The 122,891-nt window shown below is 46.2% G+C and overlaps 11 protein-coding genes and 4 long non-coding RNA genes across 44 annotated transcripts in view; 8 read left to right on the top strand and 7 right to left on the bottom strand.

Annotated features, from left to right (window-relative positions):
- The window catches only part of fanca (FA complementation group A), a 35,690-nt gene extending 23,922 nt beyond the window's left edge, over positions 1 to 11,768 (top strand). For 5 of the 8 annotated variants that reach the window (XM_028005604.1, XM_028005618.1, XM_028005611.1 and 2 more), the window contains 8 exons: positions 2,149 to 2,264; positions 3,185 to 3,335; positions 10,280 to 10,342; positions 10,414 to 10,507; positions 10,589 to 10,667; positions 10,850 to 10,985; positions 11,052 to 11,150; positions 11,238 to 11,768. In XM_028005604.1, the coding sequence (XP_027861405.1) occupies positions 2,149 to 2,264; positions 3,185 to 3,335; positions 10,280 to 10,342; positions 10,414 to 10,507; positions 10,589 to 10,667; positions 10,850 to 10,985; positions 11,052 to 11,150; positions 11,238 to 11,324 (825 nt within the window). In that variant the 3' untranslated portion in view covers positions 11,325 to 11,768. Of the gene's footprint in view, positions 1 to 2,148; positions 2,265 to 3,184; positions 3,336 to 10,279; positions 10,344 to 10,413; positions 10,508 to 10,588; positions 10,668 to 10,849; positions 10,986 to 11,051; positions 11,151 to 11,237 lie in introns of those variants that run through there. The other 3 variants (XM_028005636.1, XR_003593947.1, XM_028005648.1) reach the window with 3 other exon arrangements.
- A 196-nt stretch (positions 11,769 to 11,964) lies between these two features.
- On the bottom strand, positions 11,965 to 17,547 carry znf276 (zinc finger protein 276). 4 transcript variants are annotated; one of them, XM_028005885.1, is made up of 13 exons: positions 17,254 to 17,547; positions 17,120 to 17,167; positions 16,776 to 17,038; positions 16,075 to 16,396; positions 15,949 to 15,995; positions 15,525 to 15,866; positions 15,354 to 15,429; positions 15,196 to 15,273; positions 14,931 to 15,047; positions 14,779 to 14,854; positions 14,567 to 14,684; positions 14,234 to 14,333; positions 11,965 to 12,399 (listed from the first exon to the last, which is right to left on the bottom strand). In XM_028005885.1, exons 3-13 carry the CDS (start codon positions 16,993 to 16,995, stop codon positions 12,147 to 12,149), a joined length of 1,749 nt encoding a protein of 582 aa, XP_027861686.1. In that variant the 5' UTR covers positions 16,996 to 17,038; positions 17,120 to 17,167; positions 17,254 to 17,547; the 3' UTR covers positions 11,965 to 12,146. The 4 variants fall into 4 exon arrangements, with proteins under 4 accessions (XP_027861686.1, XP_027861689.1, XP_027861690.1 ...); XM_028005888.1 differs by having other exon boundaries at positions 17,250 to 17,547; XM_028005889.1 differs by lacking the exon at positions 17,120 to 17,167 and having other exon boundaries at positions 17,250 to 17,547.
- Positions 17,548 to 22,769: 5,222 nt separating this feature from the next.
- vps9d1 (VPS9 domain containing 1) lies at positions 22,770 to 42,933 on the top strand. Of its 4 annotated transcripts, none has more exons than XM_028005800.1 (16): positions 22,770 to 22,899; positions 23,788 to 23,848; positions 24,799 to 24,972; positions 25,099 to 25,234; positions 25,335 to 25,446; positions 30,042 to 30,104; positions 31,077 to 31,132; positions 33,768 to 33,855; positions 35,416 to 35,498; positions 35,570 to 35,763; positions 35,912 to 36,130; positions 36,194 to 36,323; positions 39,352 to 39,557; positions 40,111 to 40,192; positions 40,911 to 41,015; positions 41,165 to 42,933. In XM_028005800.1, exons 1-16 carry the CDS (start codon positions 22,813 to 22,815, stop codon positions 41,265 to 41,267), a joined length of 1,899 nt encoding a protein of 632 aa, XP_027861601.1. In that variant the 5' UTR covers positions 22,770 to 22,812; the 3' UTR covers positions 41,268 to 42,933. The 4 variants fall into 4 exon arrangements, with proteins under 4 accessions (XP_027861601.1, XP_027861608.1, XP_027861615.1 ...); XM_028005807.1 differs by having other exon boundaries at positions 31,080 to 31,132; XM_028005814.1 differs by lacking the exon at positions 22,770 to 22,899 and adding an exon at positions 22,993 to 23,273 and having other exon boundaries at positions 24,753 to 24,972.
- A 2,989-nt stretch (positions 42,934 to 45,922) lies between these two features.
- Positions 45,923 to 47,736, bottom strand: LOC114137583 (uncharacterized). The gene is made up of 2 exons (XR_003594029.1): positions 47,700 to 47,736; positions 45,923 to 46,290 (listed from the first exon to the last, which is right to left on the bottom strand). It is a non-coding gene; the product is annotated as an uncharacterized LOC114137583 (long non-coding RNA).
- Positions 47,737 to 53,969: 6,233 nt separating this feature from the next.
- LOC114137436 (uncharacterized) lies at positions 53,970 to 58,873 on the bottom strand. Of its 5 annotated transcripts, none has more exons than XM_028006019.1 (8): positions 58,792 to 58,873; positions 57,875 to 58,060; positions 57,147 to 57,423; positions 56,538 to 56,645; positions 55,073 to 55,212; positions 54,852 to 54,948; positions 54,405 to 54,529; positions 53,970 to 54,285 (listed from the first exon to the last, which is right to left on the bottom strand). In XM_028006019.1, exons 3-8 carry the CDS (start codon positions 57,229 to 57,231, stop codon positions 54,079 to 54,081), a joined length of 762 nt encoding a protein of 253 aa, XP_027861820.1. In that variant the 5' UTR covers positions 57,232 to 57,423; positions 57,875 to 58,060; positions 58,792 to 58,873; the 3' UTR covers positions 53,970 to 54,078. The 5 variants fall into 5 exon arrangements, with proteins under 5 accessions (XP_027861820.1, XP_027861813.1, XP_027861805.1 ...); XM_028006012.1 differs by having other exon boundaries at positions 57,777 to 58,060; XM_028006004.1 differs by having other exon boundaries at positions 57,147 to 58,060.
- Positions 58,874 to 66,982: 8,109 nt separating this feature from the next.
- spata2l (spermatogenesis associated 2-like) lies at positions 66,983 to 75,040 on the top strand. Of its 3 annotated transcripts, XM_028005891.1 has the most exons (5): positions 66,983 to 69,192; positions 69,581 to 69,868; positions 71,158 to 71,783; positions 72,662 to 72,795; positions 74,878 to 75,040. In XM_028005891.1, the coding sequence occupies exons 1-5, from the start codon at positions 68,890 to 68,892 to the stop codon at positions 75,009 to 75,011; spliced, it is 1,485 nt and encodes a 494-aa protein (XP_027861692.1). In that variant the 5' UTR covers positions 66,983 to 68,889; the 3' UTR covers positions 75,012 to 75,040. The 3 variants fall into 3 exon arrangements, 2 of the variants coding, with proteins under 2 accessions (XP_027861692.1, XP_027861694.1); XR_003593968.1 differs by lacking the exon at positions 74,878 to 75,040 and having other exon boundaries at positions 66,989 to 69,192; positions 71,158 to 72,042; positions 72,662 to 72,780; XM_028005893.1 differs by lacking the exons at positions 72,662 to 72,795; positions 74,878 to 75,040 and having other exon boundaries at positions 66,989 to 69,192; positions 71,158 to 72,558.
- LOC114137571 (uncharacterized) lies at positions 70,179 to 71,122 on the bottom strand. The gene is made up of 2 exons (XR_003594021.1): positions 70,702 to 71,122; positions 70,179 to 70,615 (listed from the first exon to the last, which is right to left on the bottom strand). It is a non-coding gene; the product is annotated as an uncharacterized LOC114137571 (long non-coding RNA).
- LOC114137564 (uncharacterized) lies at positions 72,115 to 78,211 on the bottom strand. The gene is made up of 2 exons (XR_003594020.1): positions 78,171 to 78,211; positions 72,115 to 72,260 (listed from the first exon to the last, which is right to left on the bottom strand). It is a non-coding gene; the product is annotated as an uncharacterized LOC114137564 (long non-coding RNA).
- pdf (peptide deformylase, mitochondrial) lies at positions 72,820 to 74,979 on the bottom strand. 3 transcript variants are annotated; one of them, XR_003593998.1, is made up of 4 exons: positions 74,872 to 74,979; positions 73,662 to 74,236; positions 73,173 to 73,387; positions 72,820 to 72,940 (listed from the first exon to the last, which is right to left on the bottom strand). XR_003593998.1 is itself a non-coding variant. In XM_028006084.1 (3 exons), exons 2-3 carry the CDS (start codon positions 74,227 to 74,229, stop codon positions 73,230 to 73,232), a joined length of 726 nt encoding a protein of 241 aa, XP_027861885.1. In that variant the 5' UTR covers positions 74,230 to 74,236; positions 74,872 to 74,979; the 3' UTR covers positions 73,146 to 73,229. The 3 variants fall into 3 exon arrangements, 2 of the variants coding, with proteins under 2 accessions (XP_027861885.1, XP_027861897.1); XM_028006084.1 differs by lacking the exon at positions 72,820 to 72,940 and having other exon boundaries at positions 73,146 to 73,387; XM_028006096.1 differs by lacking the exons at positions 72,820 to 72,940; positions 74,872 to 74,979 and having other exon boundaries at positions 73,146 to 73,387; positions 73,662 to 74,864.
- Positions 75,075 to 81,059, top strand: LOC114137274 (uncharacterized). The gene is made up of 7 exons (XM_028005890.1): positions 75,075 to 75,191; positions 75,290 to 75,400; positions 75,672 to 75,889; positions 76,009 to 76,110; positions 76,253 to 76,354; positions 78,666 to 78,903; positions 79,157 to 81,059. Exons 2-7 carry the CDS (start codon positions 75,385 to 75,387, stop codon positions 80,122 to 80,124), a joined length of 1,644 nt encoding a protein of 547 aa, XP_027861691.1. The 5' UTR covers positions 75,075 to 75,191; positions 75,290 to 75,384; the 3' UTR covers positions 80,125 to 81,059.
- A 144-nt stretch (positions 81,060 to 81,203) lies between these two features.
- tat (tyrosine aminotransferase) lies at positions 81,204 to 98,989 on the top strand. Of its 3 annotated transcripts, XM_028005920.1 has the most exons (13): positions 81,204 to 81,647; positions 81,884 to 81,939; positions 83,233 to 83,444; positions 83,808 to 83,912; positions 84,013 to 84,080; positions 84,144 to 84,302; positions 85,022 to 85,160; positions 85,230 to 85,282; positions 96,616 to 96,768; positions 96,982 to 97,110; positions 97,585 to 97,668; positions 98,322 to 98,420; positions 98,502 to 98,989. In XM_028005920.1, exons 3-13 carry the CDS (start codon positions 83,234 to 83,236, stop codon positions 98,640 to 98,642), a joined length of 1,341 nt encoding a protein of 446 aa, XP_027861721.1. In that variant the 5' UTR covers positions 81,204 to 81,647; positions 81,884 to 81,939; position 83,233; the 3' UTR covers positions 98,643 to 98,989. The 3 variants fall into 3 exon arrangements, with proteins under 3 accessions (XP_027861721.1, XP_027861712.1, XP_027861731.1); XM_028005911.1 differs by lacking the exon at positions 81,884 to 81,939; XM_028005930.1 differs by lacking the exon at positions 81,884 to 81,939 and having other exon boundaries at positions 81,204 to 81,561; positions 83,227 to 83,444.
- Positions 98,990 to 100,106: 1,117 nt separating this feature from the next.
- LOC114137417 (aldose reductase) lies at positions 100,107 to 109,033 on the top strand. 4 transcript variants are annotated; one of them, XM_028005987.1, is made up of 10 exons: positions 100,108 to 100,338; positions 101,500 to 101,670; positions 101,734 to 101,862; positions 102,099 to 102,176; positions 102,295 to 102,411; positions 102,545 to 102,657; positions 107,372 to 107,459; positions 107,528 to 107,611; positions 108,144 to 108,226; positions 108,294 to 109,033. In XM_028005987.1, exons 1-10 carry the CDS (start codon positions 100,261 to 100,263, stop codon positions 108,325 to 108,327), a joined length of 975 nt encoding a protein of 324 aa, XP_027861788.1. In that variant the 5' UTR covers positions 100,108 to 100,260; the 3' UTR covers positions 108,328 to 109,033. The 4 variants fall into 4 exon arrangements, 2 of the variants coding, with proteins under 2 accessions (XP_027861788.1, XP_027861794.1); XM_028005993.1 differs by having other exon boundaries at positions 101,734 to 101,850; XR_003593984.1 differs by having other exon boundaries at positions 100,107 to 100,338; positions 107,528 to 108,226.
- On the bottom strand, positions 108,403 to 121,578 carry klhl36 (kelch-like family member 36). 3 transcript variants are annotated; one of them, XM_028005834.1, is made up of 9 exons: positions 121,120 to 121,578; positions 120,991 to 121,053; positions 120,518 to 120,712; positions 120,223 to 120,345; positions 119,833 to 120,078; positions 119,461 to 119,766; positions 119,161 to 119,388; positions 118,940 to 119,097; positions 108,403 to 109,818 (listed from the first exon to the last, which is right to left on the bottom strand). In XM_028005834.1, exons 2-9 carry the CDS (start codon positions 121,042 to 121,044, stop codon positions 109,275 to 109,277), a joined length of 1,854 nt encoding a protein of 617 aa, XP_027861635.1. In that variant the 5' UTR covers positions 121,045 to 121,053; positions 121,120 to 121,578; the 3' UTR covers positions 108,403 to 109,274. The 3 variants fall into 3 exon arrangements, with proteins under 3 accessions (XP_027861635.1, XP_027861644.1, XP_027861654.1); XM_028005843.1 differs by having other exon boundaries at positions 119,833 to 120,054; positions 120,991 to 121,448; XM_028005853.1 differs by lacking the exons at positions 120,991 to 121,053; positions 121,120 to 121,578 and having other exon boundaries at positions 120,439 to 120,642.
- LOC114137582 (uncharacterized) lies at positions 110,841 to 111,379 on the top strand. The gene is made up of 2 exons (XR_003594026.1): positions 110,841 to 111,024; positions 111,291 to 111,379. It is a non-coding gene; the product is annotated as an uncharacterized LOC114137582 (long non-coding RNA).
- Positions 111,793 to 118,510, top strand: LOC114137071 (uncharacterized). Of its 2 annotated transcripts, none has more exons than XM_028005586.1 (2): positions 111,793 to 117,418; positions 117,685 to 118,510. In XM_028005586.1, the coding sequence occupies exon 1, from the start codon at positions 111,794 to 111,796 to the stop codon at positions 117,203 to 117,205; it is 5,412 nt and encodes a 1,803-aa protein (XP_027861387.1). In that variant the 5' UTR covers position 111,793; the 3' UTR covers positions 117,206 to 117,418; positions 117,685 to 118,510. The 2 variants fall into 2 exon arrangements, with proteins under 2 accessions (XP_027861387.1, XP_027861395.1); XM_028005594.1 differs by having other exon boundaries at positions 111,793 to 117,302.
- Positions 121,579 to 122,891: the final 1,313 nt, after the last annotated feature.

Here is a 122,891-nt window from a genome sequence, read left to right on the forward strand (position 1 = left end):
GGAGAAAGAGCTCCAGTGGTTTTAAAACTGTTGGTTTGGGATGTAAACATGTTAAACTGAGACATGTTCAGGTTTTTATGATCTTAATCTCTGCCACACAGACGCTGGAAGTTTCTTTCAGAGTTAAATGTGAAGAAGGATCTTATATGAGCACTGGGAACATGAAATGTTTTGACTGGGGACGTTGGACGTAAACGGGATTCTCTCCCGCACAAAAATCCGGAAGTGCAGGTCGAGGTGAGTGGAAGTGCAGAGGCGTCACCTACGGTTGGAGCTCCTCCGCCTGCAGAGGGTGGGGCTGTTTCCTCCGTCAGCTGGCTCTGATGGCAGGGAGGGAAACAGTGGTCTGAATAAGCACCCTGTATGGGAGGATACTGGGAAAACTGGGACTAATGTTCCTAAAGACTCCTCGAATGGGCCTAATCTGGACTGAGAAACGGATCAGCTGGTTGTGTTGGGTTAACCCTAACCCTAACCTTTGCTTCATAAGTTGAGGAAAGATTTGTGTGGCGCTTCTATTCCTGGGTGTAATGTCTCTTTAACTCTCTAAGGTCGATGCCCTTAGCAGGCTTGACGTGACGCATTTAAAAGTCTACTGTAAGAGAGAGGCTCTGGAGAGAGTTTTGGAGACGGAGCGCAGAGACATTTTGGATTTTACTAGGACTGTTTTGGATGAGTTAGAGTTTGAGTGTGTGCAGACCCAAGACCTCTGATGTGTATTGATCCTCCAGTTTCTCTTTTACCAAATGTTCAAAGGATTCTGGTGGATTTTTATGGGATAAACTTCACTGGATTCCTCAAAGTATTCTCTTTCCGCTGAGAGAAGAAGGTGGACGAGGCCTGGTCCATCTGGCCAGCAGAGGCGCTGCTTTTCATTCTCAGTTTATTCAGAGATGGCTGACTGGACCCGCAGATCTGCTGTGGAGGAGAATATCATGCTGCTTTCTTCAGAGATTTGGTGGCATGGGTCTGGATTTGCCTCTCTTTCTGATGGACTCCAGCAAAGTGAACTCTTCTCTCCTTCCAGTTTTTTATAAGAGCGTTTTCTGTGTAGGCAGCAGCAGGCTGAGTCTCTGCACTGGCTGCTCCAGGAACCGGTTCTGTTTGGGAGTTTGTTGGATTGTCCTGTTTGGGGAACAACAACGTGGTGCAGACTGCTCCACAAAAGTTTATTGCCTTGGGAGGGCGGTGGAGCTGGCTGGACCTCGGCTGGATGATCCTGTTAAACTCGCTGCTTGTTTGGGAATAAAATCTGTTTCAGTTGTTGGTTCAGCTTTTGAGCTACTGGAACAAGTGAAGTGAACATGAATGTCCCTTTTGACTGATTATTATGAAGGTACTGCGTTACCAAGTCACCTGGACCCATTTCCATCCTTCAGACTGTTTCCTGGGATAGAGAACTGCTCTGTCCCTTTATTGGATTCGGTGGACAGTAAAGGAATCTCCCTAGAAGGAACTTCTGGAAAAATTATCTATAGGCTGATTGTAAAAACTCTCAATCAAAACAAACTGAATGGACGCAGTGACACAGTATGGAGAAGTCATCTCTCCTTAACACCTGAAATCAAACCTGAATGGAAATCTTTGTATAAAACATACATATTTACAATGGAGAATCCTTCATGGTATTATAGCTGTAAATCTCTTGTTTCTGTTATTAATCCATCCTGGGAACAGAGAGAAACGGTTTCATTATTTTTCTGTCTGTTTGGCTTTCAGCTCTTTGTGCTTTTTAAACGATCTTCAACAGATGTGGGGAAGCTTTGACTAAACATGGATTTATTTGTGGTTTTAAATTTACACGTGAGAATAAATGTCAGTTAATTAATTTTTTGTTAGGACAGGCTAAAATGGCCGTGTACATAAGCAGAAAGAGGAAGAGTTGAATATTGATGTGGTTTCTTTATTTGTTAACATGGTGAATTCTAGGCTATTGCTTGAATAAAATTTTTATAGCTCAGTCTCAGACTTGAATTCATTTGGTCACCTCTGGAGTTATGGAGAAGTAATTTGTAATTTATTCTATGCAATATTATGTTTCTTTGATTTCTGTTCTATTTTCTGTTACACAGGCTGTGATACTATGTTGCTTACTTATTGAAAAATAAATGAATTATTAAAAATCAATATCTTTCTCTCTCTCTCTAGCGTTGGTGGCAGCAGATTTCTCCGGTTCTGGTTTCACTCTGGATCCGCCTCCAGGATGCAGAACCTTTTCCAGAGCAGCTGCAGCTTCTCTCAGCCTGCCGACTCTGGGCCTGCAGGTAGAATCCGACCCAGAACCCGGTTCTCCCCTGACTCGCCAAGACCACAGATATCCCAGAACCATGCAGGAACGTTTCCTGAACCATCTAAACCAGAATTTCTCAAACTTTTTCAGGCAAAGGATCACTTAACCCATTTAACAAACGCCTAACCCTAAATTAACCACAATAACATCTAATTTATACGACCTGAAATGTTTGTTCAGGACAGTAGCTCACTTATTGTCAGGAACAATTCTCAGGACGTTTTGAGTTATTTTTATTGTGAAACGTGTAGTTTCTAAGCTTTCAAATTTTGTCAAACACATGGAAAGTAAAAAACAAGTTCTATAATCCCAAGTGTTGTGTGCATAACATTTAGGTCTTTTTGTAATTTAGAAGCAGAATTAAAGAAAAATAGACTTGATTTGCTTTGGCAGAAACAAAAATCCTCTTCTGCACCATTAAACATAAAAATATACACCCACTTATTTATCGATTGTTTTTAATTAATGTTAATTTTAATTGAATAAAAAGTAATAATTAACATAATAGTAGCAAGGTCGTAAGAAAAATAAAGAACATTTCTCACTAACAGACTTGAGTCCTATATTTCACGGAATAGAGCCGTTCAAAAGAATGGAATCGCTGATGAATGAAACATTAAACCTGATTGGAGGCTTCTTCTGATCAGAAATACTCCTGGACTTGTTTTCTTCCCAGCATATCTTCAGCTTTTCTTTTGAGTCAGCCGGTCTTAAGCCACTTATCCATTATTGTTTTTAACTGCAGTCATCGGTAAACTAGCTGTAGCGTCACGGCAAATTAATGGTCGTTTACATGCAGTACCTTGTTGACCAGTAGGGGCGCCTGCGGTCCACAGTTTGAGAAAGACTGGTCTAAACGGACCGGGGTCAGCGTTGTTCTGTTGTGTTTTGCAGTCTGAGAGCAGGTCCGGTTCTGGTCCAGATCCCTCCAGGTCCGGTTCTGGTCCAAGCCGCCAGCCTGCATGGCTCCTTCAGAGGCGGGGCGGAACACCAGCAGAACTTCAGAGAGGTTCTGGACGGACTGAGAGAGGCTGAGAACCAGCAGGTGAGAGTCCAACCAGGTTCTGATCGGTTTGTTGTAATGGACCTTACCAGAGGGACCGCTTTTCATTGGCTGATGCTCATTCTACGTGGTCATGTGCGTGGCTGTCTCACAAACACACTTAGCTTCCCGTTAGCTAAGTACAGCTGACTACCAGGGAATAAAATATTGTCCAATCACATTTTTTTTTTATTCTACAATCTTTGTAAGGTAAATAGAATACTGAAAAAAAGAATTTAGGAAAAAAAGTTTTTATTTTTGAAATATCATGTGTCCACTACAGTGGACATCGGAACTCCATATATTTAAAATTGAACCTTGATGGCAACCAGTGTGTCCCAAAGAAAATATCCAAACATCAACATAAGAATGAATTTCACATTGACAAAACTGTCCATCATCACACTAACATAAATATTAGTGTGAGTATCATAGCATTTCCTGTGCTTAATTGCTATGATACTTCAAAAAGTAATTCCCCTTCTTGGAAACACAAAGGAACACTTTGCACTTTGTGCACATTACATATGTTTTGCTTGTGCATCCAGATCTGCGACATCTTGACGCATGTGTTTTGTCCACCATCTCTGGAAGATGGATGGCACCGTAGTGTCTCAGAGCTGCATTTGGCTGTGGTTTCCACTTTTGACGTGGAGGAGTGTAGTCATCTTCACTGTCACTTCTGATTCCTGCTTGGGCCCGAGTAATCAACTCATCACCAAGGAGCAGTTTGAAGTTAAGCAACTTCAGTGGTTTCTTCCCCAGAAACTGGCAGTCACTCTTATACTGAAGCCATGAGTTGGTAATTGCCAGGTCAAAAAAGTGGAAAACTGCACGCACTGTCCATTTCTGAGTGCGAGAAGCCATCCTGTAGAAACTCAACATTCGGTCAACCAAGTCCACGCCACCCATGTTGGTGTTGTACTCAGCAATCGCTAGTGGCCTTGACACCTGGACAAATCTTTTGTCTTTCTTGGACCATCTTCTGCGTGTGTCCTGAGGTTCAATGCCATAGGCAGAGGATGCCATGACAACTGACTTGTTGTCCAACCATTTTATGACAGCAACTTCTGAAGGGCTTCCTCTGACAACCATCTCTGATTCACCTCTTCCTTTCTTTTTGAAGGTCTTGTCCTCTATGATCTTACAGTTCTTTGGAATCCTGTTACTCATGAGCGTTCCAGTTCCTGTTAACCCTTTTGTCATCAGGGTATCAAGGAGGTTGATTGTTGTAAAGAACCTGTCAAAGAACAGGTGGGTTCCTTGAGGAACAGACTCTGCCAAATGAAGAACAGCTTGTTCTCCAATGCCATTTCCTCCTGTAACTTGGAAGGTAGTCTTACCTTGGTAGACTACAAAGTCCAAGACCAGACCAGTTGGTGCAGCAAAGACAAACACTTTCAATCCAGTTGGATGTGATTTGCCTGGTACATACTGGCGCAGTGGGCATCGACCAGTAAATGGAACCATTTGTTCATCAATGCACAATTTCCCTGTTCTAGGCAGACTCAAACATCCTTGCCTTACTTTGGTCAAGAGGGGCCTGATTCTCCACAAGAGATCACTTCTTTTTTCATCATCTGAGACATCAAGATCATTGACGATCTTGATGGAGTTTCTAAGCTTGTAAAACCGATTTCTGGTCATAGATTCTGCCACAATTTGAACTCTGGTATTTGAGGCCCAATACATTTGAATGTTTGGGTATCCTAGACAGCCCTTGTAAATAGAATTCCCAAAGAATGTCTTCAGTTCATCAGGAGTGGTATTTAATGTTGCTCCAGACACAAGGACTTCACGCTGATTTGTGCACAGGGCCATCACTTCAAACACAGAGTCATCAATGTACTGCTTAAAATAATCCATTGGGGTCCAGTTTTGGCGTGTCATGGCATCATTGCTCTGAATGATGGGAGAATCTCTGTGTTGGAATTGGAATCTTAAAACAAAAACAATAAAGGAAAAAAAACAAAATTAGAATGAGTCTCAATTTTTAGAGAAAAAATAAGTTTTTTTTAGAATACAAACTCAAGGTGTACTTCGTATTCTGGCTCCACAGAGGACGCCTACTGGACTGAGATTTGGACTGTCTTGCTTCATCTGACTCTGCATCTGCTTGCCCTGCCTGAATTTTATCCACAGAGCTCTCTGAATCAACTTCCTCTGCTTCTGCCTGAAACATTGCATCTTCACCTTCTTCATCAGACAACTCAATATCTGAGTCTCCATCAATAATCTGCAGTAAAATTCTCTCTGCATCTGAGAACGATTCCCTTTCTTGTCATTTAAAAAAATCAACAAAAAACAGAGGAGATAACTACAAATGTCCACTACAGAGGACAATTTTTCAACTTTTAAATACTACGATAAAATATAGTCAAGATACTTCATAGAATGTTTTAATATGTTGCTAAGAGACTTATTTAGAATATGCCAACAAAATTTTAAACCAAAATTTGCACAATAAGAAGTATTATGCACTTACTTTTTCTCTTCCCATAAAATGTGCTTGTACTGACGGACGCCGTTTTTCTGAATGAGGAAAAGGAAGGTTCAAAAGCTCCACCCCTTCACATTTGGTATCATTGAAAAGCCCTAAATGTCCTCTGTAGATAGCAAAATTAATTAATTCAGTAGTATGCAGTGGGTGGGAGATATTCAAGTTTACAAATGTCCTCTACAGAGGACAAATTTGAACTACTGGTAGTCAGGAGGAGCTAAGTACAGCATAAAGGCAGAACTGATAGAACTTGTACACCTTGAAGCCTGTCTGCTACACAGTCTGACGTTAGCTAAACAGATCAATATGCAATGTGTCTGTATCTGACATTCACTAAAGATTTTATTTTAGCAGAAAAGGTTTTGGACTAAACTGTATAAACGGACCGAATATTATGTTTTTAACGCAATCTTTGCTCGTCTTGCGGGGCGCAGGCGGTTGCCACGGTAACAGGTGTGCTTAAACTACAAAGAGAGAGAGTGAGAGTAAAAAGGTAGGAGTGGTTTTGAGTTGATCACCTGTTCAGGTTATTTTACCTGTGTTTCCCTTTGCTGTGGCTCATTACAGCCGCTGTAGTTTCTAAACGTTGGACTAATTACCTCGATCGTTTGTGAGTATGTCATTCACAACAAACATCAAATAGAACAAATCCATCCATCCATCCATCCATCCATCTTCTTCCGCTTATCCGAGGTCGGGTCGCGGGGGTAGCAGCTTCAGAAGGGAGGCCCAGACTTCCCTCTCCCCGGCCACTTCTTCTAGCTCTTCCGGGGGAATCCCGAGGCGTTCCCAGGCCAGCCGAGAGACATAGTCCCTCCAGCGTGTCCTGGGTCTTCCCTGGGGTCTCCTCCCGGTGGGACGTGCCCGGAACACCTCACCAGGGAGGCGTCCAGGAGGCATCCTGACCAGATGCCCAAGCCACCTCAACTGGCTCCTCTCGATGTGAAGGAGCAGCGGCTCTACTCTGAGTCCCTCCCGGATGACTGAGCTTCTCACCCTATCTCTAAGGGAGAGCCCAGCCACCCTACGGAGAAAACCCATTTCGGCCGCTTGTATCCGCGATCTCGTTCTTTCGGTCATGACCCAAAGCTCATGACCATAGATGAGGGTGGGAACGTAGATCGACCGGTAAATCGAGAGCTTTGCTTTTTGGCTCAGCTCTCTCTTCACCACGACGGACCGGTACAGCGCCCGCTTGACAGCAGACGCTGCGCCAATCCGCCTGTCGATCTCCCGCTCCCTTCTTCCCTCATTCGTGAACAAGATCCCGAGATACTTGAACTCCTCCACCTGGGGCAGGACACCCCCCTTGACCCGGAGAAGGCACTCTACCCTTTTCCGGCTCAAGACCATGGCCTCGGATTTGGAGGCACTGATCCCCATCCCGGCCGCTTCACACTCGGCTGCGAACCGCTCCAGCGAGAGCTGCAGATCATGACCTGATGAGGCCAGTAGGACCACATCGTCTGCAAAAAGCAGAGACGAGATCCTAAGGCCACCAAATCGGATCCCCTCAACACCTTGGCTGCGCCTAGAAATTCTGTCCATGAAAGTAATGAACAGAATCGGTGACAAAGGGCAGCCCTGGCGGAGTCCAACTCTCACCGGAAACGAGCCCGACTTACTGCCGGCAATGCGGACCAGACTCTGACACCGGTCATACAGGGACCTGACAGCCCGTATCAAAGGGCCCGGTACCCCATACTCCCAGAGAACCCCCCACAGGGCTCCCCGAGGGACACGGTCGAACGCCTTCTCCAAGTCCACAAAACACATGTAGACTGGTTGAGCGAACTCCCATGCACCCTCCAGGACCCTGCCAAGGGTGTAGAGCTGGTCCAGTGTTCCACGACCAGGACGAAAACCACACTGCTCTTCCTGGATCCGAGGTTCGACTATCCGACGGACCCTCCTCTCCAGGACCCCTGAATAGACCTTGCCAGGGAGGCTTAAGAGTGTGACCCCTCTATAATTGGAGCACACCCTCCGGTCCCCCTTTTTGAACAGGGGGACCACCACCCCGGTCTGCCAGTCCAGGGGAACTGCCCCCGATGTCAATGCGATATTGCAGAGTCGCGTCAGCCAACACAACCCTACAACATCCAGAGCCTTGAGGAACTCCGGGCGGATCTCATCCACCCCCGGAGCCTTGCCACCGAGGAGCTTCTCAACCACCTCGGCGACCTCGTCCCCAGAGATTGGAGAGCCCAACCCAGAGTCCCCCGGCTCAGCTTCTTCAATAGAAGGCATGTTGGTGGGATTGAGGAGGTCTTCGAAGTACTCTGCCCACCGGCCCACAACATCCCGAGTAGAGGTCAGCAGCACACCATCCCCACTATAAACAGTGTTGGTGCCGCACTGCTTCCCCCCCCTGAAACGCCGGATGGTGGACCAGAATCGCTTTGAAGCCGTACGGAAGTCTTTCTCCATGGCCTCTCCAAACTCCTCCCACGCCCGAGTTTTTGCCTCAGCAACCACCCGAGCCGCATGCCGCTTCGCCTGCCGGTACTCATCAGCTGCTTCCGGAGTCCCACAGGCCAAAAAGGCCCGGTAGGACTCTTTCTTCAGCCTGACGGCATCCCTCACCGAAGGTGTCCACCAACAGGTACGAGGGTTGCCACCGCGACAGGCCCCGACAACCTTGCGGCCACAGCTCCGACCGGCCGCCTCGACAATGGAGGCACGGAACATGGTCCACTCAGACTCCATGTCCCCCACCTCCCCTGGGACATGTTCAAAGTTTTGCCGGAGATGGGAGTTAAAGCTCCGTCTCACAGGGGATTCCGCCAGACGTTCCCAGCAGACCCTCACAACACGTTTGGGCCTGCCAGGTCTGACCGGCTTCCTCCCCCACCACCGGAGCCAACTCACCACCAGGTAGTGGTCAGTGGACAGCTCCGCACCTCTCTTCACCCGAGTGTCCAAGACATACGGCCGCAGATCCGATGAAACGACGACAAAGTCGATCGTCGAACTGCGGCCTAGGGTGTCCTGGTGCCAAGTGCACATATGAACACCCTTATGCCTGAACATGGTGTTCGATATGGACAATCCATGACGAGCACAGAAGTCCAACAAGAGAACACCATTCGAGTTCAGATCGGGGGGGCCGTTCCTCCCAACCACGCCCCTCCAGGTCTCACTGTCGTTGCCCACGTGAGCGTTGAAGTCCCCCAGTAGAACAAGGGAGTCCCCAGGAGGAGCACTCTCCAGTACCCCCTCTAAGGACTCCAAAAAGGGTGGGTAATCTGAACTGTCGTTTGGCCCGTAAGCACAAACTACAGTCAGGACCCGTCCCCCCACCCGTAGGCGGAGGGAGGCTACCCTCTCGTTCACCAGGGTAAACCCCAACGTACAGGCGCCGAGATGGGGAGCAACAAGTATGCCCACTCCTGCCCGACGCCTCTCACCTTGGGCAACTCCAGAGTGGAAGTATGTCCAGCCCCTCTCAAGGAGGCTGGTTCCAGAACCAGAGCCATGCGTCGAGGTGAGACCGACTATTTCTAGCCAGAACCTCTCGACCTCACACACTAGCTCCGGCTCCTTCCCCACCAGAGAGGTGACATTCCACGTCCCAAGAGCCAGCTTCTGCAACCGAGGATCGGATCGCCAGGGTCCCCTCCCTCTGCTGCCACCCATCCCACACTGCACCCGACCCCTTTGGCCCCTCTCACAGGTGGTGGGCCCATGGGAGGGGGGACCCATGTTTCCTCTTCGGGCTGAGCCCGGCCGGGCTCCATGGGTTAAAGCCCGGCCACCAGACGCTCGCCATCGTGCCCCCCCTCCAGGCCTGGCTCCAGAGTGGGGCCCCGGTGACCCGCGTCTGGGCGAGGGAACGCCAAGTCCAATGTTTTTATCCGTCATTGGGGTCTTCGGGCTGCGCTTTGTCTGGTCCCTCGCCTAGGACCTGTCTGCCTTGGGTGACCCTACCAGGGGCATAAAGCCCCAGACAGCATAGCTCCTAGGATCATTGGAGCACTCAAACCCCTCCACCACGATAAGGTGGCAGCCCAAGGAGAGGAGAACAAATATATTTCATAAAATTTTAACAAACACATGGCTTCTACCGCGGTAATTATGTGAAATTAAATTAATTATATCCCAACTTCAGAAGATTTGCCTTTACCTTTACAGAGCTCTTTGGTTCCTCCTGTCAGTCTGTAGCTTCTCATATTGAGGTCAAAGTTCAGATCTACCATAACTGACTGACACCTGCTGGCCTCAGGTTTGCAACCAGCTTGTGACTGAGAAACCAGTAACTTCCTCCCAGATGATGACATGAACTTGTTAGTTCCTCTGTCCATTTAGTAGCTGATATATTGTGAAAATCCAGTAGAAATGATGCACTAATCAGTCATGTTACCTAGAAACAAGGCGCCGCCAGGTTGTGGGCGGAGCTTGGTAAGGTCCATTGGGTCGGTTCTGAAGGTTCTGCTTTCCCCTCCAGGTTCTGGTTTCTCTGCTCTTTCTTTTCATGACGGACTTCCTGTCAGAACTTCTGGATCCTCAGGTAGGTCCAGACCAACAGAACCGACGTTGTGCTCTGTTGAATCATTCTGACTCGTTGGTTTCTCTCTGCAGGAGAAAAATTCTGGAAGGTCCAAATGGTTATGCTCAGAACTTCTGGCGGTTCTGGTGAACTCAGCTGATTGGCTGCTGCTCTTCAGGTCCAACGGTACCGTTTACTCCGGCTGCTCCGGATCTAGTGTTCTGGATGTTCTGTAGCCTGAAGATCTGTGCTGTTGATGTTCTCCAGAACCGGACCCGGAACCGGACCCAGTCACCCTGACGGTCTCGGATGATTGCAGCCGGTTGATGCCCTGGGCAGTCTGCAGGTAAACCAACCCGTTTCCTGCTGCGGTTCGGTTCTGCTGGGGAACCGGGCTCTTTATCTCCTTTCCTTCCTCCTGAATCGTCGTAAAAAAAATTAAACTTTGAAACGTTTCGACATGCAAACTGATTGTAAGGGTGTACTTACTTTTCTCAGTGTCGGAACATTTTTCCTCCATGTTCTCAGTTTGCTGCAGCAGCAAAGCGCCGCCTTCCACCAGAGGGCGCTGCGTTGCCCTGGGTTCCTCCACAGCGCCACCCTGTGGTACCTGGCGGCGCTGCGGCTCTTCCTGGACGGAGAGGCGCCGGCCTCGGCGCACCAGGTGAGCGAGGTTCTGTCCGGACACAGAACCTTCAGAACCAACTCTAACTGTGGTCCTGTTCTGCAGGTGGAACCGACCCGGGTTCTGGACCGCACCAAGCAGTTTGTTCTGAGTTTGATCCGGCAGGCGCCGGCAGCGGCCCTGAGCTGCAGCCAGTGGAGACAGGTAACCCCCTGACCCGGCCCGGCTCGGCCTGGCCCGGCCCGGCCCCACTGACCTGCTTTTCCTCTTCATGTCTCGGTTCTGGTCCAGTTGGAGACTCGCTGTGCGGACCTGGACCCAGAACTGGCTGCAACTCTTTCAATTCACCTGGACCATCCTAGGGTGGGCTTCCTCTAGCGGACCGGAACCAGCTGATCTGATACTGAATGCCAGACAGTCGACTCGGTTTCATGAAAACTTTTTATTTTCTGTTTTTTCTGCAGTAACATGAATCCTAAATAAAATAAAACCAGTTCCTCCTTCTTCTTCTTCTCCTTCCTGCTGCTGACAGGAAGTACAGCGCCACCTGGTGCATCAACTGCAAACATCAGCTTTTAAATATTTCATTGTCTGACCAGCAGCCCAATTGTTAGAAACTTGGTTCTGGAATAACAGGAGCGGTTCCAGAACCAAAGACTTCAGTGCTGCTGTAGCTTCACATTACTGAACTTCAGCGCCCTCTGGTGGACGAAACAGGAACTCCACAACCTGTTCATCTGAACATTAATATCTGATCAAATTGAACTGAGTTCTGGGCTTTTAAACCCAAATAATCCAGAGAAATCTGAACAGGCGACTTCATCAGTCATGGAGTGTAACGAATAAATAGAAAACTGTCAGGATTTAGAAATCTGGATTAACTGATCCTCCACAGAAATGTTGCACAGAACTGAAAAAACACAGAGACCTTCAAAATAAAGCATAGTTATGAAATGGTAATAAGGGCTGCAGCTGTATTTCTAAACGATGGAGCCGTAATCCAGAAAGTCGCTTCTCTGTTAATCCCATCATAATCGATGGGATTAAATATTGATCAGTTGCTTCTACAGTAAGATTCAGACGAACCCGGCTGAGTTCTGCTTCCTGGTTCTGTTGTAGCCCGTCTGAAGAACCTTGTGAAAAACTGCGTCCAGCTGCAGACTCCTCCGGACGGAGCGGACCGGACCGGACCCCCGGCCGTCATCTGTCCTGGTCCTGCAGGACCAGCTCTCCGGTGAGGCCAATGGTCTGCAGGCGAACCGGGCCGGCTTGCCGGGCCTCGGCCAGAACCGGCGGATGGACCATGGACATGTGGACGTTGAGGTTGTGAAGCTTCTCAAAGCGCTTGCGGCAGGTCCGGCACTCGAAGGCCAGGTCGGACTCGGCTTTGTGCTTGGTCATGTGATACTTGAGGGACGCCCGCTGGCGGCACTGGAAGCCGCAAACCTCGCACCTGCAGGACAGGGACAGGGTTAGCTTCTGGTTCTGGTCGGTACTGGGTCCAATGTTTCAGACATCGAGACTGGTGGTGGGGAGACTAAAGGAGCGCCACCATCAGTCTGATTAAGGTAATGCAGTGTTGAGCAGCTGACATCAGCTTGATAAACTCTTGGAAACTACAATTAAATTGTTCCTGTTTATTATTTTACTTATTATTTTATCCTGTTATTTTATTAAGTCCAATTAAAATAACAGAAAATAAATCTATATTTATAGCTATGAATCTGTTTCATCAGCAGCAGGAAAATCAATTTTAATCTAAATGCTTCTTACCAATAAATTAAACAATGTTAATTACCTCCTTATTTCCTGATTGTTTTAGAAATTTAATAATTTAACTTTTTATTTTTTACATGGTTTTCATTTAAAAATTTTAGACTTTTTTTTTAACAAAAGTTCATCATGAATCTACACAGCCTGGCCAAAAAAAAGTCGCCACCTGGATTTAACTAAGCAAATAGGTACAAGCCTCCTATTGGATAAGTACTGCATAGGCGATTATCTTTCAGCTGGCAACAAGTTATTTAACCCCAGCTGATGCAATGAGTAACTCCTCATTTCTTAAACAACCATGGCAAAAGACACATCCTGTGGTCGTGGAAAAGACGTTAGTCTGTTTAAGAAGGGTCAAATCATTGGCATGCATCAAGCAGAGAAAACATCTAAGGAGATTGCAGAAACTACTAGAATTGGGTTAAGAACTGTCCAACGCATCATTAAAAACTGGAAGGATGGTGGGGAACCATCGTCTTCCAGGAAGAAATGTGGTCGGAAAAAAATCCTGAATGATTGTGATCGGCGATTACTTAAACGTTTGGTCAAATCAAACCGAAGAAAAACAACAGCAGAACTCAGGAGTATGTTTAATTGTGAACGCAAAAGCATTTCCACACGCACAATGCGAAGGGAACTCAAGGGGTTGGGATTGAACAGCTGTGTAGCCGTAAGAAAACCTCTAATCAGTAAGGCTAACCAGAAAAAAAGGCTTCAGTTTGCTAGGGAGCATAAAGATTGGACTCTGGAGGAATGGAAGAGGGTCATGTGGTCTGATGAGTCCAGATTTACCCTGTTCCAGAGTGATGGGCGCATCAGGGTAAGAAGAGAGGCAGGTGAAGTGATGCACCCATCATGCCTAGTGCCTACTGTACAAGCCTGTGGGGGCAGTGCTATGATCTGGGGTTGCTGCAGTTGGTCAGGTCTAGGTTCAGCAACATTGTGTGCCCAAAGAATGAGGTCAGCTGACTACCTGAATATACTGAATGACCAGGTTATTCCATCAATGGATTTTGTCTTCCCAAATGGAACGGGCATATTCCAAGATGACAATGCCAGGATTCATCGGGCTCACATTGTGAAAGAGTGGTTCAGGGAGCATGAGACATCTTTTTCACACATGGATTGGCCACCACAGAGTCCAGACCTTAACCCCATTGAGAATCTTTGAGATGTGCTGGAGAAGGCTTTGCGCAGTGGTCAGACTCTCCCATCATCAATACAAGATCTTGGTGAAAGATTAATGCAACACTGGATGGAAATAAATCTTGTGACACTGCAGAAGCTTATTGAAACAAAGCCACAGCGAATGCAGGCTGTAATCAAAGCTAAAGGCGGTCCAACAAAATATTAGAGAGTGGGACCATTTTTTGGTGGCGACTTTTATTTTGGCCAGGCAGTGTATGTGCCATATCTCTACAGAGGTCCCTAAAACATGAGGATGGGGGATGCGACAGGTAAAGTCCAAACATTCTATTCCTAAAGTGTGTTATAGCGCCACCACCAGGACTCACTGCAGCGGTTTGGCTCCTGAATGTCTCATCTGATGAACCGACAGGTGTTTCCGCTGCTTGAAGGTCTGACCGCACTGATCACAGATGTAGTTCCTCTCCTCTGGAAGAAACCGTTTCAATCAGCAGGAAAAACGTCAACAGGACAGAAATCTGATTCTAACCGAAAACAACAAAGTGGAAAATCTAAAAATATTAGATCTGAATTATCAAGGCCTGGAAAAGTCCTGCCGATTAAAGTACAGCAGCCTAATGGAGCCGTCACCATGACGACAGCTGATACCAGCTGCGCTCCAGAACCACCAGCAGCAGAAAGTTGTGTCTGCGCTGCCTCACCTGTGTGGATGAGCTTGATGTGCCTCTGCAGGTAGCGGTCGATCATGAACACCTTGTTGCAGCCGGGATGGGGGCACGGCCGCTCCCTCATGTCCTCATGATGCTCCTTAATGTGTTTCTGAGGGGAACAAGAGCAGCGGGTCGGAACCAGAATAAGAACCAAGTCCGAACAGACTGAGGCTCTGGACCGGAACCAGACCAACGGTTCTGACCTTTAACCCGTCAGGTGCTCGGTAGACGGCGGTGCAGCCCTGGTACGGACACTTGTAGATGTTGGGAAGTTCCTCCCTTAAAAACAGCAGAACCAAATGGGTCAGAACCAAACCGGTCAGAACCAATGATGGTTTCTGGAACCTCTACGCACCCTTTGGGCCGGAACTGGTTCTTCCAACCCGGTTTGGGTCCGGGTTTCTTTCGGACTCGGGGTTCCTCCAAGGTTTTTGGGTTCTGCCTCCTCCGGGTTCTGCTGAGCCTCGAGGTTCTGGAGGAGGAGAGGACGGTCAGAACATGGGGTCAGAACCTGATTTCTACTGTGGACCAGAATCAGGAGTCCAGAACTCAGGTCCAGTTTCTAAAACATGTTTTTATGAATCGGGAAAAGTTCTGCAGGGCAGATAGCGCCAGCGTACCTCTGGTTCTGGACTGGGTCAAACATCTCCTCATCGGACCGGGCCCGGTTCTCCTGAAGCTCCTCCTCAGAGATTGCCCTGAAACCACAGAACCACATCAGTCTGACCGGTTCAAAGAGTTTGGTCCGGTAGACCTAGACAGGACCAAAGAGACTCACCTGTCCGACAGGTCGCTGTCAGCGGTCCGGTCTTGGAGCGGGCCGGGTGCCGGCGATGTCGCCTCCTCAGGAAAGCCTGGAAGAACCAACCGGACCGGACTCAGTTCCCAGTGAGCCCAGCGGGTCAGAACCGCTCAGCCCGGCCTCCTGCAGGTCTGATGAGGTTCTCACCTTTGGCCCAGTCGTCCTGGTTCTGTTGGGTTCCTGGGTCCATCCGTCCATCCAGAACTTTCTCGACTCCATCTTCCTCGTTGCTCCGCCTCCACAAGTAGCCCACCTGGTCTCCCAGGTAACCGGCGGCGGCGTTCTGAGTGTCCATGATGTAATGGTGGCCGTCGGCGCATCCCCACACGGCCCTCAGGGAGCCCCCGCACCGCCCCTCCAGCACCTCCTTCAGGTCGGGGCAGGAAGTGCAAGCCTCGCCGTGGCGGTGTGCCCAACCCACCAGGCTGTGAAGGCACTTTGGGTCAGAGGCGAAGCATGGCGGTTCTGAAGACGGGAAGCACGGTGGTTCTGGAGGAAGAGAGACAACGGTGACGACACCAGGCAAGCAGCTGGACCAGAACCAGAACCTCTGAGGGACGGGTCTCTTTACTTCCTGGCGACTCATTTGCCGGCGCGTTCGGACCCTTCAGGTTCCTCCTGGAAACAAACAAACCCGCTTCAGGTTCGGAACTTCTCTCTGTGAATCGGACCTCTAGAGACGCGCTAGCCGCCTCACCGGTTCCCGGTTCCGAGCGCCGGCAGGTTGACCCTCTGCAGGAACCGCCGCAGGATGCTGTGGCACTTGTAGAACTTGGTGTGGCACCTTTTGCAGATGAAGTCTGAGAGCCGTGGATCCCGGTCCAACCGCACCCCGACCAGACGCTGGAAGTCCGAATGGAACGGGAGGGGAGACGGGGCGGCCGGGTCCAAAAGGGGCGACGGGGCAGCCGGGTCCAGGGCCCGCAGCGGCCCCGGAGGCCACCTGCTGAAGGCATGCCTCAGACTGCGTGGGGAGAACTTTCCGTGGCAGAGACGACAGACGGCGCTGGACGTCCTTCCTGCAGGGAGACAAAACAGTGAAAATCAGACGCAGGTTGTTTCCTGTTGGATTGGAGCTGGGACGTCTGACCGCTGAAGGAAAAGATCGTTTGTTGCGTTAATCCTAATCTATTCTACAACTGGTAGCGAGAAAGTTTTGCGTTCAACTCCCTGTGTTCTCTCTGGGTACTCCAGCTTCCTCCCCCTATCCAGACTCACAGCTGTTGGGTTAGTCAGTCTCTGAACTGTCCTGTGTCTCTCTGATGGACAGGTGATAGATGATGGATGCAGCTTTTCCAAAATGAGCCAATATTTACATCCAGATTCAGGTCATTCATGTCATACCGAACCGTTATTCCAGATAAAACCTCTGCAGGTCTGAGGTCAGGTTGAACTTACCTGAACATCTGGACTTGCTCTCTGGATCTTTCTCTTCATCATCTTTTATCACACTGAAGTGTGAGTTTGTGTCCGTCACCGTCCTTTCAGGAGACAAGCCGTCTGTGGTTGAGGGGACGGTGTTCAGCAGAGTCTCTCTGTCTCCAGTCTTCCTCCCCTCACATCCATCGGCTGCTGTCTGAGGCGATGAGATCTTTAGACGCCGAGGTTTCTTCTTCATGGTTTCTGCGTTATTGGACCTTCAGATCCGAATCTTCTGCAGGCTGTGGAGAAAACGTGTCCGTGAGCCACTGACATGAAACATCTGGAGAAAATTGGAAATTATTCCCGTTTCTGGATTTGACCTGCAGGTTTATTCAGAGACTGTAGTCCTGTATTGCAGTAAATGGAGGCTGGTGGATTGGAAAGATCATAAAACAGCCTCTGATTATATCTCCAGATTTCTGAAGGTTGCTGATTTTCATCAAAACATACCGACCTGACGTCGTAGCTTAGCTTCGTTAGCCTTGTTAGCTTAGCTTCAGTGAGTCTGCGCAACACCAGAGTTAGAAATTAGAGCCTGCAGTTGTCATGCGCAGAGACCAGCAGCAGCTGAACATGTTTAACTGTACCACGTGACTTTCTGAGCCACTTAAACAAGCAAATAAACAAACAAAGTCCGCGGCTGCTAAGCTGCTGTAAACATCAGGACCCGGAAGTACTACCAGAGAGCGAGGGAAGGACAAACAGCTCAGAGCGCCACCTACCTGCAATACCGTTACTTCACCGGCATAATAATAAGAATATGAGGTCTTCTTCTTCTTCTTCTTCTTCTTCTTCTTCTTCTTCTTCTTCTTCTTCTTTTCTATTATGGCGGATCACAAGCAACTTTAAGGTGCATACCGCCACCTACTGTACATGAGTGTGTAGAAGCATTACTTCATATCTATTAAATTGTATTTTTTAATTTTGTATTCTTAAGATAAATAAACAATGCTTTCCTTAATTTGTGAATATCTGTTATGTTTCCTTCATTTCCTAATATACCTTTAAGATTCCATTCATGCCCCATATTTCTAACTATTCTCTTTAATTCTTGCCTTTCGAGTTCATTTGACTTACAGTTCATCAATATGTGTTCTACATTTTCTTTCTCTCCACATCTCTCACATTTATCATTATTTTTCCTCCCTATTGTATAAAGCATGTCATTTAAGTAGGTATGACCTACTCTTAATCTACTAATTATTATTTCTTCTCTTCTGTTTCTTTCATTAATGCTTCGAATTCGAACTGACTTTTGTACTTCATATAATCTTCTTCCTTTCTTATCTTCATTCCACATTTTTTGCCATTTCTCCATTTCTTTACTTTTAATAAGTGATTTCCCTTCCCCTTTCCCAAAAGGTATTGAAATTGTTATTTCCCCGTCTAAAGCCCTTTTAGCTAATTTATCTGCCTTTTCATTGCCTTTTACTCCTTCATGTGCTGGCACCCAACAAAACCAAACATCAATGCCACCCCTATATAATCTCAATAAAATATGATGAATTTCTAATACTAAATCTTTTCTATCGTTTCCTTCTCCCTTAATACTTTCTACTACTGCTTTGGAATCTGTGCACACCACCACCCTGTCTGGTCGGACCTCCTCAACCCATTGCAAGCTTAGTATAACTGCCACCATTTCTGCTGTAAAAACTGACAATTGATCTGATATTCTTTTAGAAATAAATGTTTTAAACTCTGATATATATATTCCTATTCCCACATATCCTTTTAAATTCTTAGAACCATCTGTATAAATTTTAAGATAATTGTTATATGTATTTCTTAAATAAATATCAGTCTTGATCCCTATTTCATTTAAATTCCAATCATTTTTCATTGTATTAATTTTCAAATCTACATTAACCTCTGGTATTAACCATGAAGGAATAACGCTAATTGGATTAAAATGAGCTATTTCCTTGTCCTCTAATCTATACATTTTAATCCATTTCCTAACTGTAAGTGCGGCAAGCTCTCACTAGTCTAGCCCCTTAAAGCTCTTTCATACGCGACACGTTTCTTCTAGAAAAAAAAGAGGTCTTGAATCCGACGGTCATCTTTCAGTCTTTACTGAACTTAAAAGAACATAAAAATAACAAACAGATTCAAAACAAATAGAAAGTGACGGTCAAAAGACTGTGTTACTCTCCAGGTGCCAGACTTCTACAAAGAGCAAGTACTTTCGTCTTGGATAAACTAATTAGTCACTAACCAATCAAAAGGCACCATGTCATAAGATCAAACACAATACAATTACAGACGCTTATCTTTTTCAAATAACAGAGGAAATACACAAACACAAATAACATTTTATATTAGGTTCCAAAAATGTATATATGGCTCCTACACTAACCATCCATCCAAATCCATTACTTTGGAACTTCAAATATACCCAACAACTCTGTAAAATAATTGAATTCACATTATCATCTTTATTACTTTTAATTTTCATCCAATATGCTAAAGCTAATTTAATTCTCCTCATTTCCAGTGGAGTTTCCCCAGTTTCAATTAAAAGAGCATTAATAGGTGTTGTTTTTGCTGCTCCTGTACATATACGTAAAGCCCTAAATGCTTATTAAATGGTAATATTATTGCCCTTCTCCAACTATTTGGTATCGATCCTTCTTTCCATATTTTATTAAATAATTTTAATATTAATTTCAGTGTTACTTCCGGCATCTGTTGAAACATAGCATAACATAATTGATCCTCCCCTGGAGCTGAATATCCTGTCCCTTTCAATACTGTTTTTATTTCTTTCATGGTTATATTCATATCTAATGTTGACATATATTTTTGATATTTTTCTAGTGAATTTTTATGATTTCCAATTTTTTGAATCATCTGCCTTCTATGAGTATCTGTCAACTGATCACCACTATGAACAGCCGCGAATGTCTCACCTAACAACGCTGCCTTATCTTTATTTAAAACCAAAACCTCCTGTCCTCTAACTAAGGATGGAATATTAACATTATTCTTTTTCCCCATCATTTTTCTAAACATTAACCAAACATTCTTTAAATTTATTTCTGAACCTATTGATGAACAATAATCTCTCCATGTTTTCTTTTTTGCATCCTTTATAGTTTTCCGAGCCTTTGCTCTTTTCCTTTTATAATCAATAAGGTTTTCGATTGTTAAATTTTTCTGTAATATTTTAAAAGCTTTATTACGATCTTTAATTGTTTTACTACATTCATTATTCCACCAAGGAACTACTTTCTTCTGACCTTTCACTTTTATTTTTGGTATACTATAATTTGCAGCATTTAAGATATGTTCTGTTATTTGATTTGTACATTCTTCAATATTACCTTTAATGTTACTACATGACTTGTTTCTTCACATTTTGTTTTAAATTTAAACCAATTAGCTTTATTAAAGCACCATCTTATTAATGTTAACTCTTCTTGTCTATTTATATTGTCATCAATTATTGTACTTACTGGAAAATGATCACTCCCTATTGTAGACTCCCAATTAACATCCCATTCACATGCATTAACAAGACAGTCTGATATTAATGTAATATCCAGACATGAAACTGTATTTTTATGTATATTTACTCTTGTACCTTTTCCATTATTAAGACAAACTAATGACCTTTCATCCATTAATTCTTCCACTATTTCACCATTATGATCTGTCTTCTTGCTGCCCCATAGACTATTGTGAGCATTAAAATCTCCACACCAAACTTCTCTTCTATGTATTTTCCCTATTTCCTTAAATATTTCACTATCAAGATTTTTACATGGATTATAATAATTTATCATTTTAATATTTCCATATTTCCTTAAATGAAATATTTCTATATTAACACATTCTATTTTTTTATTTAATGAGTTGTTCTTATAAGCAATTCCTTCCTTAATTAAGATGGCACATCCTCCTCCACTACCATTACTTCTATCCTGTCTTTCTATGTTATATCCAGGAATTTTAAAATCTAAATTTGAATTTAACCATGTTTCTTGTATGCATATCTTGTATCCTAATCCTGACCATTTTCTGTTATTTCAGTGGCACTCAAAATGGTATGAATCTGATCTGCTTGAATTTCTTTCATATCTAGGAACCTCCCTGCTGCTGTTACTATTGCTTTTATTTTATCACTTTTCTTCTTCATTTGGACTGTAACATTAATAATATATGACATATAAATGCTACAAAGTTTTCTTTTTTCACCATCATTGTATTTTCCTCTACTTTACATTTATGCACACATGTATTATACGTATTTGTTGTTGGCATTAGTATTTGTCTCTGTTCTTCATTTTTGTTCCGAGAAGTGTAACTTTGATCTGTTTCTCCCAGCCTCATTCCTCTTGTACTATCTTTCTTTACTCTTTTTAATGCTTCTGCATATGAAACTTTTTCTGTTATCTTGATTTTCTGGGCTTCTTTAGCTTCCCTTTGAACTATACATCCACCATAGGCTGCACTGTGATCACCTCCACAGTTACAGCATTTGATTTTAGCATCTTAGTCACACTTTCCAAATTCATGTGGAACTCCACATCTTGCACATCTAATTTTTCCCTTACATTCTTTTGCAATGTGTCCCATTCTTTGACAGGTAAAACATCTGAGCGGTTTCGGGATGTACTCTCTAACTTTATAGTTCATGAATCCTAGCTGAATATTTTCTGACATTTTGTTTTCAAACTGTATTATCACAGCCATAGTATCTTTGAGTTCCCCTTCTCTTCTACTTTTAATCCTGATGGCATTTGTTATCTTCCCTCCTTTGATTTCATTCTTCACCTCCTCCATTGTCATTTCAAGTGGAACTCCTGAAATTACTCCTCTCAACCTTGCCATATAACCTGGTATATATGATTTAATTCTTTCTCCCATCAGAGTTTTCATTTTGATTATCTTCTGTTGTTGTGCCTCACTTGAATTATCACTTTTCTGTTGTTCATGATTCTGGCCGTTTTAATTTTCCCTATCTCTTCCTCTATTGCTTTGGTTATCTTTATCGGATGAATATAATCTTGCTGAAATTCCACCACAACTTTGTATTCCACTTCTGATTTACTGTTATCTTGTTCCCGTGAACTCACTCTTTGATTTATTTTTGTCCTTTTACTGCCTTCCGCTCCTGGCTCACTTTCATCCGACCAATTTCTTGCCCTTTCATGTCTCTTTCTGATTGCTCTTTTCATTTTTGCTGACCTCGATATCATCCACTCCATTTCCTTTCCACTATTTCCTCCTGATGTAGAAGCCATGCTACTACAGTCAATGCACAGCTTATGTGATCCACCAAATCAGCTCCTACCGCCTTCTTTGTTTGTTGTGTTCAATTGTTCGCCTTTCACACCCAACCAACTTCCGCGTTCCGGTTCTGCGAGACCAGAGCCTCAGCAGAATATGAGGTCCTTTTATTAGAGTCCATATATAGATATTTATAATTATATACATAATATAAATTATATTTTTTTTATCACTTAACTAACATATAAAACTTTATATGTTCAAGTTTATAACTTGAACATATAAATTTATAATCCAATCTCTCTAGTGTAACTGTCTGTCTCTTTCATCTGCAGCTCTATTTATGTATGGAAGCCCATTTCCACAATTTAAGTCTTCATATTTTCATGTAGTTTTTTCAGTTTATTTGCTATGCCCCGCCAACCTCTGAATATGTAGACAGGAAATTATCACCTTTAATCATTCAAACTTTTTTAAACCCTGGACTTGACACAGAATAAGCAGTAATGCAACAATGCGACATTGATAAATATTTATTTGACAACTGAAAATGAAACCACCACCTCGGATTAACACATCTGTACTGAAGAGGATAAGGGCCACCAAAAAAAAAAGAATTCTCGGAATTCTTCTTTTTTTTGGTGGCCCTTATCCTCTTCCGTACATCTGACAATAGAAGACAGATATTAATAATTTCCCTAGGAAACAACCTGCATGGCCACCGGAGGGCGCCGTGCACCTTAGTGAGCAGCCCGTGAAGCTGAAGAAGAGGAAGAGTATGGCGGACGGCGGAGGGAAGCCGCTGCAGAGCGCCATGAAGATGGCCAAGCAGGCGATCCAGCTGGAGGGGGGAGACAGGCAGCAGGTAGGCGGCTGCTCACTGGACGGCAGGATCAAAGCTCCGGGCTGAAGCCGACCGGAAGTGACGATGTATGGAATGTAAACAAACATGGGGGCGGGGGCTATTCCAGCTGTCATGTCCAGAAAAGCCAGTAAAAGGACCAGCTGGGAGCTTGACTGGTTATAATGGTCATAATGTGGGTAAAAATGGGGCGGAAGCTCCTGATGGACTGGAGAGGCTCCCTACGTTTACCCCCAGAGGTGGTAGTTTACACACTGATGGTAAATTTGTAGAGTATATTAATCCTCCTCCAGATCACCGGAGCCTCCAGACTCTCTGACCTCTGAACCCTCTGACCTCTCTGGAGGAATCCTCTCTTTCCTCAGTCTCTTGATGGGGTAAATCTGAAACCTGCTCACATTTCTTTCCAAATGCCTGATGAACGTAGATCTTTATTTTATTTTGGCTCAGTCGTGGTTCTTGTTCTGGTTCTGCTGGACTTCTTTCCTGTTAAAGGGGAGGTATTTTTTCTCTCCACTGTCGCCCCCTGCTGGTCCAGGAGGAGTGAGTCAATGCTCTGCTGGGTTTCCTGAGATAGAACCAGTTTAACAGGTTGGAATAAAGAACTGGACTAAATGCAGATTCAGATTTATTTGTATCCCAAATGGGCAATCAACGTTTTGATCCCATTCAGTCCAATCCCGTTCTAGTGATTGAAAACTGGAATGGGATTGGACTGACTGAATATTTATGAAGATAAATCTCTTTTTTAATAAAGTAACATTTATTTTGACTTCAACTGTTTGGAGAATGTTTGTTCTGGTTATTTCTGGAGGAAATCCTCAGGTTGATCTGGTGTGAAATTCGTGTCAACATGACCAGATGTTACAGTTGATGTGTTTCTGTCTGCAGGAAGCTTACTGCCAATACCTGCGAACCATCAACTACATTTCACACGTTCTTCTCCAAGAAGGTGAGCCTCAAAGATCTGAGCTTCGCCGCATGTTAAATAATATATATATTTAGCTGCTTCATTAGTTTCATGTTCAGCAGTTTCCAGTGAGTTACTTCATTTTACATAAAGCAGACCCATTTATTGATTGATAGATGCAGTAATATTCATTATTTCCAGACTTGAAGTCATAATTTACTGACATTTATTTAATATAATCCCATCTCAGAAGAGCATGATGACCCGGATTAGCATCTGTGTTCAGTGAAAAGTGTGAGGAAGGAGAGATGCGGTTTGCTGGCTCTGACATGCTGCAGTTCCTCAGGCTTCACCTGGTTTACCTGTCCAGGTTCACTCACTTTAGAGTTTTATCGCCCCCTGGTGGAGAAAGGTGAAAATCAGGATAGATTACTAACTCAGCAGCTGCAGCACCAAGAACAGACAATAAGCAACATCTAGAAGTCAGATCAGTTGGGTCGATCCGCTTCACGGACCAGTACGTTACTGGGAACCACGGAGCAACCAGTAGCCACCCAGTTGGGTCGATCTGCTTCCCAGCCAGTCTGTGGCAGCGTGACTGAAGCTCACTAAAACGTCAGAAGAAGATGAGAGACGCCAGAACCAACAAAGAAGACCAGCTTGAGGTCAACCTGAAGAACCAGAACCAGAACCTGGACCTCCTGTTCAACAGAACAGAATAGAAATGTCCTTAATTGTCCCTCTGTGAGGACATTCAGCTCCATCTTTCTAGATTATAATCTTGTATTAATTGCTGTAATTTTCAGATAACCTGAACATTTTCATTAGCTGGAGGTCAGAATTATGAAACAGGAAGAAACATCTGGAATATTTTACTTCATGACGCTCTAATCTTGTAGAATAAATTATTTAACTTTTAGAACTGAACAAGCTGAACTTTTCATAGGTTTTGTCCTGGATTATTTGTCCGTCTCGTGTGTCTCTGTCCTCAGAGACGCAGGTGGAGGTGGAGCGGATGCTGCGGCTGGCGGAGCAGTGTCTGGACCGAGCCAAGACCTTCATAGGGAAGGGCTCTGTCCATCCTGTCCCCCCTGTCCTCCACAACGCCTCCTGTTCTTCAGCTGACCAATCAGAGGCTGAGGCCAGTCCTAAGGCTGGAGACAGAGGTGAGTCCTCTCCTCCAATCAGAAGCAGGCCTGGCATAAACTCAGAGACCAATCACAGCTAACTTCCTCCTGGGTTAGGGCTCTGACATTGTCATCTTGTCTCTTAATGTCCCATCTTGTCCCCAGCCTCTGCTGCTGAGGGACAGGTTGACGCTTCGTCCCGGTTTGGTCTGTCAGATGATGGTGGACAGCCGTCCTCTTTCCCTCCTCCTGATGTCTTCCAGAGACAACAGACTGCAGCTTCACACGACTCCAGCAGGAAGTAAGTCCAAATCTGCTGCTGGTTCCACTGATTCTATAGACTATAGCAGACCGATGTGTCCACTGATTGTCCTCGTGTGTCCTGGATGTGTCCCCTGCAGGACGCTGACCCCGGTGGAGGAAGCGTCCCGGCAGAACCAGAAGCTCCAGGCGTCCTATGAGGCTCGTGTGGCCCGGCTGGCTCCGGGTCAGGCGTCCCAGAAAACCTCTTTGGTGAGTCTGGACCTTGCAGAGCCGATCTCTGTCATCACTTCCTGTCTGAATCCCAAGGGCCAATTTACAGTTCCTGGAAAAAGTTTTCACACCCTCCCTTTATTGCTTCAGCCAGTCAGGATCGACAGGATTAAGACCTTTAATGTCAAAGTGGAAAGGTTTTCCACAGAACATTGGTCTAGTTGGTCCAGTTGGTCCTGGGAGGAGTTTCTGACCTCCTGTTGAACCTCTGCGTGAAGGAGCAGCATCTGTGGATGATGGAGCTCTTCTCCTGATCTCTGAAGTCCAGCTGATTGGACCAGGTTCTGGTTCTTTTGTCACAATCCCGATCTCGGGACCAGAACTTTGAGACCTTTGGACCAGCTCCTTCTTAACCAGAACCTTTTGGAGCAGCGTTCTTATCACTGCAGTTCTGATCCATCACTCAGAAACTGCTCCACATGAGCCAGACCTCTGAGCCGGAGGAACCAGAACCTCAGACCCATTGACGATGACCCAACCGCACAGAGAAGAACCAACAGAACCATCTGCAGAAACCCAAGATGACACCCTGAGGTTTCAGGACCAAAACCTCCAGACAATGGTCGACACTAACAGAACCAGAACCTTCTCTCTAGCGCCCCAGCGTGTTTTCTGGTGTGTTTATTGATCCATTAGGACACAGGTGTCAAACTCCAGTCCTGGAGGGCCGCTGCCCTGAAACGTTTAGATGAGCCTCTGCTGCAGCACCTGAACAGAATAATTAGGTCATTAAGGTTCTGGAGAACCGATCTACACAAGGAGGAGGTCATTAAGGTTCTGGAGAACCGATCTACACCAGGAGGAGGTCATGAAGCCGTTTTATTCCAGTGTTTTGTACCTGTGGCTCATCTAAACCCCGCAGGACAGCGACTGGAGGACTGGAGTTTGACACCCCTGCATTAGGGGGCGCTGTAGCCTCAGTAACGGATGTTGGGTTCTGATGGATCCGTTCCAGTCGATGGTTCTGCCAGCAGCAGATGGACTTCAGGATATCTGAACTAGAACTCTTTGATTCTGATCCGGTCAAGATATAAGCACACTCCTCCGGGACCTGAAATGTACCAAGAGGTCCGAAACATGACTTCCGGGCTTTTATTTTGAAACTGTAGTGGTTCCGTTTCGGCGTCATTGATGAAGCTGGGGGTGAAAGGGTGGGTTCATCTGGACTCTGGGCTTATTTAACTCCAGATAAGGTCCAAGTGGCCCTGTAGAACCTCTCCTTCGTCTCATGTCTGTGGTTGGAAACCAGAGCCTGAAGAAATACCATGGTGAGCCGAACCTTTTCTTGAACCACGGTTCCTCGCGTCTTTTCCTTTTAGATTAGGAAAATGTGTCGGAACCAGGTGGAGCTGCGGCCATATTGGAGGAAGCTGACGATGTTCATGAAGGTAAAGTGTTGGCTAACTGTTGCAAGTCGGTTCGGTCCAGACTGACACGTGGTCCGCTGCAGACACGGTAACGAGCCTCACACAGAACCCGAACAGAACCGGAACCAAATATAGCTAGAACCAAAGTAGAACCACTCGGAACCAGAACTATGGGTCCATAAAGTCTGAGTGCTTCCAGATTAAACGGTGAAATTCTGGTTCAGATTCCTGGAGATCTTTCAACCTTTTCCACTTCCAGTCTGACCCAGTTAACCCAGTTAAGCTCCAACTTCAGGTGTTCATTTAATGGGTTGAAATAATATTTATTTTTATTAAATCTTGTCGTAACTCATATTGACCAAGTATTGATGGTGTTGGGGGACGTACGGACCTCCAGTAGCAGTCAGTTTAAAGAGGCCTCTGACTGAAGACAGTCTCGTGCTAACATGCTAACAGCTGAACATCCAGACAGCAGAGATGCTTTTCCACAGTAAGCTCTGCAGGTGTGATTCATAATTTAAGTGATTTGAGGCGGTCGTCTCTCAGCTTCTTGGTCCGGAGGTTCTCAGAGATCCAAGTTGCTGTTCAGGTTTTTCAAGGGCGTAAATCCATCTCATTATGGGGGAACCATAAACAGGAACATTTCTTATGAACAATTTTGGGGGGTCGGCAAAGTTACAGTGAAATGTAAAGTAAAATGTAGTTTAGAAAGTTTTTAAACCACATTCAAGCTGCAGGACCAAAAATGACTAGTAATGCACATCAAACATGTTTTATTCTCAGTAAACAGCCTGCAGAGAAATAAAACTAAAATTCAAATGTTGCTTAGATACGATTTGTTCTGTCTGATCTAATCTCTGCTGCACCTTTACAAACATTTAAGGCTCTAAATAAAAAAGTTTTAATGAGTAACTTCATCATAAACATTGATTTATTGAAATGGCTCCCAATACAAGTTATGGGCTATTTAAATTATAACTTGTTAATTTGCTTTAATTTAAGCCTTTTTTAGCTTTGCCATGTCCTGGTCACTGAGAACAAACAGGTAGATAGAAATGAATATCTGGGGAATATTATATGTAACATTTAAAACATGAGAGTCTATATAGAAAAATATTCAGATCCTATTTTGTGTTTTTAAAGGTTCTACGTTGAAGACAGTGAGAAATAAAGTTATAACTTTTAGTTTTTTCTATCCGTTCTGGGCCCCCACTCTGAGCTGGTCCACTTCCTCAGCTCCACCTCCAGTTTCAAACTCTAATTATTAACTAAAAGTTAAAGAGCTAAATATGAATGAGATGTTTACTACCTTTGACAAAAAAAGCTTAAAGTTTATGAAAGCAATGTAGCAGTTTTGCTAATAAGGCAGCTTATCATGATTCAAAGTAATGAAATTACTGCAGTCTGACTTTTATTGTTAATGTGTTTCTTCTTTTTGAGCAGTAAAAGTAAATAAAAGGTGTTACATGTCTTTTGCTTTAAGTATTTACTTACTGAAAGGTTTTATGTTTGTGCTGCAGAGCCACAGCTAACAGCTAGCAGCTAACAGCTAGCAGCTAACAGCTAACAGCTAGCTCCTCCCTCCAGCGGTTCTGCCAGCCGGTACCGTTCAGCTGCTGTTGCTCCTCCCACACTTTGGACTGAACCATTGTTCTAGTAATGGAGGGGGGACCTAAAAATTAATTCTTATTTTTTCCTGAGATAAATGGCAGATTTATTTCGTCCTTTGTTTCATTTTTCTTTTCATATTGATATTACTTAAATGCAAATGTTTCTTCAATGGCTTTTTTTGGGGGGACAATTCTAGACTTTTATAGATTGGGGGTCCGGACCCCCCCGACCCCCCGGGATTTACGCCTGTGGATTAATATATTTGCATGAGCATGGTTGTTATTAAATTTATTTACATTCAGTCATATTGAATTACTTACATCACTCAAATATACAGTATATATATATATATATATGTAAAATAAACTATCTCTTATGGTTATATTTGTGTTATTAATATTTAACACCCTTGATGGAGTGGCTTGTCAACAAATAAGTAATTTCCCGTTGGCGATCAATAAAGTATATTTTATTCTATTCCTTTCAAAACAAAATGCATCAAAGAAGAAGATTCCTGTCAAAGTTGGGCTTTTTATTGGCAACAAACTGGAAAATGAATTCCTTTTGGCTGATGGAACGGTAGAGAATACTCACCCCTTAAATAATAAACGATTGTTTTATACATTTCTAAAACCTGATGACAGATTGTGAGCGATTTCCAACACCGAGTCACTGGGAGGTGACAGACCTGGTGACGCCCTCCAGCCAGTGACGGACCGTTTTTAGGAGGGTCTGGGGTTTTAGGGGTTTTTAGGGGTTTTAGGGGTTTTAGGGGTTTTTAGGGGGCTTTAGGAGGACTTGATGGATTTTCTCTGTTTTCTGATGAAGCGATCAGTAATCTGATTACCTAAAAGCATTTTTCATCTTCAGATGCTGCAGGTGGTGAAACAGAGCAGTGACCTCACTCCTGCAGCACCTGGTGGATCTAAAGTGCTGCTGACCTCTGACCTATGCGGCCCAGATGCACACGTTTCAGGCGCTATGGTGTTTGTTCTGGTTATCTGGAGTTTAGTGTGGATGATGGCTGCTGCGAAATTTGGGTTCTTCTCCTAACGATCGACACACTTTGAGTCTGCTGCTCTGTTTACCTTCATCTGCAGTTTTACACTTGATTTTGTTGTTTGACATGAAAATATGAAACAATGTTCAATTCATTTATTGGTCATCATGGCGTTTTATTCCGGATTATTTTGGGACTCTGGGCTGCGGCTAAGCCTCCTGCTGTTGCAGAACCGGTTCTGAGAGTTGCTGCCAACGTTTAGGTTGGAACCGGTCCGGATCGTTCTCTGGACTTTCATTAACTCATCAACTGATGGAGACTCAGTTTCTGTTTTTATTCCACTTTTGTTTGCTGGATTTCTGCTGATTGCTCCTTATTCTCTTGTCGTGTTTTTGTCACAAATTAAAATGTAATAAAGATAATAGAAATATTTATGTTGTGTTTCCTGTTTTCATTGTTTAAGGAAAATGGACCTCTAGTTTCTGTCTGGACACTGAACCGTGTTTAGGAATCTGGTTCTCTCTGCTTTTAAAAGTTTGTTTCAAATGTCTGAGTTTTGGATATAAATGTTTATCATAAATATCTTTCTGCTGCAGACGCTTTCTCTGCAGCGGCAGATGATGGAGAATCTGATCATCGCCAGAGCCAGACAGGACGCCGTATCCTTTCACCGAGCGCTGCCAAGATGGAGTTAAAATCTGCTGCTTTCTAGAACTTGAGCTGCTTTAATATCCAGATGAGGGAAGCCAGTTATCGATTGAGTTATAAAAAAAAAATCAATGAGCCTGATCATCTTTCCATAACAGAACAGGCTAAATTTATCATAACATGCTGAGTTAAAAACATCATCAAAATTTTTACATTTTTTTGTCAGTTTTATTAAATACTGACTGAACAAACAGAAATTCTCACATAATTAAACTTAGACCTATTTATAAAATAGAGCTAAATAGAATAAAGATTAGATTTCCAAAGTATCTCAAATGATTTGTCATCTGAAGCGTTCATAATTACACTTTAAGATTTCACACATTTATGACTCATCAAAACTACATTTGTGGATGTTAAGCCCCCTGAGCCGTCCAAACTGTTGCCTGCAGAATTTTTGGGTTTCCGGTACAAAATAGTCTGAAAATGCCACAATGAAGAAAGAGCTCAGCGTTACAAGATATGACAACAGTAACTTTGTGATTGAAGACTGCTTCAGAAATCTGCAGATTCCTATTTGTCCTCTTCCAACAGCCATTGCACTTAAAAACAGAAGAGACAAATTTTCAGAAATCCGTTTTCATTGAAATTTTAAAATCTGCATAAATCTAAAAGATTTAAGATATCTTGATTTAGAATTATGACTGGTCAGAAAAAAGGATATCATAAATTTACTTTGACTAGTCCGATTGCAATAGATACATGAAATGTGCATTTCTTGAATTGAAGCCTCCAAACACTCCAATAGTAAATCTGTCAGAATGGAATTGGAGAAATCTTCATGAACTAAAACATTTATTCATAAACCACTTTCAGAGATCAGGGATGTGAGTGAAGCAGATTTTATGCTAAAGCAGCTTGCCATAGTTGGTGAGCAGTAGAGTTGGTTGTTCTGAACTTTGACCTTTCCTCAACGTGAAGAGCAGCTGCAGAGGAAGGTGGAGGAGAGGAGGCAGAGGCTGCAGGACGAAGCTAACAGGTAGCAGCACATCATCATCCTCACCTGTGGTCTGGGGAGCGTCCAGCTGCTCGTTTCTGCCTGGCTGGTCAGATGCGATCCAAAGATTGCTCTGTTATCTGTTGGTTTGGTCTGATGTAACTCTGGGTTCAGTTTGGGATTCCGTGTCCGCCCAGCGTTCCCAGCATTCCCAGTTCCACTGGAAGCTGCAGTGGCACCTGTAAACTTTAGCAGTCGCATATTTGTGGCTATAAAGAAATCAACCTGGTTATAGTTGATTAATCAGGTTCTGGTCTAATCAATCAACTTATTAGCACATGTCAGCAGCAAGGCGCTCAGATTGATTTACGTCAATGAACCCCAAAATAGAAAGTTGCTCAGCCACACAGTCGGCAACTGAACACGTCGATGAGACGTCAACAGAATCTCATCAGATTATTGATCAGCGTTTCATTGATTATGGTTCAACAGCAGCTTCTAGTCTTAAAGGATCTCAGGGTTTCAGATGTTTTGCAGTTTGCTGGAAGTTTGTTCCAGATCTGTGGTGCATAGAAGCTGAATGCTGCTTCTCCATGTTTGGTTCTGGTTCTGATGCAGAGCAGAACCAGAAGACCTGAGAGGTCTGCTGGTTGATAGAATAGAATAGAAGTACTTTATTCATCCCAGCAGGGAAATTATTTCGCAGTTACAGCATAGAGACAAGACACAATAACAACCACCACTGAGTAGTAGTTGTAGATAAATAAGAATAAAATATAACATGCTGTCAATATAAAAAGCAGCTTAGAGCAGTCCTTGCAAGGATTCAAAATGCAGAACAGAATGTATGTAAATATATGTACAGCAGTGTGCCACAGTGCATTGTGTGAAATTGGACTGATTAGTGCAGAACAATGATTTAGCTTTTATTGTACAGTGAGATGGCATGTGGCAGGAAGGATTTCCTGTATCTGTCCCTACAACAGCGGAGCTGGAGCAGCCTATGTGAGAAGGAGCTCCGCTGTCTGTCCACTATGTGGTGGAGAGGCTGCTGTTTATTGTCCATAATAGACAGAACCTTCTTCAGTGTCCTCCTCTCCACCACAGTTTCCAGGGACTCCAGCCTTAGTCCCAGTACAGAACCAGCTTTCCTGATGATTTTGTCTGGTCTATTAGAGTCGCTGGCTCTGATGCTGCTTCCCCAACACACAGCAGCAAAGAAGATGGCGCCGGCAACAACACTGTGATAAAAGGTCTCCAACATCTTGCTGCACACATTGAAGGATCTCAGCTTCCTTAAAAAATAGAGTCTGCTCATCCCCTTCCTGCACACAGCGTCAGTGTTAGATGCCCAGTCCAGTCTGTTGCCGATTACAACTCCCAGGTATTTGTAATCCTCCACCTCCTCCACCACTTCCCCTTTGACCTTTAGTGGCCGTGAAGGTATCTTCTTCCTTCTGAAGTCAGTCACCATCTCTCTGGTCTTACTAATGTTGAGCCTCAGGTGATTCTGCTCAGACCACTCCACAAAGCCGTCCACCAGTGTCCTGTACTCCCCCTCCCCTCCATCCCCTATACACCCGACAACCGCTGAGTCATCAGAAAACTTCTGTAGGTGACATGACTCAGAGTTGTACTGGAAATCAGTGGTGTACAAGGTGAAGAGAAAGGGAGAAAGCACAGTTCCCTGTGGAGCTCCTACGTCACTGACCACCACATCAGACAGGACACTGCCCAGACGGACAAACTGTGGCCTGCCTGTCAAGTAGTCAGTCACCCAGGAGATCACTGAGTCGTTGACACCCATCCTCCGCAGCTTCTCACCCAGCAGCAGAGGCTGGATGGTGTTGAAGGCACTGGAGAAATCAAAGAATGTGATTCTCACAGTGTCTCCTCCACCATCCAGGTGCGACAGCGCTCGTTGCAGCAGGAAGATGACGGCATCGTCCACTCCTAAGTGGGGCTGGTAGGCAAATTGCAGGGGGTCTAGAAACGTCCTCACCGGAGGCCTCAGCTGGGCCAGGACCAGTCTCTCCATGACCTTCATCACATGAGATGTGAGAGCGACTGGTCTGTAGTCCTCTGGGTCGGCTGGCCTTGGCTTCTTGGGAACAGGAACCACATGTGATGTCTTCCACCGCAGCGGGACTCTCTCCAGCCTCAAGCTCAGGTTGTACATGTTGTACAGCTGCCTCCTGTGTCCACCTCCTCACCGTCCTGATGCGCACAGGCTGCCTACTCACTAGAGGGACATACTTGGGAGTCATCCTTACCAAGATGTGGTCCGACCTGCCAAGAGGGGACAGGGCTGTGGCGCTGTATGCATCTTTGGCATTAGCATACAGGAGATCCAGCATTTTGTTTTCCCTGGTGGGACAGTCAACATACTGCTGGAAGTTGTTTAGAGTTTTGTCCAATGAGGCATGGTTAAAGTCACCTGTGATGACCATGAAGGCGTCCGAGTTTTTAGTCTGTATTTTGGCTGTAGTAGCGCTGATGACGTCACAGGCCACCGCTGCATCAGCTGATGGGGGAATGTAAACAGCGATCAAAATGGCGGACGTTAGGGTTAGGGTCCTGATCCAGGACCCTAACCCTCCTGATCCAGGAGCGGATCTCTCAGGCCTCTCAGGAGCCTGGATAATCTGATCTAATCTGGTCTGTTTGGTCTCAACAGGAGGTTTGCTGCCTCTGGAGCACTGACTGCAGAGGAGCAGGAGCAGCGGCTTTTCTACTCCCGGGTTCTGGAGTACGAACTGGACCACGTGAGTGACCCGGCATATCATTATGACCAGCTGGCTCAGCAGAACGTCTCGGTACCAACCGTGTTCTGCTCTAGTTGGGATGGGTTCATCTGCTAGAGCAGGGGTGTCAAACTCAATTTCACCAAGGGCCACTTCAGCATATTGGCCACCCTCAATGGGCCACATTGACGGTATAAATCAGGAATGAACAAGTTCAGTCCTCCAGACTGCAACTTTTAGATGCATCCCTGCTAAAACATCCCCAGACAAAAAGTTGACTTCCCTCATTAGCAACAACTCAGTTCTGTAGAGGCCTATGAATGAGTCAATGATCCAGGTGTGTTAGAGAAGGAACACATCTAAAGTTGCAGAGTGATAGGTCTGGAAAACTAGACTTGGGCAACCCTAGCATAAATGTATGAAAATACAATGTTAAAAATAAATTAAACAACACCTCATATTGTTAAATAACTGATTTTATGTGTTCAAGTTTTAAATATTACATTTGAGTTTGCATGGATGTAAAATTACTGCTCAGTTTAAAAATTACAATATTTTTAAACTGAGCAGTTTAAAAATATGCTCAGTATTTTTAAGCTGCTCAGCTAAACTTCGCTCTTTAGCTCGTTAGCTTGTCGATGTTTCAGTTTTATTCGCTGGGAAAATTAATCTTTGTCTGCTTTAAAGATAAGCAGACAAAGAATAAAAACAAGTTTTGATATTAACTCTCAACTTCATTCACAAAACTTGTTCGTTATTTATTACACAACGAACATGTATTTCACATAAGAACCAAACAATGAGGTGATGTTTCCTGTAATTGAACACAAAGCTGATCCTCTTCACCCTGTCACCAACTCACACACATCCTCATTGTGTTCTGTAAATAAACAAAACACAAGCAAAATCAATAAACTATATTCATATTCCAGTATACTGAGTTTTGGTTTTACATTCATTCTGTTTAAATTCAGTTTGTTCGTGCTTACCAATGTTTTCCCCTGGTCAGTTCGTCCATGTCCGGTTTTAGTTCTTGTGCTGTGTGCAAAATGGCGTGTAGGTTTTCGTCAGTAATGCGCGACCTGGTCTTGGTCTTGTTTAAATTCATTATTGAAAACATCTGTTCGCTCAGATAGGTGCCTCCAAACATGGACAAAACACGAGCTGCATGGAGTCGAAGCTGCAGCATCAAATCAGGGGGCAGGAGACGGTAAAAGTCCTCGATTGAAACATCACGGAACTTCGCTCTTTAGCTTGTTAGCTTGTCGGTGTTTCAGTTTTATTCGCTGGGAAAATTAATAATCAGCTTGAGGTGACTCTGCTGCACTCTAGTGGCGAGAAGCCGTAATGTTGGCTGGTAAGAATCGGAAGGCATTATGGGAGATGTAGTTTGTAGTCAATTCGTACTCAAAACTTATTTGAAGTCAATCAATGGGGCTGTAAAACGTTGGTAGGGGGGAGAGGGCCACATAAAATGACGTAGCGGGCCACATGTGGCCCGCGGGCCTTGAGTTTGACACATGTGTGCTAGAGGTTCTGCTGGGCCCAGAGTGGTCTGGCTAAAGGTGGTTCTGGTTCTAGGACTGGCCCAAACAGTGGAGAACCAACATCAAGAAGAACCCGGACGCCTCGTTGGTTCTGGATCTGCTCTCCTACCTGCTCAGGTGATTATGGGATATATCTATATCTATATATCTATATCTGAGTCTGGAGTGATGATCCTGGTTTCTTCCAGGTCTGATCATCCACTAGTGGAGCTGCTGAGGAAACATCAGTTCAGGATCTACAATCAGCTCTACCCCATCGTCACCCAGAACCTTCCTCAGAACCTTCCTCAGAGCCTTCCTCAGAGCCTTCCTCAGAGTCTTCCTCAGAGCCCCGCCCTGCTGCTCAGGTCTTCTCGCAGCGTCCACGCCCGGCTCTCTCCAGGTGAAACATCCAGTTGGGTTAGGGTTAAAGTTAGGCGTCAACCCGCTGAGATGATGTGGGGCGTCGCAGATTGTTGCCACGGCGACCGTCGCAGCAGGTCGTCATCTCAGCGGGTCGGTGGTGAATGTTGTGTGTCGACCCGTCACAGAGCGACAACCGACCAGAACCGGCAGCTCTCTGGAAGGCGAGGACCCTGCGCAGCGGGACGACTCCTTCGAGGACCTGGAGCACTTCCTGTCCCAGCTGGACTGTGGCGACCTGCGGGAGGAGCTGACCTTTGACCCCTCCATTGAGCTGAAGCAGCTGGAGCTCAGAGCTCTAAAAGAACACCTGAAGGCCATCGTCAGAGACGTCCACGGAGCCGTTGGTGAGCTGATCGACCGATTATTGATCGATGGATCTGAATATTGATCCTGAGCTTCGGTTCTAGATCAGCTGCTGTCGCTCTGCCTGCTCTCCTTCGACTGCCTGAACACGGCGACCTTTAAGGATCTGAGTCTGGGCTGCATCGAGGAGGCCTTCTTCACGCCGCTGTGGAGCCCCCTGCTGGCTCTCTTCAGGTATTACATCTGTCTTCTGCTGGGCCAGGTGGGCAGCTCCGCCCCACTGCGCCCTGCGGCTCCGCCCCGCTCTGCCCTCCAGCCAGTGACAGAAAGTTTCTCTGGTTTATGGAAATCAGCCTAAACTCAGTTTTAGTTTCTTCCTGGGACAGCCGGCAGACGTTGCGTCGCATGGCGGCGTTTTCAGGGTTATCGTAAGATTGCCAACTTTCTCATAAATTGGTTTTCTAATTAAAATCTTGACAAATTCTACCGGTAGAAATGGACTGGAACCAGGCCTGTCACGATAACAAATTTTGCTGAGCGATTAATTGTCTCAAATTATTGCAATAACGATAATACTGTTTGTAGACCTTTTTAAACTGATTTAATGGAAATGACGTAATAATGCAAACAATATCCTGCAAAAATAGATGCAATTTATTTTCAAAAGAATATTAAATCCTGGAACTGGTGAAAAAAAACAAAAATAAAATGGATTCTCAGTCTCCATTAACAAAAAATGGGCTAAACATAACTAACTAAACATAAAAAAAGTGGAAATAAAAACTACATTAAACCAAAAGAGTGCAGATTATGAAGTCTGTACACGATGTTGCCCTTCAATAATCAATAGATTTAGATAAAGACGGTCATATCAGACTCCTATGATGTGATACTTCTCTCTTCCCTTAAGCCAACGTCAAACAACACGATTTTGTTTTTTGCCCCGATTTTCCCCTTATGACAATCTTACTGATCGGGTCCAGTCGGTAGAACATCGGACCGCTCCGATCTAAATCAGTCATATTCAACATGTTGGATTGTCTTGGCCAGTTTATCACTGGTTTTCCCCGACTGGGAGGAGAACGCAGCCTGTTGAATGTGACAGGTAGCCAATCAGAAAGCGCGGAGGGGACTCCCAAACAGCTGACACAGCGCAACCCGAAGTCCAGTGGACATCAGAGATGATATGTGGAAACAACATTAATGTTTATTCAACATTTTGTGTAAAGAATATCCACATAAATGACAAGGAGAGGAGTTGGAGCGGAACTGGTAACGCAGTTGATGAACCCAGTAACTTTTCAGCTGTTCATCATTAAAGTGACATAAATAGTGTAATGACTATTTGTCCAAAACACAAATTCAAAAATCAAAAAACTTAAAACTTAAAGGTGATCAAAACAAAAGGTGAATTCAACTCAAATAATCACTGATGCACCGTGGATTCTGTCTTATGCAGCCAAAAGTTCAAAAAAGGTCAAAATGCAGTTCTTTGTTTTATTCCACAGTTCAGGCAAAACAAGTTATAAGCTGATAGACTGATGACAAACTGGCGGACTGGGACTGGGACTGGTAAAAACCCATATGACCACCCACGTGCATAATGACCTACCTATTTATACCTTGAAACAGCCACGTCCCAAACTGAAATTAATTAACTAATTAAGTGAATCACTAGCCAAAAACCTAAATAACAAATTAAACAAAAATTCTAATTATAAATCAGCTAGAAAATAAGCAAAAAAAACAAACAAATAAACTAAATAATCTAAATTCTAAGATTTAACTGAAAATGGAGAAATGGCTTCTACAAATAGGTTCTAATGATTTTCATTCACTCAGGACTTTATGCTGACACTGACCACATGCACTGCAGGTCGAGTCCAGTAAACGATGATTAATGCTGGTTTTCAAATGCCTTAACTGGAGCCATTATTTTGTGCCCATTGTTCTCAATGTGATTTTAAACATTAAAAATACTAATTAACTGATGAAACTTAAACACACAAATGGTAAAGAAGAAAAAACAGAATAATTCACCTCCACATCATAGTGCAGCAAATGAAGCCCCGTCCTCCACTCTTTTATCCAACGCCTTTTCGTTTTGTTACATCTTTTAAAATAAGTTCATAAACTATCGTTGTTGCTTCTTCGTCATCAGCCGTGTTTGTTTACATTAATTCATGTGTGACTTTTGATGGGGTTTTCTGTCTGAAACCTGAATGTAGGTGAGAGAAACCGGTTCGAATGTGTTGTGTTGATCGTGCCGTGTGGCTGGACCTATGGCCCGGTCGAACCCGATCAGATCTGATCAAACCCGATCAAACCTGACACACCTACGATTTCCTGTCGGTTACTGTTTGGTCTCTCAGGTTTTGAAAATGGGCCGACGATTGTAAAATGGTGGACTGGACATCACACTAAGGAAATGCGCCGGAGTTGAGCCTTTTTTCTTCCAGTGTCGTCAACAGAAAGAGAAAAAGAAGAAACGGTAAAGCCGATAATTAAATTGAGGTCGGTAGTTTAATTTATCCTGCGATTAATAGATTTATTGTTTATGGCGACAGGCCTAATCTAAATCACCATCAGATGTTTTTATTTGAAAAAGTATTCACATCCTCCGTATGTACAGCCGGTTCTCAGCTTCCTGATGGCGTAGAAATAAAAAATCATCTTTGAATGTCGGCGCTCTGGGTGTTAACGAGGCTTTAGCCCCGCCCCCCACCACTGACTGGCTTATGTACTTAGAAATATGCATTCTAGAAGTTTCCTGCTTTTGTTCCATTTCCAGCTGCACTGTGAGCCTTTAAGGAGTCGCCTGTGACCCCTGACCTTTGGTGGATTTAAACCATTCAAAATTACAACATATTAGACGACATTTTCTTTCAACGCCATGTAAATAGCGATTTTATTTTAGGTGCTGCAGCTTCTAGGTGCATGTGGTGACAGTATGCCTTCTCTCAGTGCGAAGTAGAAACTGTCAGAGCCTGGAGGCGGGTCTAAGCACTGCCAATCAGGTATGTGTGCCCGCCCCTCCAACCTGATGGGAGAGGTGAAAAGGAAAAATGGAGGAAAGCTGACGGATCCAGGAAGACTGAGGTGCTGATACTAAATACTGCCAGGAAGAGGCTCAATATTTGTCCAGTCAGAGTTTATGCTCCATATTTATCCGTTTAATCTGCAGGGATTAGCAGCTTTATTGGGATTATTTTTTGCTCCTGACTGCAGGGTGAAACGTTTTCCTGCATCCTGTGTTCCTCAGGCGAGTCCTCCGGGAGCGAGAGCTTCTCTTCCAGAGGAACATGGCGCTGTACTGCAGCGCCTCGCCAGCAGAGGTCGGTGTTCCACTCAAACTGTTCCCCCAGGACCCCGGCGCGCTCCAAGGTTCCTACCCCTACCAGGTGGCGGTGCAGGAGCTGAAGCTGCTGATGCGGGACCGCTGCCCTCAGAGGAAGCTGGACTGCGTAGGTGAGATTAAACCAGATTATAATCTGGAGGTCCAGCTGCTCCTAAATCTGGTTCTGGTTCTGTCTGGGGAAAGCCTGGTATCCTAGGAACAGCCTGAACGCAACCCAGTTTGGGTCTACAGCGGTTCTGGTTCTGAGTCGGAGCTGAGTGGTTTGGTTTACCAGAACCACAGAACCAGACCGCAAGGTGCTGCTGGAAATGTCTAACCTCAGGAGAAGCAGAACTCTCTTGGTTCTGATCCGGTTTCCCTCCATGTTTGGTTCTTTTTCAAAAAGTTCTTAGCAAGTCGGGTCAGTCCGTTTCAGAACCTGCAGCTGCTTCTGCTGATCCGGAACCGGCACTGTGGAGGTTCTGTTGGGCCAACGTGAAACCCAAACCCGACCTATCAGAACCAGGATGTTGAACAGTAAGAAACCAAACTGGTTCTTCCTATGAGGTCAGTGGAGGCCCAGCAGAACCACCGGCCCGGCAGCGCCGCTCCTTGCTCTGTCAACCGGTTCTTCAGAACAGTGAATCGGACCCACTTACCGGTTCTGTTCTGTTTGTGTCTCAGTGCGGACCCTGCGGCTGATCTGCGGCTGTGCCGAGGATTACCGGAACCAGCAGGGGGGCGGAGCCTCCCGGGCCGCCGCCATGTGAGTAACGTGCCGGGCCGGCGCCGGCCCGGTTAGAGTAAACAGTCTTTCTTGTCTTTGACCTCGTTGAGCTTCGGACTCCTTCAGCCGTGAAATTGGTTCTGAAAGGCCGCCGGCGCTGTCTGGGGCTCCGTGACCCAGCAGCGCCGCTGTCGGGTCTCATCAGAATCACTCGGCCCGGCCCAGCAGGAACCGCCCCGGTTCTGGAGCTGCCTCCCTCCCCCGCTGGCCCGGCCTGAAACTGGGTCGCCACGTCTGAAGCAGGAGGTCAACGAGGCCGTTGGAGCGGGAAGAAGAGGGCGACCCGGCAGAACCATAAAACCCAGTAGAACCCAAACAAACTCTGAACTTGGTCCTCACTTTTCTAGAGGGGATTAATAATCTGAACTAATAATTTCTAATCTCTTTTCTGGAGTTGTAATTTAAGACAAGATTTAGCTTTCATTATAGTTATTTTATTAATCAATTACTGTATTGATTAATCGGGTAATAAATAGATTTTTCTGTTAACCATTTAATCCTTTTTTAGACGTTAGAAATAGAGAAAAGCTGCTAACCCGGCACCAGGGGGCGCTAGACCAGCTCAGCTTCATTGTTTCAGTTCTTCTGGCCAGCAGCGTCTTCAGAGCCTCTGTGCTCCAGTTAATGATTAATGAATTAATTGACGGTTATTTCAATAACGACGACAAACTGTTTCAGCTCCCCTCTGTCCCCTCAGCGGCGCCGATGACCTGCTGCCCATCCTGTCCTTCGTGGCGCTGCGCTGCCAGTGTCCCCAGCTGCTGTCGGAGTGCGCCGCCCTGGAGGAGTTCATCCATGAGAGGCGAGTCGTCGTCATGGAAACGGCTAACAGTTTATCAGAACGTTGACTTGTTTTCTTCTGACTCTTTGCTACAGATTTTCTGTGTCCCACCATCAAGTTTAAAACCATTTCCTGTTTGTTTACTGACCAACTTCCTGTTGTCTTCCCAGCTTCCTGATTGGTGAGGAGGGTTACTGTCTCACCTCCCTGCAGAGCGCTCTGGCCTACGTTGAGTCTCTTCCAGCAAGAGCTGACCTTGCTGACACCGAGTAACGCCCCCGACCTGTAGAGCCGCCACAGGTACCAGCTGGCCTCTGATTGGCCAGACGGAGATGAGGTCATGACCTTTGCTGTGGAGGCTCCTGGATATCAGGAAGAACTTACTGCTGGCTGTTCTGAGCATGCTCAGTAGGGGCTGAGAAACAGGAAGCACTGCAGCCGGACTGGACCGGACCGGGCTGGACTGGGGGAGGGGCTGCTTCGGCGTTTCTTCTACTTTTCCAGGTTGTTCCTCATCTTCCTCACTCTTCATCGTTTTCTGACGCTGCAGCTTTTGTCTCCGCCTCCCAGCCAATCAGAAGACTCCAGGTGTCAACTGGTTTTTCTGCCCCCTGCAGGACATTTCAATAATTCCTCTGCAAACATGATCACCTGGTTGGTGGGCGGAGCCTGAGCTGGAGAGAAACATTCAGGAAATAAAGCAGCAGCAGATCTGAGGCCTGTAATCCAGACTTTACTGGATTATTCAGTCAAAACATGGGAGTTAAACGCTGCTGCAGATTACTGTTTGAAACTACAGGAAGTCTGATAATCCTGCTGATGATCTATCCGGGTCACCATGTTGGTGAACGGCATCGTGGGTAATCTGCTTGCAGTGGATGTGATGACAGAGCAGATTCTGGGTGACCTTCAGGATGACCTCTGAGGCCTACGTCGGTCCAGATCTTGGTTTTGTTTTTTATTTTTTCCCAGAATTTAGTTTCGTCTCCTCTAGTTTTTATGCAATTCACCAGGACCTGTGCAGAGGTCGGAGGTCATTAAATCAATCGGGTAACTTTGTATTTTATTGTTTAGTTTTAAATCAGACCAGTTTATACATCCCAAAGATTCATTTAGTTCATTTTTTATTCTCAATTGTTTAAGAAGCAAAAATAATTTCTGGTCCAAAGAGCAGAAACTGGTTTTAGTTTCTGGTTCCGAGATACAGAACGGACCCAGAGTGAAGAACCGGTACCAGTAAACTGGTGCAACTGGGAGAACCTGCTGGAATATTTCTGCATCGTTTTTATTTAAGATGTTTTCAAAAGACAGAAAATCCTGTTTCCAGTTGTAACATTCAAAATGTTCAGATGTTAAAGATCCTGTGATTTTACTCTAAACTGTGCTGGGAATGTTTCTGAAATAATGCATCTTTGTGAGAAGAGTTAACAAGATAAATTGTTTAACTGTTAAACAGCTTGTTTATTTATCTCTCTCTGGGTGATTTCCAGTTTAAACTGTCTCGTCCAGCCAGACGTCTAATTTTCTTACTTAGGGAGGAAGAAATCCTTCAGCTGTTAATTTTTCAGCGAGTACGGGTCCAGCTGTTCATAGCGGAGGGCAGTTATTAATAAAACTTGTAATTTAGGTCAAAATGACTGGGCTCCACCTTTTCAAAAATTATCATGGAAAAATATGTAATAAATTTTATATTTCTATTTTCACCCTGTGGTTTGTACTATAAAGTATTTATTTTTCATTTAGCTTTACCAATTTTGATCATTTTTTTTCTTGAAAATCGCTGAATTTTCTTAATTTCTCTTTCAAATGCTCAGAAGCTCAGCAGGAAGCCGAGCTTCACCTGGGATTGATCAACCTCTCACTAACTGCACTGGCTGCCATTCTGAAGCATGTTCCTCCTGCCTGTACGTCGCTAATAAAATGACTTAAAAAGTTTTAATATATAAACTGATTTTCCATCATTTGGCTTATATACTGTATATAATGCACAGTGGAAGTCAGCAGAAAAAGACCAAAATATAATTTGAGTCTAGTTTTATTCTCAACGTCTTCCAATCCAAACCAAAAACAGAATGTAGTAAAACGGTTGGCGTCTTCTCACCTCACCTTCTCCCCTTCACAATAAAAGCATACATTCGGGGGTGAAATATATACATTGTGTCCGCCACACAGGGGGCCACAAACACAAAAACACACATGTGAAACAACGTCACATTGTTGTTTGTTGTACGTTTCTTTACATACAAGAAAACACACAAAGGAAAAACTAAACAGCAGCAACAAACCAAACAACTGAAATACTTAACGGTGTTATGCCCAGAAATGCCTGCCGAGAATTGCATCCCCTGTCGCGGGAGCGCGCATCGCTCTAAACTCTCCATATTGATGAGAAAACGAACTGAAATATGACCGAAGAGGACATTTTTGAAGATATTCGTAACATTATCACGTTTCTTAATCATGTAAGCCATAAAACGGTGGGTTTTATTTCGCAGATTAATTGAAATAAATACGGTTTTTATAGCTTTATTGAAACATCTGAGTCGAACGTTTTTCAGTCAGCGTCTGATGAAAATGGTCTCCGCAGATGGCTTGAAATTCCCCGATTTTTCTTTTGACACAATGGCTTAAAGCATTACAAAACAGAAGCCCGTTGTGTAGAATATTTTATATCATCCTTAACTGTCTAGTCTATTAATGTAGGGGGGATGCATTTTAATTTCTGAGCCTGCCAATATTTGTATCCCCTGTCTATTGTCCTGTTGCTATGAAACTTTACAGAAGTAGCTCAGAGAACAAGTGTCATTACGTAGAAAAGGTAAAATCCCTCTTAACTCTTTATTTCTCCATTTTAGCAGGGGATGCATTTTACTGCAAACCCTATTATTAGCCTGCCAAAATATGCATGCCCCCTCTATTTTCCTCAAACATTATAATATTGATATGAAACTTATACCAGCAATTCATAGAACAAGTGTGATTATGTAGAAAAAGTTATTTCACTCTAAACTCTTTATTTATCCAAGTTAGCAGGGGATGCATTTTACGGCAAGGCCTATCATTAGCCTGCCAAAATATGCATGCCCCCTCTATTTTTCTCAAATATTATCCTATTGATATGAAACTTATACCAGCAGTTCATAGAACAAGTGTGATTTTGTAGAAAAAGTTATTTCACTCTAAACTCTTTATTTATCCAAGTTAGCAGGGGATGCATTTTACGGCAAGGCCTATCATTAGCCTGCCAAAATATGCATGCCCCCTCTATTTTCCTCAAATGTCATCCTATTGATATGACATTCATACCAGTAGCTAAGAGGATAAGTGTAATTATGTAGAAAAGGTAAAAACCCTCTTGACTCTTTATTTTTTCAAGCTAGGAGGGGGATGCATTTTTTGGCAATATCGAATTTGAGCCTGCCGATATTTGCATGCCATACCTATTTTCCCCAAATATCATCCTATTGATATAAAACTCATACCAGCAGTTAAGGGAACAAATGTGATTATGTAGAAAAAGTTATTTCTTTATTATCGCTATTGCAAGGATACTGAAGGAAATAAATCTGACAATGCATCTTTGCTAAATGTAAAGCATACACAAACCATTTTTATTTTGGTTTAACATAAAAATTAAATCACTTTTTTTCATTAATTTCAACAAAAGAATATTCATAACAAAAATTTTTGGAAAACCAATTAAGTCAACAAAAATTATGTCACATGTTTAAACTGAAAATCCACTGAACTGCAGTCATTACAGAATTAGATTGGTACAAACATAAAATCTATAAGCACATTGCACAGCAGCAGTCTGTGTCGGTTTGTGGGACCTTAACGCAGCCTTGGTGGTTCCACCAGTTGCATCTGTCACATGTGATCTGTAAATAAATAATACAAAAATAACAACATAAATAATGTTTTTAGTTCCTTATCTGTTTACTGAAGGTGATTTTGGGTTTTGCCAACATAAAGCTTCTTCTTAATTATCAATATATGATTGGTAGAACTTTATTTGAGGAGACGACAGCATGTTCCTGACATGTATGGAGGTAAAAAAATTCTAGGACCACAAGCATCTGTGTTTAATGTTTTACGACTGTACTTAAAAAAAACTTAAGCCACTTCCCACTTACCTGCCTTGGGTGTTTATTTATTTTATTATGATTTATTTTTGTATATCTAAATACTTTGCAACTATTTGAAGGATGGTATACGGTTTGCTTGAATTGATTTTTCACTGCATTACATTGTTGTCTTACCCACATGTGATCTTCTGTGTCCTCACTGCCACAGTGTCTGCAGAGTCTCCACTGAGTCTACAGAAAAACAAACCGCATCTTTAAATCAATGTTATAAAATAATCTCAATGGTATTTTTTTTTCTTTTAAATAATTCCATTTGTTAGTGTTCTTTTGAAAGTGGAACAATAATCCTCTGTGTAGATCTCAGTCGTCTAATCATCCCTTTTTGATAATGTCTGGTCTCATAAACAAATACAAGTAATAGAAACTGTACATCATATTGGCATATTAGGCAGGCGCACATGGTGTCTGTCTATTCATGAATTGAAACACACATGTATTTAAGGTATTTCTGGGATTTATGGTAAAAGAAAGCATCACTTAGTGTTTACCTTTTTATAATTTTCTCCAACTTGAGCCACTGAAAGTATAAAAATGGCATTCAGAAAATTTTAATATGTCTACATATATATGTGTATACATCTTGTGAAATTTGTCATTTTGTAAATGTTAATTTTATGAAAACACAGTAATGAATATAATGGTTCACATAATACATCTCATTCCAGTTTTGTACTTTCACAAACTGCAAGTCCTTTTTGCTTATTAAGTTACATTAAAGCTACTCAAGAAAAGTGTAATTGTATCCTAGAACAATTTTAAGTTTGTTGATTATGTTTTTTGCCTCAACAGTTATTGGGCTGTGTTATGTGTAATTTATTTATTAGAGATCAAGGCCAGGTGTATTGAAATGTTCTTCACTAATTGAATTTGACATAAACACTAACATGATTGTACTTCACACATCTGCAAAGTTCAATATTTTAATATTTCTAATTAGATAAAATAGCTGACCTAACACAATTTTTTTGTGCGTGCATGATTTTACACACAACATAGTATCCCACCCACATAGGAACTGAATAAAAAATATGTCAAAAGATACCTGATTCTGAGAGAAGTGTGGAAGACATGTTGAGTCTCATGGTATTAACAGCTTCTGCTGCTGATGGAAAGTTCAGGTCCTTGTTTTCCAGTATGCACTCTGCAAACTGGAAAGGCAAATATATTTTTTTCAAAAAAGAAAGAAGAGTAACAGCGGACTCATTACAAAGACAAAATATTTGTCAAAGTATTAGATTGTCATATAGAGGTCATGACATTTATGAATAATTTAACATTTTTGCTATACTTATTTCAGACTCTTTCCATTGTCATTAAAATAAATCAACCATGTAATAAAGCAATATAATTCATAAACTACATTATATTTCAGGCAGAAATGCACAGTTTAAGTTGTTAAGCCAAAGCTGTTCATCATCTTAAAAGTTCTACTCCTACAAAATAGCATTAGATTAATGGCAATGTGATTATTAGAAAACCACTTTCATATTAATCTTTTTTTCACAACATCAAAAACGTAAACAAGCATGTATACCAATATATTGATATATAATTCTATCTATCTTCAGACATAGATAGATATACATGTATGTGGAAAGAGACAGAACAGTACACATAAAGGTTATATAAATTGATTTGTAAGCAGACAATGTTCTACATTACATAAGAAATATAAGTAATCATAGTCAAGTATATACAGTACAGACCAAAAGTTTGGACACACAGTTGTGTCCAAACTTTTGGTCTGTACTGTATATATATATATATATATATATATATATATACTGTATATAAAAACATAAAACCACGGCTGCCCAAATCACGGCAGAATTAAATGTGCACCTCAACTCTCCTGTTTCCACCAAAACTGTCCGTCGGGAGCACCACAGGGCCAATATACACGGCCGGGCTGCTATAGCCAAACCTTTGGTCACTCGTGCCAATGCCAAACGTCGGTTTCAATGGTGCAAGAAGCGCAAATCTTGGGCTGTGGACAATATGAAACATGTATTGTTCTCTGATGAGTCCACCTTTACTGTTTTCCCCACATCCGGGAGAGTTACAGTGTGGAGAAGCCCCAAAGAAGCGTACCACCCAGACTGTTGCATGCCCAGAGTGAAGCATGGGGGTGGATCAGTGATGGTTTGGGCTGCCATATCATGGCATTCCCTTGGCCCCATACTTGTGCTAGATGGGCGCGTCACTGCCAAGGACTACCGAACCATTCTGGAGGACCATGTGCATCCATGTATGTATATACACTGCTCAAAGAAATAAAGGGAACACTCAAATAACACATCCTAGATCTGAATGAAAGAAATATTCTCATTGAATACTTTGTTCTGTACAAAGTTCCATTTGCACAACAGCAGGTGAAATTGATTGTCAATCAGTGTTGCTTCCTAAGTGGACAGTTTGATTTCACAGAAGTTTGATTTACTTGGAGTTATATTGTGTTGTTTAAGTGTTCCCTTTATTTTTGAGCAGTATATATATACTGGTATATATATATATATATATATATATATATATATATATATATTTAAACAGCACTTACTTTAAGCGCAAACACACCACATGAAACCACATCTTGCTGGATGGCATGTTATACTGTTTCACATTTCCACATTGACACTTTCATCCCTTTGCTTCTCATAAATGTCCTTGTTGAGAGGATAAAATGTTAAATTAACATTCTAGTTATCCAATTATGACATTTTTTATTATAATAAACAATAATTGTTCTTGTTTTTCTCACCTTGTTACTTCCAAGCAGCTCTTCACATCTTTTTGGGACTCTCCAAGTGAGTTAAGGAAACCTATTGTTATGAATATTCTTTTGTTGAAATTAATGAAAAAAAGTGATTTAATTTTTATGTTAAACCAAAATAAAAATGGTTTGTGTATGCTTTACATTTAGCAAAGATGCATTGTCAGATTTATTTCCTTCAGTATCCTTGCAATAGCGATAATAAAGAAATAACTTTTTCTACATAATCACATTTGTTCCCTTAACTGCTGGTATGAGTTTTATATCAATAGGATGATATTTGGGGAAAATAGGTATGGCATGCAAATATCGGCAGGCTCAAATTCGATATTGCCAAAAAATGCATCCCCCTCCTAGCTTGAAAAAATAAAGAGTCAAGAGGGTTTTTACCTTTTCTACATAATTACACTTATCCTCTTAGCTACTGGTATGAATGTCATATCAATAGGATGACATTTGAGGAAAATAGAGGGGGCATGCATATTTTGGCAGGCTAATGATAGGCCTTGCCGTAAAATGCATCCCCTGCTAACTTGGATAAATAAAGAGTTTAGAGTGAAATAACTTTTTCTACAAAATCACACTTGTTCTATGAACTGCTGGTATAAGTTTCATATCAATAGGGTAATATTTGAGAAAAATAGAGGGGGCATGCATATTTTGGCAGGCTCGACATCCATATTGCCGTAAAATGCATCCCCTGCTAACTTGGATAAATAAAGAGTTTAGAGTGAAATAACTTTTTCTACATAATCAGAGTAGTTGTATGAACTGCTGGTATGAATTTCATAGCAATAGGATAAAATTTGAGGAAAATAGGTAGGGCATGCATATTTTGGCAGGCTCGACATCCATATTGCCAAAAAAATGCTTCCCCTGGTAACATGGAGAAATAAAGAATTAAAGAGGGATTTCACCTTTTCTACATAATCAGAGATGTTCTATGAATTACTGGTATGGGTTTTATATCGATAGGATAATATTTGAAGAACATGGAGAGGCCATGCATATTTTGGCAGGCTAATAATAGGCTTTGCTGTACATGCATCCCCTGCTTACATGGAGAAATAAAGAGTTAAGAGTGAAATTACTTTTTCTATACAATCACACTTGTTTTATGAACTGCTGGTATACATTTTGTATCAGTAGAATTATATTTGTGGAAAATATATAAGGCCTACATGTATTGGCAAGGTAATAATTTGCTATGCCAGAAAATGCATCCCTCTGCTAACTTGAAGAAATGAAGAGTTAAGAGGGACTTCACCTTTTCTACGTAATGACACTTATTCTCTGTGCAACTGCTATACGTTTCATATCAACAATAGACAGGGGATACAAATATTGGCAGGCTCAGTCATTAAAATGCATCCCCTCTACATTAATATGCTAGACAGTTAAGCATGATATAAAATGTTCTACATAATGGGCCTCTGTTTTGTAATACTTTAAGCTAATATGATGTTAAAAGAAAAATCGGGAAATTTCAAACCAAATGCGGAGAGCATTTTCTTCAGACACGGACTGAAAAACGTTCGACTCATTTGTCTCAATAAATGTGTAAAAACCGTATTTATTTCAATTAATCTGCGATATAAAACCCACCGTTTTAAGGCTGACATGTTTAAGAAACGTGATATTGTTACGAATATCTTTAAAAGTTTCGTCTTCGGTCATATTTCAGTCCGTTTCCTCATTAAAATGCGAGAGTTTAGAGCGATGCGCGCTCCCGCGACAGGGGATGCAATTCTCGGCAGGCATTTCTGGGCATAACACCGGTAACGACTAGAGAGTTTAATCAGTCAGCCGCCACGGCTTCTTCTCACAGGAACGGGTTGAAACTGAAACAGACTCTCCAGATCGACTGCTACCAAACTGTCCACCTGAGGGGACAAACCAGCTGGAAGGGGACGACCTGGAAGAGTTTGTAAAGAAACTGGAGGCCGACCACGGCGAGGTGGCTGAGCCAACTGGGTCCCTGGTAACACATGAGCTGGCTTCAAACGGTCCACCAAAATACTCTCCTGATTACCCCCAACTCCACCAAAACATCCTTAGGTCTCCAAAACACGGAATGGACCATCGTAAGGAGGCTGAAGTGGTGAGCGGTGTGAGTCATGGCGGGTAAATACTGTACATACTCGGCAGACATCAGGTCCTTTGGCACAAACACCTGAGGAAGGCAGTGATGTGCTGCCAACGGGGTGTAGCTGAGTTAATTTTATTTATTTATTATTTTATGAACCTTCTCAAAACATTTTTATTTCTATTTTGTCGAATTAACCTGTCTGCTGACATGGCTATTTCTGTTTTGACTGCTTTTATTTTTGGTTCCTAATGTAAATATTGTTTTGGGGGAACGTTATTAGTGTTGCACAAAGCACGGTCAGTGACGTAGCTGCAGCAGCCAGGCAGAAGCGGCCTAACGGAGCTGCTGGTAAGACGCGCGCTAAAGCTACCTCTCACTTTTAATAATGTTTATATTGCTAAAAATTGTTTTCACAGCTTTTGTTCTGCAAAAATATAATGTTAACTGTGCAAGAGTTTTTAAAAAACAACTTTGGTGTTGGTTAAAGTTAATTTGTTACGTTTATTAAGTTTGTATAAAGTTTCCCTCCAAAATGTGTTTGTTGGGCCGCAGGACTGTAACGGTGATCGCGTATCATACCTGGTGCTGAGTGTGTCCCACTGTTTTATAGGAATAAAAAAACCAACGCAGAGTACGATTCCTGTGTGATCCTTTCCACATCTGTTACAGGGGCAAAAGATCTAGATTCCCCATTTAGAACTGTTCTACTGCCCTGGGAATCAACCGAACCCACTGGACCCGGAAGAAATTCCCCTGGTACTCTCAAAGGCTGGCCCAGGACCAACGCAGCTGAAGAAAACAGCAGGTCCTCTTTTGGATCTGAACGCAGGCCCAACAGAACCCAAGGCAGGCGATCTGTCCAGCTATTATCCACCAACGAGGCCCGTAATGCTGAATTCATTGTGCAGTGGAACCTGTCACACTGACCGTTGGTCTGCGGATGGTAGGCAGCAGAACGGTGGAGTTTAACCCCAAGGCTCTCTGCCACTGCAGTCCACAACTCTGACGTGAACTGGTGACCTCTGTCAGAGGTCAAGTCCAATGGCACACCAAATTGGACAACCAGGAGGAGATAAATGCCCGAGGCACATGAACCAAAGTGGTTGATGACAGTGGAACTGCCTCCAGCCACCGAGTAGTTCTGTCCACCATCGTCAGGAGATAGGTAAAACCTCTGGAAGGTGGAAGCGGCCCCACTAAGTCCACATGCACATGTTCAAACTTCCATTGCGGAACAAGAAATGCTCCAGTGAAACCTTTGTGTGCCTGTACCCGGGGCATCTTGTCCCGGAAGTATAGTGCTGCGCATTCTTCCTCTTGCCCATATTTGGAAGACTCTTGTCACAGAGCGCAGCTGGTTCGTTAGCGAGACACGTAATCAGCAGTTACATTTAAAAGCAGGTAGATCTCTGAGGAGATCAGATCCCAGGCTGATGATTCCTGCAGAGGTTTGTTTAACATCGAGCTTGAGGTGGCTTTAGAATTACACTCAACAAAAATATAAACGCAACACTTTTGTTTTTGCTCCCATTTTTCATGAGGTGGACTCAAAGAGCTAGAATTCATTCCAGATAAACAATATTACCATTTTTTTCAAATGTTGTCCACAAATCTGTCTAAATGTTTGATAGTGAGCACTTCTGCTTTGCTGAGATAATCCATCCCACCTCACAGGTGTGCCACATCAAGATGCTAATCTGACATCATGATTAGTGCACAGGTGTACCTTATACTGCCCACAATAAAAGGCCACTCTGAAATGCGCAGTTTTGTCTCACAGCAAAATGCCACAGATGTCGCAAGCATTGAGGGAGCGTGCAATTGGCATGCTGACAGCAGGAATGTCAACCAGATCTGTTGCTCGTGCATTGAATGTTCATTTCTCCACCATAAACCGTCTCCAAAGGCGTTTCAGAGAATATGGCAGTACATCCAACCGGCCTCACAACCGCAGACCACGTGTAACCACACCAGCCCAGGACCTCCACATCCTGCAGGTTCACCTCCAAGATCGTCTGAGACCAGCCACTCAGACAGCTGCTGAAACAATTGGTTTGCATAACCAAAGAATTTCTGCACAAACTGTCAGAAACTGTCTCAGGGAAGCTCAACTGCATGCTCGTCGTCCTCATCGAGGTCTTAACCTGACTCCAGACAAGATAATTTATCTTTTACGGTGCCAGTAATGCCGAAATTAATAGTAAATAATAAAGACTGTGGTATTCTGATTTAGTAATGTAATTTTATTAGTTGTGTTACCACCCCCACGCCACTAGAGGCAGTATGAGGCCCGAAAAGATGCGACTAAGGAGCAGATTTAGAAGTAAACAGAAAGCTACAGAATGTGTTAAAAACTGTGAGCTGCACTGAAGTAAATAAAAGAGAGAAGTTCAAATACATGCTGAGAGTGAAAATCCTTCCTAAAGATGAAGATATATCACAGATTTCAAATGAAAATAAAAACGAGAGAAACGGATAATATAGGAAATAGCGCCCCCTTCACTTCCGGAGTGCAATGTGTCCCGTTTCCAAATAAGGTCTGAGACTGACAGCGGTCCGTCCCGCCCTTCCTGTTTGCTGCAGCGAGTTTCTTCTCACATTTGCTGGTTTTGTTCCAGAGGTGTCCCTGCCACCCACAAGTGAGAGAAGTCACTGGAAACAGAGAGTTTTTCAGCATGTCCCCAATTATTTCCTAGACATTATTTCTTTGTGCAAATGCATAAATACAAAGTCTAAACATGAAGCTGCTGGAAATCTACTTGAAGTAAATCAAACATGAACTGGATGTGCGCTTTTATTGTGAAAACAGTACGTAAAAGGGGGAGAACCGTAATGTCTTGAGCTGTTGCGCACGTGAATATTGTGTGCGGACCGGCCTTTCGAAGAGGCGGCTAGCTTTACCGCAGTGGTTTACTAGCTGGCTTCTGTAAATCCCGCCATCTGTGAGCCCAACCAGGTGAGCTAACGAAAAATGAACTAACTGGAACAAGAAGTCATGAAGAAACTGACAGAAACAACTTGGGGAAAAGAATTTCCGTTGCTCTGTTCAGTCCTGCCGATCCGAACTACCGACCGTCATGATTTAGTGACGTAACTGCAAAGGGTTAATAGAATAGAATAGAATAGAATAGAAGTACTTTATTCATCCCAGCAGGGAAATTACTTCGCAGTTACTGCATAGAGACAAGACACAATAACAACCACTGAGTAGCAGTTGTAGATAAAATAAAAAATAATAATAAAATTATATTAATATAATTAATTAATTAATATATATATAATATATTAATAATAAAACTAATAGGTGCTGAAGGCACAAAAGGATTTCTCTCCTGCCTCCCTGATGTTGCCTCACGATGTCATCGCATTTACGTCATGATGTCATCGCATGTGAGCGGTTTCTGGAGGAAACATCTACAGCTTGGTTGATCTCTGACATGTAGAGGTGGATCAGAGCAACTCTTTGTGATGGAAACATTTTATAAAGACCTTGACTCAAAGTGGGTCATCCAACCAGAACCGGACCGGACCGGATTCCTTCCCAGCAGCAAGAAGCAGAGACCCGTTCTGCTGCAGGAGCAGTTCCTGGTTCTGGCAGTCCCCTCCGTCCGGAGCTAAACCCCCTGAGGCCGCAGCCGACTGCAGATGGAAACTCGAACCCAGAACCAGGCGAGTTAACGAGTCCCTTCCTAAAAGTCTCTAGTCCAAGAATCTGCAGCCGAGTCGCCTCGTCCTCCACAGGCCGGGTCAGCCGAGACCCGATGTGACATAATTTCCTGCCGCTTTGCTGCGTCCGGTAGGCTGTCAGCCGGAAACTCGTCAGCCTGGGTCAACACAGCAACCTGCCACAGGCAATCAGTCAGCAGGAGCAACCAGAACCAGACTGGTCAAAACTTGGATCTGCGGACAGAACGTTTCTCTGTCCGCAGAGATTTTTTTGCTAAACAAATCTCCCAGAATTCCTCGGGTTTTTCTTTTCAACATGTTTTAATGTTTTGGACAGAAAATTTTCGGTTCTGTTTACAGGAATTCTTTTAGCCTGAATCTGGACGGAACCAGAACAGGTTCTGTTGGGTTTTATAGGTTCCCGTCCAGCAGCTGGGTATGCAGGTCCGCAGGGCTGCTGACGGTGAAAACGCGGTGGGAGGAGCTTCCTCGCTCCACCAAGGTTGCCACGGCAACGCCCAAGTCCAAATGGTTCAGGTAGCCGGGCGCCAGGCGCTCCGGAGTCGCCACACCTGTGTTGATCTTCACCTGTTGGAGAGGAAGAGGAGGCTGGAAGAACTGCATGGTGGGAGATGAACCATAAAAAATGGCAGATTTAGCAAAACAACTAAAACATGAAAACATTAAAAGTGCTGGGAGGGGTCAGAGGTCAGAGCCAGGGGTCAGCCCCCCCTCACCTGGCACAGCCTGCAGTCTACCTGCGGGTATTCCTCTCGCAGCACCTGGCAGAAGGCCAGCGCGCTGGCGGCGCCGACCGTCAGGAAGCCGGTCCCCGGCATCAGCAGCTGCTCTCCGGCTCCCCCTGGAGGCAGAGCCACACGGAGCAGACTGGGGTTACTGGGAGCTGCACCTCTCCAACATGTTTCTTTGGGGTTTGTTAGAGAACAAACAGCATCTCTACAGTGGAACATGGTGGTGGCAGCATCATGCTGTGGGAAGATGGCCGCAGCTAAATCAGGACGATACTGGAGGAAAACGTGGGGTCAAAGTTCAGCTTCCAGCAGGGCGACCAGCCAGAGGTCAGATTCATGAGCTGGAATGGCCTAGTCAAAGAAGCTTATTGCTTCTGAGTCTTGTTGCCAATGACGATGCATCCCGAGGTTTGAATACTTTGCCATGATTACCTGTGATGAAGGTGTAGCTGCAGGACGGATCGTCCCTCACCAGGGGGAAAAACGTCTTCCAGGAGACGAAGGTGCTGAACAGCAGCGCGTCCAAAACCTGCAGACGACGACAGGCAGGACGCATGAGGACAGCAGGGGACATGGGGGACGGGAAGGAACAGGACAAGGACAGCAGGGGACATTCACGATCACTGTGTGCTGCAGGGTGTGTGTGTGCTGACCCAGTGCAGGTCCTGGAGGGTCTGGGTGTGTGGCGGGCCGCCCTGCCACCAGCTGAAGCCCAGGGCAGAAACCACGTCCGTCACCTTCCCCACCTGCTGCAGCAGCTGCTGCTTCGCCTGCTGCGCTCCGTCCTCTGAGCCTGGACACACAGAGAGCGCGTCCGCATGGCGTCCCAACCTTAAATCATCGCTTTAGCATGTAAACGCATTGATTTAACATTAGCATGCTAACACGTTGAATTAAGGTTGGCATGCTAACCTATTAATGTAATGTTAGCATGCTAAAGTGTTGATTTAATGAAGGGGTGCCCAAAGTCGGTCCTCGAGGGCCGGCATCCTGCATGTTTTAGTTCTCTCAGTGGTACCAACAACCTTTTCAGCGTGTCACTGTTCTTCTTAGGCCTTCCAATGAGCCATCTTTTGATCCCTAACCTGATTTAACGTTAGCATTGTTAACGCGTTGATTTAACGTTAGCATTGTTAACGCGTTGATTTAACGTTAGCATGCTAACGCGTTGAATTAAGGTTGGCATGCTAACCTATTAATGTAATGTTAGCATGCTAAAGTGTTGATTTAATGAAGGGGTGCCCAAAGTCGGTCCTCGAGGGCCGGCATCCTGCATGTTTTAGTTCTCTCAGTGGTACCAACAACCTTTTCAGCGTGTCACTGTTCTTCTTAGGCCTTCCAATGAGCCATCTTTTGATCCCTAACCTGATTTAACGTTAGCATTGTTAACGCGTTGATTTAACGTTAGCATTGTTAACGCGTTGATTTAACGTTAGCATGCTAACGCGTTGATTTAACGTTAGCATTGTTAACGCGTTGATTTAACGTTAGCATGCTAACGCGTTGATTTAACGTTAGCATGCTAACGCGTTGATTTAACGATAGCATGTTAACGTGTTGATTTAACGTTAGCATGCTAACGTGTTGATTTAACGTTAGCATTGTTAACGCGTTGATTTAATGTTAGCATGCTAACGCTTTGATTTAATGTTAGCATGCTAACATGTTGATTTAACGTTAGCATGCTAACGCATTGATTTAAAGTTAGCATGCTAACTCGTTGATTTAACGTTAGCATGCTAACGCATTGATTTAATGTTAGCATGCTAACGTGTTGATGTTTTGCATTTGCAGTTTTACACTCAGCAGTAAATTCAAGCACTGAGAACTTAAGCAGCGAAAATGGTTGAAGAAGAAATGGGACCCCTGGGTCACCATGGAAACCCACTCTCCCATCCGCACCTGTGGAGCAGAACTCCTGTTCTACATGCTAGCAGCTAAGCTATAAATCTGTTGGGACGCGACTACTTGCTGGAGTCTGTCAGCTGCTCCAGCAGACGGACTCCAGCAGTCCGTCTGGGCCACCTGGGCAGGTGGCCATAATGTTCTGCCGAACTGTTTGTTTTGTACTGTTACTGCCATTCACCAGGAGAAGCATCATGCTGTGGGCCATCTCACCCACGTTCCCCACTACAGCGATGAGGTTGTCCTTGCTGCTGGGAGAGACGAAGGCCCGGAGTTTCTCCAGTCGGCCGCCGTCTCTGGAGATCACCGCCGCCTTAAACCCTGAAAACGGAGCAACCCGACTCAGCAACTAAAACACAACTAAACCCCAAAACAGCAACTACAACACAACTTAACCAAAAAACTAAACCCTAAAATCTGTCTTCTTTCTACAGGCTCTCCTTTGAGAATTGCTGTGGTTCAGCAGGAAGATGTTCTGCTCCATTCTGGACTTTTCAGAACATCACCCATCTGGAACCGCCTCAAGGAGTTGATTCCAATGTTTGGTTGAGCTTCTATTAATAACTTTATGCTGTCTACTCTCAGTTTGACTAAAGATGTGAGATTATAGATAATGGAGGAACGTGGGTTGTTTCGGGTTCCGGTTCGGCTGGTTTTACCCATAAAATCGCTTAAAAACACAATAGATTATAAATAGTTCAGCAGTTCATGGCTGGAAAATATTGAAAACCGCCAGGAAAACTCATAAAAACTAAAATACGCGAGGCGCAAAACTGCGCTGAATAAGAGTGACAATAAATAATAATAATAATAATAATGTACCTTTATCCAGCAGGGCTTTGACTATACCAGAGCCCACCGTCCCCGCTCCTCCCAGAACCAACACGACCCGGTCTGACTTGGACATGACCGCAGATGGACAAGAGGAGAAGGTTCTGTGTGAACTGGACCTGAAGCGGACCGCTTCTGGGCCGCAGCGAGCTGCAGACCGAGGCGGAGGAGAAGCTCCGCCCCTCACGGCCCGCAGGCGGAGCTTGAGCGGGCCGCGGCGCCTCGGAGGGTCTGGAGCTTTGGAGGTTTTTGTTCAGATTCCTGATGCCTTAGAATATGGATGAGTCAGGATGAAGCTGAGATTAAATTATGATTCAAGTAGAATTAAATTCAGTTTGCAGGCTTTGCATAAATCTTTTATTTTAGCTGTTGATTAAAAAGATACTCAAATATATTTTTCACAAAATCTGATGTTATGCATCTGCCCCATTGCTATTGTTATTAGTGGTAGATTATTACAATTAAAGATCTGTATTATTAAAGATTATTATGACGCTTTATTTCTATGTTCCCCTTGATTTTCTGAAGGATTCTGATAAATATTAAATTTTTATATATTCTTATACCGGTTCTACTGTAGCATCAGATTATGGGTGCTCAGATAAATACATGCCGATAAACCTCATAATAGATCATAAGAGATCAGCCCGTTAAGAATGAGTGAATCATGCAGAGCAGTGAAGCAGCGCCATCTGGTGGAGGGAGTTGGTTCTTCGTACTGGTTGGTGACTTCAGCTGTTGGACATGAGGCGCTTTTCCACTGACCAGTCCCTGGCCGGTTAACGTCCGGCCCGGTTCGGTCTGGTTCTACCCCAGGTATTATCCGCTGCGTTCCCTGGGCGGGCCGTGAGCAGCAGCAGCTGGTGCAGCGTCCTTCAACAATGGAGAACCTCCTGGTTCTGGTTCTGATGGACCAAAATAAACCCATTTGTTTCATTTTGTCTTGTAGAAATTCATTGCTCGCCCGAACATAATGATAAAGACTCAGATCAGCTGATTATTTCACTATAATTACAGTCTAGAACTTTATTTTTTAAAATGTGCAACCTTTCGTATTTAGATAATGTGGTCAGAAGATAAAAACTAGTAGCCACGCCTAAGCTTTATTATATTTGAATAAAAAATAAATAAAACTCGCATCACAACTTTACATTATGTAGTTTCACACCGTCTGTGCTAAACTGCAGGTCAGATGGCTGAGCAGCTTCACCGTTTCTCTCGTTTTTCCTGCTGTCTGTTCTTCAGAGCGGCTAACTGCTAACTGCTAGCAGCGCTGCTGCTAACCTTATGAATTGCGGTAGTTGGTGGCGAGGATGAAGGCGGAGAACACAAGTTGTGGTGTGAAAAAAGATGATTATAACTCCCTCCGGGTAGAAAACAGACACAAGGCGTTCTTGATAGTTACTGGCATTTAATAACGATGCCGTGAGAACTGTACAAAGCACAAAATACATTTTTACAGAAAGAAAGACATTCTCATAGATAGACTACTACATAGCAAAACATTTACAATAATGTGGCTTGACTTACAACAAAACAGATGTATTACTTCACCTTTAAAAAGACGTGGCTAACAAACTCGATAAATTCTTCAAATAAACATTTCCACACAAAACTAAAATACAAAAATGCGTACCTGACTGACCGCTTCAACCTGAAAGGGTTCAGAAAGAAACCAACCCAGCTACACGAGCCTCGGTGAACGCCTCACAGAACCTCCACCAACCAGAAAAATAAAGCATGCTGCCCTCTACCGAGTGCGGCGTGTAACTAAAAATATGAGCCTATATGACCAAGATGGCGGCGCGTGAACAACGCGAGGCTCAGCGTCTCTCCAGAATCTGCTCTTTAGTGGTTTTTTATCTATTCATGACTGGACTTTTTTTTTCAGAATTGCACAGCGTTGCTGCACTACAGCAGACACGAACTTCTGGACCTTTGGAGCTACAATTTTGACTATGATCGCCGATCTCCGACTCATCCCAGAGATCTCCAGAACACCGGAGGCTGCTCACTTCTCCCGGCCGGGTGGAAGGGTACGCAGGCCGCGACGAGAACGTAAACAAAGGCGGGGTAAGCGTGGAGGGGTGCGAGCTAGGCTAATGCTAACACCACACCGGCTCCCTTTACCCAGCATTTTCCTCGCCAATGTCCGTTCTCTGGCTAATACAATGGACGAGTTACGACTATCCATTACGAGTGACAGACGGATTATGGACTCAAATGTCATGTTTTTCACTGAAACATGGCTAAACAACAGCTGCCCGGATAATGCTATCCAGCTAAGTGGACGCCACACACACCGAGCCGACAGGACAGCAGGTGACTCCGGCAAGACCAGAGGCGGAGGTTTGTGCATTTATATTAACAAAGCTTGGTGCACAGACTCTGCTACTACCGAGAGTCACTGCTCACAGAATGTGGAGTTTTTAATGGTCAAATGCAGACCTGATTACCTCCCAAGGGAATTCACCTCGATCATCCTCACTGCCGTGTAAAGGTGTGGCCAGAGGGCTCAGACGCTGTGCTCCAGGACCGGTTCAGGAATACAGATTGGACTATTTTCCACCATACGGACTTGGATCAGTACGCCTCATCTGTACTGAACCATATTTCCACCACCATAGAACATGTCACCACCTGCAAACGCATTACCATGTACCCCAACCAGAAACCCTGGATGAACCGAGACGTTCGTCTCCTGCTGAAGGCCCGCAACATCGCCTTCAGGTCAGGGGATGCACAGACTTACAGTGCAGCCAGGGCTGAGCTGAAGAGGGGAATCAAGAAGGCCAAACACCACTACAAAAGGAAGGTGGAGGATCATTTTTCTAACGCCAACCCCCGACGTATGTGGCAAGGCCTTCAGATTCTCACAGACTACAAGAACCCCAATACAACCCCCGCTTCTACTGATGTCTCCTTCCTCAACGAACTTAACAACTTCTATGCTCGTTTTGAGAGAGGGAATACCACAACTGCAACCAAAGCAGCTACCACCCCAGGCCAACAGCCACTGACTTTCCTCCCCACTGACGTAGGAGCGGCTCTGAGCAGGATTAAATCCCACAAGGCTGCGGGTCCTGATGGCATACCTGGACGTGTCCTCAGAACGTGCTCTGGGGAGCTGGCAGGAGTGCTGACGGACATCTTCAACCTGTCCCTGGCCCGCGCTGTGGTACCGACCTGCTTCAAGTCTACCTCCATTGTCCCAATCCCCAAGAATCCCAACCCAACCAGACTCAATGACTACCGCCCGGTAGCCCTTACCCCCATCATTACCAAGTGCTTGGAGCGGCTGGTCCTAGCACACCTCAGATCCTGTCTCTCCCCCACACTAGACCCCCACCAATTTGCATACAGGCAGAACAGGAGCACAGAGGATGCAGTCTCTATAGCGCTGCACTCTGTCCTTTCTCACCTGGACAGTAAGAACACTTACGCCAGACTGCTGTTCTTAGATTTTAGTTCAGCATTCAAAACTGTCATCCCATCACAACTCCTTACCAAACTCACAGACCTCGGCATCAGTCCACTCATGTGTAACTGGTTGCTCGACTTCCTGACCAGTCGACCTCAACATGTCCGGCTGGACAACCACTTCTCATCCACCATCATCATAAACACCGGAGTGCCACAAGGCTGTGTGATGAGTCCCTTCCTCTACTCCCTCTTCACCTACGACTGCAGACCTGTCCATGGCTCTAACGCCATCATCAAGTTCGCAGACGACACCACGGTGATCGGCCTCATCAGAGATAATGACGAGGCCGCTTACAGGGAGGAGGTAGACCGTCTGGCTGAGTGGTGCGACAAAAACAACCTGCAGCTGAACACCGAGAAGACCAAGGAGCTTATCGTGGACTTCAGGAGGAACGCTGACCCACATCCACCCATCCACATTAAGGGGACAGTGGTGGAGCGTGTGGACACCTTTAAGTTCCTGGGAGTCCACATCTCCGAGGACCTGACTTGGACGACCAGCTGCTCCAAACTCATTAAGAAGGCGCATCAGCGCCTCTTCTTCATGAGGACCCTGAGGAAGAACCACCTGTCCTCAGAGATCCTCACGAACTTCTACCGCTGCACCATTGAGAGCATCCTCACCAACTGTATTACAGCTTGGTACGGGAACTGCTCTGTCTCCGACCGGCAGGCGCTGCAGAGGGTGGTGAAAACTGCCCAGTATATCGCCGGGGCACCGCTCCCTGCCATCAAGGACATCTACAGGAAGCCGTGTTTGAAAAGGGCCGGGAAAATCACAAAGGACTCCACTCACCCAGCACACACACTCTTTTCCCTCCTGCCCTCTGGGAGGCGCTACAGAAGCCTACGGACCAGAACCACCAGGCACCGGAACAGCTTCTTTCCCACAGCTGTCACGCTTTTGAACACCTCCTGACATAAAACATAAACTATAAGGACTGTACTCCCCTATCCTCTCATACAACAATAACACATGGACTATCCTCACACACACACGCACACACACACACACACACACACACACACACACACACACACACACACACATCACGGACTGTTTTCTTCACACACACATACAATCTGTAAATTTCTTCTGCCATTATTTATCTATAATCCATTCCCTAACATTCTTGTATATTCTGTATAATCAGTATAATCTGTGCATATAGCTCCCTTATTTATATTTATACACAATATCTATATCTCTTTGCTATAACCCCTTATAGTCCATACATACATAGTCTTGTACATCTGTAAATAAATATTATATCTCATAGAGCACTTCTGGATAGATGCAAACTACATCTCAGTGCTTGTACTTGTGACAGTGCAATGACAATAAAGTTGAATTCTATTCTATTCTATAACAAATTAAACATTGGTTCCGCTCCGGTAACATTTGTACAACCTTTAATAAACATAAAATATTTTACATCACTTTAACTTATCTACACCAACTTATAACCATGAAATTAACCCAAACTGTAGAACCGCCACCGATGGCAGCCACATTAATGATGAGTCACAAGTTGCACAATCCAGGCAGCACAGGTGAGCGACAGCAATAACTCCCACACCGGTAGCAACTGGTATAAAGGCTAGACATGACATGACAAACAGAATAGACGCGACAAGGAGCAGGGAACACAGGTGGGGTTAAATACACAAGGAAGGCAATCAAGGGAAACGAGGGACAGCTGAGGACAATCAAGGGTTGACGGGACAGAGACACAACCGAACACAGAAACCTAAATAAACACACCGAAAAACCAAATCCTCACAGCTAAACTTAGCGCATGTGCTACTGCGCTGCTGCTGGTTAAACTCTGATTGCTCCTCCGACTGAGCAGCTCTGGTAGCAGTCGGCATGGAAACGTAAATCACGAGCCAATCAGTGAATGCGGCCAGCAGCCAATCAAACCGTTTCGGCGCTGTCCCTGGTCATAGACATGGTTCCTGTCCACTGGCTAGGTCAGGGGTGGGCAACTCCAGGCCTCGAGGGCCGGACTCCTGCAACTTTTAGATGCATCTCCACTTCAACACACCTGAGTCAAATAATGAGGTCATTAGCAGGACTCTGGAGAACCTGACTGCACTTGGGAGGTGATTCAGCTGCTGGATTCAAGTGTGTTGGACCAGGGAGACTTGCAAGAGTTGCAGGACACCGGCCCTCGAGGACCAGGATTGCCCACCCCTGGGCTAGGTGCTTCTGGTTCTACCCCTGAACTAAGTATCTGTTCAGTTTCATGATTCACTGAAAATCTGAAAAAACAGCCGAGCAGAACCGGGCCGGTTCTGTTAATGGAAAATTAATCTGGTGGTGACGGAACTGGGACAGAACACCGGGATCGGACCACTTGGAAAAGCGCCTTTATAAACTGGAAGATGGTTAATCACCATTAAAGAGTTTCACAGAAGAACAGTCTGGCAGAGAGGACAGGAAACGGCGTCATGGCAAAACATCCTGTCGGCCTGCAGAGAAGACGCCTGCCAGGACGTCCCACCGCGAGGACCCGAGTCTCTGCTACCCAGACTTCTTCTGGTTTTCTTTCCAGTGAGGGATTCTCCCACCTGAGCGCAGCGTCTCTCAGTAGTGACGGACAGACGGAGCCTCATGAAGCTATGAAGCTTTCCAGCCCTTTGCTTTGCCCAAAGGTTCTTACTCGATGTTTCATTCATTCCTCAGTACTGACATCTGCTGCTGAAACCGTAACAGCCTTGTCACTCAGTTAGATCATACTTCAAAAAACAGGTAAATGCAACATTGTCTCAAAGTTTTCACCAAACCCATTTTTAGTAACAGAAGAGTCACTGAAATCATATTTAATTCTGATATGTTTTAGTTATGAAAATGATTTGTAGCCAATCTGGTATATGTTGACCATCAGTGACTGTGTTGTGTTTTCTTTAGACTGATTTGACAATAAAGACATTTGATGTTTTAGTGTCTTGGGAGTGCAGTGCTTGTTGGGGCATTCGCTTTTTCTTGGATTTCTAACTGGCTCTGGTCCCTTATATTTCACTACATGCAGAATTTTAGTCTTGCAACACCATTAAATCAGTTTCTGCTGAGCAAAACTGATATATCTTTGCTGACCAGACTACAAATCATAGTGGGAATTTCCAGATGGTGAGAGATTGGGAGGTGGAGGGTTAATAATTATTATTATTTAAGAAGAACTTTATTGTTAGCGATCATTTCAAAGTATTCCCAGATGTTAGATATTTTATTCTTGCTGGCTCCATTTCAGATAATCAAGTTTTTTTGTGTAGCACATTTCAGCAACAATGCAGTTGAAAGATATTTACATTATAAAACACAAAAATATAAAGACTGTTATATTTGCACAGGGGACACTGAACCTTCTCCTTGAATTCATGAGAACATATTCTGATGCGATGTGACCCATCAGACAAGATGTTCTGAGTTTGGCTGATGGTAGATTGATCAAACAGAGACAGGATACATCCCAAGTGTTAATGATCTTACTTGCCATCTTCACCAGACTTTGAATTTGAGTTTTTAATTTAACTGTAAGATTTCCAAACCATCCAATAATGCCATATCTCAGAATAGACTCCTCAGTTGCCCTATAAAAGATCAACACTATCATTATCATGTTAGCTAAATGGTGACTAGCTAATGTTAGCTACATGGTGACTAGCTAATATTAGCTACATGGTGACTAGCTAATGTTAGCTACATGGCAACTAGCTAATGTTAGCTACATGGTGACTAGCTAATGTTAGCTACATGGTGGCTAGCTAATGTTAGCTACATGACTAGCTAATGTTAGCTACTTGTGACTAGCTAATGTTAGCTACATGACTAGCTAATGTTAGCTACATGTCGAATAGCTAATATTAGTTACATGACTGCCTAATGTTAACTACATAGATAGATAGATCGTAGATAAACCTTTATTGTCATTGTCACAAGAACAACGAAATTTAAAAAGTGCCATCAGTCAGTGCATTTGCTTAAAAACAAAAAATAACTGTCTCACAATTTACACACAATGTAAGAAATAAATAACAAATAACTGAACTAATAAATAAGAACAGCCACATTCTCTCATCCATCATTTATGATGATTAATGGTTGTTTTTGATTGCATTTAGTTTTGTTATTGCTGTCGGGTAGAAACTGTCTCTGAGACGGTTGGTTCTGGTTCTGGTTGCTCTGTATCTTCTGCCTGAAGGCAGCAGTGTGAACAGAGAAGGTCCGGGGTGAGAAGTGTCCTTTGTGATGTGTTGTGCTTTTCTTAGACAGCGGTCGCTGTGCAGGTCCTCCAGTGAGGGGAGAGGGCAGCCAATGATTTTTTGGGCTGTATTCACAACCCTTTGGAGAGCTTTCCTTTGAGCCGTAGTGCTGCTGTTATACCAGACGCAGATACAGTAGGTCAGTATGCTCTCTATGGAGCACTTGTAGAAGGACACCAGCAGTTTCTCCTTGATGCTGTTCCTCCTGAGAACCCTCAGGAAGTTCAGTCTTTGCTGGGCCTTTTTTATCAGCTCCAAGGTGTTCATGTTCCATGTGAGGCCCTGCTCAATGTGGACCCCCAGGAAACGGAAATCAGCTACCCTCTCCACACATTTTCCCCCAATGGTTAGTGGTGTAATGTCCGTTTTATTCCTCCTGTAATCTATTATGAGTTATTTTGTCTTTGAGTTGTTGAGGAGCAGATTGTTCTCCCTGCACCACTGCACCAGCCGCTCCACCTCTCCCCTGTAGGCGGACTCGTCGCCTCCTGAGATGAGCCCCACCACTGTGGTGTCATCAGCAAACTTGATGATGGTGTTGCTGTGGTGGGCAGAGGTGCAGTCGTATGTGTACAGACAATAGAGCAGGGGGCTCAGCACACAGCCCTGTGGAGAGCCAGTACTAAGGCTGAGGGCAGTGGATGTATGTTTTCCCACCCTAACTCTCTGCTGTCGGTTGGTCAGGAAGCTCAGGATCCACATGCAGGTGGAGTGAGGGAAGCCCACGTCCCCCAATTTGTCCACCAGTCTGTGAGGGAGGATGGTATTAAAAGCAGAACTGTAGTCTACAAAGAGCATCTGCACATAGCTCCCCTGCTGCTCCAGATGTGACAGAGCAGCATGGAGGGCCGTGATCACAGCGTCCTCTGTGGATCTGTTGGCTCTGTAGGCGAACTGGTGGTGGTCAAAGCCAGGAGGGAGAAGTGCTGTGATGTGACCCCGGACCAGTTTTTCAAAACACTTCGTCACCACAGGGGTTAGTGCCACTGGCCGGTAGTCGTTGAGGCAGGAGATGTGAGGTTTCTTGGGTATGGGGACTATGGTGGAAGATTTCAGGCAGGATGGGACTGTAGACAGGGCTAGGGACTGGTTGAAGATGGTGACTAGCTCATATTAGCTACATGACTGGCTAATGTTAGCTACCTGGTGACTAGCTAATGTTAGCTACCTGGTGACTAGCTAATGCCAATATATCATGTTAAGCTTGTTAACAAGGGTAGGCTACTAATTTCGTTATCTATGTTCAAAAGTGGATAGTGCTGGTTACATTTACTTTAGTAACTTTTTTGGGGAAACTACTTATAAGAATAATTTTAATGCACTACACTTGATATTAGTCTTTTACTTGACTAATATTATTTATACTCTTGCTTGATTAGACTGATTTTGCCTAAAGAAATTGACTTCAGATAGGAAACCTTAGATTTCTGCAATATATGAGCTAATGTTTGTGTAAATTTGAGTATAATTACTCAGCATTTTATACATGTCACTGTTTATATCCTTTCTGTTTATTTTGTATGAATAAACATGGTTATTTTATTTGAAATGTTACATAAAGGTTTGTTTACGCATTTATATTAAAGTAAAACCTCGTTTATTCTCCCTCCCCCCAATGTGTTACATGAGGCATTCATACTCACATAGCTCTTCGCCTGACCTTTGACCTTTGTTGACCCTCAGGGGATTCAGGTGGACCAGCAGCAGGTTCTGGGAAATACCCAAAACAGGTGACAATGTTTACCTTATCGGTGACGAGGCTCCTCCCCCTCATCCTCATCCTCCTCTTCCTCCCACACAAAGTGGGTAACTGAAATATAATTAATGTCTTTTTACCACCAAACCCCTGAAAAAAAAATAAAGAAAATAAAGAGAAACTTTATTCATTTATATCCATGACAGAAAACTCAGACTGGATCCGGTGGGTGGAAAGTAAGGATGTTCCACTCATGAACAGGAGGTGGCGCTGTGCACCTACAAGTCGCTTGCGATCCTCTAACACAGAAAGGAAGAAGAAGAAAAAGATCTGAGAGGTCCAGCGGCAGGTGAGGTTCTGTTTCTTCTTCTTCTGTTTGGACCCATGTCCGAAGCGTCCGCCTCCACTTGGTGTTAGAGCCAGCGCTGGCTTCAGAACCGAGACTTCTTTGAGGAAAAAGGAGAAATGTGTTTTGTTTTGAGAATTACTGAAAGCCCGGGTGGTGTCGAACCTCAGAATTAAGGCGTTTGGAGTTGACCAAAACCGAGCTTTTATTCGGGGCGGGTCCGGGACAGGACCGAACTTTACTTTGGATCAACCTTAGAACTTTAAACGGCGCTGAAGTTAGCTTCCGGTTCGGTGGTTCATTAATGGGCTATTTCACGAGTTTAAGGAATCAGGTCTACTTTTGACTATCTAGAGTTTTAGTCGAACCGAATTATTCTACTGATCCCTCAGATTCTTGAAAACATGGTTTATGGTTTGGAAACGTTTTCATTTATCTGGAAATACATTTTTTAGCAATTAAATGAGCATAAACGGAGTTGAGTTTTAAAACCGCAGAGCTGGGACCAGTTGAACAGGGACCAGTCCAGTCCCAGTTAAGCTTAGGGTTGATCTGCATTGATTCTGCTGGCTATAGCGGCAGTTTATGAATGAAGGAATGAGGAACAACTGGTTGGTTCTGAATGACTGACGCTGTTAAAGAGAAAGACAAAAACCGGAACAAAACAGTTTCAGATTGGTGGCATTACATCAGGGTTGGACCTGCAGTGTGGGTCCAGAGCAGCACAGTTCTGGTTCTGATCCAATCTGCACCTCTGATGACAACACAAAAATACCCAGAATTTCACTGGTTACCTGCTATTTTATATCATGTAATCAGATATAATCTGGGCTTATTTGGGCTGGTTTCACTGCGGCTTCAGGTTCTGTCTGACCCGGTCCAAAAAATGAACTAATTTCTTCCAAACCTCAGACGGTCAGAACCTTCTTCAGGTTTCCTGCTTAAGTTTCATTTGAGCTCAAACTTTAGGGTAGATTTTGGCAGTTACATAAAATAATGATAAAAAGTAATAAAGAAACAACACAACACACATCGTAGTAAACAGAAGGAAAAATGCAACAAACAAAAGTTTTTATTCTTAGAATCTTATTTTGAACTAGAGCTGATTTTAAAAAACATTTAAAAAATACAACAGGAAATAGCCCTTTACTGCCCCTCTGAATCACAAGCTAACTTCAGCGTTGAGTTCAGGGCACTGAAGTTAGCTTCCGATTCTGAAATTCAATTTTTACTTCAAAAACAGCAGAAATAATTTCTGTAAGGAACTGCTTCAGGAAGAACAACAGAAAAGCTAATAACTTTACACAGAGACAGATTGACCTGTTTGATTATATTTAAACGTCCACTTCCGGTTCATAATGTCCCTGTCTGGTTTTATTAATTCTGGATTTATTTTCTTACTTCTGATGAAAGCTGGTGGAGAACTGGAAAGACAGGAACTGACATCATCACTGATTAAAACAGTAAAAGTTTGGGAAAATGCCCCATAGTTTTAATCATTTTCACAAATAAAAACCTTAAAAATATAAATTAAGATGTTTTAAATAGCTATTTATTATGGTTGTGGCAGCATCATACTGTGGGAAGATGGGCAGAGATAATCAAAACACTCAGATGAGACTGGGGTCAAAGTTCAGCTTACAGCAGCCAGAAATATTATGGTTCAATTCAAAGCTCATTCATGGGTTGGAACGGCCTAGTCAAAGTCCAAACCTGAATACGTTGGAATCTGTGGGAAAACGGCTGAAGACGCCCTAACCCCAGAGGTTCTGCAGAGTTCTGACTCAGACAGGAGGGATATAAAAACACTCCACACTTTTCAGATTTCATTAGTGATGAATATTAAAGCCACGATCCTCCTCTTCCTCACGATGAAGGTCCACTCGCTGGGTACCGAGTTCGGGTCCTGGTCCCGGTTCTGATATTCTTCTCGTCCCTCAGAGATGCGCGGTGTGGACCTGGTTCGGGCGTACGACCGGGTTCTGGAGCAGCAGATCCTGAGTCGGGGGTCGTGCCGGGCCTGTCAGGACGAGGTGTTGAGGTCAGAGGTCGAGGGCCTCCTGGCGACCTCCGACCCCCGGGAGCTGCACAGCCTGGGCCTGGAGCCGCTGCGGCTGATGGAGGAGGTTCTGGAGGCCCGGCGCGGTCTGGGTCTGCGTGGCCTGGCCCGGACCTTCGAGGTTCTGGAGCAGGCGGCATTGAACCTGTACCTGGGCCCCTGGAGGGAGGAGTACCGGGTGATCAAGGTACCGCCGGACCCTGGAGCGGCCGACTGACGAACAGTATAATTATTATTATTTACTGTCTATAACAATAATTTATTGTTCAGAGCCAAAGTGCAAACCGACAGTTCCTAAAACGATTCCTTTGCTTTCATCTGTAATGATCCAGATCTGCTAAGTTAACATTTTTCTCCCACATGTGAACTAACTTTAACTAAAAGTAGATTTATTCAGTTTTATTAAAATCTGAGCTGTGTTTTGTGAAGCTGCACTCGCCTCTAGGGGGCGCCCGATGTTCTTAAAGGCGCAGATTGTCATGGAGAATTTTCTAAACTGAGCCAATGTTAGCATAAAGTTAGCTTGAAGCCTCCTCAGCCTTTAACGTTGTGGCGTTTCATCTGCTTTGGTCCAGATGTACTCCGGTACCTTCACCCACTGCGTCGCTCCGGTACTTTCGGCGCCGCAGACCGAGGAAGTGTTCGGCCTGCTGGGGTACCGGCCCGGCCCGGCCCAGACCCGGTTGCTGCGCCTGCAGCCTGCTGGCGGCGTGGCGGCGCCGCGGGAGCTGCTGTGCCTGGCCTGCGCCTTCTTCCTGGCCCGCTGCGAGTGTCACCTCCTGCTGGCCGCCCTGGGAAAGCGTGGCGGCGCCCGCTGGGAGCTAGGCGTGGTGCGGGAGCGGCGGCAAGGCCAGCGGCTGCAGGTACAGCTGCTGAACTTTGACCTCAACTTTAATGCATCACCTTGTCTCCAGGTCTCATCTTTATTTACTCTGATTTCCTTCCAGGAGCTTCTTCTTAGACAGGAATTTCAGCATTTAACTGAAAAACGATTAAAGTATTTATAGCAGATGTTTCTCCTGAACCATTAATCCAGTTCAGCCCGGTTTGCCTCAGAACCTCCAGGTGGAGCCTCACCTGGGGCTGACCAGGTGGTTCTAAACTGTAACCGGCCCTTTAAATATTGCTGACACGATAAAACCGCTTCCATGATTGAAAACATGAACTACTGTATTTGTTCTGTAAACACAAAAGCTTTTAATAATAAATATTCACAGAATATTTATTATTCTATAAATCACAGAATTATATAAATTCCACGGAGCATTGTGGTTTTTCTCAGTAATAATTGGGTCAAACGCCGGCGCCATCTTATGACATCATCAGGTAAGTCAAACCTGAAACGACTGATTAACGGAAGCGCAGGGAGTTGATCAGAGCGATTTCTCTGCTGTTTTGGAGGAAGGATCCACATCGAGTGATGAAGAGGAGGGAGTCGGAAGCCATATTTAGTATTTATTGATCCATAAAGTCCAGGAAGTGACGATGACTCAAACGTTTCTGGGAAGAAGAAACGGTGAAGGTTTGGATCTGAACGTCTGTCTCCTTCTGATAACCGTAAATATCTCAGGGTTGTTTTCTTAGGGATTTTCACTCTGTGTTCATGTTGTCTGTAGAAAGAAAGCAACAATATATTATATTTTAACTATTTACAATTAGGCTAATGAAATTATTTACAGAACTTCAGCTTCCTCACCATGGATACGTTTGTCTCATTTTTACAGGGACTCGCACACAAAAGTCAAAAGGTTTTTAGCTGATGAAAATACGGAGCAACTGTTTGCTGGTAGACATGGCGGATACACGCGCAGTTTGACTGCTATGTTTTGACTTACCCTGATTATGTCACAAGATGGCGCCGCTGCTCTACTTTCTGTAATCTGTGAGAAATATTTATTATTAAAATCTTTAGTGTTGCAAAATTAAAGCAGCAGTTTGTCTTTTCAAATCATTTTGTTGTGTCAGCGATACTTTAGGAGCTCCAAGTCTGGAAATGATGGAGGACTGCAGGTCAAAGGAGTCTGACCTTTGACCTGCAGGTGTCTGAGCTCAGCTTCTGCTATGGTTTGGTTCTGGTCCAAGTTGGTTTTAAAGGCCCGGTTCTTCTTCTGCCACTGGAAGCGATTGAAGCTGGATGTTTGTCTTTGGACAGGTTGCCATTGACAACACTGAGCGGCTGCTGTCTGTCCCGGAGGACGCAGAGGGAGAGTTGGACCTGTACCGGGACGACAGCACGGCGCCCCCTGGTGGCCAGCGGCGCAGCAACGGGCCGGTGGCGGCGCCCCGCAGCAGGAGGTTTGGTCCGGTCGTTCCCCCGCCGCTGGAGGCAGAGAGAGGGCGACCCCATGACCTCTGCGGCTGTCTCCGTGCGCCTCCGCTTAGTCTCCAGCGCTGCCTGGACTGCGGTGTCCTCCATGACATCACTTGCGTCCACCTGACCGACTGCAACCTGCAGCGCCACCAGGTGGAGCCGGCGAGCGGCGTCCCAGAGACGGGGCCGGAGTGTCCCCGAGACGCCGTCCCCGAGGACACGGCCATCTCCGGTGACACCGCCGCCTCTCAGCCAATCAGCTACCACTGTGAAGCGGCCAGCGCCAACCCCCACCTGCTGTGCCTCACCTGCAGAGCTGTCCACGGCGCCGCCTGTGTGGAGGGCAAGCTGTGCCGCTTGGCCCACCGGACCCGCTGCCTGGGGACGTGTTCCTGCGGGAAGTCCTGCTGCGGGACGCCGCGTGTCCTGTGCCTCTACTGCGGCGACGAGTTCTGCAGGGACTGCTGGTACAAGAACCCGCTGACCTGCGTCTGCGGACGCAGCTTCCACCTGTCCACCGACCTGTCCACCTCCGTCTGAGGACTTCCTGCTCTTCGGGCTCAATGAGCCGAACCTCAGTGCCTGAGAGAGCAACACGTTGCAAGTTCACTTTGTTGCAGCAAACAGGAAGGGCGGGACGGACCGCTGTCAGTCCCCTAGCTTATTTGGAAGCGGGACCATTGCACTCCGGAAGTGAAGGGGGCGCCATTACCTACATTATCCACGGTCTCCCATTTTTATTTTCTTTTGAAATCTGTGATATATCTTCACTTTTAGGAAGGATTTTCACTCTCAGCATGTATTTGAACTTCTGTCTTTTATTTTCTTCAGCTCAGCTCACAGTTTCTAATAAGTTCTGTAGCTTTCTGTGAACTTCTAAATCGGCTCCTTAGTCGCATCTTTTCGGGCCTGATACTGCCTCTAGTGGCGTGGGGTGGTAACAACTAATAAAATTACATTACTAAATCAGAATACCACAGGGGGGCGGACCTTGATGCTCCTACTGCCTTTTTTGAGTATTTTTTTTTTAAATCTGTGCGTCAGGAGGCCTGCTTGTGCTTCTCAACAACAGTATTTAGCTAAAAATAATTTAGCAAAATGAATGAGTCTGGCTGTTCAGAGGCCGGGCCCATGGAGGGGGCGGATCTACGCCTCTATCAAATTATGGGCAAGAATATATTTTTTTCCAACATGCATTTGTTTGTGAATAAAACCGTACATCTGATGTTGAAATTAGAAAAATCGTTTCTATTTATTTTGCTAATTGTTCTCTAATAGCAGAAAAACTGACGACCCCAAATACAGAGAAAACATCTGGCTTCAATTTCATCTTTCTGCCCCACAGCTGGGCTAAATGGGCTGGAGGTGAGCGTCCAGCAGAGAACAGCTCTTCATGCAGGGCCGACCCAAGGCGATCAGGGCCTCAAGCAGAACCTGACGGACCGGACCCGATGTTGACCGGACCCTACCAGCACAGAGGTAAAGAACCAGAAGAACCTCTGGTTTCAGAGTTTGCTTGGTTTCACTTTTCAGAAAATCAGAGAAACGTTCCTTTATTTCTGTGACGAGAATAGATCCACACAGTCAGTTCTGATGGTTCTGGAGGTTCTGATGACTCTGGTTCCTGTTGGTGGAAAAAGTTCAGTTTGTCAAAGAAAGGCAACAGAACCTCGGACCCATCAGGGGGTTTTATATTCCAGAACCTGGACCTCTGCTCAGTATCTGCTCTCAGTTCTGGTTCTGAAACATTCTGGTACCAGCTGGGCCAGAACCGGGTCGAGTTCAGAACATCTTTTGTGCTCAGACTGATGAAGATCAGATTCAGCTCATTTCATCTTAAAGAGATTTTATTTGACCTGTTTGGTTCACCAGAACCAGGGTCCAGCTCTGCGTATGCCCGGGGCCGGCTGGCGCTACTCGTTGTGCTCCTGCCAGTTGATGTTGACGAAGGTTCTGGAGTCCATGCGGTCCAGGTACAGAACTCCGTCCAGGTGGTCCATCTCGTGCTGCAGGATCCGGGCCGGCCAGCCGCTCGCCTGCCAGGTGACCTCTTGACCTTTCTCGTTCAGGCCTGAAAACAGGAAGCAGAACCCCTGAATGCTCCATTATTAATTTCCTTAAAGTTCCGATTGTTTATAGAGTTCAAAGGTCATTTCACCAGCCAGAAGTACCATAAATCTACTCCATCAGTAGAATTCAACCAATCAGAACCGATCAGAACCAGCCTCCTTACCTGATCGGTTCTGATGCTTTGCTACATTAAAGAGGACGAAATGGAAACATTTCATGGGTTGATTTTCTCCTGAACCAGCAGAATCCGGTTCTGGACAGGTTGCCAGACGTACCTGACACTTCCACGGATCGGAACCGCGGCACGGCGGCGGAGAAGCCCGAGACGCTCTCGCAGGCCTCCTGAGACAGAACCGTGCTGCTGTCCAGAACCCGGAGCTCCGGGTTCAGAAAGATCCGGAGCGGCTGGATGGAGAGGCCGAGGGCCCGCCGGGCCGCGGGCGGAACCGCCTCGAACAGGTTCCAGGGATACTCCAGCATCAGGATGCGGAGCGGCACGCCCACCTGCGGCGCGCTCAGACCCACGCATTGCAGCCTCCTCATCACTGTCACCATGGTTACCAGAACCCGCTGGATCTCCGGGCCCGCTATGGCCGCCGGGTCCACGCCGGCGGCCCGGCAGCGCAGGACCGGGTCGCCCACCTGGCACACATGGCTGTAGGGGGGGGTTGGAGGGGGGCGGAGCTTCCGCTTCATGTACTGCAGGTAGGAGCGCACCTTAACGCCGCTGGACCAAGAGCGACTGCAGGCGGATCGGACCAGGACTCTGCATGAGGAGGAAGCGGTTCTGGACGCACAGAACCCGAATCTGGACCAGGCGAGCAGAGCGGCGCTGGAGGTCATGGTGACGCTGGAGGTCAGGATGGATCAGGACAAAAGGGATGTTAAAGTCACAGAAGAAGAAGAAATGGGAAATGTTCAGTAGAACCAGAACCTTCTGAAGGCCACCTCACTGTTTACACAGATCGGGCATAACATTATGACCACCTGCCTGAATGTTAAGCCAGGGCTGGGCAGCCCACGCCTGCAGAGTTTAGATGCGCCTCTGCTTCAACACACCTGAGTCACATAATTGAGGTGATTAGCAGGACTCTGGAGAACCTGACTGCACTGAGGAGGAGATTCTGCTGTGTTGGACCAGAGAGACAGCTGAGAGTCGCAGGACGCCAGAGGACAGGGATTGCCCCTGTCTTAAGTCCAATAATTCCCACCCACTTACAGCAGCCATGATGAAGGGTCATCAGCCACTGTACTTGTCGGTGGTCATAATGTTATGCCTGAGACATGTATTTCTGATTTAATCAGAAACCACCAGTTTAGTTAAGCGCACCATTAAACCCCGCCCGCCCGGTCTGTCTGGTACATTAAAACATGCTCTCCTATCCAGCAACTCCACCAAGTATTATTGAGTATTACCGCTGCCGCGGTTTTAGTCTGAAATAAATGACGTATTTCCGTGTCAGTGGTTAATAGACTTCCTGTTACCTGCAGGTCCGCTGATGCTGAAGCTACCTGAGCTACAAATATCTCAGTTCTGGAAGGAGAAGCCAGGACAGAGGAGAGGCGCTCCCTGTGATCACTTCCTGGTCTACCACGCATGCGCAGCACGATTCACTTCACAATAAAAGCCTATATTTGGACCAAGGTTTTCAAACTGTGGCTCCTGTTCTGTTCCTGCCGGTCATGGTTCTCAAAGGAAATGTTGGTGTCAACTAATCATATAATTAACTGAAATTATTATTTTTCTCCCTAAATATTTACACTGATTATTAAAACTCTGGACTTCAGGAGATTTTATTTTGAAGGTAAGCGTTGACTTGGAAGCGGAAGTAGTTCGTTTTTAAATCCAGATTCAAGCAGACTGTGAGGGATGCTGAACTTGTCTCTGCATGTCCCGCTGGAGGTGGAGGAGACCGGGCTGCCGGAGGACCTGTGGCCCGCAGAGAGCAGCTGATCCGGGCCGGGTCCACCCAGGCTCTTCCGCTGATCTACAGAATCATGGCGGTTCACCAAGGTAGGTCCAGCTGACGGGACCGAGCTGTTAAAAGAGGAAGCTGAATAACTTCTGAATAACGTCTGGAAACTTCTGGAGAAACACCTGCTAGAAAATCCTGATGCGTTTAATTCAAAATTAGCTGAAAAAAAAGAACGTTGGAAAGTTCTGGACGTTTGACTGGAGAAGGTGAAAGTATCTGATCCAAAGTTCCCTGCTGGCCACCACTGGACTTAGTTCCTGTTAACCGAACCGCAGCAGAACCTGATCAGAACATCTTGTGTCTCCGCAGTAGTCTCCGGCGGGACCGAGCCGGATCTTCGGCCCCTGAACCTGGAGGACTCGAGGCGGCTGCGGGTCCTCTCTGCCCAGGCCCTGTCCATCGTGAGGAACCGGGACGTGCAGAACTTTGAGACGGTGATGGCGTTCCTGGACGCGACGCACCGCCTGCTACCCGGGCTGGTTCCCGCCATCAAACACATGAAGATCCAGTTCGGCCTGAAGACCATGGTAGGACGACAGGAGGGATGGTTCTGAAGGTTCTGGTTCTGTTGCAGGTCGTCATGCGGATGCTGAGGGAAGGCAGAGGGATGGTTCTGGTAGTTCTGAAGGTTCTGGTTCTGTTACAGGTCGTCATGCGGATGCTGAGGGAAGGCAGAGGGACGGTCCACATCGTGTCCAGTATCATCCGGTTCTTCCCCAACAAGCTGCCTCAGTATGAAGATCAGTGTGTAAGTATCTAACCCACTAGAACCAGCGGTGCCGGTTCTGTTGAATTGAACTGGAACTGGACTGCTGACCGTTAGAGCTGCTTTTGATCCCGGTCAGAGGTTGTTGGTGCGAATCCAAGAGCCGATCCTTTTGCTTCCATAGAACCAGAGAGAAATGTTCCTGATGAGGAAGAACCAGGCCGACTTCAGACGCCTGGCCCAGAACCTGGCCTTCACCAAGGAGAGGCTGCAGGACTACATGAAGGTCAGTAGGACCCAATAGGACCCGACTGGACCTGTTGATTGGATTAAGCCTCAGCTCCACCTCCATCTCTGCTGCTGGTTATGTCCAGCAGGGGGCAGCACAGAGCTGCTAAAAACCCTCGTATCTCAGGTCAAAGGTCAGGTTTGTGCCATCTTGGAAAGGTCGTCCGCTCCACTCAGTGTTATATGAGTGATACTCAATGAAGTATCAGAGCATTTAATCAATCATAACTCACTAAATACTCAACAGATTTTCACACTTTTTTACTGGAAACCTCATTCAAACAGTTGTCATGGCTACATGTGCAAGGACACTTATTTTAAAACATATTGATATATGGTTCAGCATATTTAAATATTCTTAGTGGGGAAAACGGAATAGAATAGAAATAGAATATTGATGTATGATGAGCATTTTACAAGGCACACAGCCGTTCATAATTTTTTCATATATTTAGTAATATCAATACATCCATTTTCTGTCCACCCTTGTCCCTACTGGGGTCAGGAGGAGCTGCTGCCTCTCCAGCTAACGTTCTGGGCGAGAGGCGGGGTCACCTGGACAGGTCGCCAGTCTGTCGCGGGGCAACACAGAGACAGACAGGACACACACACACACACACACCTAGGGAGAGTTTAGAGAGACCAATTAACCTGACAGTCATGTTTCTAGACTCTGGGAGGAAGCCGGAGAACCGGAGAGAACCCACCATGCACAGGGAGAACATGCAGTCCCGGGAATCGAACCCAGGACCTTCTTGCTGCAAGGCAACAGTGCTACCAGCTGCGTCACTGTGCAGCCCAACTTCAATTTATATTTATATAAATGTACAAACACAAAATAATACAAATATAGAAAAACAAAGATGACCCTGATCAAGAGAGAATACTTACAAACATCAGCAACGTCCTCAGATTTAATTTAAGCCCTGTTTATAGAAATCGGGTAAGAAATAAAGGCGCTACGATCATTTTGTGACAGATTCCTGCTCATCCCGCATTGGAACAGCCCCTTGAGAAGAGACTTTGTGTCCCAGGAACTCAACAGCAGGCAGACCAAATTGGCATTTGAACCCGGGTTCACGATCAGGTCATCGACGAAGGTTCATGTTGTTTTCTTCCGCAGAGGGACTAGCCACCAATATATCGTCCAAATAGGGGTCACTTCAACCGGACCGAGACCGAGACTTTTAGGTGGATCGGAGTTCGCTTTTTAAGTCCGTCTGGGAATTCAAATTTGCATTCTGACCTCCCCAAAAAATCAGAGTTTCTATACAAACAGATTAGAGATTAGATTCAGGACTCTAATCCTGGGTTGGTCTGAATGCACCCCAAGATCCGATGTGAGATTCATTCTGTGCAGTGAATCCGTTTCCCACTTCTTCCTCACATCGTGTCTTTAGGAAACCTTCAAAACAAAACCAGGAGATTTGGGAGCCATCTTACTTTTGACAAAGTGAAAGAATTAAGTATTAATAATAGTCTTTGCCATCTGTGTAAACTTTGCTGGTGAATGTTTTAACATGTGATCTAACTTTTACAATATATTGTTCAATTTCTAATGTAGGGTCTTATGTCAGATAATCTAAATCAATATTAAGAAAATAATTAGAACTTATTCCTAAACATGAATTCTTCTTCATGTGTAGGAAAGATTTTCACTCTCAGCATGTATTTGAACTTTTCTCTTTTATTTACTTCAGTTCAGCTCACAGTTTTTAACAGATTCTGTAGCTTTCTGTGAACTTCTAAATCTGCTCCTTAGTCGCATCTTTTCTGGCATGATACTGCCTCTAGTGGCGTGGAGGTGGTAACACAACTAATATAATTACATTACTAAATCAGAATACCACAAAGGTATGAGTCTGCTAGTGGTCTGTCCTCGCCCCTTTCTGTTTGCTGCAGCGACGTCCTTCTTGCTTCTTCTACTGCTTTGGTTTTAGCCAAGTAGGAGGGACGACAGCTCCAAGATGGCTGCTGTATTTCCTGCGCCCGAGCAGCCAATGAGGGGTCTATTATTAAAAATAAAAATCTGCGGAGAGCTGGTGGAGAAGGTGTCAAACTTCTGTTTCCTGGGAGTTCATATCATGGATAACCTGGCCTGGGATGGAAACACAGCAGAACTGACAAAGAAGGCCCAGCAGAGACTCTATGGTTTCTCTAATGACAATAAAGATTATTATTATTATTATTATTATTATTATCATGTCTACAGAGTCACTGGCTGGTGTTAGTCCATTGTATGACTGAGCCAGAAAGCCAATGATTGGATGATTACACAAGCCAATGAGAACGATTGTTGTCGTCTCCAGGGTGACATGGAGGAACGCTACGGTGAGCGCTACGCCCAAAAGGTGGAGCAGCGATTGCTGGTTTACCTACAGGAGCTGCGGAGGGCGCTATCTGCAGACACCTGCAGCGGCAGAACCGGGCCGAACCAACCCCAACCTGGTCTCATTACTCTGACTCAGATGATGAACAAGCAACATCCTGAGGATGAGGAGGAGACGAGCTCACCTTCATTAGCTGGGAGGAAGCTGCTGCTGTGTGGTGAGCAATGACCGCCCTCAGCTATTGGCCATAAGGTGGCCATTTTGGAGAGGTCGATCGCTGATTCAGTCGGTGTAACCTGGCAGATGTCAGATAACCTAAGTATATGTTAGATTAGCCGAGTGGGATGGACTCCCTCTTCAAGATGGCCGCCACCTGTCCTGCCAATGCGTGGTCTACTCTTTAATATGTTGAAAGTATTCACACCATGACCCTTCCAGCCCGGCCAGATGTCTCTGTTTCTGTCCTCCAGACGCTCGTCCCTCAGAGACGTCCCAGCAGGGACGGCCTGGGCCTGATTGGATCCTGCAGATCGGTTCTGGTTCCAGTCCAGATGTTGGGGAACCCCATGGTCCAGAGGACAGAACAGGACCAGGGACAGTGGAGGAGGAGGACGTCCCTCCGTCCCCTCAGTTCTGCTCCAAGCACCAGCGCTGGATGGACAACTTCCTGAGAGGCTGTGCTGAGGACGACCCGCCCCCGGTTCCGTCCGACCCGACCTGGCTGCCGTCCGACCCGACCCCGGTTTCGTCCGACCCGACCCCGGTTTCGTCCTCGGACCAGACGCCGTCGGACCTGGTCTCGCCTCTGCCCAGAACCTCAGAAGGTTCTGATGGACCCGTCCTGCTGGTTCCAGTGGTCCGGCTGGAGGACGTCTCGAGGGGACTCGGGTCTAATCTGTCTCAACCCGTTTCTGCGATTCTGGTCAAAGCAGCTCACTGTGGTTCTGGTTCAGGTTCTTGGGCCCGCCGGAGATCGGTGGACCAAAACGTCCTGGAGCCTGCAAGTTCTGGCCCGGTTCTGGGAGGACAGACTGTCCCTTCCTCTGACCTACAGAACCGGGCCTCACAGGTTCCGACTGACCCAGCTCAGCAAGGTGTCCATCAGAACTCCATCAGAATCCATCGTGAAACCCAAACCAGCAGAACCGTTCAGTACAGATCCCAGCCAGGTTCTCCTACCGGCTCCAGAACCTCAGCCCTTCTGGGCCGCTTGCAGCCGTGTGTGGTTCTGACCCGACTGAACGCCAAGCAGTGCTGCTCCTTTAGCAACCAGGAGGTCCGGCCCGGCCCGGCCCGCCGGCCCAGCAGAGATCCAGACTACCGGCCTCACGTCAACAGGAAGAGATTCCTGTCGGAGGTCCGGAGGGTCCGGAGGGTCTGGTTCCCTCTGAGGAAGGGAAGGAGAGTCCAAACGGAACCGGGCCGGTTCTGGTTCTAGACTTTAAATACAGTAATGAACCTGCTTCGATGATCTGACCTCACAGCAACGGGTCCAATCAGTACCGGTTCTGACCTGGATCCAGTATCAGAGTCCTATTTGATCCAGTTCCAGCAACCAACTGGGTTTACTGGGAAGAGAAAACACATGCCGCACTTTTAAGGTGGTAAACACTGACCTTCCTCTGCTTGGTGATGGTCCAGAACCCTGTAGAACCCGCCTTCTTCTAGTCTATCAGGTTAGGTTAGACCAGTGTTTCTCAGTTCCGGTCCTCAGGCCCCCCTGCCCTGCATGTTTTAGGTGTTTCCCTGCTGCCACACACCTGGATTGAATCTATGAGTGATTAACAGGCTTCTGCAGCACTTGATGGCTGCAGGACAGGTAATGCAATCATTTGGATCAGCTGTTCTGAGATGGGGGTGCAGCTGAAACATGCAGAGCAGGGGGCCTGAGGACTGGAATTGAGAAGCACTGGGTTAGAAGAAGAAGCAAACATCGTCTCAGGTGTCAGAACCAGAACCTGGGTCGGCAAAGTATTCACTTCCTGTTCCGCCTACCCGACGAACGGCGGCCAGTCAGGAAGAGTTGATCTGAAAAGTGTGGCATGCTTGTTGTTAAACACCAGAACCTCTTCAGAACCTTGTGACTGCATCATCGTTGCTATGGTGGTGGCCCCTCCAGAAGCTGCTGTTGGGTCAGAGATGATTTCTTGTGGTTCTAGTGGTCCTGGTTCCGGTCCATTATCAGTGTTCTGTGGCGTCAGTGTGTTTGTGTCGCATCATATTTGTTCCCAGGATTCAGAGGTCAGAGTCCGGTCGGTTCCTGCGGGGAACTGGAGAATGGGCCAGGTATCGACCCGAGGTTCTGTTTGCGCCGCGAGGTCGACGGCCGGCAGAGAGCAAACTGTTGCGTCATTTCATCGGAACAGAAGCGGGTCGGGCAGCGGGTCGAAATTAACCCCCGACGGGCCGGGGAGGCTAGTTAGCCTCGTTAGCTGCTGATCCGTCTTCCCACAGCATGGTGCTGCCACCACCTTGCTTCACTGTATGGATGCTGTGTTCAGGTTGTTACTTTCCCCCACTAGGGCCAGGAAGTTCTGTTTGGACCGGGTCAGAACCTGCAGGTTTTGAAGCTGATTCCAACAGACTTTAATCGATCGCAGCTTGTTGCTCTGATGCTGATCTCTGTTTGCCTTTGCGTGACGAACGCAGCCGCCCCCCCAGCACCAGTATACCCACCACTATGCCCTCCCAGTAAATGCTGCAGCCGGTCTGGTTCTGGTTACTGGTGGAGAGGAGTAGGAGGGGGCGTTCCCGCTCGGCCCCCGGCCTCGGCCAATGGGAGCGCTGCGTCTGGAGGTTTTGCTGCTCAGCATCTATGAAAGCAGCTTTGATCTGCTGGATGAGATCCTGAGCGGTTCTCCAGCAGCCAGACGTTAGTGGTTCTGGTTCTAGTGGTTCTGGTTCCAGTGGTCCTTTTGGATAAAATCCTGAGCGGTTCTCCAGCAGCCGGACGTTCAGCAGGTAAAATGATTTTCTGTTCCATTATTGTAGTGAAGTGGCCTGACCCTGACTCTGACCCTGACCCCCTGACCCTGACTCTGACCCTGACCCCCTGACCCTGACTGTGAATAAATGAGGATCTGCTGCTGTTAATGATGGATGAGGAGCTAATTTATGAGCTTTCATGTAAATTAATTTTATTTAATAAAAATGGAATTTATTGAATCAAATGTCATTATTTGTTTGTTTGCCTCCAGATATTGCAGCAGGAAGTTTTGATGAGCTGCTGCTGGACTGGATGCCAGTTACTCTAGTAATTACTCTAATTACTCGGACAGTAGCTTTAAGACGGCCCGTTACCACGGCGACCCGAATGTTTTAGGATTTAAAGAAATGATCTGCTGATGATACTTTAGTAGAAACATAGCAGAAGACCTCAATTAAATCAGCAAAACAAAAATCCTACTAATGACAAAATGATCATATCTATAAACTTTAACAACAAGCAGTCGACCAACGGGCAATAAGATATAAAAATGCTGCACTCTGAGCATCCAACCATGTTGAACATTTCTGTTTCGAATCTTAACCTGAAGAGGCCCAGGTCAGAGGTCAGTCTTATATCAGAGTCTCGGTGGACTCGGTGTTTAACGCTCAGCGATTGACACCAACAGTTCCAATATTTCAGAAATCCTGGTGGTCAATCTGTAGCATTAAAGACAGTTCAGCAAAGTCTAACAAAGTTTGAGAAGTGTCACAAACTTTAACCAAGTTTGGCGAAGTTTAATGAGCTTTATCAAAGTTTAACGAGCTTTATCAAAGTTTAATGAGCTTTATCAAAGTTTAACGAGCTTTATCAAAGTTTAATGAGCTTTATCAAAGCGTTATGAAAGGCGTGCCGTGGTTTGATCAGAGGTCATTCGGTAAAAGCCGATTTCTCCCAATTATCCAGGCAGGAAGTTATGAAGCCTTTTAAAGTTCGCTGTGATTTTAAAACACAAACCTAAACATTACAACATTTGGTTTAAATAACAAAATAAAATGATGGTAGCTGTTCAAATTAACTACATTTATAAAACCTGTATTTGTGTTCCCATCCTGCCTAACAAGACTGGAGGAATTATTGATTAGTTTAGTCTCTTAAAACGATCAATTATTCAGATCTAAGAATTTACTAAAACAAGAAACAAGTAGAAATGTGAAAGAAGGTTTGATTATTAATGACATGATAGATTCCACGTAAATTAAATTATTATTTAGTTAATTTAAATTAATTAATAAATGAAATGCATCAGTTTTAATTTCTGACAACAGTCTATACTTCATAAATGTGATTTATTGCTGCTTGTTTACGTTTCCCACACATAACCAATAGTAACATTAGACCATCTACTTTTATGTGTTAAATATTAAAGTCATTCAGTGATTTTTAGAGTTGAAGACGAATCAAATATGAGAAATTTGACCCATTTTTAATTCTTTGACTTAAAATAAAAAATGTAGTGGATTATTTTTCTGCTTCTGAATTGTTTCTGTCCCAGTTGATCACATGATCTCCAGGCTGTTAACACGCCAGCTGGTCTGGCTGCTGCTTCTTGTCCTGCAGGATGGACAACCAGGCCTACTTGAAGAGCAAGCCCCTGACCTTGAGCGGGAAGGTCGGCGGCCCGTTTCCGGCCAAGCCGCGCAGCCGCAGGCAGCGCTGGGAGGTGAAGCCGTCGGAAATGTCCCGCAACACGTTGAACCCGATCCGGGCCATTGTGGACGGGATGAAGCTGATCCCCAACCCGGCCAAGCCCATGATCTCTCTGTCCATCGGTGGGTCTGTAAAACGGTTGCTACGGAAACCAAGATTCTATGCATAATAAACATGAGCTTGTACTTTCCATTTTAAAGAGTCATATTTATGAAAGAAGGCTTTCATTATGAGATTAAAATGAACATTTAAGCTCCAAAGTCTTGATTTTTGTAATTATGACTCAGATCTAAGACTTTCACTTCTTCTCTGACTGATAAATCAGACTTTAAAAATGACAAATTAGACTTTCTTTTGTAGAAGCAGAAATTAAATTCATTAAAATGGCAAACACGTGTTTGCCATTAATAAAGGGTTTCTCATTGTTTGATGTCTGAATGTTTAATGTTGGATGTTGTTGGATGTTAATGTCGGATGTCTGGCAGGTGACCCCACTGTGTTTGGGAACCTGCCGACGGATGCCGCCGTCCTCCAGGCCATGAAGGACGCCATCGACTCTCAGAGATTCAACGGCTACGCTCCGTCTGTGGGTGAGTCTCTGGAGACCTGAAGGTCCCGACGCCGCAGCGCCGGACGCAGCATTGCTGCATCTCTGCATTGCTGCATCTCTGCATTGCTGCATCTCTGCAGGCTACCTGAGGAGCCGGCAGGCCGTGGCAAACTTCTGCAGCCGACCTGAAGCTCCACTGGAGGCAGAGGTACTCTCTCTCGCCCATTAGCTTGTCTCCGTTGCCCGCTAACTTAGCTTGTCTCCATTGCAGGACGTCATCCTGACCAGCGGCTGCAGCCAGGCCATTGAGCTGTCCATCGGCGTCCTCTGTAACCCAGGAGACAACATCTTGGTCCCTCGGCCCGGCTTCTCCTTGTATAAGACGCTGGCCATCTCCATGGGCATCGAGGTCAAACTCTACGACCTTTTGGTGAGAAAAGCTGCTTCCAGTGACCTATTCCCCTCAGACCAGTGGCCTGATGGATGAGGGGAGGAAGTGCGTCTCTAACCCTAACTGTTTACTTCCTGTCATTTGTTTGAACTGTACATTACATTAAACTGAATACAGTAAATCAACAGAAACCTGCTGTTAGGCCAGAATATTTATAGTTTTATAGTTATTTTACTGTTATTCTACAGATTAATGTGATCAGCATATTACTGTATATGGGATTACAGTAATCTATTGGTGTTATTGTCATTTTCTCCATATCTGTTTTCTGAACTTGAAGCAGGAGAAACGAAGCATGCCTTAAAACTGAATCCTCTGATGCTTTAGAAGAGATTCACATAACTTCTGTGTGCTGTAGTTATCTACTGTTACTGCTTAACCAACTAAACAAACTGCAACTTAACATGTCAAGTGTAGAACGACATGAAGCCTCTGTTCAGTAAACTCTGGTCACAAATCTGTCCAATAAATAGACGGTCAATCGGTCAAGAATAAATGATATAATTTGGGACAAAACCATGACATATAATTAAACTACTTACTGAAATACCAGATGCAACACAAAGTGATCATCTGGTTCCCTTCTGTTGTCATGGTAACTAGGACCACGTCTACTCATTGACTTGTACATTAAAGTTCACCTTGGTGCAGCAGGTGTGCTTCTAGCTCTGAACCAGAGACCCCGTCTGCGTTTTCAGCCTGAGAAGTCGTGGGAGATCGACCTGCAACACCTGGAGAGCCTGGTGGACGAGAGGACTTCCTGTCTGATCGTCACCAACCCGTCCAACCCCTGCGGCTCCGTTTTCAGCCGGGAACACCTGCAGAACATCCTGACAGGTGAGTTGAGCCTCTGTGACGGGGTCAACGGTTCCTGCAGTGTCTCACCTCGATGGCTCTGTCTTCCAGTTGCCTCCAAGCTCTGTGTTCCCATCCTGGCGGATGAAATCTACAGCGACATGGTGAGTAGCAGCGGGTCAGTCGGGTCGGTCATGTCAGTCGTGTCAGTGATGTCAGTAAGGTCACTCATGTCGGTCATGTCAGTCGGGTCAGTCATGTTAGTCATGAAAGTTGGGTTGGTCATGTCAGTCGGATCAGTCGTGTCAGTGATGTCAGTCGTGTTAGTCATGAAAGTTGGGTCAGTCATGTCGGTCGGATCAGTCGTGTGGGTGATGTCAGTCGGGTCAGTCATGTTAGTCATGAAAGTTGGGTCAGTCATGTCGGTCGGATCAGTCGTGTTGGTGATGTCAGTCGGGTCAGTCATGTTAGTCATGAAAGTTGGGTCGGTCATGTCGGTCGGATCAGTCGTGTCGGAGATGTCAGTCGGGTCAGTCATGTAAGTAACGTCACTCATGTCAGTGATATCAGTCGGGTCAGTCATGTTAGTCATGAAAGTTGGGTCGGTCATGTCAGTCGGGTCTGTCATCTCAGTCATGTTAGTCATGAAAGTTGGGTCGGTCATGTCAGTCGGGTCTGTCATGTCAGTGATGTAAGTCGGGTCAGTCATGTCAGTCGGGTCAGTCATGTCGGTCGGGTCAGTCATGTTAGTCATGAAAGTTGGGTTGGTCATGTCAGTCGGGTCAGTCGGATCAGTCGTGTCGGTGATGTCAGTCGGGTCAGTCATGTAAGTAACGTCACTCATGTCAGTGATATCAGTCGGGTCAGTCATGTCAGTCATGTTAGTCATGAAAGTTGGGTCGGTCATGTCGGTCGCATCAGTCGTGTCGGTGATGTCAGTCGGGTCAGTCATGTTAGTCATGAAAGTTGGGTTGGTCATGACAGTCGGGTCAGTCATGTTAGTCATGAAAGTTGGGTCGGTCATGTCAGTCGGGTCTGTCATGTCAGTGATGTCAGTCGGGTCAGTCATGTCAGTCGGGTCAGTCATGTCGGTCGGGTCAGTCATGTTAGTCATGAAAGTTGGGTTGGTCATGTCAGTCGGGTCAGTCGGGTCAGTCGGATCAGTCGTGTCGGTGATGTCAGTCGGGTCAGTCATGTAAGTAACGTCACTCATGTCAGTGATATCAGTCGGGTCAGTCATGTTAGTCATGAAAGTTGGGTCGGTCATGTCGGTCGCATCAGTCGTGTCGGTGATGTCAGTCGGGTCAGTCATGTTAGTCATGAAAGTTGGGTTGGTCATGACAGTCGGGTCAGTCATGTTAGTCATGAAAGTTGGGTCGGTCATGTCAGTCGGGTCTGTCATGTCAGTGATGTCAGTCGGGTCAGTCATGTCAGTCGGGTCAGTCATGTCGGTCGGGTCAGTCATGTTGGTCATGTCAGTCGGGTCAGTCGGATCAGTCGTGTCGGTGATGTCAGTCGGGTCAGTCATGTTAGTCATGAAAGTTGGGTTGGTCATGACAGTCGGGTCAGTGGTGTTAGTCATGAAAGTTGGGTCGGTCATGTCGGTCGGATCAGTCGTGTCGGAGATGTCAGTCGGGTCAGTCATGTAAGTAACGTCACTCATGTCAGTGATATCAGTCGGGTCAGTCATATTAGTCATGAAAGTTGGGTCGGTCATGTCAGTCGGGTCTGTCATCTCAGTCATGTTAGTCATGAAAGTTGGGTCGGTCATGTCAGTCGGGTCTGTCATGTCAGTGATGTAAGTCGGGTCAGTCATGTCAGTCGGGTCAGTCATGTCGGTCGGGTCAGTCATGTTAGTCATGAAAGTTGGGTTGGTCATGTCAGTCGGATCAGTCGTGTCGGTGATGTCAGTCGGGTCAGTCATGTAAGTAACGTCACTCATGTCAGTGATATCAGTCGGGTCAGTCATGTCAGTCATGTTAGTCATGAAAGTTGGGTCGGTCATGTCGGTCGCATCAGTCGTGTCGGTGATGTCAGTCGGGTCAGTCATGTTAGTCATGAAAGTTGGGTTGGTCATGACAGTCGGGTCAGTGGTGTTAGTCATGAAAGTTGGGTCGGTCATGTCGGTCGGATCAGTCGTGTCGGAGATGTCAGTCGGGTCAGTCATGTCAGTCGGGTCAGTCATGTCGGTCGGGTCAGTCATGTTAGTCATGAAAGTTGGGTTGGTCATGTCAGTCGGGTCAGTCGGATCAGTCGTGTCGGAGATGTCAGTCGGGTCAGTCATGTAAGTAACGTCACTCATGTCAGTGATATCAGTCGGGTCAGTCATATTAGTCATGAAAGTTGGGTCGGTCATGTCAGTCGGGTCTGTCATCTCAGTCATGTTAGTCATGAAAGTTGGGTCGGTCATGTCAGTCGGGTCTGTCATGTCAGTGATGTAAGTCGGGTCAGTCATGTCAGTCGGGTCAGTCATGTCGGTCGGGTCAGTCATGTTAGTCATGAAAGTTGGGTTGGTCATGTCAGTCGGGTCAGTCGGATCAGTCGTGTCGGTGATGTCAGTCGGGTCAGTCATGTAAGTAACGTCACTCATGTCAGTGATATCAGTCGGGTCAGTCATGTCAGTCATGTTAGTCATGAAAGTTGGGTCGGTCATGTCGGTCGCATCAGTCGTGTCGGTGATGTCAGTCGGGTCAGTCATGTTAGTCATGAAAGTTGGGTTGGTCATGACAGTCGGGTCAGTCATGTTAGTCATGAAAGTTGGGTCGGTCATGTCAGTCGTGTCAGTGATGTCAGTCGGGTCGGTCATGTCAGTAAGGTCACACATGTCAGTGATGTCGGTCGCGTCAGTCGTATCGGTGATGTCAGTCGGGTCAGTCATGTTAGTCGGGTCGGTCATGTCACTCATGTCAGTCGTGTCGGTCATGTCAGTCAGGTCGGTCGCGTCAGTCGTGTCAGTGATGTCAGTCAGGTCGGTCGCGTCAGTCGTGTCAGTGATGTCAGTCGGGTCAGTCATGTCAGTCATGTCGGTCGGATCAGTCGTGTCGGTGATGTCAGTCGGGTCAGTCATGTAAGTAACGTCACTCATGTCAGTGATATCAGTCGGGTCAGTCATGTCAGTCATGAAAGTTGGGTCGGTCATGTCAGTCGTGTCAGTGATGTCAGTCGGGTCTGTCATGTCAGTAAGGTCACTCATGTCAGTGATGTCGGTCGCGTCAGTCATGTCAGTAAGGTCACTCATGTCAGTGATGTCAGTCGTGTCGGTCATGTCAGTCGGGTCAGTCATGTTAGTCGGGTTGGTCATGTCAGTCGGGTCAGTCGTGTTAGTCATGAAAGTTGGGTCAGTCATGTCGGTCGGATCAGTCGTGTGGGTGATGTCGGGTCAGTCATGTTAGTCATGAAAGTTGGGTTGGTCATGTCAGTCGGGTCAGTCATGTAAGTAACGTCACTCATGTCAGTCGGGTCAGTCATGTCAGTCATGTTAGTCATGAAAGTTGGGTCGGTCGCGTCAGTCGTGTCAGTGATGTCGGTCGCGTTAGTCGTGTCGGTCATGTCAGTCGGGTCAGTCATGTTAGTCGGGTCGGTCATGTCAGTCGGGTCAGTCATGTCAGTCATGTCAGTCGGGTCTGTCATGTCAGTCGTGACTAACATGACTAACAGTCATGTTAGTCATGAAAGTTGGGTCAGTCATGTCAGTCATGTCGGTCGGATCAGTTGTGTCAGTGATGTCAGTCGTGTCGGTCATGTCAGTCAGGTCGGTTGCGTCAGTCGTGTCTGTGATGTCGGTCGCGTTAGTCGTATCGGTGATGTCAGTCGGGTCTGTCATGTCAGTCATGTTAGTCATGAAAGTTGGGTCGGTCATGTCAGTCGGGTCTGTCATGTCAGTGATGTAAGTCGGGTCAGTCATGTCAGTCGGGTCAGTCATGTCGGTCGGGTCAGTCATGTTAGTCATGAAAGTTGGGTTGGTCATGTCAGTCGGGTCAGTCGGATCAGTCGTGTCGGTGATGTCAGTCGGGTCAGTGATGTCGGTCGCGTTAGTCGTATCGGTGATGTCAGTCGGGTCTGTCATGTCAGTCATGTTAGTCATGAACGTTGGGTCGGTCATGTCAGTCGGGTCTGTCATCTCAGTCATGTTAGTCATGAAAGTTGGGTCGGTCATGTCAGTCGGGTCTGTCATGTCAGTGATGTAAGTCGGGTCAGTCATGTCAGTCGGGTCAGTCATGTCAGTCGGGTCTGTCATCTCAGTCATGTTAGTCATGAAAGTTGGGTCGGTCATGTCAGTCGGGTCTGTCATGTCAGTGATGTAAGTCGGGTCAGTCATGTCAGTCGGGTCAGTCATGTCGGTCGGGTCAGTCATGTTAGTCATGAAAGTTGGGTTGGTCATGTCAGTCGGGTCAGTCGGATCAGTCGTGTCGGTGATGTCAGTCGGGTCAGTCATGTAAGTAACGTCACTCATGTCAGTGATATCAGTCGGGTCAGTCATGTCAGTCATGTTAGTCATGAAAGTTGGGTTGGTCATGTCGGTCGCATCAGTCGTGTCGGTGATGTCAGTCGGGTCAGTCATGTTAGTCATGAAAGTTGGGTTGGTCATGACAGTCGGGTCAGTCATGTTAGTCATGAAAGTTGGGTCGGTCATGTCAGTCGTGTCAGTGATGTCAGTCGGGTCGGTCATGTCAGTAAGGTCACACATGTCAGTGATGTCGGTCGCGTCAGTCGTATCGGTGATGTCAGTCGGGTCAGTCATGTTAGTCAGGTCGGTCATGTCACTCATGTCAGTCGTGTCGGTCATGTCAGTCAGGTCGGTCGCGTCAGTCGTGTCAGTGATGTCAGTCAGGTCGGTCGCGTCAGTCGTGTCAGTGATGTCAGTCGGGTCAGTCATGTCGGTCGGATCAGTCGTGTCGGTGATGTCAGTCGGGTCAGTCATGTAAGTAACGTCACTCATGTCAGTGATATCAGTCGGGTCAGTCATGTCAGTCATGTTAGTCATGAAAGTTGGGTCGGTCATGTCAGTCGTGTCAGTGATGTCAGTCGGGTCTGTCATGTCAGTGATGTCAGTCGGGTCAGTCATTTTAGTCATGAAAGTTGGGTTGGCCATGACAGTCGGGTCAATCATGTCAGTCATGTTAGTCATGAAAGTTGGGTCGGTCATGTCAGTCGGGTCGGTCGCGTCAGTCATGTCAGTCGGGTCTGTCATGTCAGTCATGTTAGTCATGAAAGTTGGGTCGGTCATGTCAGTCGTGTCAGTGATGTCAGTCGGGTCGGTCATGTCAGTAAGGTCACTCATGTCAGTGATGTCGGTCGCGTCAGTCATGTCAGTAAGGTCACTCATGTCAGTGATGTCAGTCGTGTGGGTGATGTCAGTCGGGTCAGTCATGTTAGTCGGGTTGGTCATGTCAGTGATGTCAGTCGTGTCGGTCATGTCAGTCAGGTCGGTCGCGTCAGTCGTGTCAGTGATGTCGGTCGCGTTAGTCGTATCGGTGATGTCAGTCGGGTCTGTCATGTCAGTCATGTTAGTCATGAAAGTTGGGTCGGTCATGTCAGTCATGTCGGTCGCATCAGTCATGTCGGTGATGTCAGTCGGATCAGTCGTGTCGGTCATGTCAGTCGGGTCGGTCGCGTCAGTCATGTCAGTCGGGTCTGTCATGTCAGTCATGTTAGTCATGAAAGTTGGGTCGGTCATGTCAGTCGTGTCAGTGATGTCAGTCGGGTCGGTCATGTCAGTAAGGTCACTCATGTCAGTGATGTCGGTCGCGTCAGTCGTATCGGTGATGTCAGTCGGGTCAGTCATGTTAGTCGGGTCGGTCATGTCAGTCATGTCAGTCGGGTCAGTCATGTCAGTAAGGTCACTCATGTCAGTGATGTCAGTCATGTCGGTCATGTCAGTCAGGTCGGTCGCGTCAGTCGTGTCAGTGATGTCGGTCGCGTTAGTCGTATCGGTGATGTCAGTCGGGTCTGTCATGTTAGTCATGAAAGTTGGGTTGGTCATGTCAGTCGGGTCAGTCATGTAAGTAACGTCACTCATGTCAGTCGGGTCAGTCATGTCAGTCATGTTAGTCATGAAAGTCGGGTCGGTCGCGTCAGTCATGTCAGTGATGTCACTCGGGTCGGTCATGTCAGTCGGGTCAGTCATGTCAGTCGGGTCAGTCATGTCAGTAAGGTCACTCATGTCAGTGATGTCAGTCATGTCGGTCATGTCAGTCAGGTCGGTCGCGTCAGTCGTGTCAGTGATGTCGGTCGCGTTAGTCGTATCGGTGATGTCAGTCGGGTCTGTCATGTTAGTCATGAAAGTTGGGTTGGTCATGTCAGTCGGGTCAGTCATGTAAGTAACGTCACTCATGTCAGTCGGGTCAGTCATGTCAGTCATGTTAGTCATGAAAGTCGGGTCGGTCGCGTCAGTCATGTCAGTGATGTCACTCGGGTCGGTCATGTCAGTCGGGTCAGTCATGTCAGTCGGGTCAGTCATGTAAGTAAGGTCACTCATGTCAGTGATGTCAGTTGGGTCGGTCATGTCAGTCATGTCGGTCGCATCAGTCGTGTCAGTGATGTCGGTCGCGTTAGTCGTGTCGGTCATGTCAGTCGGGTCAGTCATGTTAGTCGGGTCGGTCATGTCAGTCGGGTCTGTCATGTCAGTCGTGACTAACATGACTAACAGTCATGTTAGTCATGAAAGTTGGGTCAGTCATGTCAGTCATGTCGGTCGGATCAGTTGTGTCAGTGATGTCAGTCGTGTCGGTCATGTCAGTCAGGTCGGTTGCGTCAGTCGTGTCTGTGATGTCGGTCGCGTTAGTCGTATCGGTGATGTCAGTCGGGTCTGTCATGTCAGTCATGTTAGTCATGAAAGTTGGGTCGGTCATGTCAGTCGGGTCTGTCATGTCAGTGATGTAAGTCGGGTCAGTCATGTCAGTCGGGTCAGTCATGTCGGTCGGGTCAGTCATGTTAGTCATGAAAGTTGGGTTGGTCATGTCAGTCGGGTCAGTCGGATCAGTCGTGTCGGTGATGTCAGTCGGGTCAGTGATGTCGGTCGCGTTAGTCGTATCGGTGATGTCAGTCGGGTCTGTCATGTCAGTCATGTTAGTCATGAAAGTTGGGTCGGTCATGTCAGTCGGGTCTGTCATCTCAGTCATGTTAGTCATGAAAGTTGGGTCGGTCATGTCAGTCGGGTCTGTCATGTCAGTGATGTAAGTCGGGTCAGTCATGTCAGTCGGGTCAGTCATGTCGGTCGGGTCAGTCATGTTAGTCATGAAAGTTGGGTTGGTCATGTCAGTCGGGTCAGTCGGATCAATCGTGTCGGTGATGTCAGTCGGGTCAGTCATGTAAGTAACGTCACTCATGTCAGTGATATCAGTCGGGTCAGTCATGTCAGTCATGTTAGTCATGAAAGTTGGGTCGGTCATGTCGGTCGCATCAGTCGTGTCGGTGATGTCAGTCGGGTCAGTCATGTTAGTCATGAAAGTTGGGTTGGTCATGACAGTCGGGTCAGTCATGTTAGTCATGAAAGTTGGGTCGGTCATGTCAGTCGTGTCAGTGATGTCAGTCGGGTCGGTCATGTCAGTAAGGTCACACATGTCAGTGATGTCGGTCGCGTCAGTCGTATCGGTGATGTCAGTCGGGTCAGTCATGTTAGTCGGGTCGGTCATGTCACTCATGTCAGTCGTGTCGGTCATGTCAGTCAGGTCGGTCGCGTCAGTCGTGTCAGTGATGTCAGTCAGGTCGGTCGCGTCAGTCGTGTCAGTGATGTCAGTCGGGTCAGTCATGTCGGTCGGATCAGTCGTGTCGGTGATGTCAGTCGGGTCAGTCATGTAAGTAACGTCACTCATGTCAGTGATATCAGTCGGGTCAGTCATGTCAGTCATGTTAGTCATGAAAGTTGGGTCGGTCATGTCAGTCGTGTCAGTGATGTCAGTCGGGTCAGTCATGTTAGTCATGAAAGTTGGGTTGGCCATGACAGTCGGGTCAATCATGTCAGTCATGTTAGTCATGAAAGTTGGGTCGGTCATGTCAGTCGGGTCGGTCGCGTCAGTCATGTCAGTCGGGTCTGTCATGTCAGTCATGTTAGTCATGAAAGTTGGGTCGGTCATGTCAGTCGTGTCAGTGATGTCAGTCGGGTCGGTCATGTCAGTAAGGTCACTCATGTCAGTGATGTCGGTCGCGTCAGTCATGTCAGTAAGGTCACTCATGTCAGTGATGTCAGTCGTGTCGGTCATGTCAGTCGGGTCAGTCATGTTAGTCGGGTTGGTCATGTCAGTGATGTCAGTCGTGTCGGTCATGTCAGTCAGGTCGGTCGCGTCAGTCGTGTCAGTGATGTCGGTCGCGTTAGTCGTATCGGTGATGTCAGTCGGGTCTGTCATGTCAGTCATGTTAGTCATGAAAGTTGGGTCGGTCATGTCAGTCGGGTCGGTCGCGTCAGTCATGTCAGTGATGTCACTCGGGTCGGTCATGTCAGTCGGGTCAGTCATGTCAGTCGGGTCTGTCATGTCAGTAATGTCAGTCATGTTAGTCATGAAAGTTGGGTCGGTCATGTCAGTCATGTCGGTCGCATCAGTCATGTCGGTGATGTCAGTCGGATCAGTCGTGTCGGTCATGTCAGTCGGGTCGGTCGCGTCAGTCATGTCAGTCGGGTCTGTCATGTTAGTCATGAAAGTTGGGTCGGTCATGTCAGTCGTGTCAGTGATGTCAGTCGGGTCGGTCATGTCAGTAAGGTCACTCATGTCAGTGATGTCGGTCGCGTCAGTCGTATCGGTGATGTCAGTCGGGTCAGTCATGTTAGTCGGGTCGGTCATGTCAGTCAGGTCGGTCGCGTCAGTCGTGTCAGTGATGTCGGTCGCGTTAGTCGTATCGGTGATGTCAGTCGGGTCTGTCATGTCAGTCGGGTCTATCATGTCAGTCATGTCGGTCGCGTCAGTCGTGTCGGTGATGTCAGTGATGTCAGTCGTGTCGGTCATGTCAGTCATGTTAGTCATGAAAGTTGGGTCAGTCATGTCAGTCATGTCAGTCATGTCGGTCGGATCAGTCGTGTCGGTGATGTCAGTCGGGTCAGTCATGTTAGTCATGAAAGTTGGGTTGGTCATGTCAGTCGGGTCAGTCATGTAAGTAACGTCACTCATGTCAGTGATATCAGTCGGGTCAGTCATGTCAGTCATGTTAGTCATGAAAGTTGGGTCGGTCATGTCAGTCGTGTCGGTCGCGTCAGTAAGGTCACTCATGTCAGTGATGTCGGTCGCGTCAGTCGTATCGGTGATGTCAGTCGGGTCAGTCATGTTAGTCGGGTCGGTGATGTCAGTCGGGTCGGTCATGTCAGTAAGGTCACTCATGTCAGTGATGTCGGTCGCGTCAGTCGTATCGGTGATGTCAATCGGGTCAGTCATGTTAGTCGGGTCGGTCATGTCAGTCGGGTCGGTCATGTCAGTAAGGTCACTCATGTCAGTGATGTCGGTCGCGTCAGTCGTATCGGTGATGTCAGTCGGGTCAGTCATGTTTGTCGACTCGGTCATGTCAGTCGGGTCAGTCATGTCAGTAAGGTCACTCATGTCAGTGATGTCGGTCGCGTCAGTCGTATCGGTGATGTCAGTCGGGTCAGTCATGTTAGTCGGGTCGGTCATGTCAGTCAGGTCGGTCGCGTCAGTCGTGTCAGTGATGTCGGTCGCGTTAGTCGTATCGGTGATGTCAGTCGGGTCTGTCATGTCAGTCGGGTCTATCATGTCAGTCATGTCGGTCGCGTCAGTCGTGTCGGTGATGTCAGTGATGTCAGTCGTGTCGGTCATGTCAGTCATGTTAGTCATGAAAGTTGGGTCAGTCATGTCAGTCATGTCAGTCATGTCGGTCGGATCAGTCGTGTCGGTGATGTCAGTCGGGTCAGTCATGTTAGTCATGAAAGTTGGGTTGGTCATGTCAGTCGGGTCAGTCATGTAAGTAACGTCACTCATGTCAGTGATATCAGTCGGGTCAGTCATGTCAGTCATGTTAGTCATGAAAGTTGGGTCGGTCATGTCAGTCGTGTCGGTCGCGTCAGTAAGGTCACTCATGTCAGTGATGTCGGTCGCGTCAGTCGTATCGGTGATGTCAGTCGGGTCAGTCATGTTAGTCGGGTCGGTGATGTCAGTCGGGTCGGTCATGTCAGTAAGGTCACTCATGTCAGTGATGTCGGTCGCGTCAGTCGTATCGGTGATGTCAGTCGGGTCAGTCATGTTAGTCGGGTCGGTCATGTCAGTCGGGTCGGTCATGTCAGTAAGGTCACTCATGTCAGTGATGTCGGTCGCGTCAGTCGTATCGGTGATGTCAGTCGGGTCAGTCATGTTTGTCGACTCGGTCATGTCAGTCGGGTCAGTCATGTCAGTAAGGTCACTCATGTCAGTGATGTCAGTCGTGTCAGTGATGTCGGTCGCGTTAGTCGTATCGGTGATGTCAGTCGGGTCTGTCATGTCAGTGATGTAAGTCGGGTCAGTCATGTCAATCGGGTCTGTCATGTCAGTCATGTTAGTCATGAAAGTTGGGTCGGTCATGTCACTCGGGTCAGTCATGACCCCAGAATCAGCAGAGAGGGGGATTAGGTCCACCGGGTTTCAGGGAGACTGATCTGAAACCTCTCCTTTCACCCATTTGACCTCAGCAGGTCAAAGGTTAAGCGGGCGCGACGCTAACAGCAGATTTTTATGGTCTCTAGCGGTCGGATGTTTGATGGGCCTTAAGGTCCTCTTCCTGTGATTTTCCCTTCAGAGGCGGTTCTGATTGGACTTTATTGGTTCCTTTCAAGCTGATCTGTGGTCAAAGGTTCTAGTTCTGGTGAACTGTTTGGACTCAGTCATGTTTAGCAGAGCATAAATATTTTGGGTTTCCTGTCAGAACCAGAACCTTCCATCGGTTCTGCCACGGGTCAGCAACATTCCTGGGTTTTTCCAGCAACTGGGAGGTTCTGGCGGTTCTGACGGGTCACTGGGTTCACCAGAACCATCCAAGCTTTTGCCGGTGAACAGCAGCAGATCAGCATGACTTTGCAGTTTCAGACGTGTTTCTGTGGGGGCGGGGCGGGGCGGTTCCGGACCGGCTCTGTGGTCCAACAGAACCGCTGGCTTTATGACTGCAGCAGCAGAGTTATGTAACTGGGTCTGGCCAATGGGGCGGGAGGCGGGTCCGGCTCTAATGAGAACCAGGTTCTGAGTAGAAGCGGTAACTGGGCCGTCTCACGCTCACTTCCTCCTCATCAGAACCAGAACCAGAGGAGCAGCTTGGGTTCTGGAGGCCTCCGGCTAATTTAGTGGACCCTTAAGCATTTGACCTCTGACCTTAATGTTTAAAATGACCGGTTCTGGTTCTGCTCTGAATCAGAACCAAACCTGGAGAAGCAGCATTCAGCTTCTATGTGCCACAAATCAGGAACAAACTTCCAGAAACTTCAAAACAGCCGAAACCCAGAGATCCAGACCGGAACACTGATCCATGTCTGACGACTGACGGCGTCAGTTTGTCCCGATCCAACATGGCCGTCTGCTCTGATCCTCTCCAGGTTTTCCCAGGATGCAACAGTCCTTCCCTGGCGTCTCTCAGCAGCGAGGTTCCTGTTCTGGCCTGCGGCGGCTTGGCCAAGCGCTGGCTGGTTCCAGGCTGGAGGATGGGCTGGATCCTCATCCACGACCGGAACCGGGTCTTCGGATCGGAGGTCCGACCCGCTTTCACCTTCACTTCCTTCTGATCGATCAGCTGATCAATAAATGCCTCCAGCCTGAGCTTCTATTGAGTCGATAAATCGTTTTCAGGTTTAATGTGTTGCTCTAATATTTGCCTCCATTATCAATTATAAACCGACGATCAGATTAGAAAGGCTGACCGACCCCCACCTGCTGCTGACCCGGCTGTCATGTGACCTCCTCAGATCCGCCAGGGCCTGGTGAGGCTGAGCCAGCGCATCCTGGGAGCCTGCACCGTCGTCCAGGGGGCGCTAGAGAGCATCCTGAATGACACACCGCCCGGCTTCTACAGCAGCACCATCAGCTGCCTGCAGGTCAGTCTGTAGACGGACAGCGTGAACATTAATTCAGATTATATTGCAGCAGAATAATAATCCATATTAGGATGCAGTTTACCAATATTGATCATCAATCTGTGATCAGCTCTGGGATCCTACTGATGATGATGAAGGTGGGCTCAGCCTTTGTGTTGATGCCGGTCCAAAGGTTCTGGGACTTGATGATCCCAGAACCTTTGAAAAGAGAGTCAGGCCCACAGCATGACACGTCCTCTGCCGTTCTCAGGTTTTTCCCGTTTTGAAAGCTGAAAATCTTAATTTGGTCCAGAAACATCTTCATGTTCAGTTTCATACGACGCTGCTGATGTGATGAAAGATGAATTTAGTTTGGTCCAATCAGCCTGCAGGGCTCAGCTTTAGCTCCGCCTCCACCCAGAGATGGGCCAACAGCAGGCAGATGCCTCACTCCGACAGGAATGTGATAAAGATTAGTCTGTGCTCTTCCTCCAGTCCAATGCAGAGATCTGCTTCAGCGAGCTGAGCGCCGTCCCGGGCCTCAACCCCGTCATGCCGTCCGGAGCCATGTACCTGATGGTGAGTAGAGGTCAGCCTGAGGCCGTCATCATCATCATCATCGGTCCGAGGGAAGAATCAACTCAAATTTGATTTGTATAGCACATTTCAGCAGCAGCAAAGAGCTTTACATCATATCAAACACAGAAACACAATGAAACATAGAATCAACAATCAAAACACAAAATTAAGTCAGGTTCCATCAATAAATTTGTAATTGATTACGTTTCAAATACAATCCTAAACAGGTGGGTTTTTAGTGGAGTTGCATCCATAAAGGTTTACCTGTTACACTCCTACTGTGTTATATGGAACAAAATACCTGTTGCTATTTTTATTCCCCCTCACGCTCACACAGTTTAAAACAATGTAAATAGCATTTTAATGGGCTTCTGGCACCAGGTTCTGTTCACCTCTTTCACTGAATCTGGAGCAGGGACTCCGCCGGCCCTCATCACAGCACAGACTTCATGAAAATACAGAGAAGATTTACTTCCCTTGTTTGTTCACTTCTGGATTTAACCGGAGTCATTCTGCTGGTCATGAAGCAGAAACTGCAGAAGGATCAGAGTTTGGACCAGAGACCCGACGGCATCAGCATCATTTTATTCTCGGCAGAGAGAAACGGCAGGAAGTCGAAGCGGCCTCTAACAGGACGCCGTGTGTTGTTGCAGGTCGGGATTGAAATGGACCATTTCCCAGAGTTTCAGAACGATGTAGACTTCACGGAGCGCCTGGTGACGGAGCAGTCCGTCTTCTGCCTGCCCGCCTCGGTGAGACAATCATCAATAATCACTAATATCAATAAGTGGTGATGAGGACGCCAGGCAGAGCTGCTCTTCCTCTGGCTTCAGGCGTTCGAGTATCCAGACTTCTTCCGTATTGTTCTGACGGTTCCAGAGGAGCTGATGCTGGAGGCCTGCGGCCGGATCCGTGAGTTTTGCCGGGCCTGGTATCGACCGCCCAGCTGTGACGGCAACGACCTGGACCAGTGACCCGGCTGGTTCTGACCCGGCTAGTCCTCGTCCACATCGTGTCCTCTTTGATGCTGGGAGGTTCAGGGACGTCGCCTAATATTTATATTTTATACAGGCAGCAAATATTAAAATATTACCCTCCATTGTTTTTGTATATTTATAAACTGAGTCTGGATGTGATCTATTAAGGAGTTATTAGTGATCTATTAATGCTAAAATAGGTGCGGGCCGGCTGGTTCTGATCCGATTCTTCAGATCTTCTGGTTCACCATGCTATGCTGAACTTGCTACCGTTTCCTGTTTATCATAAACTGATTTTCTGTTGCTGTTTCTGGTTGTCTAATAAAACTGTGTCATAGCCGCTGCTGAAGGGCTTTTATTTCGTCTCAACGCGTCTGCAGCCTTCGGGTCGCGAGATTCAATATTCAGTAACAATAACAGGTTTTATTTATGATGCCTATACAAATATATCCACTTCCAAGAAAAAAAACGATGATTAAAATGAGAGCAGCACTGATAAAGTCTCCATCTGAAACTTCAAACCATGAAGGGAAGAACAAACCAGAGAGAAGGAAGTCTGGAGCAGCTTGGGGATCTAACAAACCGGCATCCTGTGGAGTGACTCAGGTTCTGCTGAGTTTGGGTCAAAGTTCACATGTCCTCTCTGAGACAATCTCAGTCTTTTCCTGTGTGATGAGAAGCTGCAGCAGCCAATCAGTGTCCAGTTAGGAAAGCTGGAAAATCAACAATGGAGATTTCCTGGGACAGATGTCCATATAAGGTCATACCTGCTTTAGTGGGCGTGGCTCAAAAACACCAGTGGATAGACTGACTGCGATTTGTTTCTTATAAAATATTCATAAAATATCATAGAAACAACCTTTATTTTCCCAGAGAGATGTTAACACTTCCAAAAGTTAAACATTTATTTAAAAATGCAAGACTAACAATAAAATAATAATATATTGTTCAGGATTATAACTATTATGTAATTGTGTATTTAGCAGAAACAGAAATATCGTACTCCAATGTGCAACTGAGTGTATGTTTTTTTAATTGTTTATTTATGAATCTTTATATAACCAGGTAGAAACCTGCTGAGGCCAAAGTCTGTTACCATGGTTACCAGGGTGAAAGGTCATGGAAAAGATAGCAGGCTGTTTCCACTTTAGTGAACATGAACAATAAAACCTCTAACTCCCTCTGCTGGCCACTGAAGACATTACAGCGCAGACACATGCACTGTCATCTGACTGCCCTGCATGCGCATATGTGTGTGCATGTGTGTGTGTGTGTATGTTTGTAATATCTAGAAATGAATGGAAGTCAATGGAAAGTCCCCACAAAGATAGCCACGCAAACATGTGTGTGTGTCCTGCTGCAAGTTTAAAGCCAATGACCTTTGAACCCAGTCGGTACACTCCTGTATTTACTCATAAATAGTTGCTGGAGGAGCAAAACTTTGACCTTTGCCCTATAATGAACTTCCTGTTTGATAAAACCAGAAAGAGACACAGAGAGAAGGAACAAACGGGGTCAGAACCAAACAAAATCAGGCCAGAAAAGAAGAAGAGAGGAAGAAGAGGAACGCTGCCGTAGCAACTGAAGCAACAGCAGCAACAGCAGCAACAGCAACATGGAGCAGCAGCAGGACAGACACGTTCAGCTGAATGATGGCAACCGCATGCCGCTGCTGGGCCTGGGGACATGGAAGGTACACACACTGATACACACACTTGTGTCTCCAGGTTCTGGTTCTGGTTCTGCTCTGTATCGGAACCAGAACCAAACACAGAGAAGCAGCATTCAGCTTCTATGCACCACAGATCTGGAACAAACTTCCAGAAAACTGAAAAACAGCAGAAACCCTGAGATCCTGTAAACACAGACAGAAGCTGGTTGGAGCTGATTGATAATTTGATAAGATAAGATAAGATAAATCTTTATTGTCATTGTCACAAGAACAACGAAATTTAAAAGGTGCCATCAGTCAGTGCATATGCTTAAAAACAAAAAATAACTGTCTCACAATTTACACACAATGTAAGAAATAAATAACAAATAACTGAACTAATAAATAAGAACAGCCACATTCTCTCATACATCATTCATGATGATTAATGGTTGTTTTTGATTGCATTTAGTTTTGTTATTGCTGTCGGGTAGAAACTGTCTCTGAGACGGTTGGTTCTGGTTCTGGTTGCTCTGTATCTTGTGCCTGAAGGCAGCAGTGTGAACAGAGAAGGTCCGGGGTGAGAAGTGTCCTTTGTGATGTGTTGTGCTTTTCTTAGACAGCGGTCGCTGTGCAGGTCCTCCAGTGAGGGGAGAGGGCAGCCAATGATTTTTTGGGCTGTATTCACAACCCTTTGGAGAGCTTTCCTTTGAGCCGTAGTGCTGCTGTTATACCAGACGCAGATACAGTAGGTCAGTATGCTCTCTATGGAGCACTTGTAGAAGGACACCAGCAGCTTCTCCTTGATGCTGTTCCTCCTGAGAACCCTCAGGAGGTTCAGTCTTTGCTGGGCCTTTTTTATCAGCTCCAAGGTGTTCATGTTCCATGTGAGGCCCTGTTCAATGTGGACCCCCAGGAAACGGAAATCAGCTACCCTCTTTGATCGATAATCGGACGTGACGATGGTTATCAGCTCCAGCTTCTGTTTCTGTGATGTCATGAGGGAAACATGAAGTGTCTTCCTGCAGGAAGCTGCCGATGCGGTAGGAAGTGGTGGCAGCGTCACAAACACCCTCAGCTTCTTTCCCATCAGTCCAGGTGTCTGAAACCTGCAGAAAGCGGCCATGTTTAATCTCCACTGCGATAGTCGCTAGCTGCAGCGATGATGTCACTGAGTCGGACTGACGCGTTCGCTCGCCTCAGGCCTTCCATCAGGCGCCCGTCCAGCCCGCTGTGGAGGCCGCCATCGCCGCCGGTTACCGCCACATTGACACCGCCTTCAGCTACGGGAACGAGGTGGAGGTTGGCAAAGCGCTGCGCTCCAAGATGGAGCAGGGCATCATCCGGCGGGAGGATGTGTTCGTCGTCACCAAGGTGAGAGAGCCACCGCCGCCGCTGCCGCCGCCACCATTAAACTTCCTCTGCTCTGTCCTCCAGCTATGGTGCACGCACTTTGAGCCTGAGGACATCCCCGTCTGCCTCAACCGCTCCCTGCAGGACCTGCAGCTGGATTACCTGGACCTGTACCTCATCCACTTCCCCGTCGGCTTCAAGGTCAGATCAGAGGTCAGAGGTCAGAGTTCAGAGGGCTCTTACAGGAAGCTCAGGTTCTGTCCGGAAAGTTAGCGCTTTCAGCAGCAGCGTTATCGTCCGTTACCATGGTAACTGAATTGCCAGAGCTAACACAGAGGTCCTGAGATCAGCGTTAGCATGTTAGCTTCCCGGCAGCTCTGGAGGAGCTGCAGAGCTCCACAGCTCAGGACCAGCAGCTGCTTTGTTGAAAATGTTTCCTGGTTTTGCAGAAATCGGGAGACGATCTGTTTCCAAGGAAGGACGGGAAGATTGTGACGTCGGACACGGACTACGTGGACGTGTGGCGGGTGAGACCTGGCGGCCATGTTTATTCAACTCTTACTGAACATCGTATCTGCATAACTAGATCAATAAATCAAGTATTAATGAATGACCGGTCCTTCCGTCTGTCTCCCGTCCCTCCAGGGTCTGGAGGCGCTGCAGGCTGCCGGCAGGGTGAGGAGTATCGGCGTGTCCAACTTCAGCGTCCTGCAGCTGGAGCGCCTGCTGGCCCTCTGCAGGGTTCCTCCTGCTGTCAACCAGGTGCTGCCAGAACCAGCCCATGTCTCCAGATTTCATGTTTTGCTTCCACTGTATTTTCCCGGCAGGATAAGGGCTGTAATCTGAAACTAACCGGTCCACCTCGGACCCGGTTCTGATCCGGTGTCTCTGGCAGGTGGAGCTCCATCCCTACATGGTCCAGAAGGATCTGGTCGAGTACTGCAGGTCCAAAAAAATCGTGCTGACGGCCTACAGCCCCTTTGGCTCCCCTGGAAGACCCTCAGAGTTGTAAGAGCCGGTTTGTTAGATCTCCTCTTATCTGAACTTGGGGAGCGGCGGCCATCTTTATCTGTTCAGTTTTCTGACTTCTTGTATTTTATCATTTATAAAAAAAATGTTCCATTCTCCATATTTAGCACATCGTCACAAACATCATTTCCAGTAAAACCAAACATACGAACATCTCAACAAGCTGAAATCCTAGGAAATATTTTCTCTACAGTTTAGAGGAGATAAAAAAATATCAATTAAAATATTGCTGTGCTGCTTTTGTCTACATATTAACAGAAAAATATGTTACACATATCAGTGGTTCCAGCTTCTCTTAAGCCAGTCAGTGGACTGGTTTAGCTGGCCGTTGTTTTGTTGCTATGGTTACAGCAACACAAGGACATCAAACAGGAAACGTTTTCCTTAGCTTAAGAAATCAAAGACTAGACGGTTCCACTGAAAATGAGAAAATTCAGCCTGGAAGCATTTAGAAATCTTTCCTGGGATGGACACTGCGCCGTGATGATGCTCTCCTCCAGTTTTTTAAAAAACTTAACGTATTGATTTGGTTTCCTTCGCCGGCTGCGGCACCAGCTGAAGGCCAAACAGAACCGGTGTTCTGACTGTCAGTGCTACCTCGTCAGATTTTACAGTAGCACGGACAGATGGCTAAGTCTGTCTGTCGGTGCTACCCGTCCAAAGCTGCTACCGTCATGTTTACAATCAGAAAACTATAGCAGGTTGTTCATGTTAAATATATTGGATAACAATATTAGAGTGACTGAAGTGGAAGCTTAGCAGTTATGGTTAGCTTAGCATCGGAACAATTTCTATCCATGACGAAACCACAAGAAGATCACTTCCTTCATCTGAACATCTACCTGTTTAAAATGAAAAGCTGTAGATGTTTGCACTAATCCTTTACTAGAATATCCTACCTGTTAAAATATTTTAGATACAGAGGTTTGTAAGAATAAAACAGCATCAGACAGAGGAAACAGGTTTTATTGGAATTAAATTAAAGACAAATACAGATCAGTGTGACTCTTTTTTGTGCATTAATCTGCTGTATGACAGACTTTATGAAATTACCCCACAATGTGTCACTGAAATGATAGGATATGATTAATATACATTAATATTACACGGCTATTACAATCAATCCCACATAGTATCGCTAACTTCTATTTAGCAAAGTTTAGTAATAAAAAAGAGTGTAATTAAACTAAATATTTTAAAGTATTGGGACAAAATAGCCCAAAAAACAACATATTTTTGTCCTGATTAACCGCCAAATAATAACTTGTTTACAGTAATGACTTTGGAGACAAAGTATGTGACGTACCATCAGGGGCGCTGCCAGGAATCTGGGGCCCCATGACAAAAGATTAAATTGGCCCCCCACGCAGCTGCTGTTACAATGTCTTGAGTCTATCTGACCCATCAAATGTGTAACAATTTTAAAGGCTTGCAACTGCCTTGTTTTCTTTGGTCCAGTACTGATAACTAACACAATATTTACTGCTCATGAATTTTACATCCAACAGTCCACATACAGTTCGCAGTAGGTTGCTTAAATTTTGTCTGTTAGTTTTAGATACTGAAATGTTTCCCCACCAGCAACAGTCAGAGGCAACATGTAAAATATACATGAAGCATCCAGACTTCTCAATAAATGCTAAGTAGTTGCATTTTATTCAATCTGTAGTTTATAACTTTAATGAAACATCTCCATATTTGTTAAAGTTGTCACCATGTCATGACAGTTTATGAGACAGATAATCTGTGAAAACAATCAATCTCCTCCACCTGCTCCCTGAGCTGCTATTGCTAGCTAAAGTAATGCAACGTTCCGACCAAAACAACCAATCAGAACCAGGAGGAGGGTCCTAGCGCTGTCAATCAACCTCAATCACTCGCTGCTAAATGTGCTAATGGTGGAAAAACAACTTACCATTACAGGAAAAATGTTTATCTGCTGTCATTGGTAGCTATGCTAACTAGACTAAGCATTCACAACAGGCTGCGCTAGCTACAGCATAGGGATGAGCAGCACCACGAGATTGATTGACAGCACTAAAACACTCCTGTCTCTGATTGGTTGTTTCTAGAGAGAACTGGGAGAAAGCAGAGGAAATAGATTTTTCACAGATTATCTCTCAGGAGAGGAGAGAGGACGGGTCAGGAGGTCAGAGCTGCTGCTGACTGACTCACCTGTTGTTAAGAGGTAAAAGGTTCAAGTTAAATATATGAATATGTTTGTAACCTTTTTCCTTAATTCATTAAATGTTAGTGAAATGGAGGCAAACAGTCTGTAGCTAAGCTAACTATGCTAAATGGTTGATAATCTCACAGTCTACCCACCTCTCAGAGAAAAACTGGGTTACAAATTTACACTTTTACATTTTTCTCCCTCTCTCGATTTTTGGAAAACCTGACTTTATAATTTTTCTTAGCAGCATAGAAACAGCCACAGTGGTTCTTGTTTTCTACTGTCTGCTGCTGAACATCGTCACCGTCAAGCAGGAAGGAACCATTTCCTGCAGATCCAGGAGGTTCAGGGCAAATGTGTGTTTTTTTGGTCTGGGAAGGGGAACATTTAATTTTTACTGCTAAAAACAATCTGAGAAAATACAATATGATAAATTTTGCAATTCACAGGGCCCCATTTTTTTTTTATTTCTATGAACAATAAATAAATAGTGGAGGGCCCCATGTTGTTCAGGGGCCCCGGGAATTGTCCTAACTTTCCATCCTACCTGGCGCCCCTGCGTAGCGTCGATGTGCACATTACCACAAGGTAGGACGGATTTACGGGTAGCACAGAAAAACAGAACACCTGCCCTGGATCTCAGTGCTGTTGCTCTGTGACCAAATGCCTTCAGCGCAAATTTTAAAAAATCTGTAACAAAAGGATCATCTCTTTTCCTTCTGAATCTGCTGTGATCCCATTTAACCTTGTATCTGTTCTATAGCTCGTCTTGTTAACAGTTAAGCCAGTGTTCCATCAGATTACCATAGCTGTCAGAATAGCCTACATGCAGGTGATTAGCTAAAGCTAAAGCTCCTGTTAAGAAAAATGATAAATGTTTTGGTGCTTAATACAGTTAATCTTACGACATGTGTAACAGTTATATACAATACTCTTATTTGGAACAGGTCTCGTCTGAGATGCGGTAAGCAGACAAAGCAGGGCCCTTTTCCTCCCCCGCTGAAGACAGAGCAATAAATTTACATTCCGATAGGGGGAACAGACTTTTTGGCGCCTCTGCCCGTATCAGAAAGAGATGACCACGAAGTAGTCCGCCCTTTTACTTAGACAAAAACCAGACATCTTTGCCATAAATGAGGGGAGTTTCCAAGTTTTTCTGAGTCCCTGAGGGAGTTTCTAATTGGTCAAAGAACGGAACGCCTTGACTGCATATATTAAATAGGGGAACACCTATTTAGTTTAAAATTCCAGGTCAGCACACAGAGAGAGAGAGAGAGCGGCCGCTATTTTTTGCCTTTTTTGTCTTTGTTCTATGTTCGTTTGTCTTCCCCTTGTCTGTCTTTATTTTTATGAGAAAAATGCATATCTCTGTTCCTCTGCAGCTTTGTTGTCGATTGCTTTGTATGAAATTAAACTCTGTGATCTGTGACGTCAACACGCTTTGTTGTTGTTTCGTTTTAGCAGCACGCCGTCGCTGCACGTCGCCCACGGGGAACGTCACTAGCCAAGGACTCGGGAGAGAAAAGAGCCAAAACGTTTTATCCAAAGCTAGCATTAAATGATCCTCTTTTTTTTAATACTCCTCCATCCATGATGTTAGCATTAGCATTTCTCAGCTAAGTTAGCACCTAGCGCTAGCTGCTTTTGAATCATCTTTCCTCTCTTTTTGTTCTCCTCTGGTCGTCTTGTGAGGATGTCATTATGATATAGTTTTCTATAGAGGTGGATTTACGGCAATTTAAGGTATGAAGCTCTTAGCGTCTCTGTTCGGGCATACCGGAAGCGGAAGTCGGTCTGTTTATCATTTAAACTTGAAACAGTCTTGTTGTTGTTAAGCTGCAGTGACTGAAGCCTTTAAACTGAACTGTTAAATGAACAGATTAACAAATTCAACCTTTAATTTTCGTTAAATATCTTTAATTTATTCGGCAGAAGTAAGCTCCTTTTTTTTTTAAACCACGCATGGGGCCCCCAACTGTTCATCCGGAATACAGCAGTTATTTATCTTAGCCACTGTGCAAAAACGGGAAAACAAGAGAACATTCTTTAGGAACTGGGGAGACCGAGTTCATCCTGGGGTCGCCATAGCAACCTCTAACCTCTGTCTCCATGCCGACCAGCGGTTTGAGAGAAAGCCACAGAGGCCAGCAGTCGTCCTGGTGGAGAAAACGCTCTAGCTGATCAGCCAATAACTGAAGCCCTCACAGAGCCGGCCCTAGATATAAGCGCCCTGGCCACCAGGGGGCCCCGCAGAAAATGTTGGTTGATTTGATGTTTTCAGCATCAATAAAGTAAATGAATTTAATATTTAAAGAAAACTTTACATTTCCTTTAAACTTTACAGAAAATAATAAGATTATTCTCTGCAGTCCGGACAGGAGGCGGGCCCCGAGTGAATCTGGGTCGGCCCTGCTGCTGTTTTTCTGGAGCTTTTAACGGTTAAAATGTTGGTTCAGGTTTAGAGTGCTGAGGGTTTTAATCCAAGGTCAGCTGACCTTTTATTTCTCTGCTCTGCTGCAGGAAGAGAGGCGAGGCCGACCCCCACAAGCTGCTGCAGGACCCGGTGGTCGCCGCCATCGCAGGGAAGCACCGCCGCAGCCCGGCACAGGTCAGCAGGGTGTGTGTGCTGCAGGATGTGTGTGTGTGTGTGTGCTGACCTGAATCGTGTCCTTGCAGGTTCTGCTGAGGTTTCATGTGCAGCAGGGAATCCCAGTCATTCCTAAAAGTGACAAACCTCATCACATCCTGGAGAACACTAAGGTAAAGCCCAACAGAACCGGTCCAGAACCGTTTCCTCAGATCCTCCCAGAGAGCCCCCGCCTCGGCCCAAAGCTTCCTGCCAGAGATTCATTCAGCTACCGAGAACGACCGGGAGGAAACCCAACGGCGAGACGCGCCTGCCGACCCCGTCGCCGGGCATGCCGTCACTAGACATGCCGACCCCGACCCCGTCACCGGGCATGCCGACCCCGTCGCCGGGCATGCCGACCCCGTCGCCGGGCATGCCGACCCCGTCGCCAGGCATGCCGACCCCGTCGCCAGGCATGCCGACCCCGACCCCATTGCTAGGCATGCCGACCCCGTCGCCGGGCATGCCGACCCCGTCGCCGGGCAGGCCGACCCCGTCGCCGGGCAGGCCGACCCCGTCGCCGGGCATGCCGACCCCGTCGCCAGGCATGCCGACCTTTCATAGATTTTCCCCGACTCGGCGCCGCCGGGCGAGGCTCTCTGGGAAAACGGACCCGGTTCTACCAGAACTCCTTGAGGTTCTGAACCAGCCTGAACCTTGCAGGTCTTCGACTTCGACCTCGGCGAAGACGACATGGACGCCCTGAGAGGCCTGGACCGCGGCTGGAAGGCCTGCTCTCTGGACGAGTGAGTAAGAACCAGAATCGGACCCGGCTGCTCGGGTCCACATGCTGACTGTGGTTGTGTTCCTCAGAATCAAGTCCCACCCCTACTACCCGTTCGAGTGACGGAGGGGGCGGAGCCAGCCGGACCGCATGATGGAGATGAAGAACCACATGACCCAATCTGAAACAAAAACTTGGTTCTGGTGGTTCTGATGCTTTTATTACAGTACTGAGCACATAAACCCCTCTGGAGTGTAAAGGTCCAGTCTGGCTGGTTCTGATGAACCGCCAGATTCGATTCATTTTTTATACTTTGATTCTTCCAGAGTTTCTGCTTAGAGCTAAAAAACAAAGTCTGTTCTGACCTCTGACCCGGAACCACAGACCTGGAACCAGAACCGTCGACCCGGCATGCCGTCATGTCGGCTTTCGGTTTCAATCCGTCGGCCATCTTTGAATTTGCTGTTGATTTTCTCAGATACACACAAGCTCAAATGTTTACATACCCTCCCACTAAATCTAAATTCTTCCAGTCTAGAACCCGCCTGGTTCCGGGGTTCTTCTGGGTCCAACAACCATATTCTCAATTCAGCTCAAACAGCATGATGCTGCCACTACCATGCCTGGCAGCAGGTCCAGACAGAACCACAAGGTATCAAAAGCTACTTGGTTCTGTCTGGACCTGCAGACCTGCTTCCTTCCCGTGGTTCTGGACCGCTCCGGAACAGAACCGTCTGCAGCGCTTTAGTTCTCCTGGAAACATTTTAAAAAGCAAACATCTGATCAGATTGTTTCTTCCTTTGATCTTAAATAAATCTGAAGAAGCTGGTTTCCTGTTTCTGCTCTTTCACAATAAAAGTCTTGAAGGCATTTCTGCAATGATCAATGAAGGTTAAGCGGCAGCTGGGTGGACTGACCCGACCCGGTAGACGTGCAGCAGATGAACTGGGCCTGGTTCTAATAGAGAATAAAATGTGCATAAGTTATAGAGCAGAACTCGTGGTTCCAGTGGTTCTGACCCAGCAGCAGCAGAATCAGCGCAACTAAGGCGGCGATGCTCTCCCACCTCCTCAGCCCGGCTCCTTCTTCTCTTGTTCCGGACGCGGCGGTTCCGCCCTGACAATGCACACGCAGGCGGCGGTGCCGGCGGTGTGCATGGGCAGGTCGGGCCCTCGGGACCAGAATCCGGCATCCGGGTCGAACACCTGCGTGACCCGGGAGAAGGCGGCGCTCTCCCAGCTGTAGCCGCCCAGCACGTAGATCCTGCCGGCCCAGACCGCCAGGCCTGCCTCGCTGCCGGGCCGCAGTAGCGGCGCCGCTCGGGTCCACTGATCCGACCGCGGGTCGAAGAACTCGGCCTCCAGGATGTCGAAGCGCTCGGCGGTGTCGGCGTGGTCGTCACTGCCCCCGATGGCGTAGACGAGGTGGCGCAGTGATGCCATGCGGTGCCAGCCGCGGGCCACGGACATGGGCGGGCGGTTCCGCCACGCCTCGCCAGGCCGGGCCAGGTCTAGGCTCAGCAAGTCCCGCCGGTACGGCCCGATCTGGAAGTCGTGACCCCCAGAGATGTAGATCGCCCCCTGGTGGACGGCGCCGGCGTGGCCATAGGTGGGCCTGGAAGACAAGCAGAACCTCAGAGTCCATCAGTGAGCAGAACAGACCAGATATTTTTTGGGGCGGCTCCTTCTGCATCCTGTGTGCCATTTTTACTATTCAACTTTTATACCATTCAGCTTGTTCTGCTAATGTTGGCTATATTTTTTGGTATTCATAAACTTTATACTTTTTAGAATATTCAGCTTTTTAGGAATTTTTTCAGCCCCATTGAAATGAATGGACTAACAGCAACAGCTCCCTCCTGTGGCAGGATTGAGAATGACAATATAAAATGTCATAGGTCATTTCCTGTCTACTACAATGAACCAGGCAGGTTCAGAGCTGTCAGGGAGGAAACAAGGCAGCAGCCATTTTGAGGTTGGGCAGTAAACAGCTTTTTAACACCTGGGGAAAAGTGAATAGGTTTAAAAAACTGTTCTGCACCAATTGGTATATGGAGGACCAAAACTGACAATACAAAATAAAAGCATAAATATTTATGCTTTTATTTAGGTCCTCCATATTGGTAATACTGTTTGTATTAGTAATACTGTTTTTTAAAAAACAGCATTCACACTGTATTTTTTGCAGAAAATCCACATTTTCTAGTTCATTTTGTCTTGAAGAAATTCATTGCTCACCCGAACATAATGATAAAGACTCAGATTGGCTGAATATTTCACTATAATTACAGTCTAGAACTTTATTTTTTAAAATGTGCAACCTTTTGGATTTAGATAATGCGGTCAGAAGATAAAAACTAGTAGCCACGCCTAAGCTTTATTATATATATATTTTTTTGTAATTATTTTTTTATTTAGAAAGCCAGATTTCCATCACATTCGTTAATTACAGCTTTACCCATTTAAGATTGTACATGAGTATACAACCAGAGAGTCCAAGTGATTTTGTCCATACTACCTTTCTGGTATTTTCTTTTATAAACTTTTACTAATTTCTGTTGTAAACAATAACAAAAATGAACAGAATTGAACAATAATGGGGATTGCACCATCTCGATCAATAAAAACCACAAGAGCATACAAGGGCAGTGTTCTGAAGGCCAGGTTGTAGTTCCTAGCTTCGTCACCAGGTGGCGCGGCCGTTTGTGAGTAGCAGTTCTTTTTTCATACCAAAACATTGTTTGAGAAGCCGTGCAGGTCAGCGGATGTGGTGTTTGAAGGTGGTTTTGTTATTTTGTTCGAGTGTGCGTCCATATGAATGGTAGGTTGCAGTGTATTTATGTTTAAGCGGCATTATATGTGCATTTTAGTACTTAGAACATTTCCTGTTGTTAGATTTTCTTTTAGAATAAGCGAAGGCTAGGCTAAGCTAATTTCTGTGCTAAAATGGTAAGCTATATTATGTTTAGTTGCTTTCTTTTGCTTTAATATTAATGAAACAGACAAATAATATGATTAAAATATGTTTGTTAATGAGTATCTGCATTCATAGTGGATTGTAATTTGTATTTATTAATTTCTTTGTAGAACCACACACAAATGTCTACAAACTTCAATCCACGCACATCCTGCCTGTAAACCAGTTGTCACCGGCTGATTAAAGAGTCAAACCATCACCTGGCTTCATTATTGGCTCGGGGTCATCTGGGCATCTAATCGGTGCACATTCTGCGATCACAATTTTCATTCCGAACCCCAGACGTATAACAGCGTTATAACATAGTGGTCCTTCGAGCCGGAGTGGTGATTACAGAGTGAATATGGATTATGACCCCGAGCGAGCAGGTGCACGTCCACGGAGGGCTGTGCGACCGCCAGGATGGATGGCTGATTATGATGGATATACACTGCCATCAAACACCACTGTGGAACACCACCAGACTACAGAGGGATACGCCGAGACGACGCCCTTCACCCAGACTTCTGGTTTTGCTGGAGCTGTCGGACAGACGCCAGTGTTACCCAGCATCTCACACGAGGTCATGACCATTGTGCAGCAACTGCAAGAGGATAATAATCAACTTCAGCTGATGGTTAAAGACATGAGGAGGCAGATGGATCGAAATGTTGCCACGGTGAGATCAACTAGCCTACAATTCGCACAGCAGCCAGATAGTTACATTTCAGCTGATGGCACTTGGATCTCCACACGTCAAACTACGCAACCCTCTTCCCTGCAGCAGGAGCAGCTCAATGTATCCTCTACACAGAATGTAGCTGAGGAGTGGCCAATACCACCCCCTCCAATCCCCTTTCTGGGTGACTATCCAGATAATCAGGAAGTACAGTTGGCTCCACCCCCTCCACCTCCACCAGCCATTGTACAAGAGCTTAGCCAACGTTTACAAGAGCTACATGTACGACAACAAACCGCAGCTGCAGTCAGCAGAGCTCCTGACTTTCAATCCCGAGTGCCACAGTCCACGCCCTTATCTCAACCACGAGCTGGACTTAGCTTGGATAACAACATGCCCTCTCCTGCCCAAACATTGGATCCCACAATGGCCATAGCTACAAGGGAGAAGCTCTACAGAGGACCATTGCCATCAATACCAGAGTTCACAAAGGATGATCCCAGGCAATTTGCCAGATTAAGACTCGCCCTTGATAATATTCTCCCAGCCGACGCGACAGAGAGGTTCAAATATCAGGTACTATGTGACCACCTTAAATTTGAAGAAGCTCTTTTAATTGCTGACTCGTACAGTAATTCACTCCGCCCCTACTCTGATATGATGGCTTCACTCACTAAACATTACGGCCAGCCTCACCAACTGTCACTTCAGAGAATAGCAGAGCTTATGGATGAGCCCAATATTCGTACAAGTGACACAACCGGTTTCAGGAGATTTGCTCTACGATTGCGTGCTTTGGTTGGCATGTTAGAGCAACTTGGGGAAGATGGACACATAGAGCTACAATGCGGATCTCATGTAGCAAGACTCACACGGAAGCTACCCCAAGACTTGCGTGCTGCTTTCCGCCGCTACCTCTACCCACAGAAAAGTGGAATACCATCATTGAGAGACTTTGCAGAGTGGCTGGAGTATGAGTTGATTATTCAAGAGGGTGGAGATCGCTCTGTCAAGGTGGAAGAAAGGCCGAGAGACAGAAATGGCATCAAAAGAGATAAGAGAGCCACTAAAGGGACTACTACTGTGCTACATGGCTCAACACACGATGCTACCTCTCAGAGGTCCTCAGCCACAACCCCCTCCACTTCTGAGGCCCAAGGCAAGCCCACAGCCTTTTGCCCTTATTGTAATAATACTCTCCACTTTCTAGATCAATGTTCGAATTTCAAGCTGCTGACAAAGGAGCAGAAGTCCACCTGGATTAAATCCAACAGTCGCTGCTGGCGTTGTGGACGACACCACCAGGCAGCTCAGTGTCGACTTAAAGTACAGTGTAACACATGCAAGGGAAAACATCTAGAAGCCCTGCATGAAGTGAATATCAGCGCAGCTGTACCTACACCACCATTGGAACATGTCAGTGAACTGGGCAGTAAACCATCTACTGATGTGCTCTATCTGGACCGTCGTTCAGGGCGCAACCAAGTGCTTCTGAAGATAAGCAAAGTTCTGCTGCGAAATGGGAAACACACCCTGGAGACGTTTGCCATACTAGATGATGGTTCGGAGAGGACAATTGTTCTCCCAGAGGCCATGCAGAAGCTCCAGCTACAGGGCACTGCAGAGAGTCTTACTTTACGTACAGTAAGGCAAGGACTGAGAACACTGCATGGTGAATCAGTGACGGTCAAAGTCTCCTCTGCCACTCAACCATCCAAGACATTTACCATCGAGAGAGCCTTCACAGCAGATGATCTAGGTTTGGCTCCACATTCATATCCAGTAAAAGCACTGCAGCAGAAATATAGACATTTGAGAAAGCTTCCTTTGCAGTCATTTACCAATGCCCAACCGCTCATTCTGATTGGATCAGACTATCCCCACCTAGTGACCCCCATCCAACCTGTGCGGCTGGGCCCTCCTGGTGGTCCAGCTGCAGTCAAAACTAGGCTTGGTTGGGTATTACAAGGACCAGTCCCCTCCCCTCGACACTCTGCACAACCACAACAATGCCTCTTCCTTTCAGCTGCCTCACCTCAATCAGACCTGTCAAGTCAAGTAGAGAGACTCTGGCAACTTGACATTATGCCGTACAGAAGTGAGAAGCTAGTGACGCGGTCTCGGAGGGAAGAGCAAGCTATGAAGCTGCTGGAGGCAAAAACGACCAGACTGGATATTGAAGGTGTACACCGATACGCAACTCCCCTTCTGCGTGTCAGTGATATGCCTACGCTCCAAGTACCACCTGTGGCAGTACTCCCCAGTCTACGTGGCACAGAGAAGCGCCTCAATCGAGATCCAGTGAAGGCTAAAGCTTATCAAGCAGAGATCACCAAGTTAATAGCGGCTGGCTATGTGAGAGAAGTGAGTGAAGAGAAGATGAGGGCCTCAAGAGAATCGTGGTTCATCCCCCACCACATGGTGACACATAACGGTAAGAACCGTGTGGTGTTTAATTGCTCATTCACTTACAGAGAACAGAACCTCAACGAGCTGCTGTTGCCAGGCCCAAACCTGGGGGCCTCTCTCCTTGGTGTGCTATTACGCTTCAGAGAACACACCATTGCAGTTAGCAGCGACATCAAGGGAATGTTCCACCAGGTGAGACTACTGCCAGAAGATCAACCACTGCTGCGTTTTATCTGGCGTGACCTGCAAAGAGACACCCCTCCCAAGGTGTATGAATGGCAAGTGCTCCCGTTCGGAACAACATGCTCCCCTTGCTGTGCCATCTGTGCACTCCAGAGACATATCCATGATCACAGCCACCAGGGAGAGGATGTTTGTGACGCCATTGAGAAGAACTTCTACGTAGATAATTGGTTACAAAGCTTTTCTTCTCCAGATGTGGCTAAAGAGGTGGTGGAGAAATTACGGTCAGTATTATCAGAAGCAGGATTTGAGCTCAGGCAATGGGCCAGCAACACCCCAGACCTCATTGCCCATCTACCAAAGGAGTTAAGGTCAGAGAACAGTGAACAGTGGCTGAATCAAACTGATGTGGACCCTCAAGAACCAGCCTTAGGCTTGCGGTGGATGTGTTACTCTGACACTCTGCAGTATAAGTGTAGGCCCTTAAACAGTAATCCTCCTACAATGAGGAACATCTATCGGGTTCTGGCAAGTCAGTACGACCCACTAGGCTTCTTGGTCCCCTTCACGACAAGGGCTAAAGTACTAGTCCAGCGGTTATGGGACAGAAAGCGTGAGTGGGATGATCCGCTGTTACCGAGTGATTTGCTTTCTGCATGGAGAGAATGGGAAGAGGAACTGCAACATCTGGACAATATCAGTTTGCAACGTTGTTATGTAAGCCCTGAGCTGGACAAACCTGACAGTCAGCATGAGGTTCACATCTTTTGTGATGGATCGCAACAAGCCTACGGAAGTGTTGCATATCTACGGACGGAAGATGGTGCTGGAAAGGTAGAAGTTGCCTTCCTTACTGCACGTTCCAGAGTGGCTCCTAAACGCCAGTTGTCCATCCCACGTCTGGAACTATGTGCAGCCTTGACAGGAGCTCAACTCGCCAGCCTGTTGACCAAAGAGCTCACCCTACCGTTATCCAAAGTGGTGTTGTGGACAGATTCCACCACCGTCCTAACATGGATTCAGTCAGATTCCTGCCACTACAAGGTATTCGTAGGAACTCGAATAGCTGAAATCCAAGAACTGACAGATAGCTGTGCTTGGCAGTATGTGACAACATCTGACAACCCCGCAGATGATCTAACTAGGGGCAAAAGACTACGAGACCTCACATGTCCGTCCCGGTGGGCATGTGGACCATCATTTCTGCAGCTGCCGCAGGGCCAGTGGCCAGAGCATCCAATTACACCATGCAATAACTTCGCTGAGGAGCAGCGTAGATCAGCAACTTGCTTGGTTGTAACCTCTGAACCCTGTCTGCTCCCAGATGCTCAGAAATTTACCAGTTTTAATGACCTCTTAAAGGAAACTGCCAAATGTCTTCAGGGGTCAACTGGTGACAATCTCACAGCAGAGAACTACAAAGAGGCTGAGCTTACTCTCCTGCAATCTGCTCAAAGAGACAGTTTCCCAGATGAGATCCAGTGGTTGACCACCGGGAAACCAGTTCATTCGTCCAGTCGTTTAGTCACCCTGGCACCGGAATATGACAAATCACTCCAACTCCTCAGAGTAGGTGGCAGACTTAGACGTTGTAATGATTTGGAACCTGCTATGACTCATCCGGTAGTCTTGGACCCAAAACATCCTGTCACTAAACTACTCATTCGACAGGCTGACAGAGATTTAAAGCACCCAGGAGCAGAGAGATTGTTTGCAGAGTTGAGAAGGAAATACTGGATTCTTAGGGGTCGTGAAGCCATAAGAAGTGAACAGCGCTGTTGCCCCGAGTGCCAGAAATGGAGAGCTCAACCTGTCAATCCAAAGATGGCAGACCTTCCCATTGCACGCCTTCGATTGAATCAGCCAGCCTTCTTTTCAACAGGAATCGACTGTTTCGGTCCAATGCAAGTGAAGGTTGGTCGGCGAATTGAAAAACGCTGGGGCCTGCTCTTCAAATGCTTGACAACTCGTGCCATTCATATTGAGGTGCTGTCTAGCCTCACTTCTGACTCATTTCTCATGGCATTAAGAAGATTTGTTTCTCGTCGTGGTAAACCAACTGAGATACTCTGCGACCAAGGAACTAATTTTCGAGGGGGAGAGAAAGAGCTGCAGGAATCCTTTAATGCTCTACACCCCTCCTTACAATCCCAATTAGCAGCACATCAAATCACATTTCGATTTAATCCTCCCAGTGCTCCTCACTTTGGAGGATCCTGGGAGCGGGAAATCAGATCCATAAAAGCAGCCCTGAAATCCACAATAGGCTCGCAGGTTGTACAAGAGGAAATCCTGCAAACAGTGCTGATTGAGATTGAGGGAATGCTCAACTCGAAACCTTTGGGGTACGTATCTTCAGATCTAGCTGACCCAGACCCTATTACCCCAAATTTGTTGCTGATGGGGCGGCTAGACCCTTCCCTACCCCAAGTGTTATACCACGATTCAGAGCTCATTGGACAGCGACATTGGAGGACCTGTCAAGTGCTATCCGATCGCTTCTGGACACAGTTCATACGCCACTACCTGCCCACACTACAGACTCGGTCGAAGTGGCAAAGGGACACTTCTCCTATCCAGTTGGGTACTGTGGTGATGATAGTGGATCCCCAACTCCCAAGAGCCTCATGGCCAATTGGAGAGATCAGCAGAGTATTCCCGGGAGCTGATGGCTTGATTCGGTCCGCAGAGGTCAAGGTGAAAGACCACATGTACACACGACCAGTGAGCCGCCTTATCCGGCTACCTGCAGTACCAGAATCAGATGGACAGTGAGCTTTAAACTGCAAACTTGTGGTAGCAAGTTTGGGGGCGGCTGTTCTGAAGGCCAGGTTGTAGTTCCTAGCTTCGTCACCAGGTGGCGCGGCCGTTTGTGAGTAGCAGTTCTTTTTTCATACCAAAACATTGTTTGAGAAGCCGTGCAGGTCAGCGGATGTGGTGTTTGAAGGTGGTTTTGTTATTTTGTTCGAGTGTGCGTCCATATGAATGGTAGGTTGCAGTGTATTTATGTTTAAGCGGCATTATATGTGCATTTTAGTACTTAGAACATTTCCTGTTGTTAGATTTTCTTTTAGAATAAGCGAAGGCTAGGCTAAGCTAATTTCTGTGCTAAAATGGTAAGCTATATTATGTTTAGTTGCTTTCTTTTGCTTTAATATTAATGAAACAGACAAATAATATGATTAAAATATGTTTGTTAATGAGTATCTGCATTCATAGTGGATTGTAATTTGTATTTATTAATTTCTTTGTAGAACCACACACAAATGTCTACAAACTTCAATCCACGCACATCCTGCCTGTAAACCAGTTGTCACCGGCTGATTAAAGAGTCAAACCATCACCTGGCTTCATTATTGGCTCGGGGTCATCTGGGCATCTAATCGGTGCACATTCTGCGATCACAATTTTCATTCCGAACCCCAGACGTATAACAGCGTTATAACAGGCAGAGCACATAATATATTCAATTTTTACATTGAATATATTTTCAATGTGCTTGTGGAACTCTTCCCAATATGGTTGTATTACCTGGCAGTCCAAAAAACATGGAAGTGGTTTGGCTCCGTTAGACCCACCAAGTTGCTTTGACATCGTCTCTGAATGGGTGGAACAAAAAACTCGTTTTTCCAGCAAAACTCGAGCCATGTGTTTGATCCGGTGGAGACCCACTGCAGCTGACAGATTTCCTCCCAGCCTTCTTGTGAGATTATTACCTTCATTTCCTTTTCCTCTTTATGTATTCTGTATTCCCATGTTTAGATAGCTGTATGGCATTATATAATTTAGAGATAATTCTGCTGTCTGATCTGGATTTAATTAGTGATAGAAACACCTCCATGAAACTTGAATCATTTTAAAATGTCTATGAAAATAATGTCTCACCTGCAGGTACCTAAAAAAATAATCTTTTTCCAGTCCATGATCCTTTGTAAGGATTCAAAACTGAAACTCTTTGTGGACAAATGAATAATAGGTAGTTAATCCTTTTGAAATCCATAACTTGAATCTGTTATCAATCCTATTTGATGCAAAATCTGAAAGCTTTATTATATTTGAATAAAAAATAAATACATCAAACTCGCATCACAAGTTTACATTATGTAGTTTCACACCGTCTGTGCTAAACTGCAGGTCAGATGGCTGAGCAGCTTCACCGTTTCTCTCGTTTTTACTGCTGTCTGTTCTTCAGAGCGGCTAACTGCTAACTGCTAGCAGCGCTGCTAATTCATTCTGCTGCTAAACTTAGCGCATGTGCTACTGCGCTGCTGCTGGTTAAACTCTGATTGCTCCTCCGACTGAGCAGCTCTGGTAGCAGTCGGCATGGAAACGTAAATCACGAGCCAATCAGTGAATGCGGCCAGCAGCCAATCAAATCCTTTCGGCGCCCTGGGCGCTGCTGGTTCTATCCCTGATGTAAGTATGAAAATCTGTAAACAGCCGAGCAGAACCGGTATTGGACCGGTTAGAGGCGGGCTAGTGGAAAAGCGCCTAAACTGGGGTCCCTACCTGGGCAGCGGCGGCCCATAGGCCCAGCGGTCCTCGGCAGGGCGGTAGAACTCGACGGACGCCAGCGCCCCGCCGGCGTTCCTGCCCCCCACGGCGACCAGCGACTCGTCAACGGCTGCCAGGTAGAAGTCGACCCGTCGCTGGTTCATCGGCGCAAACTAGGAGACAGGCGGGTCAGCACAGGAAGCTCTGAGCGGGGAAGAGGCGGGACTTCCTCTGACCTCGGTCCACTGTTCAAGGCGCGGGTCGTAGCGGTGCAGCCGGTCGCAGGCGGCGTCTTCGTCGTTGTCCCTGGAGGCGCTGCCGCCCGCGGCGTAGATGAAGCCCCCGAGAACCGCCAGGCAGTGGTGGCTGCGCGGCGCAGGCAGCTGCGCCTGCAGCTCCCAGCGGCCCGACTCGCCGTCCAGCCGCCACATGCTGCCGCTCAGGTCCTGGCCCGGCTCGCCCACCTCAGAGAGACGCAGACCGGTGTTAACCTTTGACCTCATGTTTCAGGTTGGTCTGGAGGAAAGCGGCAGTACCTCTCCACCAATAAGCAGCAGCCGCTCCACCCCGCCCCGCAGCGCGGTTCGGTCCATCTGCAGCAGCGGCTGGGCGCTGGGCCGGGCCTGGTACCTCAGAGCCTCCTCCACCAGCTGCTGGCAGCCGGTTCCGTTGGGCAGCTGGGCCCGTATTGCTGGAAGAACCCAGCCCACCAGGTCTCCGGCCGGCATAAGAGGGAACCGGATGTGGGTCAGCAGCTGCTTGGCTTGGGGAGTCCGGTCCGTGTTCTGGCCCAGCCACTGCAGAGCGGCCTGCAAGAGGTTCTGCTCGCTGTCGTACTGGATCTGAGGCAGAACCAGAAGCTCCAGAACTGGTGCCAAACGTTTGGACCTGAGGCTCAGGAGTCTTACCTGGCTGCTGGACAGATAATAGGTCAGCTTGTGCAGCGGAAGGTTCTGGAGGAAGTCAGGAGTGAGGCGGAGCCTGGAGAACCGGGCCAGAACCCAGCGGTCGATGAAGCTGTCCAGCCGCTCCAGGCTGTAGAACCGGGCCAGCTGCTGCAGGTCCAGGTAGTTCTCCTCGCTCACCTGCTGCTCCAGGTACTGGCAGCAGAAATCCACGGCACGCCACAGCTGCAGAACCAGAACCAGAACATTCTGGTGGTGAGAAACAGCCACTGGATCAAACGAGGAGATTTCACTTAAGGAAGTCTGAGCGTTGAATAGGCCACGCCCACTGACTCTGGTACCAGGTCTGGTCCCGGTCCCGGTTCTGGTCCCGGTACCGTGGCAGCGTCTCACCTGCAGAAGGTGCGCGGCCTCCAGCACGTCATGGACGTTTCGTCCATCCAGCTGCAGCTGTCCGCTGTACAGGAAGTCCAGAACCGCCTCCAGGCCCACAGAGGACACGCCCACCAGCTGGACCTGGGACACGTCAAGAACTGATTAATGAAGCTTTGACTAGGACACATCTGTTTGGCTCTGCTGGAAATAAATGATTTTTGTCTCTGAAGTCACAGAGGGCAGAGGTCGGATCAGAACCATCCGGTCCCATCAGAATCTGAGTGTTTCCACAGTGTGAATAGTTTTGTCCTACCTCTGGCTGGAGCTCCTCCCTCATGCCCAGGGTGAACATGGCCCGGAAGTAGGGGCTGCAGACGACCAGCAGGGCCCGATGGGCCCAGAACCGCCGGCCCGCCGCCACCAGAACCACGTCACAGAACCGGGTCTGCTGGCGCTGATCGCTGAAGCCCCGCAGAACCTCCAGCGCCTGGTCCAGGAAGCGGAACGTCTGCAGGGAGGCAGAGGCCCGTTAGAACCCGGAGATGCTGCACTGGTTCTGGTGGAACCGGCTCAGACAGAACTGGGTCAGTCAGAACCGGGCCAGACGGGGTATGGTCAGGTAACGGCCGTTGGCATGGCAACCAACATCAATCAGCTGCACTCGGTGGTGGAGAGGATGGAGTTACGATGAAAACACCAGAGGGGACCGGAGAACTACATTACCCAGAATGCAACAGTCCAAACCATGAAACGCCCCAGTATCTGCTGCAGCTGGGCTGCTCTCACCTGCGATGGTTCGCTGACCCGGCAGAACCGACCCGGATGGTCCGGTCCGTCCATGACAATCACCTGGGAGACAAAGACAGAGACACTGAGAGACAAAGACAGCGAACAAGGAGGAGACAGAGTCCTTACCTGCGGCGGGGACACACCGGGAAGGGGGACATTTTCTTTTTGAGCCAAGCAGGAAACCCGCTGCTAGTTTTCATGTCAGCTTATCTCTACTGTTAACTTCCGTTAAGGGCTTTCAAAATAAGGTCCTAAGAAAATTTGTGTTTTTTTCTTTTGTTTTCTTTATGTTCACAAAGTCTGTTGCCATGGTGATATAGGCAGCGTCCATCTTTGGCCCCCTTCAGTCTATGATGTGTACTACAGCCCGCAGAGCATCAAAACATAAAACTAAAATAAACTAAAAAATAATTTAATTCAGAGTAAAACGTAGCTACAAACGTAACAACAGGACGAGAAAATTATACATTGTGCAGCCTTGGGGAAACCCACATGACCTCTGACGTCTTGATGAGACGTTTGGATGTTGGGTTGGTGTAAATCTGTGGTTCCCAAAGTGTTCCTAAAGGGGGCGCAGTGCCATTGCAGTGGGGCGCTGGAAGCGGTATGGATGAATGAAAAAACAAACAGTTACACAAAAGTGTTTGACTGTAAAAATGGTTTCTAATTTGTTTTGTTGCAAATTGTAGAGTGAAATAAACTTCAGTGGAGTTTGAAAACAAAATATGTGTAAAGATTTATGTCTGGTTTAAAGATGTGTGTCCAGTTGATTTTCTTTTCTTTTTTTCTACTGTATTCCACAGGGGGGCCAGAAAATCTTTGGGAACCACTGCTGTAGATGTTGGGTTGCTGTAGATGTTGGGTTGCTGTAGATGTTGGGTTGCTGTAGATGTTGGGTTGCTGTAGATGTTGGGTTGCTGTAGATGTTGGGTTGCCGTAGATGTTGGGTTGCCGTAGTTGTTGGGTTGCCGTAGATGTTGGGTTGCCGTAGATGTTGGGTTGCTGTAGATGTTGGGTTGCTGTAGGTGTTGGGTTGCTGTAGGTGTTGGGTTGCTGTAGGTGTTGGGTTGCTGTAGGTGTTGGGTTGCCGTAGATGTTGGGTTGCTTTAGGTGTTGGGTTGCTGTAGGTGTTGGGTTGCTGTAGGTGTTGGGTTGCCGTAGGTGTTGGGTTGCCGTAGGTGTTGGGTTGCCGTAGTTGTTGGGTTGCCGTAGATGTTGGGTTGCCGTAGTTGTTGGGTTGCTTTAGGTGTTGGGTTGCCGTAGATGTTGGGTTGCTTTAGGTGTTGGGTTGCTGTAGATGTTGGGTTGCTTTAGGTGTTGGGTTGCTGTAGGTGTTGGGTTGCTGTAGATGTTGGGTTGCTGTAGGTGTTGGGTTGCTGTAGATGTTGGGTTGCTGTAGGTGTTGGGTTGCTGTAGATGTTGGGTTGCTGTAGATGTTGGGTTGCTTTAGGTGTTGGGTTGCTGTAGATGTTGGGTTGCTTTAGGTGTTGGGTTGCTGTAGGTGTTGGGTTGCTGTAGATGTTGGGTTGCTGTAGGTGTTGGGTTGCTTTAGGTGTTGGGTTGCTTTAGGTGTTGGGTTGCCGTAGATGTTGGGTTGCCGTAGTTGTTGGGTTGCTGTAGATGTTGGGTTGCCGTAGGTGTTGGGTTGCCGTAGGTGTTGGGTTGCCGTAGGTGTTGGGTTGCTGTAGTTGTTGGGTTGCTGTAGATGTTGGGTTGCTGTAGGTGTTGGGTTGCTTTAGGTGTTGGGTTGCTTTAGGTGTTGGGTTGCCGTAGATGTTGGGTTGCCGTAGTTGTTGGGTTGCTGTAGATGTTGGGTTGCTGTAGGTGTTGGGTTGCCGTAGGTGTTGGGTTGCCGTAGGTGTTGGGTTGCTGTAGTTGTTGGGTTGCTGTAGATGTTG

This window comes from Xiphophorus couchianus, chromosome 2, assembly GCF_001444195.1.
Source record: "Xiphophorus couchianus chromosome 2, X_couchianus-1.0, whole genome shotgun sequence".
In the NCBI taxonomy this organism is placed as follows: Eukaryota; Metazoa; Chordata; class Actinopteri; order Cyprinodontiformes; family Poeciliidae; genus Xiphophorus; species Xiphophorus couchianus.

Coding starts and splice junctions, on each gene's coding strand:
- znf276 (XM_028005885.1), bottom strand. CDS start 16,995: ATGAAGAAGAAACCTCGGCGTCTAAAGATCTCATCGCCTCAGACAGCA. Junction 15,996..16,074: donor GCGCTCGGAACCGGGAACCG/GTGAGGCGGCTA, acceptor GTTTGTTTCCAG/GAGGAACCTGAAGGGTCCGA. Junction 14,855..14,930: donor AACCAGTTCCGGCCCAAAGG/GTGCGTAGAGGT, acceptor GCTGTTTTTAAG/GGAGGAACTTCCCAACATCT.
- klhl36 (XM_028005834.1), bottom strand. CDS start 121,044: ATGGACGGACCGGACCATCCGGGTCGGTTCTGCCGGGTCAGCGAACCA. Junction 120,346..120,517: donor GGGAGGAGCTCCAGCCAGAG/GTAGGACAAAAC, acceptor GACGTGTCCCAG/GTCCAGCTGGTGGGCGTGTC. Junction 120,079..120,222: donor AGGCCGCGCACCTTCTGCAG/GTGAGACGCTGC, acceptor TCTCACCACCAG/AATGTTCTGGTTCTGGTTCT.
- spata2l (XM_028005891.1), top strand. CDS start 68,890: ATGCGCGGTGTGGACCTGGTTCGGGCGTACGACCGGGTTCTGGAGCAG. Junction 69,193..69,580: donor AGGAGTACCGGGTGATCAAG/GTACCGCCGGAC, acceptor GCTTTGGTCCAG/ATGTACTCCGGTACCTTCAC. Junction 72,796..74,877: donor CGGACCCTACCAGCACAGAG/GTAAAGAACCAG, acceptor TGTTACCTGCAG/GTCCGCTGATGCTGAAGCTA.
- LOC114137436 (XM_028006019.1), bottom strand. CDS start 57,231: ATGTCCAAGTCAGACCGGGTCGTGTTGGTTCTGGGAGGAGCGGGGACG. Junction 55,213..56,537: donor CGCTGTAGTGGGGAACGTGG/GTGAGATGGCCC, acceptor CTGTGTGTCCAG/GCTCAGAGGACGGAGCGCAG. Junction 54,286..54,404: donor TAGACTGCAGGCTGTGCCAG/GTGAGGGGGGGC, acceptor CCCACCATGCAG/TTCTTCCAGCCTCCTCTTCC.
- LOC114137071 (XM_028005586.1), top strand. CDS start 111,794: ATGGTTAAAGACATGAGGAGGCAGATGGATCGAAATGTTGCCACGGTG.
- pdf (XM_028006084.1), bottom strand. CDS start 74,229: ATGACCTCCAGCGCCGCTCTGCTCGCCTGGTCCAGATTCGGGTTCTGT. Junction 73,388..73,661: donor CCGATCCGTGGAAGTGTCAG/GTACGTCTGGCA, acceptor TCCTGTTTTCAG/GCCTGAACGAGAAAGGTCAA.
- tat (XM_028005920.1), top strand. CDS start 83,234: ATGGACAACCAGGCCTACTTGAAGAGCAAGCCCCTGACCTTGAGCGGG. Junction 97,111..97,584: donor GCACCATCAGCTGCCTGCAG/GTCAGTCTGTAG, acceptor CTCTTCCTCCAG/TCCAATGCAGAGATCTGCTT. Junction 97,669..98,321: donor CCGGAGCCATGTACCTGATG/GTGAGTAGAGGT, acceptor GTGTTGTTGCAG/GTCGGGATTGAAATGGACCA.
- LOC114137417 (XM_028005987.1), top strand. CDS start 100,261: ATGGAGCAGCAGCAGGACAGACACGTTCAGCTGAATGATGGCAACCGC. Junction 100,339..101,499: donor TGGGCCTGGGGACATGGAAG/GTACACACACTG, acceptor CGCTCGCCTCAG/GCCTTCCATCAGGCGCCCGT. Junction 107,460..107,527: donor ACCGCCGCAGCCCGGCACAG/GTCAGCAGGGTG, acceptor GTGTCCTTGCAG/GTTCTGCTGAGGTTTCATGT.
- LOC114137274 (XM_028005890.1), top strand. Junction 76,111..76,252: donor CTCAGTATGAAGATCAGTGT/GTAAGTATCTAA, acceptor TTGCTTCCATAG/AACCAGAGAGAAATGTTCCT. Junction 76,355..78,665: donor GGCTGCAGGACTACATGAAG/GTCAGTAGGACC, acceptor TGTCGTCTCCAG/GGTGACATGGAGGAACGCTA.
- vps9d1 (XM_028005800.1), top strand. CDS start 22,813: ATGGCGGACGGCGGAGGGAAGCCGCTGCAGAGCGCCATGAAGATGGCC. Junction 36,131..36,193: donor AGACGTCCACGGAGCCGTTG/GTGAGCTGATCG, acceptor CTTCGGTTCTAG/ATCAGCTGCTGTCGCTCTGC. Junction 39,558..40,110: donor GAGGAAGCTGGACTGCGTAG/GTGAGATTAAAC, acceptor TTTGTGTCTCAG/TGCGGACCCTGCGGCTGATC.